Source organism: Phocoena sinus, chromosome 2, assembly GCF_008692025.1.
Source record: "Phocoena sinus isolate mPhoSin1 chromosome 2, mPhoSin1.pri, whole genome shotgun sequence".
Classification (NCBI taxonomy): domain Eukaryota; kingdom Metazoa; phylum Chordata; class Mammalia; order Artiodactyla; family Phocoenidae; genus Phocoena; species Phocoena sinus.
This window is the reverse complement of record NC_045764.1, coordinates 172,066,758-172,210,936: the sequence shown is the minus strand read 5'-3', so window position 1 is coordinate 172,210,936 and position 144,179 is coordinate 172,066,758.

Here is a 144,179-nt window from a genome sequence, read left to right as displayed (position 1 = left end):
AAGGGTGTAGGCGGTGGGTGATACCTCTTTTGTTGGCTCCTGGATTCTCCATGTCTACACTGGCCACAGCAAGCCCAAGGGCTTCACGGCAATGGAAGCTGCCACCCTGTCTGGCTGTGCTCTGGGAATTGTTTAGGGGAGAATCGAAAGCTGACAAATAGGCAGGATTCTCACACAGGTGGGGCCCAAAAACTAGCCAGCACCCTACCCATGCCCTGGAATTTTCCAGAGTGGTAGTTGACAAATCTACACAAGATATAGCATACCTTCCCAGTAGAAGCTGACCTAGGTATTGTCCATAAAAATTCTGTTCAGAAAGGCGTCTCTTACGTGAGGACCCAAAAAATAAATTCGGAGCTGGAAAATTATCTCCCAGCAAAGGTCCCTCTTCTCTCTCTGTGACAATTCCATAATATAACCCTGACTTTGGCTGTCAGTGACCCAACACTCAGCCCCAGACAACTATGGCAACCATTTCATCCAAGAGTCTCCACGTATTTACGTCCCCCCCACCCAGCCTTTTAAATGATCCCTGAGTATTATTTTTTATGCATTATTTTAACAAATTAATTCCATGTATATCTAAACATCATCACCTGTTGAACATAGATTTAGAAATAGGCTTCCTTCTCAGGAAGCCAGGCTCCTAGAAGCCTCTTGAGAAAGACTTTACACCCTATCTTGGTGCTTTTACTAACTCTTGACCCAAGATCATCCACAAAGAGACTCCCTAGCACTGACTGATTCCTGGCAATTGGGCTTCTACCTTGGGCCTATCTTGGTAATTGTGTTCATGACCATGGCCTGACCCTTGTCTGACCACAGATTCTGGTTCTCCAGCCTAGCCTCCACTGGATTGTACTTTTGTCAGCTCTGTTCCTGGGATCTGCCTGGAAATGCCTTCCCTGGTCCCATCTGCATCTGTCTGCTCTGCTGGGCTTGGCCACACCCTGAGCAGAAACTTCACAACCCAGGCACTTGATCTCTAAAATGGGGTTAATCACATCTCACCTGCCACCCCATTGTTTTTTGGGAGGAATCACACAGATTAGTGAATAGCGGTATGAGCTATTACTCAAGCATGCTCAACTCTTCACTTGAGGCTTCTTTCTCTGGAATTCTTTCTCTGGATCTGTCCCCAGCACTCCCCTTCACATCACTGTTACCTGCTCAGTTGTCACCTCCTCAGAGAAGTGCTTGCTGACTCTGGGTCCCTGATATCCCAAATGACAGCTCCCACCCCACCTACTTATCATGCTTCATTGTTTCCTAGAACTATGACCACTACCTGAAGTCACGCTATTTACCGATTTGTGGTCTTGCTTCTTGTCCGTCCCCCTCACCACTGGCTGCTCATCACTGTATCTTGGGCATCTGCATATCACTGCCTGGAGCAGAGCAAGTGCTCAATAAAAGCGGTTAAGTGCATAGTTAAATGGATGAATGGGCGTTGTGACCATAAGGGTCCAAAGTCAGGACGGACGGTGCAGATTGTTCAAGGCCCAAGGCTCCTGAGATCCATTGGAGGCTGCCATGTTGGAGGCAGATGGACCATCTCTCAATCAACCCCCACCCACCTGCAGTTTTCCCTTCGTGGTGGAACACGCTACTCTTTCTTCAGTAGCACATCAGAGGCAGGACTAGACCCAAGTTTCAGATCCATGTTGAAATGCCCATCTTGAAAGGCTAGAATCACACCCTCCGCGGTGAGACATTCACACGTGTTGGAACTGGGATCTACTTAGTGTAAGAATATAGAAGTCACATTCCTGGTCATGCTCACATTGGGGCAAAAATTCTCTTTGAGTGGAATAAGAGACAGAATTCTCCACAGTATTTAAATGATTCACTTTCCCCTCCACCCTGCTCCCCACACCCCCAATCCCAGATGCTTATAACGACTGTCCATAATGCTACTCCATCGTACAAGCTCTTCAGAAGTCACCTCCATCCAGTCCCTTAGTTTTGGTTGATGGTAAAATCTGGTGACGATGCTCTTGGAAGATGGCCCTAGTTCCTCCAATAACACACCTCTATGTCTCTGAAACCCCTCCTCTGCTAGACAGGGGGGCATCCTTCATTAGCACCGAAACCTCAAGCTTGAGTTTCGCTACACATCCGAAGTGAGTCATCCATCGTCACTGACTTATTCAGAGCTATTTTTCTGTATTTTTTTTCTCCTTCAAATTGTGACCTTTGCTGAAAAGACCCCCAGGCACAGACACAATAACATCATTCATTAAAATATTTAAATCAGCTGCAGCAACAGTAATGACCAAGATGAAACCTTGAAGCAAAAATTGCCTGTAAGAGAGGCACCTATTTTGCCAAAGGGGTTTGGAACAATCTGGATTTGGGGTGCTGGCAACAGCTTAACTCTTGGCAATAGAAAGTGTCTTATATTGACATGAGGTCCCATATTTGCAGTCTGGGGTCACCATCCTTAAATGCTTCCCAAAGATCACTGATGCTGGGATTTTGTAAGACCTCTGATTCTGGTGCCAGAAATGTAATTCTCATAATAAGATAAAAACTATTACTTAAGATAAAAACTTAATTACTCAATTATCTGACAAAGTTTCACAAATAATAATTGTTTTTAATTTTTTACAAGAAGAATAAAATTTTGCCATGCTTCCTGAAAGCAAGGAGTTGCCAGTGGATAGTATCTAGGATTAGCACCAAGACACTGGAAAGTTTGGTTGAGAAAGAAATCTGATTTGAAAAATAGGAACTACATGAAAGCACTTTGAAAATTGGATAATGAGCAAGTATTTAGTGAAGGCTCAATATGAGAGACATTTATTAAGTATGGTTAAGGGCAAAGTCTCTGGGGAAAGAGAGAGCCATTCAGGTCTTACAAGCTACATGATCTTGGGGAAATGGCTAAGGGCTCTGAGTTTCAGTTTTCATCTGACTGTGGGGAGAGCAGCCCAAGCTGCCTCCCTGTGCCCTTGTTAGGAATTGATCCACCTTAGTTCCGAGTTTCCCTGACCCAACTGCACTCCAGCTTCTGGATTGTGATAACACCACCTCCTTTCTGGGTGGTGATGGTGGTGGCTTCCAGCTGTGATGAATCCCTGGATTCTCTCGATTTTCTCATATTTAATCCCCAGCTGTTCCAAGGGCCATATAACCAATCCCCAGGATTGGACTCCCTCTAGTTGAAGCACCCGGTGTAGTTTCTATTTTCCCAACTGGATCCTTCTCCTTCCCTCCTTCCCCTCTCATTCCCAACCTGCCTTCTTTTTCTCTCCTTATTTAAATTCATTTTGAACGCAAATAAATATGGTGACCTTTTCATTGTGTTTCAAGATCCAGGTCAAATCTTATTTCCTGATTGAAACTTTCTATGGCATCTCCCACAGAAATCACCCGTCATTACTCTATCATGTCCTCTATTCAATGTGTCTCTCTTTTTATTACAAATCACATGACACTTAGTTTCTTTTTTTTTCCTTCTGTTTTCTTCACCAGACTCTGTTTTGTTCATCTTTGTGTCTTTAACTCCTGATGCAGAGTAGAAATCAGAATATTTTTGTTAATTCACCAGATATTACACAGGTGAGCCCTGCAAGTGTGCATTAAGTAGCAAGGACGCTCAGATGTCTCTGGTCTCATAACAACCACCAAACACCTGCGTGTTCAGATTCTCAGACAGAGATCTCTGGGAGATGCCATCTTGGACGTACCTCCACACCCCACTGACTATGCCTCTGCCTTGATTCTCTTGTTTTCTATGTGGTGCAGGGTCAGGAGTCAGAAAGACTTGAGGCTCATCTGACAGGGTCACAGACTTATTACCTGACCGGACCCTTCCTGGCTCTGTTGGATTTCCACATCTATAAAACTGGGCTATAGGAGCTCTCTCTAACTGGATCCTAGGACCTTCAGGGTGCTCTCGGAGGGCTTCAGGTAGCCTGTGCATATTGGAGATGATGAAAAACGTGTTGGGCATGTATCACACACTCATTCTACTGGGAACGGCCTGTAGGTTTCTTCCATCTTCAAATAGACCACTTTATTTCTCTACTTTGTGGATCCAGAGCCCTTTACCACCACTGTGCAGGCAGAGGGTGACCAAGAGTGGTTGGCGAGGCAGGGCAGGGGTGGGGACCCTTGCCTCTTTGACTGGAACTCCTCATTCTAGTTCTGAAGGAATCAAGGAAAGCTCTTCAGGAGGCTAGCCTTCTTTTCCCCACCCCCCCATTTTACAAAGCACTGTATAATTCATAGACTATCTGCCTAAATAAATGTTTATACAAATGTTGGGCAAAGAGCCTGCAGTGTCTCCATGGAAAACGAATCATTTTCTAACCTTTGATGAATTATTATTTATGGGACTCAAACAAGCCAATGAATGTACTCTCCTCTTCCCATCCCCCTCCTACCCTCTTCCCCTGGAAGAAAAATAAAAACAAATCTCACACTGTCCACCCAAGCCAGATCCTAAGAAACAAGCGTACAGGCTGTGGCAGCTTCGGTGTCAATCAACAAACCCTGTGGAGGGATGGACTCGGACCAAACCTGTGAGGAAAATCAGCAAGGTCCGGCCCTCCTGTCCTCACACTCCGTGTTGTCAGGTTCCCTCGTGGGTGTGGGGCTCCCGGGCTGTCCTCCAAGCAAGATGTCCATACCTACCATACAGTTAATCCTAGAACTAGCCAAGTATAGATGCTTTTCTTGTTTTTTTTACTTCCACCTTCTCTCATTTGGAAGAAATAATCAACATCGTAAAATGTTTCTGATCACAGAGTGTCAATCACTCAGGTATATGAGAACAGAGGACTATTTCGTTTGAGTTTCCCAGGGTACAGACACGGACTGTCCAGGTCTCACACTGACGTGGAGACCCTTAGGCAGTCATGTTCTCCACACAGGTTTAAGCAGACCTGGAACAAGTGGTCCGGTTGTTATATCTCGGGTCAGACCTGCTTGGATTGCAGGTACAGTCATCAGAACGACACCTGGCTTAGGCTGTGGTCTGGAGGGCACAGAGCAATGATGCATTTTCAGGGGTGAGTGTAGGTGAATGTAACCCCTGGGAGCCCACAATCTGTGCATGCAGGGAGGGTCACTTTCCTCAATAAGTCTCAGGAAGCAGCAGAGAACCTCATCAGGTCACTGCTTAGATGAGAGGTGAAGAGATAAATCCAGCAGGTCGGGAGGCAGATTGCAAAGCAGGAGGTGGTGACAGATGTGGAAGGTCACTGTGCTGAAGGCTGTCCCACTTTGGGGGCCCTGGATGGAGGAGAGCTATCAGGTCCAGGTTGTAGGTCGTGAGGAACACAATCAGACTCGTGAATCTCTATGTAATTCTGACCTCTCTGGATGCCACGTGCCTCCAATTTATAAAGTCGTGTGGACGAACCACATTTTTCTCCTCTTCAGGAAAAAGAGTACATTCATGAGCAATGAGAGAGGATAACCATTGAAGCCTCAAGGAGATTATCTGGATCCAAAGCAGTACTCTTTCTGACCTTTACAACCAGAGGGGCAGGGAGGAAGGCAGCAGGGTGAATGCAACTCCGCGCAAATGCTATGCTCAGCTGCCCCTGGTCTTTGGCGCTCCCCACAGGAGAGGTAGCACATCCATTGCAACTGCTGACTACATGACTTTTAGAGAAAATCCCATTCCTCCGATTCTAGAGGCTTCTTCTCCTTCTCCTCTTGAATCAAGTTTTAATGGAACCACCCTTCCCATATGCAAAAACATGTTTGTTAGGTTTTTATTGGCCAGGATATACCACAATTTCACTGGTAACTAACTTAGCTATTTTTAAAAAATCAGATCATCATTTTTGTGGGGTGAAGTTATGGAGTGTAAAAGTTCAAGTGCTTAAGCATTTTCCTCTTTAATATACACTTGCTTTGGTGCACTTTATCTTACGTTCAAGAAGTGTTCAAGTATTCACCTTAGCACCAGCTCTGTAGAGACCTAATTCCCTTTGTCATGGCAAGGAAAGGCAATTATATTCTGTAAACATTCCATTTGCTATCAGTGCCTAGAATTTATCTTGGTTAACCCTGCATCCTTAAAAGCACCTTAAAAATTTGAAGAAATTCCATGGACGAGAGGATTATATTGGGGTCCACCCTTTCGGGGTTCCTGCTGACAGCTGGCAGAGTCTGACTGCCACTTCCCTGCCCAGATGCAGACCCCCCTGAGCCAAGGCTAGTCTGGGACCAAGCTGAGGACATTGTTACCTCCACAATGGGTGTTGTGTCGGCATTTGCATGCCTGCTCTCTGCTTTTCAACACATTGCTGCAAAATATGAGGGGTGGGTGGGGGGTCAGAGAAGGATTCTTGGAGTCAGTAGTCACTTATTTTAGTCCTCGTGGGATGGACAGGGCTTGGACGGGCAATAGGTAAGGAGAACAGCATTTAAGTGGAAGTCCCTAGTATAAACACAACTAATAATCAAATCCATAGTCAACTCTACCGGGAAACTAGTGATTTAACCAGATCTGACATCATATTGTCCCTTCCTCTCTGCCCCCTGAACTAACCTCTTAGGGTAATCCAGTCTGATTCTAGCCAGAATTTGTAGGTTATTGTCAGGACAACACCAGGATGGTGACAGGAGTGTCAATTAGTCATCCATGGCCGTAGTTTCTTGGCCCAGGACCCTGGGAGGATTCGAGAAGAGGACGGTGACCTGGGAGAAGACACTTGGATTAGGAGGTAGGCTATCTGGGTTCTGATATTGGCTCTGCTACCAGCCTGTTGTGTGGGGGCCTTGGCTGAGCACCTGGACTCAATTCCCCTCCTGTGTCTCCTTGGTGGAACAAGGAGATTGAAATCTCTCCCAACTCTGGACCCCACACGTAATAGGGTGTCAGTAGGGTCTGGCTGCAACAATTTTGTCCCCTGACCGCTAGCTCAGTCTCCCTGGCTGCCCTGTCTCCCTGGCTTCAACAGCCTTACAGCAAGATGCTCAAACATGTTGATCAAATCCAAATGAGTCTAATGGGACTGAGAGCCACCTTGCCTGACATGACTGAGTGGAGGCATCCTGGCTTGACCCTCCCTGAGTCTAGAAACCACTGGGATGCTGGCATGTACCACCAGGTGGGTGGGAGTTGTGTGGGATGGGGGAGTGGCTCTACTTTCTCAGAGCTGACATCCCAACCCCTGCTTCTATGCCCTGACACCATTGCCAGCCCCACCCTCGCTCTCCTGAATCAAAAGCACCCCATGGAATACAAAGACTCAGGCTGTCATGAAAATGACATAAAATCGTCATCCTGACCTGTTTTTTCCCTCTAGAACACTGTGCAAATGTAAATTCGCCAGCACTCTTCCCCATATGTGATGCAAACTATGTTTGGTTTCTTTTTTCCCATCTGGAAACTATTGCTCTCTGATTGAGAGGTTCGAGTCCCTTCTGCATGTAATAATATTATTATTTATAATTTATGTTCTTAATTTTTATAAATAGTGCTTAGTCACCATGGCAACTGAATCTTCACAAATCGTTAAATTAAATAATGAGTAGTCATGATGCTTTGCACTTATGTTCATTTCCTTATTAAAAAAAAACAGATCTCCAAGTTCTTTTAAAAATACTAATTAATTGGGCCCCTCGCTCCACTCGTATTTTCTAAAGGTGGGTGAGGAAGTAAAGGCTTTTTATCTTTCTGCTGCCTCTCTCCTGGAGTCAGGAGATGATGGGGGTGTACCTCAAAGATCATCCGGTGTGATGTTCCTCAGAGGGTGGGCTCCAAATTCCTACTTATGTTTACCAGGGGTGTTTGTTCACATGAAGCCCAGTCCCAACCTCACCCTAGACACACTAGAATAACATCTCTAAGAGCTGGGACCCAAGAGTAAATACTTTTAATCAGCTTATCTGATGACTTTTGTGCATGATAAACTCTACCGCCTCATGCCATGATCCTGCTATGTCATCTGACCTGGGTTTAAACACCTCTAGGGCAGGGTTTTTCAACTTCTGTAGTATGGAAATTGGGGGCCAAATGATTCTTTGTGGTGGGATGTTTTTCAGCATCCCTGCTCCTCCCTGTTAGATGCCAGGAGCAAAACCTCCCCCCAGTGTGACAAGCCCAAATGTTCCCAGACATTGCCAAACGTTCCAAGGGGGCCAAAATTACCCCTGGTTGAGAGCCACTGTCCTACAATTGGAGAACTCATTCTGGACTGGGGCTGGAGTGGCACAGCCTTCATGTTTTATTTGATTACTTATGCAATTTTATTTTATTTTATTAGTTTAGTTTATTTTTGTCAGTTCCCATGAGGGAATTCTCCCTCAACTTGAAATAAAACCTGATTCCCTGTAGGTTCTGTGTGTGAGCCCTGTGGTCACCCCGAGAACACAAGGTCACATCCTCTCTATTTGTTCCAACACAGCCCTTCTGATTGGAAACCAGTGATCTTGGGTCCTTTGAATCACCTCTTCCTTAGGGTGAGCTCTGCTGGCTCCTTCAACTGTCCTTCCACTGACTTAAGTTTGAATTCTCTCTTTTATGACTATGATAATGCTGATTCAGATTTAGATCAGAAGGAGACCACGGATTTAAATCAGACCCATTTATTTTTTTCAATATCCCTCTTGAGGACCAGTGCCCTGAAACGGAGGGAACAATTCTCCAGTAACATTTATTCAGCACCTTCTATTCCCAAGGCCTCCCCTGCCTGGTGCTGGAAGTACAGAGATGAACCTCCTAGCAGGGACTTAAAACTCTAATTCAAAGTTGTCAAGTTTCTGCAAACAGGGCATCATCTAAGGTGGAAGCCAGAAGATGAGTCAAAATGATGTCAAGGTGATACATGGAGAGAGTGAACAAAGTAACATTTTAGCAAAAAGAAAGCTGAAGGAAGCATCGATTCTGCCTGTGGAGCAGCGGGCGGCAACTCCAGGGAGAAAAGGGGGCATTTAGGTGGCACTGGTAGGCAGATGAGCCGTCAGTGGGCAGAGGAACAACCCGAGCAGTGGCCCAGGGTCTTGCCAACGAGGAGCACATTGGAGGAAGAGTGAATGTGAGGTGTGCTGAGAGCTCAGAGGGCCCGGGTACCAGATGAGCACCTGCTGGCCAGGTGGCCTGGATTCCAGGGGCCAGCTCGTCCCTGCATGTCTGAATTCTAATAAAAACAGGAGTCAGTGAGGTGGTCCTGGCCTCTTTGCTGTTCAGAGGATGCTTTCCCCAAACAGCCTCAGGCTTGTGCAGGGGCAACCTGCAAGGGGGGTGGCAAACAGCAGCCACAGGAAAATCTGCTGGTCTCTTCACCTCCAGACTGAGGCCTGCCTTGCATCTCTTGTTTCTAGAAAGGTCACTTGCTGAAAAGAAGATGGATCCTTAGAGCTGTTTGGGAGACGTGCTTTGGAACGGTTGTGTCGAAAACTAGCTCTGAGACCTGTACATACTGCTTCTCTGAGGTTCACGTCTTTAACCGAGAAATGGAAAAATTAAGACCCACTGTCATGGTTGAATTGTGTCCCCCCTCAAAGTTCATGTTGAATTTTGAAATCCTAACCTCCAGTACCTCAGAAGTTCATCTTATTTGAGAATAGGGTTATTGCAGATGTAATGAGTTAAGGTGAAGTCATACGGAAGCAGGGTGGCCCCTAATCCAAAATGACTGGCGTCCTTGTAAAAAGGAGAGATTTGGACACAGACGGGCACACAGGGAATGCGTCACATAAATGAGATGGAAACAGAGGTCAGGGTGTTTCTCCTATAACCCAAGGAACGTCCAAGATTGCCAGCCAACCACTAGAAGCTGGGAAGGAGGCATGGAGGGGATTCTCCCTCAGAGCCTTTAGAAGGAACCAACCTTGAAGACACGTTGATATTGAACTTCCCGCCTCCAGACCTGTGAGACAATACATTGCTATTGCTGAAGTCACCCAGTTTGGGGTCTTTTGCTGCGGCAGCCCTAGCAAACTCAAACACACACTTTATGGAATTGTAGGGAAATAAGATGGAATCGTATGAAGGCCAGGAGGGTAAACCACTCAGCACGGGGCCTGCCTCATGAGACTCAGTTACCAGCTGAGGGAGGAAGAGAGTTCTGGAGGTGAGAACCTGAGAGTCACTTTAGCCCGTGGGAAGGGAGGAGGGGGGCCACGGAGAGCAAGGTGTATTGAGTCAGAGCAAGAATTGGATGGAAAGGCTGCAAGGGGGCACTGCTAAAGGACAGTTCCTCCAGAAGTGGAGCTTAAGCCTGTGACTCAATAAAGTGACAGATGGGCCTGGAGTCAAACTAAGAATAGCTCCCGTCCTAAAGCACCTGTGAGGTGCCACAATCTGGGCTTCGTGCTTTACATTTGCCATCTCTCAATGTGATCACAGTCTTTCAGGGTCAACAGCAACCTGCCTGTCTGATAGAGGGATGTCAGTCATGTAAGCTAGTCCAGGGTAGTGAGGGGGCCTGTGTTATTCACATTTGTATCTCTAGCACCTTGCACTGTGCCCAGCTAGAGAGACGTTGGCTAAGCTTGGTCGAATGTTGGATAAAATTTAAAAAGTGGAGGAACTTGGATTCACACCTAGGATCTTCCCCTCCCGACCCCACCCCCTTTAATTTCCTCTTTATCACCCTACGGAACAGAGGGCTTCTAGAGCAGGGCAGAGAGTGTGGGAGCCAGCCACGGCCTGTCAGACCCTCGGTTGCCCCATTTGTAAATTAGGAGCAATAAAATGCATTCCAAAGGTGATTTCCTTAGGGCTAAATGAGCTATTTTAAGTGAACGGGACTTGCAAACTGTAAATTGCCACATAAACATGAGGAAGTGAAATGACAACGGAAACCATCCACCAAGGCTCTGCCCGCACCCAGGTGCTCTTGTTTTGAACACAACCTTCCGCTGCTAATGCATCAATTTACTCCCAGAAAGTCTGCACTGTGTCCCTGAGCAACTTCACCCAGAGCCAGCCACTCAGTTAATAAGTCCCCATTACCCTGCAAAAAACTCCAAACAAACAAAAAGCCATTTCCTAGTACCTAAACAACAGGATGTTCGACTTAAAACACAATGCCAGCCCAATTAACTGATTAGATGACAAAATAAATAATTATCCAGGGTATCAGGGAGAGAAAAGGAGATGCGTTAAAAGGTTACTCAGAGTCATTGTTTCCTCTGGAAAGGGATCAGGCCGGCTTCACCAGGAACTGGAGAGTTTTATTTGCGGGTTTCAGTCAGAGACCTCTCCCAAGCTGCTGGATAATTACACACATCTCCTGGTAATGGCAGAGCCCATATGTGCAAACTTTCTGGGTGATGAACAGTTCCGTCTCTCTCCCTGGGCTCCCACCCCTTTGCATTTATGCTAGTCTCTTTCCCAATTCTCCTGCTGCACAAACTTATCAGATCTATAGCATCTACAGAATGGAAGAGGATGGTGCTACTTACCCGAAAAGCCACATGCACGCGGGCATGTTTTGGCACCCCCCTTTGTAATCCTCAAGCAAATGGCTTTTACATCATTGAGATTTTGAGTTCCCAGGAATGCGATCTGGGATAAAGGTTGAGAAGCCTTTGATCCCATATTTCTGTGAGACCAGAATCTGTGCAAGCGATCTAGATTCACTTATTCATTTTAAAAAGTGGCGGCAATGAGAAACATGCATCTATGGTGGAGGTGGGTACTGCATAGCTGCCTGGTGGTCCTTTCTGACACCCCTGATGAATATGCTCTGGGCAGAGTAGATGTGTTGTGCCCAAAGGATGTCATCCCCATCTTCAGAGGAGGTGGATTTGAGGATGCTAGCAAGTGAAATTTTTAAAAATCCTCAAGTGAAGGAAATAGTCTACTCTTCCAAAGATTAAGATTCTAAATCTGAAAAGGCCACTAGAGCTTGGCTGGAGGGAAGATGATCCTGGACATGGGGCAGAAGGATATGATGAGACTGTTATCCTTTCAAGGAAAAGGACAAGATGGATCGTGGGTGAGTCAGTGAATTACCAGCCAAAGCAATTCATTTGGCCACGAAAGGTCTTTACTTCTCACTTGTGTCCCGAAGAAGGAACATCTCCTTCCTCACTCTTTTCCTTTCCTCTCTTTATCTCTATGAAGATCTATGAAGTGGTTACCACTCAGCAGACACCATGTAGGCACCATGAATCCAAGAGTAATGACTCTATCCTTTTCCCCATGATACTGACATTCTTTTCAGGGAGGCAGACATTACCCTAGTTATGAATTTAGTTATTTAATTTAAAAGGAGATAGATACTGGGAACTTTAGTAAGATACAAAGAAAGAGGGCCTGACTTGTGACAGGTGGAGAAAGAGGACTTCGACCTGAAATCTACAAGGATCAGGAGAGGCAGGCAGGGATCAGCTCATGCAGAGAGTAGGAGGCTGTGTTTTTTATCCGAAGACCCATAGAGAGTGGTCAAGATCCCATGAGCAGAATCCAGGTGGAAAGCTCTGGTGTTTCAGGTGAGAGCGGTATAAGCTCAGGCTGCCGAGGCAGGAGTGTTCATGGAGAGAAGCTGACAGATATCTGCGATGTTGAGGCATCCACCCACAGAGTTTGCAGATTGATTAGATTGGGGTGGGGGTAAAGGTTGTCCAAATCTGACTCCTAGGGTGTAGCTTCTGCTGCTGGATGGATGGTGCATTGATCAGGATAGTTGTTTTGAAACTTTGTACAACCACTGAGAGAGTCAGCTTCAGTCTGCTTAAGTCTGGAAGGCAATCTGAAGTGTGTGCCCTCTGATTCCCAAGTGGGGATATATCACGTAGGAGTAGGGGACCCTCATGCCCATGGAGAGCAGGGCTGATGCAAGTCACCAATGCTGGGGCAGAAAACTCAAGGCTAAGAAGGACAGGCCTTGAGATTGGAGATCAGAATGCACAGAAGCCCAGGTGGGCTGCAGAAGAAATATGGAGCCCAAGTAGGCGTGGTGGGAGCTGGTTACAAGCAGCACAGGTGGGTGTGGAGACAGGGAACTCGGCTTGAATCCTGGATCTGGCACTTACCAGGCGAGTGGCCTTGGACATGCATTTCACCTGCTCAGCCTCTCTCTGTGGAGTGAGAGTGAGGATGGCGTCTACCTCAAAGTGAAGACTGGATGGGACGATGGGATGGAGAACAGACAACTCCCACGTGACAGGTCATTAACCTCTACTGTCATTATTCCCACCAGTAGAGGAAATAGCAAGTTCAGTACCCAAGTGGGGCAAAAAGCAGGGGCGTCATTCACAGAAGGGTCCAAGGGCAAATGGTATCAGGAGAAAAGACCAGTAAAGGCCTTGGCCAGGGGCAGAGACTCAGCAACCCTCCCTAACTTTGCTTTTCGAAACACTCAGTTTGCTGAGCCCAACAACAAACGCCCAATCTGCATAATTACAGAAAGTCAAGGGCCAATATCTTACTACAAGGAACAGCAATTGTTCAACTGTCCCATGACTCTGAGTTCGCAGTAATAGTCCTAACATCGGCCACAGCCGGTGGCCCTTGTCACGTCTGGCTTGCAGATGTGTTCCATTTGGCCCACACACTGTTTCAAAAACAAAATTAGCAATTCACATTTAAAGCTTGGATCCTCCATGATAAAATCAGACTTTTCAGATTCTACTGAGAGAACAGAAGCTCTGACAAACTTTGGGTTCACATCACAATGTACCCACAGCCTCCTGGACACCAGAAGTGGATGTCTCCTTTAAGAGAGACACCTGCTCTCCAAGATCCTCGGGTGATGCTTAAGGTCTCTGTGTTTTCTTACACCAGTCACTCCTCCTTGACACCTCTGAGCCTTGCAGACTTAGAATTTTGCACTCCTGATTGAAAACAATCGTTGACTGTGTTCCAACTAGGACACTATTTCTTTTTAAACTGGATAAGGTGGTCAATAATATTGATCATTTAAGGTATTTTCCAAATTCATTGAAAGAGCACACACACGCTTACACTAAGCAAAGCTGATTATTGGGAGTTTTCTTTACTTTTTCTCCAGAATTCTTCTCTCAAGTCTTCAGCTTGTTTATACTAGAATCTGGCATCAATGTCAGATTTAGCTCACATTTCTATCTTTGGTTTTTTCTATGGAAGGATCTACATTTCACAGTTTTTCTCCAGGTGTTTTGCCACCTGAATGCTTCTGAGACACACTTGGCCAAAAGTTCTTGTTCAAAAGAAACAAAACTCTCCCAGGCCCTGAGGGAAATCTCTTTTGATAATTCCCCTCAGTTTTCCCTTGATGAACTGGTGAGGTGATAAAGTGACACATATGAAGAATCTGCCTCTTTGATTAAAACAAATTTTACAAAAAGGCAATAAAATAGTAGACAGGGAAGGTATTTGCCCCAGTAGCAAAATCAGCTACCTGCAGAATTTCATTGACCTGAGGACAGCATGTTTTCTCAAATATTTCATAGCGATTATCTGGCAAAATCTCAAAACATTTTTTAACACAAGTTGTCTTTGGTCAATAAATACCAGAACTGAAATGTCCTGGGGGTGGAGATTTATGATGTAAGCACAACAAACACACCCATAAATCAGGCCAAGAGAGCTGTCAGGTACACAACGCTGCATTTTCTAGCTCTCAGCAGAGGTCACGTATATGGGGTCCTGGTTGGGCTGTATTCTGACCAACACTCAGGGAAGGACAGAGCTCAGAGGCCCCATTTATTCGCCCCAAAGTAATGAACACTTCTGACTTTACATAGTTGAATTTTTCTCTCTCCAATCTGCCTTCACTGGGAATTTGCCATTTTACTTTGCTCACAGAACTTTGCAGAGGGGGGTATGTGGTGAACTGGGTTTGAATCTCAATGGCTGGAGAGTTTGGACAAGTCTCTTAAAGGCTCTAGCATTTTTGCATCCTTATGTAAAAACTGAGGATAGTAATACCTACCTTATAGGTCTGCTATTAGGATTAAATGAGATAATATATGTGAAATACTTAGTGCAATGCCTTGTTTATGGAAATCATCTAATATAGTTTTATTTTCATGGTTAATATGTATAAGAAGTGTGACACAATGTACGTCTTCTATAAGTTACTCTTAGTCTTTTCAGAGGTGTTAATTCAAGGGACAATGTAGATGGTGCTCCAAAATAAATAATCCCCCCACCCTCCTCTCCTCCTTCCCCTCCCTTCTCTCCCCTCTTCTCTTTGGTTTTCCTCCCTTCCTGCCTTCCTATCATTCTAGACTCCCTAATCATCTTAAATGCTTCCTGCTTTCAGTTACTATCTACATACACTGATGTTCCAAATGATGCTTCCCTCCAGCCCTCCCTTCTGGATATCCAGTATCCATATCTAGATAGACCATCCACCTAACATTTCCACTAAGGGGTCTCAGACTCAACATTTCCCAGACACGCCCCCGCTATCTTCCCTCACTGGTTCAACACTTCATTGCAGCCTCTATCATGCACTGGGCCATGTGGAGGATGCTGAGGAGGCAGCAGCAGGAGTCTGACAAAGTCCTGAGCTTGTGGAGCTCACATCTGGTGGGTCTCAGGCACCCTTGATCCTGGTAAGTGTCACCAACAACGTACCGGTGGCCCTGGTCCAATATCTGGGAATTCACCTGGACGCCTTCCTCCCCTGCATGTAAGCCTCCAGCATGTCCTATGGATTTCGCTTTCTGAAAATTTCACTACTTTTCATGTCTGCTTCTTCCTTTCTTTCTATGACCTCCATCCTATTTAAAAGCGCTCTCATCTGTCGCCCGGATGGTGCGGCAGACAGCCCTTCACTGGAGCCCTGCATTTCCCCCAGCCATCTCCCACAGAGCAGTGAGAGTAGCTTTAAATACACAAGTCTAGTCATGTGATTCTCCAGCTTAAAACTCTTTGATGGCTCCCCATGGATCTTAGCTAAAACCCAACATCTTTACACGGCTTACAAGGCTCTGCCCACCAACTCCGACCTATATCCCCAACATGTTTTCAGCTTCTCTCTTCCTCCTGTTCCCTACTAGACTTATCAAAATTCTTTGAGTTTCTCTGCCATGCTGTGATCTCCCTGTACCCTCAATCTTTCTTCCAGCCGTTTCCTCTGACCTACCAATATTTCCAATTCACTTGTTCTCAGGTCTCCACTGAAACAGGACCTTCTTGGGGGATGTGTCCTTAAATGCCTACCCTTGGTTTACACTCCTGAGCCGTCCAGGGTCTTCTTTATAAGCTCTTGGTGGCTTGTAGTTGTTCAGTTAATTCCAGGATACAATGGATCCCAGGGTGAATGTTTCTTTGTGCACGGTCTGGAATAAACATGTAAAAGTGCACATTCCTGGGTGTCCTCAGACTTAATCGGAATTCTTAGGAACTAGAATCTGGAAATGAATATTTTGAACAAGATCCACCGATGATTCTTAAGCACAGCAAAGTTGGAGTCCTGTTGCCATGAGTGCTTGGCCCACAGAACAGGAGAGGACTCCCTGCTCCTGGCCTAGCTGGGCAGAGAGGTAGGGCTTCTGGATGGGGAGTTCATGACGGGGGCACAAACTCTCAGAATATCCTCAGAAGCCTCTTCCTCCTCAGGTTCTCAGCTCTTACTGCATGGCTCAGATTTCCAGCTGTCTCATGACCACTTGACAAGCACATATTTCACAAAAAGGGGAGAATTTTCTAGAACTGTCAGCTCGAGCAGACTTTCTATTTCCTATCCCGGGGGGTCTGCCACATAGATTACTTTCCTCCAGCACTCTCCTGACACATGCATAAGCCTCGCTGACAATAAAAACCCCGTTATCCAAAGTTATAGGGAGGGAAGAGGTGAATGGAGAAGGCCAGTATTTATCTATGAGATCTGACTTCCTTCAAGGATATTTTCATCTGTGACTTCTCTTCCACTGTTCTTTTGAAGAGCTACTTAAATCTTGGTGTCACACAAAGAGCAGGGATTGTCAAATCAGACCTCATTTGGTGATTACGTGACCCTGCATACATTTCTTTACCTTCTCTAGAATTCACATTTCTCCTCTAAAAAAATAAATAAATAGGCAGAATGCTCACCTGGAGGGGGAGTGAAATTCGTGAAAGGACTGGACACAGGGAGGCCCCCCAAGGATGGGAACTGCTCTTCCCTTGCCCTCTCTGCCCAGTGTACGTCAAACTTCGGCGTCCAAAAGGACCAGCACTGCTCTGATGGCAAGGTCACCCCGGCTCGCAGATTTTAAATTGTATTATTGTCATCATTGAACCAAGCAGTAACAATCCTTGCTTTGATAAAGGACTCTAACTTTTATCTTATTTCATCCTTTTTCTAAGATTGGCAGGGCTCACAGCCTCATTTTCCATAGGAGGAAATTCAGAGACTTAGAATGGTCAGGGTCTTTTCCTATGATCAATTAGTGATCTTTCTGGATTCAGATTTTGACCTTGCTACTTACCTGCTGTGTGATGTGGGAACAACCCCCATGACGACACCGAAAAACACAATGCACCTGCTGGGCCTTAGTCTAAGGGTTCGGTGGTCCCTTCACTCCCCTTCACATTATGATCACGATCTTTATTTCACAGGTGAAGAAACTGAGACAGAATGAAGTAAACCTGTTGTCCTGGATCCCACTGCTGGAAACATCCTTGGGACAGTGGAGTCTGGCACCAGACTGTCACTCATGACCACCATGGTTGAGCTTTCTAAGCCATTGCCACCTTAGTCGCCAGGTGTAGGAGCGATTAGAGTTAGTAGTACCTTGTGGGGATGGAATGGCCAATTGAGCAAGGTGGTGCAGGTAAAATGCTTAGCCAGCAGCTGGCCATGTAAGTGTCAGGCTGTGTTATTTGTTACGTCTCATATTGAGGCGGTACTTGTAGCATCACTGATGTCTCCTGTCACCACGGTGGTGGAATGCAAATGTTGGCTTTGCCCCTGCTTGCATGGCCTGGCTGAGTCCTCTATGTGCCCCAAACTGGCCACAGGCTCTTTTTGATGCCCCCGTCCTACTAGAAGTGATTCTACTCCAGCTCCCACTGATGGCCTTGAGCCTTCAGCTCTTGCTTCCATGCTCTGGTTAGCAAAGCTGTGGAGGGAGAGTGCTCCATGAGAGACTGGCCTTGGTAAGTCTGCCTGCTGCGGGCACAGAGGAGGGAGCCAGGTCCTGGAGCTGCCCCCTCTCCTGCTGTCCATCCTTCCCCGAGCCCTGCATCACGCTGGCTCTTTGTAGGGCTGGGTCTCTGTGTTCTCCATCCCGACCCACTCCTCACCATCCCTCACCTGGGGTAATTTTGGCAGCCTTCCAAATTGTCCCCTTTATCGAGACTCTAGACCAGGAGTTAGCAAACCACAGTCAGTGACCAAATCCAGCCCTGGGTCTATTTGAATGACTCTGAAGCTAAGAATATTTTTACAGTTTTTAAAGGGTTGTAAAAGCCAACCAAACAAACAAACAATAAAAACAAAGAAGGAGATGCAACGAAGACCACAAAGCCTAAACTATTTACAGTCTGGCCTTTTATGGATACTTCTTGCTGACGCTTGCTCTGGACCATTCTTCACTTTGTAACATTTCCATCTTCCTCTAGCTCCAAGGGCCCCTCCCCCACCTAACTCAACGCATTGGGTCACTACCCTGCTCAAAATTCTTTAAAACACACTGCCTGTAAGGAAGGCACCCTGGAGGCGGTATTAGAAAATCTGGATTCAAATCCTAATCCCTCCCGAGCCTCAGTTTCCTCATCTGTGCAATGGAGTTAGTCATAGTGCCAATCCACGGGGGCCCAATGACTGTGCGGTGTGTAAATGCCCTCTGAGCTGCAAAGCACAATTGCAAGTGTGAGATTATTTTAAAACTCTTCTGTCCATGGGCAGTGTCCATACCCCAGAGCCTGCTTTGAAGGCTGTCCCCCTTTTCCTTTTCCGCCTCATTCCTTGTGATTCTCCACATGACGTACACCCCACGGAGCTTTGCTCTCACCCTGCCTTGGCTGACGTGCTCTTCCCTGTGTCCTCTTGCCTTTGAGTCCTACCTGATCGTCAAGGTTCACACGTTGTGGGCTGTGCCTGCGTTGTATGGTTACTGGAATCTGTGTGGGGACATTTGGAGGAAAGGAAACTGTGACATAGTGTTCCCAGCTCAGAGGGATTGTGCTCCAGGCCCGCGAAGCCATTAACCATTTCAATCTGTGCGCCAGTTTTAAATCTTCTCCTCCCTTTCTTTCTTTTTTCTTCTTTTTCTTTCCAACACTCCAGCATGACACAGTGCCTGCTGTGCAGTAAAAATATTTTGGCTGTCTCCCTCTTAAAAACTTTCTAAAAATACACAGAGGCATCTCACAGGCACACATGGCTGGCTTTGACGGTTGCCTTCCAGGTGACAGAAACACAACCCAAGCGCACATAGCTCCTGGGGACCAGCACGGACAACTCCTGGCTCAGCCTTCCAGACAAGATGCTAGGAAAGTAGCAGCTGTGTTTGATATGGAGCAAAAATTCACCCTCTCTGCCGGCCATTGGAAATATGCAGAACTCTCATTTATTTGTAGAAATCAGGAGGAATGTGCCTTAAATGAAAGTAGAATGTGATTCACCCCTTTTGTGTTGCCTTTTGTGTTGTAAGATCTGCTCAAGAAAAATAAGAAGTTTGGAAACTTTCCCCTCTTTAAAGCCCTAGGTTTTTTGCCTGGACTTGGTTAAACTTTTGTCTCACTGATAGAGAGGCATTGTAGAGTCCTAGAAGATCACTGGGCAGACAGCCAGGGAAACAAGGTACTAATTGCCACCTGTCACTAACCTTGGACACGTCATGGGTTATCTCTGAACCTCAGACTCTTTTTCTAAGCATTGAGAGGATCTGAATAAATGAACTATCAGACCCATTCCAGCTCTAAAATCCCACAGTCTATTAGTTGTCTAATATTTAATATGTAAGGTCTAAAATTCCATAATCTGTCAGCTGTCTAACATTTGAGACATAATATGGGTCTAGAAAATAAGAGAATTTCTTTCACCACCAGTAGTCACAACTTTGCAAGCTGATGCATATGGTTTTCATTCAATGTCCTCTTCACTGTGGGGGTGTGTGCTGTGGCTACAGCAGAAGAGAATGTGTATTTATCCAGTGGTCCCTGTGTGTTGGATGTTTATAACATGCTGCTGTGGTTGATATCACTCCCATTTCACAGAAGATAACACTGAGGCTAAGGGAGGTTGAAATTAATATTCAAACTCATATCTATAATATGAGCCCATTCTACTTAAAGGGCCCCAGTCTCATTAAGCATCCTCATAGTGGGCCTTCAGTTTACTGGTCTTCCAGGACATTCTGAGGTATGAAGCAAATTCTTGTATTTGATACATTACTAATTAAGGTAAACCTATTTCGGATTGCAGTTTTTTCAATATATTACTTCCTATGATGTCTTGGTACTGTCTAAAATTTCTTGCTAATTCTGTGCCTAATATTAGTAAAGCCTCATTTAGGACTCTTGGATAATTTGGTCTTTTCACAAAATCAGGATTCCTTACTGTGTGCCCTGATTCAATCATTCATGTATATCTTCGTCACTATATTAAAAAGGTTTTCGTGATCAATGCACTTTGGAAATATGAGATTAAACGAATCTACATTAGTGTCCTTTCAGTAGGGTTTTTCAAAGCCTGTAATACACAGATATATATTTGGAACCTCCGAGTGGGTGCTATAACTTGCTGCTTTTTCCAAAGTTATTTCGCCCTAGAACCGTTCTATCATTGCACTGATACCCACAGAAATCAGTGCTACCCCCAGTTAATCTGACTTTCTCTCATTGACACTGAATCTGTGGGGTTTTGCTAAGATGTAAAAAAAAGAATAAGGACTGTTATATTTTAGGCACTTCATGGTTTCCAAAGCTTTTATCTTTCTTCGCTTCAAAAATAATCCTGAGAGATGGTTATGATTACTCCATTATACTCACATAGCAATGAGAATTTTAGCTCAAGACGGTACACAGAATAAATGCTGTCATTTTACCCCACTTCTGTGCACACATGGGGAAGATGTGGAAAATATTGGCAAGGTGTACTAAACACATAACAGTGACCTAAAATAAGAAAGGGGAGTCTCTAGATACCAGACGTGGAAATATTTCCTGAAAAGAGGGCTCTTGCTGTGATTAGGAGGGTCTGAATCCCTGAGGCCCAAGGGAGTGCTGGGAAGAGTCCAGTTCCAAGTATGAGGTTGGTCATGGCTTTGAGTCCTAGGAAGGGCTGGGGCTACATCTGGGATCTGGGTGTGGCTGAAGACTGCACTTAAATCTGTGAATCTGAAGTGAGGGCTGGAAATCTGCTACCTGACCCCCATTTCTAGAGTCTGCACTGCTGTCTGTCTACCCAGGGGTCTGGTTTAAAGCCCTCTCTAGTCTGGAGACTTGAGCAGTATCTTCTGCCCGTGGCAGGGCCCAAAGCCACCAAAGGGTAAAGTCTGTCTTGAGATAAGTACAACATACAGCATGGGGTCCAAACTCAGACACATGCCATGATTGGAAGCCATGACAATGCACCCTGAGAATCCCAGGATGCAAAAAATAGAAATCCCCCAGGGCAATGATGACCACATAACCAAGAATCACAAAACACTGAAGGAAGCTGAAGCCCATGGGAGACACACAAAACTGCAAGGAGTGGAAGAATATTCATGTGATGAAAAGAAAAGATCACAAAGAAATCTGAAAAGAAAGTATTTTTCACATCCTGAAAAAAATAAAGGCTGCAAAGCAGCCACAAGAGAAGGAAAGACGGCTATGGAGGAAAAGAGACTTTTAAATAATAACAGGGAGTTAGGATAGAAAAAGTAATGCTAACTTCCATGTACAAAAATACTTTTTTTTGAAAATAAAATGTCCCTTACAACATGTGCTTAATAAAGGAAACCTCCAACACCATAACAGTTCAAAGACAGAACAAGCTAGAAAAGTTGAGACCTCTAAATAAAGACTGTTAACTAATAATAATAGTATTATAATCATCACTGAAAAAAATTTAAATGTGTAAAACAAGCTGGAACTAAATTTCAGATGACAAAGTAATCAGATAGGGAGTTTTGGGGAAAAATCAAATGATCTATGCAGATTGTCTTGCTTAGGACATGGTGGTACAGATGATATTTGTGTCTTTCAGAAAAAAAATTAATACATATATTGAAAAATTTTGAGAGACATTAAAAAATAAAGAGAATGTACAATTCCTACATTAGTTGGAGTAAAAAAAAAAAAAAAGTATTAAAGAAACCTCAATCATCAAGTGGAAAGAGAGAAAGGGGAAAAACAAGAAAACAAAAAACATAGTAGAAAGTATAGAGAAGGTAGAAATAAGCACCAAATTTGAGTAACTCCAACATAAAAGAAGTTAAACTCACCTAAAACAGACCCACCAAAATATGACAAAATGCTGTTTGCAAGAGATCTTGCTAAACAAATAGTTCCAAAGATTGAAAATGAATGGCTAAAAAAAAAAAAAAAAAAGATACAAGTGAACTTACTTACAAAACAGAAACAGACCCACAGACATAGAAAACAAACTTACAGTCACCAAAGGAGAAAGAGAAGGTGGGGGGAAGGGATAAATTAAGAGTTTGGAATTAACATGTACACACTACTATATGTAAAATAGATAAGTAACAAGGTCCTACTGTAAAGCACAGGAAACTATAGTCAGTGTTTTATAATTCCCTGTAAGGGAAAAGAATCTGGAAAAGAATCTATATATAACTGAATCACTGTACTGTATATTGTAAATCAACTATACTTCAATTAAAAAAAAAAAAAATAGATGGAAAGAGACATCCAGGCAAAACCCTCACTTAAAGAAAGTTGGTATGTCAATATTAATACCTGGCAAAAAAAGGACAAAGAAGATGCTATTTGATGATAAAATGACTAATTTATAGGTTATGAACTAGGGGTACTCTTAAAAATGTAAAAACCATTTGGGATTTGCAGGCCTTACAGAGACAGTCCGGTGGTCTGGATTTGGCCACCTGCTCAAAGTTGCCACTGGGCTGCAAGGCCATAGAATCTTCATTCTCTAGAAAGAAAGAAAGAAAATTGGGAGAGAGCAAGGGTACCAGAAGAAAGGCAGGCGTGAGACATGCTCTGACCTCTGAGCACAGGCTGCACTTGGGTGTTTAGCTGGGAGGCTGTGATCTGAGCTCAGCTCACAGAGAACATGGGTCCTGAACCGCGATCCACAGAGACAAGCAAAGATCCTTGAAATTCTACTTTCTAATCCTCATGATAAAGATTCACCCAGCTGGAATTTTTAGACGTAAGTCTTCCTTGGCCATTTGTGAACACAAGAACTAACCCAAAGTATAAACCCAGAGGTGGTCACGCAATGGAGCTTCGGTGGAGAGGGATGCTGTGTGTGGTGGGTGAAGCCTGCCTTTGGAGTCCCAGCTCCACCTCATCCTGGTCCAGGGCCTGCAGACACCGTTATTTCGTCACTCCAAAGTGCATTGTCCTTCTTCTTGGTTATCTTTTTTGCTGTTGATTTCTAATTGTACTGTGGCCATGATTTGCATGATACATATTTTGGGAGGAGAGAGGAGGATTAAACTTAGAGCATGATCAATTTTTATAATTTTCCATATGTACCAAATGTAAAAGATATACGTTTTCTGTCTGTTGGGTATACACATTTTCTACCTCTATCAGTAGATCTATAAGTTATACTACACCTATGTACTTACATGTGTGTGGTACATCAACATTTCAATAGTGAATTTCAACTCCACTATATCTTTTATTTGTGTTACATCTGTTTTTATCATTTTTTGCTTTAGGTGTGTCAGAGAAGCTCATTTGGGTTGGGGGTTTACCTGTGTTTTTCTGGCAGTTCAATCAAATTTTTAGTCTTTGTAATTTGGTAGTTACATTATTAGGTACCAGGACGGAAAAAAAACAAAAAACAAAAAACAACTTTCTTTCCTCCCAAGGTCCATTCCCCATGCCTTCCTTATTAGCAGAATCCCTACATTATTGGAAGGAGCAGTACCCCTAATCTAGAAATGATACCCTCCCCCCAAAAAGAAAGCAAAAGGAGTTGCTGAGAATGTGGGGAAATTGGAATCCTTGAGCATTGCTGGTGGGAATGTAAATGACACAGCCACTGTAGAAGACAGAACGGCAGTTACTCAGCAAGTTAAATGTAGAATTACCATAAAATGCAGCAATTTCACATCTGGGTATGCACTCGAAAGAATTGAAGGAAAGTGCTTGAACAGATACTTGTACAACAGTGTTCATAGCAGCATTATTCACAATAGACAAACGTGGAGACAACCCAAATGTCCATCGACAGAGGAATGGGTAAACAAAATGAAGTCACATTCTATATATAGAATGAAATATTATTCAGCCTTAAAAATGGATGAAATTCTGATATATGATAAAGCATGAATGATCTTTAAGGACATTGTACTGAGTAAAATAAGCCAGGTGTAAAACGACAAATATATATGATTCCACTTACACGAGCCATCAAGAATAGGCAAATTCATAGAGACAGAGAATAGAATAGTGGTTTCCAGGGGCTGGTAGTGGGAGGACACGAGGAGGTTATTCTTGAATGGAGAGGATGTGTTTCGTTTGGGATGATGATAGATTTCTGGAGATGGATGGCGGTGATGGCTGTACAACAACGTGAAAGTACTTAATGCCGCCGAATTGTATATTTAAAAATTATTAAGATGGTAAGTTTTATGTTATGTCTATTTTACCACAATAAAAATGATATAAAAACTCCTATTTCCCAGCATCTTTGTGGAGAGGATGTAGGGAAAAGCAGCTGGATGAGGCTTCGAGGAAGAAACCACTCCCAGGCCCTGATTGCCCTTTCCTGCCTATCTCTCATTCTTTCTCTAGCTCTGGTCGCACTCGCCTGGAATGAGGAGCCATCACTCAGGACCTCCATGTGTTTCCCCTTTGCAGAGCATGTGGCAGAACATCCAAGGTCCTCACTTGGCTCAGGCATCCTGGACCAGACCCTTCCATGAAGGCCATATGGAGGGTTGACTCAGAACTGCCTTCCCTTTGTCAGAAATCCTTCATCGTACCCTGATCTCATGATGTGATTTCACTGGAATGCAGCAGGAAGAGCAGCACGTTATAGAATTAATTGCATTCAGCTTTAAGGCCTGGGACTAATTGATACGCAGCCCTAAGTGCGTGGAAAGCGGGTATCGCAGGGCTGCTGTGCCGGGCGTGGGCAAGAGTGATGCCGCCTGTGACCACTTCCACTTCTTCTTGACTTTCTCCCGGGTACTCCCTGACGTCAGCTCACCCCTGCCACTCCTGCTGTCCCTCCTTTTCACAGGTGAGGGACCTTCAACCCCAGGAAGTGGTGAATGGCCCCAGATGACACACCTCATAATGGACCAAGATGAGAGCCAAACGTGAATCTGTCAGCTCTGAGCTTCTTTTCTTTTCGAATCTGTTCCTCTCATTCAAAGAAAGTGTCTCCTACACTCTTCCTTACAATTCTGCTCTATTGTCCCCAAAGGACTGCTCAGGAGTTTATTCATTATTAGGGGAAGAAAGATGAAAGGGCTGTGTTTTTTTCAGGGGGAACTTATACCTGCTCAAAGCTTCCCAACTGATGTAAGTTTTGGGCTGCAGGCTCTCTGCTTGCTCCTGAAATCAACCCTTTTCCTAATATCCAGCTCCATCCTCCATGGGAGGTTCCAGACCCTACGGAAGAGCAGGGAGCTTTTGTCTGCAATTTTTGGTGCCCCTCAAATTACAGAGCTCTGGGTCCCTTTCTTCTCTCCTTTTTCATTGCCTGGATGAATCTTAATTGTCACCTGAAATTCTCTAACAATCTTCATCAATTATGAAATATTCATTTATCAAAGAAAAACAGTTCTGTTCAAAGCACTGTGCTAGTCACAGGGAACCGTGAATAACAAAGTCTTGGTTCACCACCAACTCACAGTCTAGTAGAACGTGTGATATATAAACAGATAGTGACGATTAATGTTTATTAGAGGCTTACTTTTACATACATTGTCATTTAATCTTTTACACACTGTAACCTCATTTAGTCCTGAAAACAAACAACTGTACAAGGAAGGCATTATTATCAGCCTATTTTAGGGATGTGAGGGTTTCAGATGAGAAAGGAAGAGGTAGAGACGGGGTTCCTCCTTTATCCAGGATGGCAAAGGCCACACCCTTACGGTGGGTGATGGGACCACTTGCATTAGGATGTGATGCTCATTTGCTTAAAGGATAAAGGAGGGTGGTATCAACTGTGCTGCTGATGTTATAGGGCACAGTGCTTCGAGCAGGGTAGACACTAAGCCGAAGTTTGAAGGACTAATCAGAGCTCACCAGGGAGAGGACAGAGGAAACAAAGACCCACCGTCCCAGTGCAGCTCAGCATGTTAGCACGAGTGCAAAGAGTTTAGCATTGATAATGCCTTTAGCAAATCTGGGGGGAAAGTGGGGTACAGAGAGCAAGGACCTGGAGTTGAGGGTGGGAAGCGAGTGGGGCCAGGTCATGGGGCTCCTGCAAGTCTTGCTAAGGGGCTTGGACATCTTCCTGTGGGAGACGGAAGATGCAGACATGTTTACAGCGGGAGCTGGTGTGATGGAGAACACATATGAAGCTGTTTCAGTGGGGTGGGCACGTAGTAGGTATTCAATTCCTGCCTGTGAAACAAACCAATTTGCTCTGGAGGCATCTCTCAGTTTCCAGTTTAGATTGTTCATTAACACAAAGAACTAAACTGCAGTAAAAGCCAATAATATGTCTATTACATGCCCATGTCTGTTTTAGACCATTCACAGAATAATTATCAGGATGACTAACAATGGATGATTTATTATAAATATCAGCTTTGCTGCCTGTTAATTCAGAACCAAAATATTTGCCCATTTCCATCCCAAAGGGGAAAATCTAGTTAGTTTGTTCCCCATGTTATAACTATGAAATTAAATTAAATGAAATGAATGAAATGCATGGGGGTAAATAAACTATTTAATTTAATTCACACAATGAAGAATAATACTGACTACATCTATAGTTGGCTAAATAAACCAATTAACTATTTTCTCTTTAGACAGCACAAGCCAATAGTGCAGCCATGACAAAAGAAAAAGAATAAAAGAAAAAGAACGTGTCTTAATTAGATGTGATCCAAACGGATCTTGGGTCACCACTCTGGCTTCCGGCTCACTCAACACTTTGACTGATCCTGAAATTGGCTGCAGGTGTTTCTCCTTCTTGTCATCCAGTTTTGTTGTTTTGTTTTGTTTTGTTTTTTATCACAAATTGAGAGACTTAAGCCTAAGGGGTCAAGTGAACCAGGGCTTAAATGCATAAGCAGGTTACACAACCTCAGTCTCCCCATCTCTAAAATGGGAACCATAGCAGTGACTGTTTCCTGTGGTGGGGCTGAGGATGAAATGAGGCAATGATGTAAAAGCATAGCCCAGGGCCAGGTGCATAAGCACCACATCCTTGTTGGTGCTTCCTGCTGGCTTGGGTCCTAACCTGCCTGAGACGATGGCGATGCCCTACTCTGAGAGTCAGGAGGACTCAATTCTTTCAACCACTCTTTCCTGAACACCTACTGTTTGCCTGGCTTTTGACTCGAGGTATTGGGGGCTGATAGGTATATGAATGAGACCCCCAGGGCTGCCCTACAGGATCCTATGACAGCAGGTGAATCAAGGATAGGTCTACACACATCACAGAATTGGAATTTCACAAGAACATGCTGAATGGGACGTCAGAGTTTGGGCAGACTCTGAGTACTGTCTTGGCCTCTAGAAGTCACTGACAGCGGGGGTTCTCAGGAAGCTGGGATATAGTCTCTGACAACAGTTTCAACCCTATTTCTCCCTCTATCTGACTCCAATTCTTAGTGTAACTGGAGCTGATTCAGAGTAAGGTGGGGGGTCTTGAGTGCTGCTTCTGGTTGGCCCAGGAGTCAGCATCAGCAGAGAGGAGAGTGAGAGAGACGGCTTGCTGCCAGCAGAGGAATCCAGGACCAGTGTCGGGCACCCAGGCCAGTTCAGGAGTGGCAAAGAGCTTTTCCCTCCCAGGACCTCAGTTTCCACATCTGTGAAGTGGGGGTGGGAAGAGTTTCCCTCCAGTTCTGAGACTCTTTAGGGAGAAATTCTTTTTTTTTTTTTAACATCTTCATTGGAGTATAATTGCTTTACAATCTTGTGCTAGTTTCTGCTGTATAACAAAGTGAATCAGCTCTATGTATACATATATCCCCATATTCCCTCCCTTTTGCATCTTCCTCCCACCCTCCCTATCCCACCCCTCTATGTGGTCACAAAGCACCAAGCTGATCTTAGGGAGAAATTCTTGAGCAACGAGTGCAACTCTGTTCTCCAGGGAAAGGAAATTCATTAAGCATTCTTTGGACACATACTTTGTGAGCACAGGCAGTTGCGTGAACTGAAGTGGGTTCTGGGGTAGAGAGAGGTTTACCCAAGGAGCCCACGGTCCAGTGGGTGACACAGACACACAACATCACTCGTGACAGTGTTGAGTAGTGACAAACTGTAGCGTACTGGGTCAGGGTGTAACCACGAATACATGGTTACTCATGATGGAAATTGTACCCAACCCAGCCTGGGGGGAATCAGCAAAGACTTCCTGGAGGAGCTGAAACCTCATATGAGTCAGGAAAGTCATGAACAGATCAAGGAAGTGGAAAGTGTGAAGTCACCTGGTGCACAGTCTAAGCTGGGAGACGCAAGCTCTTTGGTGTTGTTGGAATTGAAAGACATGAGGACTTAGAGAGAGGTCCAGTCAAATCGAGAAGGACATTCTAAGTCTTGCTAAAGAACTAGGACTGCGTCCTCTAGGTGCAGGGTGACTTTGAGGGTGAATAGAAATTGTAGTGATGTAGGAAATGAATCAAGAAAACCTGAGGAGATAAAATCTTCAGGATGCTAGGAATTCAGGAGAGGGAGTGGGGCCCCACTTTCTGTCTTGAGCAACTGTGGTGGAGGGTACCCAAACCACAGGGGACTGGAGGTGAGAGTGCTGGAGGTGAGAGCTTCCTGTTTGGAGCTTCAGGTGTGAGGATCAGGGCAGTTTCCGGAAGAGAAGAGGATAAGCTGTCGACCCAGAGTTCAGAGAGAGAGGTTTCAAGATGGGAGATTCAGATTTGTATGCTACGATGGCCCAAAAATAGCCAGGAAGGAGAGGCACAGAGCCAAAGGCATTTGGTGCTTCATCAGAAGATGAGCAAATCCTCCCTCCATCTCTGCTGTCATCTGGCCGCCCCCATGTGGCTCCGGTCCTCCCAGCCTTGAGAGGAAAGGGCAGTTCAGAGTCTGTTCCCCTCCCTCAGTTTAAATCTCCATCTTCAAACAGAGAAGAAAATCAATAACAGGTGAGGACACAGCGTTTGACTGAAACCTGATAATCCCTCCCCATAATACCCTATGTATATGTTGTTCTTTCCCCAAGCTCCCTTAATTCCCTGTGGATGTTAATGACAGCTCATCAAGTAATCTTCTCCAGAAGAGCCCATCCTCCGAATGCAAAGACAACATTTTTTGGTGGGTTCTGCTAAGGGCCCTGGGGTCCCCGGGGGCTTCCTCTGCCCTCTCCAAGGGAAGGTGAGGAATTGTAAAAGTCTGGGGCCATCCCAGGAAGGCAACAAATGGCATTTTGAACGTCCGTACCTGACACCTCTCCCCCCGAATAAATTTGCTAAGTTATTGTGTGCTTTTTGTTTCTTCGCGTTTGTTTTAAATCAGGGGACTTCTGATTCTTCCGCAGAAGCATTAACTAGCTCTGAATGATGCCCTGTTGTAGAGCTTAAATCCAGCTGTCGGGACCTCATCTCTCCCACTTCTCTTCACCTCCAATTCTGATCTGTCTTTTTAGCCTTATGTCTTGATCTGCCTTGTGAGAGGAGACTGCTGGCTTGGCCCAGTGAACTGGGAGGTTGGGGAGGACTGGACAAGTTGACTCTTCACCCCTCCATATGTCCTCCCTGAGCTTCACACAAATTCTCACACATGACAGGCGCTCCAGCAAGGTTTTCTGGGACAACGCTTGTTTCCCCAGAACAAATCTCCTTGCCTTTGTCCCTTCAGTGACCCTGGCCTCCAGGCCCATCCCCCATCTCCGCATTTCAAACATCTAGCTCCAGAGTACCATTCTCTGGAAGCTTTTCCCAGTGTCTCCCAGCAGTGGACCATCTGTGTGTCCCTCTGCAATAGACACCCACTCTGCCCCCCGCTAAGTGTTTCTGAGTGTATTCCTCCTGTTTCTAAACCAAGCCCTCCCATGCCCAGGACCCAGATGAGGACTCTCGGGTCCTTGTGTGGCTCTTGGGGGCTTCTAGAAACACCTCTTCAGCCATTAGCTCCTCCCATGCTCTGGGCCTTGCAAATGCACAGTCTTCTAGCACAGAGTTGTTGCAGGGACCTCAAAGGGTCATGCAGGCTTATGACGGGGGTATAGCCTATCTCAGGGCCTTGTCAACATGACCCCCTTCTCCAATCCCACACAGGGTCACATCTTCACGTCATGGTACCTCTGGCATTTTGCAGCCAGCATTTACCTTGATACAGCATCTTGGTGGAAACTGACAACTTACTGTTTCCATGCTAAGGTATTGGTCCCCTACTTGTCTGTAAGGGAATCTTCTCTCCAGTCTGACCTACTGCCTGGTAGCTTATAGGAAGTACATGATCAGTGCCCATTGGATGGCTTTGGCTACCACATCAGCCTGTCTGTAGTATGATGTGGTATTGGTGGCAAGGTGAAATGGAATAACAGAGTTTGAATATTATCTTTGCTTAATAGCTTAGTGACCTTGGACATGGTGTGGGCCCCGCACACCATGCTAGGACTGGCCTAGGCAAGGGGAAATGGCTTAGAAGCTAGACACCCTGCTAATGATTCAGACAATCACCATCTCATACATTGTGTTGCCTACACTCAAGACTCAGCTATGTGCCAGGTCCCTGCTATAGGCTCTGGGATATAACCATGGGTTAACTATTTTCTTTACCACAAATGAGCTAAGTCTGTTGGGAGAAACATACATGTAGGCATGTCAAATCTAACCCAGTGAAGATTGCCCAAGTGGATTAGACCACCTAGTGTGGAAGAAGATGGACCAGTGATTTTTCTAATCTGTCAGTTGAAGTTGCCTCTTTTATTTGACTTCTATAAACACACCAAGAAGACGAGAGAGTGAGGCAGTGAAAGGCCTGTGACTTTGGCCTTCACTACCTACATGACCATGAATATGTTATCCCACCTCTTTGAGCCTATGGTTCCTTCTGTGAAATGGGGAACAACCTGCCAGTGTGTTCAGAAGCTTGCTGGACGCTCTGTATGTATGAAGCACTGGCCCATGAAAGCCTGTCCTCCCTGAATGCTAGTCGTGACCCCAGTTAGTCCCATCCACACCTAAGGGGTCAACTTGCAGAGTGACAAGAAGCAGTCATCCTGCACCAGAGACATTAGCTGCCACCTGTGCATTCTTACTGCTGTGGGACCAGAGATATTGGAGACGTCTTTGTCCCACGGCTTTTCTAACTTTCGCTCTTTCCTCTAGCATGACCTCCATAGAAGCTGACCTCATTACCTCTGAGAAGCTCCACTTAGAGTCTCACTAAATCGCCACTGGTTCCTGTAACTCTTCCCACTCAAGAGAACAAAACAGGAGAGAGTGGCAGTGTGGATGGAAATCTTCTGCCAGTCCCAGATGGTGCACTGACTGCTCTTTCAGGGAATGGGTGCCTCTAGGCAGAGCTGCAGATGCAGGAGCCTGTCTGCTCCGAAAGCTGGATGCCAGCCAGCTGCTCCAGGACTCAGTGCCTGGAGCCAGGCAGGGCACAACTCTGCAGATCTGCCCCTGTGTCCTTGGGTCCTGCAGGAGGCAGGGACCCACCCATGATGGCCCACCCAGTATAACACGCAACCTGAGCTTGGTAATCTCTCTCCTGGGTCTGACCGAGGAGTGTTCAGCCTTACCTTGGATATTCCAGAGAGAAGGAAGTCATCCAGCCAGAACAAGCATCCCCAGACACAGAAATGTTAAAATGATCTTTTTTATGTTATAAAAACAATTTTATTCTTGTAACTTCCTCTCATGTCGAAGACATATTTGAAATTTGGACTCTGGAATTTGACAACCCAATCATTTCTCCATTTGATGAGCAACTTAAAGACAGTGACCTGCCTTGTCTGTATTTACAGCACCAGCTGGCAGAAGAGAGTGGCCAATGGATGCACAGTCAAAGCTCTTAACAAAGTCTGTTACAAATATGATGGAATGAGTGAATGAATGGATGGATGGATGGATAAATTGTGGGTTGACACCATCTTCCCAACTTCTTGCTCTGTGATCTTGTGCAAATCACATAACCTCTCTGAGCTTCAGTTTCCTTATCTGAAAAGCAGGAATACTGCCGTTCTCATAATTACACTCTTTCATCTGTGCCTCCATTCATTCAATTATCATTACTCATTTCTCTGTGGCAGGCTGTGTGCTGGATGCAGGGAATTCAAAGGGAAGGAGGGAATAGAATGCAAATCAGGACACCATGAAGCACGCCATGTCGTGGAGACACTACCAGTGCACCCCCATGGGGCTAGGAGAACAAAAGGGGGCTCAGGGATGTGGGCACAGCCCTCAGCACACCATCATTACTCATGAGTGCCCAGGCTTCCAGTTCCTTTCCCTCACTCACCCCCACAGGCCACCTAATTGGATTTCTGGAGTCAGTGATCAGAGGGACCCATTCCAGACTCCTACATATCTGTGTCCGGGATAAGAACTATTTTCAATGAGCATTTGGTATGTGTCAGCAGAAGCTGCCTGGGGCTTTGCATGGGTCATGGCCCACAGCTTTTCCAGGACAAGCACAGGCAAAGACCTCTCTGATGACGCCCTCCCCTCTGATCTCTCTCCATCACATCACCCTGCTTTCTTGTCTTGATTTCCTTCTATTTGACATTATTAAAGAAAAATGCTTTGTCTTCCTCCCTCCTGTGCCATCCATCCATCCACTTACTTTCCTAACTACGCTTAAAGTTCCTGCTTCCTCCCTCAGAAATAGTGCAGAGCAGACTCTGTGTCTGTCTTGCTCTCCCTGCATCGGTGCTTCCCTCAAGACACGCCCCTTAGAAGGTCTTCAATAAATATTTATTGAATGTACAAAGAACCCTCAGTACTTACAAAAGTTAATCTTGGGCTGTGCTGCTTACTCCCTTCACCCAGTTCTCCTAAATTGACATATCCTCTCCAGGAAGAATCCTCACCTCCACTTGCTGCAGAATTCAGCAGACTTTGCATCACACCATCCTTGCATTCTGTGTACATCTTTACTGCAGTGCTTAATGTGCCATGTTGTGACAGCTTGCACGCATGTCTCTATCCTCCATCCCATCACCAGAGCACGGTCAGGGCTTGGTCATATTCACTTATCCATCCTCCATGCTTAACAGATCTTAGTTTATGGTATGTAATTAATAAGGGTGTGTTGAACAAATGAATGAGTGAGCAGCCTGGTTGGCATTCAACTTTGGACAAAATCGGAAAAAATTTGAAAAGGCTCAAAGGCAGGTTGAAGTCCAGGCTTATTTGGGTTGAGGGGGAGATTTCCAGACCTAAGTCCACCTGGCATCTTACAAGGATAACAAAGAGACATTCCCTATTACTTGGTTTTCTAAAGATCCAAGGCATAGCTACTGAACATGGTTCTCAAAATGTCCTTGATAAACATCAGTCCAGTCATTTTGGCTTTTGAACCATCAGTACTTTAGGCCAATACCCACCATTTCTTTTCATCCTTCGTCAAAAATTGATATTTATTGGGCGAGTCTCATATGCCTGCAACAGGTACGTTATAAAATTAAAATGTATTATTCTGTCCACCACTCTGCATGGTAGATATTTTGTCACCATTTTCCAGGGTTAAAAAAAAAGCCCAAAGAACATAAATAATTTGACCAAAATCATAGGTTCATACCTAGTGAATCTGTCCTGTTGTTGATCTGACTCTAAAGCTCTGTTCTTTTCATTTTACTAAAAAGGCACAGAATCATAGGGAAGTAGGAAACCTTAGGTGTCACCTGGTTCCCACTTTCCACCCAATGCAAGGATCTCTTAACATTTTTCCCAGAAGCAGCTTTTATTTATGCTGCTATCACCTTCGTGTCTTCCTTATCACTGCTTTTTCATCACTGTCATCATCCTTTCGACCATCATTGGCATGCTCATCATTTTGTGTATCTACAAAGTCTCACAGCTTGTAAGTCAGAGCTAAGCCATGAACCCAGAACTGCTTTGACCGCTGTGATGCTTTCCCTTGTAATTCTTAGATGGGGAAACTCTTTCCTCATGAGATAATACATCTTCCTTATTTTATTTTATTTTTTGTTGTTGGTCAACTGTAATGGACAGAAAGGTCTTTGATTAGTATACAAAGGGACCAAACACTTGCATGGCCCTAGTTTCATGTTGTGGATAAAATTTTAATTCCTCGTATATATCACAAACTTTTCTTTAGATATTTGGCAACAATGCTCAGTGTACCTATTTTTTATTTTGTGATTATTTTAACCCCCTTTCCTGAGCAATACCCAGATTCATCTCATCCCTCTGAAAATGTGCTGATACAAAGTACAACCTCTCCTCCAAGATGGGGTCTGATTTGGCAGCCCTTCTAGACATGGACATAGTGAAAATTGGTTTGTGATGGTACATCTAAGAAGTGTTTGCAATGGTGAGGTGGGGAAATTCTTGATGGGTGAAGTTTGGAGGGTGAAAGTGTGAACGGTCACACCAGACAATATGGACCCATGGCCAAAGATGGGTAGACAGACAGTACCTGGGCACAGCACTCTTCATAAAATGTGAATATTTCTGAGTTAGGGTGAAGTAGTGTGGTGGAGTGAATGGTCATCCTACTCTCAGATTGCTTGGATCTAGTCTCAGCTCTGCCATGAACTTGCTATGTGACTTTGGTTAATTCATTTTCCTTCTCTGATCTTCAGATAGACCATCTTAAAAACAAGAGTTTGATGTAAAGATCTTCATGTTTGAAACTTCTATGAATTAAAGGATTTAGAGGGAAGGAATAAAGCTACTGCATTTAAGACCCACCAAACATTGATTCTGCTTTGAGAAAGATGAGGGTCAGCCATTCAAATGAACCATTCTCCCCATACACGTGGAAAATAAAAAGAAGACCGCGCAGCGACTCTGCCTAAGTGTTTCAAATTTATTTAGAAATACGAGTTTAATATAAAGAAAGGGGCATAACCTCTTGGAGGGTTAGACCTGAAATGCAACTAGAGAATATAATTGAACTTACTTATTACATGGTAGAGTGTCATTTTGATACCAGTGAGTTTCAAAGGAAATTTCATTGAGTTAGTAAGAATGGTAGGCAATGAACTTGCTGTTCAGAACGGTGACCCTCCACCCAGGTATCATGTTCTCAGCCTCTTCCACATTGAGGAGCAAGGCTGAGGTCAGCATGAGCTCACGCCCACCACACCAGAGCTAAGCTTTCACCAGACCCTGGCTCATATTTTAAGACAGATTATTAACATGTGGGGTTCATAGTAAAGTAATGCTTGCTATATGAACTTAACACCAAAACGAAAATGATCACAGATAACTTATCAGCTATTCTTTAAAGAAATTACAGATCACATTTTATTATTTACATAATGACCTAATTATGTCTAGTTTCAAACTGAATGAAACATGAAGCCCTCTGGAATGGAGATGATATATTAGGCATCCAGATCTACATCTTCCTTACACCACCTTTGATACTTTGCAGAATAAATTGAGGTGTACATAAAACCATATATTGCATTTAACATTTTTTTCTCTTTGTCACAATATCAAACCAAAATGGCTGGACAGATTTCTGCACTTGGGTTTGGTTGGTTGAATGTTAAACGTGTGCCTAGGGTGTAGGTAACATTCACTTCGGGGGCCTTGATGGCTTTTCCACGAGAAAGCCAGGCAGCCCTCTATGACCTTGAGATTTGATGAGAGGTACATGTGATGGCTTATCAGGAAAGATAGACTATAGTATGAATATCCTGTGGACAAAGAGGATGAGCAGTGGTTCCAAGGATGAGTTCCACATTGTAAGTCACAAGGGCAAAACTTTACGTCATTCAAGTCTTGCTTTGCAATAAGATCTAACCTGTTTATTATGGGGCAACAATATGTTCAAGAAGAGTAGCATCGGAGATCAACATACTCAACGACTGTCAGTAATTCTAAGCAATACAAAGAGGTGAGTGGTGTGTGAATTGATACATATGTAATATATTTACATACGTGAAGCACGTATATAGTGATACTTATGTGTATTAGATACACCTACACGTTTGTTTATACCTGCTATGTGATAATAACTATAATACCAACTTCTTTCAAGGTGACTTAGCAGCTCCATTTCTTTTTTAAGAACAAACACAAAGTTAACACAAATGTCAAGTATATTTTACTCTTTATTGATACAGTAGCACAAAACATAAGAAGCTAATTATAACAAAAACTATTAAAAAACCTGATTTGCTAACTAAAATGAGCCATGAAGGAAAACCAACCAGCTAAAGCCCTCCACACTCCCACTAGCTGGGAAGCAGCCTGGAGTCAGACCACTCTGGTTTAAGGTCGGGCTGTGTGACCTTGGACAAGTCCTTGCCCCTCTCTGGTTCTGGATCCCTTTACTCTGAAATGAGCTGCAAACTTAAACTCTGGCAGCACCATGCTGAGGATCATGGGTGACTGGGAGTGTGGGGCAGTGTGACACAGTGGCTGGGAGCTCAGACTGACCGAGTCTCTGCCACATCTTGGTCGAGTGACTCTGAGTTCTTGGGGCCTCAGTTTCCTCATCTGTAAAGCAGGGATGTTGGGAGCCATCCTCATGGTCCCGGGAAGCTTCCTGGTTTCGTTTAGGTGAGGGGCTTTGCACAGCACCAGACACAGAGGATGATGATTCATGAGTCATGCAGAACTGGGAGCCCTGCACCCTCATCAGCTTCCTGGGGATCATAGGAACCTTCAGATCCTTTCTCGGGCTTGGAGAAAGAGGGCAGCATAAGGACAGAGAGAGGGCAATTGCTCGTTCCCTCCCAGCCCCTTAACGAAGCTCTCAGAGCCGCACAGGCTCTGTGAAGGTCCCCGCTATCTTTCTCTGCAGTGTCTCCTGCCTTCTCGCCTTGACAGGTGGACATCATTATCTCTATCCGGACAGTTAAATTACCGAAGGAAAAAAAAATTCACCCTGAAGCCATCAGTGTTACTTTTAATCCCTCTCCTCAGGTTGAAGCTTTCTTCAGAAGTCACTTTTAAAAAATAAAGAAAAAAAAATTTTAAACCTTTTAAATGGAGGTTTTATGCAAAGGATCATGTTCCCTATTTAAATGATTTCTTTTGCGCCTGGGTAGCATTTGTGTTCTCACCATCCAATAAAACATTAATCACAGAAATACTGAGCTTTCAAGAATGCCTTCAAATCTTCAATGTGTCTGTGTCAAGCACTTAGGGGAATGGATATATTATACCTCTGGAGAGGAAGGCAGCTGCAAGTTCACTGTGTTCCAGATCCACGCTGTGAAGACAGAAGGTGTGGAGCCCACCCTTACTCTGAGCTGTGAGCTCCTTGGAGCGGGGAGAAGACACACAAAGGGAGACAGGAGCTGGCACCCTGATCTTCATCATGACACGGTCCTCACGGGTACCACACTCCCCTCTGTGAGTTGGTGTCTCCTAGCCTTGGATCAAGTACTGTTCTGCTGTCTGATGTTTGGAGGACATTGGGCACTTTGTTTCACCCCTGTGAGACTCACTGTCATCACAGGTCAGTGTGAGGATTGAATGACCTAAGGATATTATGGTCTTCACATAAGTTCACCCTATCTGAGAACTCACTGTGTTCTAGACACTACATTGACTACTTGATACACATAATCCCTTTCAATCCAAGTTTCATTCTGCGTCGTGGGCATTATAACCCTTCCCATCTTGCTGCAAACATTAGATTTGTTCAAGATCATATAGCTTATAAATGTTGACTCCAGTTACCCACACTCCTTATCATAATTAGGCGTTGCCTCTCTCTACATGAGGTCCGGAGATAGTTGCCCTGTGCCTCGCATGTAGGAGATGCTCAGAAAATGCCATCTCCTTGCCTTCCTTTGGCCATTTGTGGTTAATGTCTGCCTGAGGGTTTCTCTTCCTGGTAGGAAGCCCATAGGTGTGGAAAGTCAAAGATGCTTGGTAGTTAATGCCCTTGGAAACAACCCTCAACCAGCAATGGATGGCAAGAGGGTGGATCAACACCCCAGCTCCCTAGCCCCTGGTTTGTGTGTGGGTGGATTCCAGGCATGTTGTACATTGTCTCCTGGAGTCTTGGGTGGGAGAAAGCCCCATTGCTCTCTGAGGTGGCCTTGCCTGGGTAGTATACCCCTTTGTGGCTGTCTTCCCTTCACTGTCTCATGTCCACCTCCCCTACCTGTGCTTCCCGCAGTCCCAAATAAACTCCCTGTTTGCCAATCATTGTGTCAAGTTCTGCTTCTGCAGGAACCCGAACCAAGCCTGAGATTCCACGCAAGTGCTCCTTGTGACGGGTGGCATGATGTAAGTTGGGAGTGCCCCAGGTCTTGGCTTACACACGTTCTAGTTGAGATTCTGGGCAAGTTCTGTATCTACCTGGAGCCTCCGTTTACCTCTGGGAATGAGAATCCTTGCAGGAATATCTCTGGATTTGGACCAGATTCACAGACAGCACCTGACACGGGGTGGGCAGTCAGTGCACAGTAGCTGCGGTGATGCTCTTTGGAAGGCTCTGGAGCCCAGGCTCCTGGCTCATCTGCTACTTTGACAAATCATAGGCCTGTGATGCACGAGGTTCACAACAGTAGGGTGAACTGCTGATAACACCCCTCAACAGGGCAGCCTGAGCTTTTGTGTGGCCTGAGCCAGGTGCCTCGGTTGAATTTGGCTGGTCTTACGCCCTACTATGTATAAAATAGACAACCAAAAAGGACCTACTGTATAGCACAAAGGTAATTTCTGAAACAGGGTCTGATGCAGTGAGAAGGGTGAGTTTTCTCAGCATCAGAAGCCGAGCCGGCTGAATCCTGTTCCAGGATTTCAGTGTTTTGTCCAAAACTTTTATTCTGTGAAGCAGCAGCGAAAGGAGACACTTTGCATTATCTTAGTATTATGAAAATTGCACTGGGAGAGACTCAGTGGGTATTCAGGTAATTATAGTATTAGTATTATTAGTATTATTTTGAGTAAAGGCATGGTCCATGCCAGCTGCATCCAGGAAAATTAAACTCTCAGGATGTCTCTGTGTTTCTGGACTGAGAGGTGTGGATGGGAACAGGAATTTAAATGGTCCCTATCATGGCTGTGTGTGGAACCCAAAGGGAGTAGGTACCGAATGTTAAATATCGGGGTTTAAAGAGCTACACAGGATAGGCCTGTCACCTCATAAGGAAGGGCTGTTTTCCCGCAACACTATTAGCTGCATATATTCTGGAGACATACTGTTAGCTGCATAAGTGCTGGGAGCTGTGGGTTTGGGAAAACACACTGGGAAGGAAACCAGCATTTGTAGGTAGGTTCTCTACGCTCCTGGCGGTTGAGCTGAGTGATACATTGGGTATTCAATCCTCACAATAGCCTTCAGTTAAATAATGATGTAGCTGGGCTTTCTGGTTTGGTTCTGCCTGGTTTCCAAGCCTTTTCATCCCCAAGTGAGCAAACTTTAAAAATCTAAGTTACATCTGGTCATGACTTGCCTCTAACTCTCCCACCTTGGAGAAGACAAAGTCATCACCTCGGTGGTTTCCCAGGTCTTGATGTTCCAGTCCCCCTGCTTCCTCTCTGATAAAAATCCATACCTTTTACACCATGCCCTGTCCCTAGTGCCGTCTGCTGTGGTCCCCATCCCCTTGCTCTTCAGGTACGCCCAGCACAGTCCTGCCTCTGGGCCTTTGCTCTTGCAGCTGCCCTGCCTAGAGTGCCCAGCTGCACTGCCTGGGGCTCACAATGTCACTTATCTCCGTGGTCCCCCATGTGAGCACCTCAGAGAGGCCTGCCAAGCTGGGCTTATCTAAATCAGAAGCTCCCGAACCTCTCTATGCCCTAAAACTGCTTTAGTGGTCGTATAACTGCCTGTCTTTGTTATACGACGATTGATCTGGGTTTGCTGATTCCGTGGGCCGCTCACACACTCTAGCTCTCTGTGAAAGCACTGACTCTTTTCATCTCGCCCACCAAAGAGCCCCACACCTAGAACAGTGCCTGCTCCCAGAGGGCCCTCAGAAATGCCAGGTGAACCAACGAATGACTCACCAGCTGCCCCCCACTCTTTGTCACTTACATCTTTGAGGCTCACTTCTTTATATTACTCTTGAGTCTTTGGGTTTGTGCCTCCCCCACGTGGGCAACAGTCAAGAACTCGCACTGCTTGGCCCAGTGCAAGCCAGCATCTGGGAAGAGCAGATCATGGCAGGTGGGATTTGCCATTAAGATTTGCACACGGAGAAAAGTCCAACCCCAAACATGATTATTTCTCTCGGCCTCCAAAGTATTTTTGTGATGTCCAGAAGGCTCCTTTTGGCTTGAAATATATTTGGAGCATTAGGACATTTATTGAACTCTATATTAGGAATATCTATATGGAAACAGATAGGAAGTTGATAAACTTAACCTTATTTGAGTTTTAGGAGGTACAGTGATTTTCACACCAGGAAGGTGGGTTGAATTCAAATACTTACTGCTTGGTCTTTAGAAAGGCAATAGGTTGGTTGAGACTGATGTTTTATTATCTTGCATGTGAACCTTCAAGGAAGAAAACCCACACCTTTAATGCCGCTAAGAGCCCAGGCAGGTAGGAGCTAATAGCTCGTTTCAGGAGGTGTGTCTGGGAAAAAACGGCCCCTTGTCCCTCACTGGTCTCCCCAAGTCCAGCCTGGAAAAAGGCAGAGGATATGAGTCCAGGGAGACTTGAGACATGGCGTCAAACCCTTTCCCTGCATGATGCACCTCTTGTCCCCTGCAGAGGAGATGCTGTAAATGTGTTTCCTAGCTGAAGAAACCGAGGCCCGGGTGGTCTGAGTCACTCACCCCATAGCATTATTGTAAAACACCTACCCTTAGAAAGCACCCCATACATGAGTCTGAACTTCTCTGTGTCTGGACCTAAGCACACGCCATGATCTTCTCATCCGAGGGAGGAAAACATTCCAGTCCAGCTAGGCCTGGAGCCTCTCAACCACGTTGAGTATCCTTTTGTGTTTCATCAGAAACAGACACAGCAGCTAACCTTTGTTGCTGTGGAAGAAGAGGTGTGGTTTTTGAGCCCTCGTGGGAGGAATAAATTTTAACCTCCTTCTCAGGCCCGGGTCATGGACAGGGACCCCTCGCTGGGCCTCCTGAGTGCTCAGAGATACACGTCCATCGGACAGGGTGTGCTGTCACTCAGGCTGGGCTCGCTGACCCCTGAGCCATCTGGGCCATTCTGAAATCTGCCTTAAGCATGTCAGGAGAGTCCCCTGTATACCTCTTCACAACTCGCTTGATTTCAAGAGTCAAGCCCCATGAGATCATTTATTTACAACCGAATTAGCATCCCTGCCCTTAGAGAGTTAAAACATCTTATTAAAAAAGAAAAGACTCACTCACTCATTGTTCATTCCCCCGTTCTTTTATTCACCAGGAATGACCTGGGCACCGATTCTTTTCTGCTAGGCTCTGCCTTGGGTTCTGGGGTGACAGAAATAGACAGGAGCCCGATGGGGCCTTTGAGAAGCTCAGGGTCTAGTGTGTAGCTCAGACACAGACAATGAGAACTTCAGTGCAGCCAGAAAGTGCTACGTGAGAGGTAATGAATCCAGGCTGGCTGCGTGGAGGAAGGCACCTAACTCGGCACCAAGAAGGAGGGAATCAAGGAAGGCTTCTCCAAGCCAGGGAGCCTGGGCTGAACCTGGATCATTGACTTGGGATTCTCCCAGAGGAGAAAAGAAGGAAGAGGGTTTGGATGGAAGGGACAGTATGAGCAGAACGGTGACCTGTCCAAAAGGATGATACAATAGTGTCAGCTCCGGCTGGAGCATGGGTCAGGGAATACAACTTGAGAGACAGGCCCCTCCAGGATGACATGGGTCTCTGTCCTGTGTCTGTCACTAAGGAGCTGGGCAGACCCAGCAAAGGATGAACAATGAAGGGCTGTTAGCTGGTCTCTGGGGGCCCCACCAGGACAGGATTCAGGGGCTCTGATGCTGTGAACAGCTGGGTGCCAGGTGGCCCAGGACTGCGGCCCCTGCGTTCCTGGGTAAATTCAGAACAGCTGAGCATCCCTGGCCCTTTCCTCATGGCATGTTGTCCACAGAGGCCTCCTTTTGGCAGAAAATCAACTTTAATTCTTGGGAGCTCTGGGGATTTGGGGTCTTCCACAAAGCCTGCCCCTTCCTCCCCAACCGTTCATTCATTATTATCTCTTGAAACTTCTACTTATCAGACACTGAGCACAGGTTTTGGGGAGAGATAGACACATGGAGAATGTTAGTGATTTGACACAATCGGGCTCTTAGAAGAGCTACCGGACCACGGCTGTTAGTTAATTAGGAATTCTGGGACTGCCATTCAAAGATGGTTGATAAACAGATCCCAAGCTTCATTATCTCCTCAGCCAACTGAGCAGTCGGCCACCTCCCTGCCAAGCCTTCCTGCCCCCTGGGAGGGAGAGCAGTTTCCCTGCATGGTGAACAGCGCCTGATGTTCTAAGACAAGTGAGCCCCGGGCCAGCCTGGATAGATCTGGGTCTGCTTGGACCGAAAATCCTTTTTTCAGTCTCCTCTCACCTACACACAGCCTCACTTTTCTCATCTGTCAAATGGGACCAACAACAGATCCCCCACCTGTGCTACTGAATGAGGTCATGGGCTGAAAGAGAATGGCCAGCCATGGAACCAATAGGCAAACTGGGGAGATTTCATCAACAAAGGGCCATTCTCTCATTCTTTCCTCCTTGGATTCATTGTGACCTTCAATTGCCTGGGGGTCCCAGGAAGATGATGGAGAAATCTCAGTCTTGTCATCTGATGGAGATTCATCCTACAGGAGCTCCATGAGCAGGGTGTACCTGCTTGGGAAATTTGGATCTTACAAACCCAAAGCCAATATGTGTTGGATTAAAAATATTCCATTTCCCTTCCATATCTGGGGGTGAATCTGGCTGCATACTTTCCAGTCTCTATTTCCATATAGGTGTAAAGCAAAGGAAATGGAGGAGATAAACCGAGATCCAGGGAGAAATTGAGGGCAGGTGAGAGGCATTTTGGGACCCAGGGAAACTTGTGACTTCAGAATTAAGGGGGAAAGAAGAACCAAGGCCTAAAACTCTGGTTGAGCAAAACATGCTTTTTCAATATTTCTAGAAATATCCCAAAGATTGAGTGCTAGCAGCCCCAAGGAAAACTGACAAAAATGATGATGGAAGTTTCGTGGTTTTCATTTTTTTTTAGTTTATTATTGTTTTTTTAAAATTTGTTTTGCTTTATTTTCTACAGAATTGGATGAACAGTCACAGTTTCTTCTACCTAACAGGGACAGCATCCTTTACCTAGAGTCACAGCTTGGTCTTTTTGTCCTGTCAGCAGAGGCAGGTTTGACGGAAGGCAGCTGTCTGGCCCCAGCAGGGGTCGTCCCTCCTGCTCAGAGCAAGGTCAGAAGCCACTGTTCTAGAGCCATCTCCTCTGAAGGGTGGAGCTCAGGCTTCCTCCACAGTAGGAGCTCTGCTGCCAAGAGCTCCGAAGGCCTTGCCACCCTCCCCCTGCCCCACAGGCCATTTTGCAGCTGAGGAAACTCAGGCTCAGAGGCATCCACTTTCACAGTGACCTTTAGCTAGTGAGTGATGGAGCCATATTCAAAGCCAGATCTGCTGGTCTCCACAGTGGTCACTCCTCCTGTGCTGGGGACCTATGCCCATGATGCTCTTTGGAGGCTGAGTGAGAGCACACTGTCCTTCCTCCGTGGATTCCTGCCATCTCTTTCCCGTGGCATCCCAGGCCCCAATCTGCCCACTGCTTACCTGACAGACCTGCTTCACGTTGCTCAGGCAGGCTCAACTTCCTCCAGACCTCGTGCTTCTGCCCAGGCTTCTCTCTTTCTTCTGCTTTGCGGATCCCACCCTCTGCTTCCAGAATCTTCTGCCACTCAGAAATCCAGACCTACTCCCTGCCCCCGCACCCAAGCAAGGAACAATCTCTCTGCCCTCAGACTCACTATACCATTGCTCATGTGGCCCAGGGAAAATAACTATAGCTTTTTGTTGTTGTCGTTGTTTGTTTTGCAGTACGCGGGCCTCTCACCATTGTGGCCTCTCCCGCTGTGGAGCACAGGCTCCGGACGCGCAGGCCCAGCGGCCATGGCTCACGGGCCCAGCCGCTCCGCTGCATGTGGGATCTTCCCACACCAGGGCATGAACCCGTGTCCCCTGCATCGGCAGGCAGACTCAACCACTGCGCCACCGGGGAAGCCCAATAGCTATAACTTTTTATTTTAACTTTTAGAAATGGGGTTTCTCAAGTATGTTGCTTTACTGTCCTCCTCTAAACTTGTTGAAGGGAAGAATACATTTCTCCAGCCTGCTCTGACTCTCTGGACAGCCACAGAACTCTTCCCTCTTTGGGTTTGCTGCATTTCCTCAGGCCTCCACTCCTTTGCTCCAGGTCTTCCCAGCCTGGAACCACCTTGCCACCCCTCGCCTCCACCAGAGAACTTGTTCTCCTCCTCAGGATCCCATGCAAGCCAAGATGCCTGCCTTGGTGGTGCTTCCCTTAAACAGCCCCACCGACTAGCCAGAAGTTGCGAGAGGTATCCTGCATCCCAAAGGGCACCCTCTCCCTTTCAGCATGTTCCTATCCTAACACGTGTGGTTGTTTCTTGTCCCCGTTAAGACTGTCGACTCGTTCATCTTGATGTTTCTGGCACCTGGTTTGCTTCCTGGCACACAGTAGGCCTTCAGTATATCTTTGCTGGCTGCACAGATGCACAACTGAGGATGCTCAGAGCGTGTTTGCTGAAGTACGGAACACTAAGCACATGTTTCAAACACCCCCTGAGGAGCTGGGGACAGAATAACAGTGACTGCTGGGGATGGCCTGATCCTCGGGTCCACTGCTTGTGCAAAGGTGATGAAGGTGACAGCAAATCGGCACCGGTCCAGCCCCACTTTGCTTCTCTTCTCCTTGCGGTGGCCACAGTGGGAATGTGAATTTCATGCTAACATGTGGCCAAGACAATGGCTGTTTTTTCTGGATCTGCCCTGTCCTGGTCCAGTTTTCCCCTCTCCCAGGCCCTCCATGGGAAAGAACATCCAGACTGGAGCAGTGAGAGAAAAGGATTCCATTCTCAGATGCCCCTTTCCAGGGAACGCCTGACACTTGGGCCAGATGGGAGAGCTTCCCTACAGCCAGGCTCGACTCACAAGGCCACACGTGGTGTTTGGGGCAGATGTTGGCCCCCAGCCACACAGGGCCACCCTGCCAGGACCTCACTCATCTGGCCCAGCTGTGCAGGAGCTTTAGAACTAATCCACAAGAATGTCCCTTTCAGCTCTGATTGGCTGCCAGTGATATCATAGGAATTTGGGAGAAGTGATTTTATTGCATATCCTGTTATATATGTCTTTGATTAATAAACATTGGGCAATCAAATTAATTATGTCATCATCAATGCAGATTTGTTGGCAAAATATTTTGAAAATGTGAAGTTCAGTCAAGTAAGGCTTGATTAGAGTGGTAACCTTCTCATTGTGTAAATGACACCAAAACCTAGCAAGAAGGGTTTTTGCCTAAATGAGTGTTCAAACTCAAGTTTTCTGACCTAGCCCAGGGTCTTACCCATTTTTAGTCCACTACCTGCATGATCTTCCAAGGAGATGGTGAGCTTTTCTTACCTAATGACACATATAAGGCAGCCCTTCTCCATGGTATGTCTGTAAGATAGTATATAGGTATGTATGTATGTATTTACAGAAGACAGACATGGATATTCAGCAAGAAGCTTTCCACTTGCAATATAAAGATGCTGTATTTGTTTCTTAGGGCTGCAGTAACAAAGTACCATAATCTGAGTGTCTTAAGCAGCAAGAATTTATTGTCTCAGAGTACTGGAAGCTAGAAGTCCAAGATCAAGGTTTAAGCAGAGTTGGTTCGGTTCCTTCTGAGGGTTGCAAGGGAGAATATATCCCATGCCTATCTCCTAGCTTGGGGTCTGTTGACACTCTTTGGTGTTCCTTGGCTTATAGAAATAGCACCCTGATTTCTGCCTCTATCTTCACATGGTATCTCCTTGTGTACATATCTGTGAATTTCTTCAACTTTAAAATGGATTTAGTGATAATTATATGAAAGAGATATATATGTTTTTGTTGATCCAGCAGCATGGCAGATTGAGTGAGGACTAGAGAGGGCAATGCCTTATCTGGAGGGCTTGAGCTCCCTGCTGCCTGATTAGCTCTTTCTACTCTGTCAAGTGGTCGCTCCATTATATATATATATATATATATATATATATATATATATATATATATATATATATACACACACACACACACACATATATATATATATATATATTCTCCACATTGAAGTATTTCTTCCTTCTACATACAAACATACATAGCATAAAGGAAAAGCCCCGTGAATTAAATGTGGGAAGTCTGAGCTGTAGAGTCAAATTTGCCTCTACTTATATGTGTGGGTGTAGCTATTGGTAAGTCTTTCATTAAATATGCATGATTTAGTGCCTGTTGTATGCCAAGAACTTTATTTAGCTTATGAACTGGGAAATGGTAAACATGAATGGTGGTGTCTCCCAAAACAATATCTAGCTATGTGCTGTTTGTAAGAGACACATCTAAAAAGAAAATGATGTAGGATGTTTGAAAGTGAAAGAATGCCAAAAGATATATCAGGCAAATGTTAAATAAAAATAAAGATATTCTAAATGAATATCAGAAAGATAAATTTCAAGTCAAAATTGACACTAGAGATGTGGAAGTTGTAACTTATAATAAAAGGAATACTTTATCAGTCTATATAATAATCATGAAACTTAATGCAACTAACAGCAGAACCATAATCTGTATAAAACTGAAATTAACAGAGTTGTAGGGAGTAATTGGCAAATCCATCATTAGAGGTTTTTTGTTTTTTTTTTTTTGGCGGTTCGCGAGCCTCTCGCTGTTGTGGCCTCTTCCATTGCAGAGCACAGGCTCCAGATGCGCAGGTTCAGTGGCCGTGGCTCACGGGCCCAGCCGCTCCACAGCATGTGGGATCTTCCCGGACTGGGGCATGAACCTGCATCCCCTGCATTGGCAGGCGGACTCTCAACCACTGCGCCACCACGGAAGCCCAGAAGCCCCCATTAGAGGTATTTTAATAGCCCTCTTTTGAAACGTTATAAAGGGAAGATTAAAAATTTAATAAAGATGTAAGAAATATGAACAACATACTGAAAAGCTTAAGCTATATATAAAATCTTAAAAAATACAGAGAATACAGTTTTGAAGAATATACATGTGTTGTTCTCAAACATTGACCAAGTAATGTCTGTAATGGAAATTTCAACCAATACCAAAAATTATATAAAATAGACCATTATCTCTAGATACATTTCAGAAAAAGCAGAGATTAATGAAATAATCTCTCTCAAGCCCACCATATGTTTAGACACTAAGAAAGAAAAAAGGGCAACTCAATAGTTGTTGGAACAAATAAGCAGGCATAATGTAAGTAAAAAAATATTTAAAACTAAATAATAACAAAATCATTATCCATAAAGATCTGTCAGGTAAAATTGAAGAATTAGATGGGAATTTGTAACTTTAAAGGTATATATGAAGAAATATTAAATTTAAATAATTGATGAAGTGACTGCTTAACTCAATAAATTAGATAAAGAGCAATAGAGTAAACCCAAAGAAATTAGAAACAAAGAGATAATAAAATATAAGAGCAGATATTAGAAAAAAATAGAAAGAATCAACAAAATCAAAGCTAGCTCTTTAAAAGATTATTGAAACAAAAATCTCTGGTAAGATTAATTGCAGGAAAAAAGATAAAAGTAACAAATAAAAATATTAGAAACAAAGATTAATAACAGATATAGTGGAGATTTTATGAATAGCTTTGTTAGTAAATGTGAAGATTTATATGAAATGGATAATTATTGAAATAACATGGATTATGAGAATTGAAGTAAAAGAAATAAAATATCTGAATAAACCAATTACTATTACAAAATAAACTTTCTGACATATAGATTATATTAATTTGTCTTTTCTAGAAAGATAGTGGATGTAGATTATTTTATGAATAAATTTTATCAAACTATCAGGGAAAAAATGAACTATGTCTTTTATAAATAACTTCTGAAAAAAGAAAAACAAAGCTAGCTACCCTACTTATTATATAATGTGAGTACTAGCTTGGTTACAAAACTGGAGGATAGGGCAAGAAGAGAAAAGTTATAGATGACTCTTACTGAGATGTAGGCAAAAAATCATAAGTAAAATATTAGCAAGCCAAGTCAGTTGTGTTTTAAAATGCTACATACTGGATTTACCTCAGAAATGCAAAATTTGCTTAAAATCATAAAGTCTATTAATATGGATCACGATATCAACAAATTAAAGGAGAAAAAATGTACATATAATCATCTCAAGTGATGCAGAAATTTTGATAAAATTCAGTACACCTTTATCATAAACTTTTGATAAGCAAGTTAGAAAAACTAAGAAGAGTGCCTATTATCAATACTGACCATAAGAAGGTCTCAATAAATTTAAAAGGATTTAAATAATACAATAAAATAATATGGTTATCTAACCATACCAAAATTAAACCAGAAATTAATAATATAATTTACCTAGAAAATTCTAAAATACTGGAAAATTAAACTATTTCTAAATAACTCTTCAAATAAAAAATTGCAATAAAACTAGAAAATACCGTAAATGAAATGAAAATAAAAGCACAATATATAAAAATGTGTGGGATACTGCTAAAGTAGTTCTTAGAGAGAAATGTTTAGGAGTAAATGCTTGTAGTAACAATGAATATCTCAAATAAATGATCTAATCTTCTACAAAAGAAACTTAAAACAGAAAAAAGAGCAAAGTAAATCCAGAACAATAAAAAATAAAAGAAATCAGTGACATAGAACACAGAAAAACAATAGAAAGAAATCAATGAAGCCAAAATCTAGTTCTCTGGAAAGATTAATTAAATTGGTTAATCTCCAGACAAGCTGATCAAGATAAAACAGAGAGAAGACACAAATTACCCTTAATAGGAATGAAAGAGGTGACATCCCAAACAATGCTAAAAATATTAAAAGGGCAATAATGAAATACTATGAACTACTTTATGGCAAAAGAAAATCAGCAATTTAGGTAAAATGGGCAAAGTCATTGAAAGACACAAAGCACCAAACTAACTTAAGATGATAACTTGAAAATTTCAGTATCTATTATATAAATCAAATTTGTAGTTAAAAAATTTTCCACACACAGACAAACCCTAAACAAAATAAACATAAAACAACAACAACTCCTGGTCAATATATATTTCACTGATGAATTCTATCAGATATTTAAAGAAGACCTCTAACTAATTCTATAGGAACTCTTTCAGACTATGTGAGAGGAGGAACTACTTCTCAACTTGTTTTATGAGTCATGCACTATTATTCTCAAACTAGACATCTTTATCACACTGAAAGAAAGCTATAGAGCAATATCTCTCAAGAACATAGAGGTTAAAAATTCATAAGTTTTTTTTTGTCAAATCCAACAACACACACAAAGTCATAATTCATCATAACAAAAGGACTTTATTCTAGTAGTGTAATTTCAGCTCACCACTCTAAAATCCATCAATGTAATTCACTATATTAATAGACTAAAAAAAGAAAGATCCCTGCAATAGATGTAGAAATATATTTCCTAAATGTAGCATCTATTCATGGCAAAACAACAAAACGAAACAAACTCTGCAAACTAGGAATGCAGGGAGCTTCCTCAAGTTGATAAAGGAAATCTGGGAAAAACCTAGAGCCAACATCATACTTAAAGGCAAGAGACTGAATGCTTTCCTCTAAAGATCAGAAACAAGGTGCAGATGTCCATGCTTACCACTTGTATGTTATATTACACTGGAGGTCCCAGCTTGTGCAATCAGACATGAAAAAAGACATAAGAGGCATCCAAATTTGAAAGGAAGAATTAAAACTATCTTTATTCACAGAAATGTGATTGCCTAAGTAGAAAATTCAAAGAAAAATATAAAGGAAATTTTATACCTCATAAGTTAATTTATCAAAGTCACAAGATACAATATCAGAATACAAAAATCAAATTTAGGGCTTCCCTGGTGGCGCAGTGGTTGAGAGTCCACCTGCCGATGCAGGGGACACGGGTTCGTGCCCTGGTCCGGGAAGATCCCACATGCCGCGGAGCGGCTAGGCCCGTGAGCCATGGCCGCTGAGCCTGCGTGTCTGGAGCCTGTGCTCCACAACAGGAGAGGCCACAACAGTGAGAGGCCCGAGTACCGCAGAAAAAAAAATCAAATTTATTTCTCATACTGGCAACGGACAATTAAAAAATGAAATTTAAATAAACCATGCCATTTACCAGCACATCAAAAATATGACACACACAGGTTAAAATTTAACAGAATATTTGCAAGATCTGTACACTAAACCTACAAAATACTGCTCAACTGAGTTAAAGAAATCCAAATAAATGAAAAGATAAACATGTTATGGATTGGAAGATTCAGTATCACTCAATTTAATATTTTAAAATTCAAGCGTCAGAAAAGTCCCAAATAAAATCACAGCAGGATTTTATTTTTTACATTGGCAAGTAGATTCTAAAATCTATATGGAAATGTTAAGTACTTAAAACAGTTTTGGGGGGAATTACAGTGCTTGAATTGAAGCTTACTATAAAGCTACTGCAATCAAGCCATTGTGTTATTGGTGCAAAGTCAGATGTAATAGATAAATGGAAAAGAATGGAAAGTGAACAAATACATCTTCAATATACGGTCAGTTGAATTTCAACAAAGCTGGAAAGTAATTCAAAAGGGAAAGAATAGTCTTTTCAACAAAATGTACTTGAATAATTGGGCATCCAGATGGAAAACAGTGAAGCTCAACCCTTACCTCACACTATGCAAACAATTAATTAGGAAGGAATCATACACCTAAATATAACAGCCACTAAAACTGTTCTAGATAAAAAGGTAGAAAAAATAGTTGTGACCTTGAGCTAGGCAAAAATTTCTTAGGACACAAGAAACATAGATCTTAAAAATTAAAATAAAGTGCAGCTTTACACAAATTAAAACCTTTTCTTTGATAAGACAGGAAAATGAAAAGGCAAGCCATGAACTGGGAGGAAATATTTGCAAAACATTTATCTGGCAAAGGGCTCATATTCAGAATATATAAAGAACTCTTACAGCTCAATAATAAATGGTACTTGAATAATAAAAGAAAAACAACCTGATATTTTAAATTGTGGATATGAGTTGAGCAAATATTTTACTAAAGAAAATATAGGAATAGCAAATAAATACATTGAAAATCACTCAAATTCATTTGTCTTTAAGGAAAACTAAATTAAAACTACAATTAAAACAGGGGATTGACTTCAAATAGGTATGAGGGAACTTTTTGGGGTGATGGAAATATTCTATTCCATGATTGTAACTATATATATTTGTCAAAACTTTTCAAATTGTGCACTAACACTGCTGAGTTTTATTTTATGTAAATTGTAACTCAATAAAGCTGGTTAAAAACATAGCATAAACACTGTTGAAAGACAATTCAAAGTTTGGGAGAATATAATTGCAACACCCTCACCTATCCAGGATTAGTACACTGAAATCAGAATATGGATTTTCCACTAAAATATAATAAAAAGAGAGAACAAAGCAGGGGAAAAGCAGGCAGAGAAATAAATAGCAGGTCATAGAGGAGGAAACTCCAGTGGGTAGTGAACAAGTTTCTCACTAACAACACTGGATATCATTTCACTCCTGATGGAGTGGCTAAAATTTAAAAGATGGCAATTTCCAGACCCCATGCCCTCTTTTAGTAGAAACAAAGTTTGTTACTCCTGGCTGCAAACAAGAAGTAGAAATTCCTTCTTCTGTCTTCTTGACAGGTATAGCATTGATCAGATCTGAGTTTGAACAATCACACGTTCCCCCAAAGCTCTGCTGAGGACTTTGAGTCCTGAGTAAGTGTCACCAGTCATGTAGATATAAATGCAGATGCAGATATAAATATAATTTGCTTATTATCTGTCTTCTGCTCAAGAGTATAAGCCCTGTGAGGACAAATACTCAGTGGTATTAGTGCTCTGTTCTCAGGGTATAAAACAGTGCCTGAGAAATAATAGAATAAAGAGAATACTACATTGAAGAAGGAGTTAGCAGCAGCATGCATCAGCAACGGTGACAGTGACCATACTGGGAGCCACTGTCTAGTGACGAGTGCCAGCAAGGTGGCATGCACAGTGCAGCAGTGTTAGCAGCAATGCATGGGCAGGGGAGATTTGCACGATTCAGCAGTACCAACAACCGCGCTATGACTGAGTGACATGCATAATTTAATGGCACTGGTAGTGATGGACATGCTGGTGTCATGCACAGTCCAGAGGCGCCAGCAGGGTAACTGACCCCATTTCCTTTGATAAGATGGCGACTGTGATTTCAGCTGCCTGACCTGCCCCCCAAGCTGCCCTTTTCTTGAAGTTTCTTGAGACTCTCTATTTCTTCTATCAATCCCCCAAAATCCTTCTCATTAAATCCGTTTCTGCTTAATTTAATGAGAGTCGCTTTCTGTTGTTTGCAAACAAGATCCTTGACAATTACAGATGCACAGCTGTTAAAACGATTGAACCAGATCCGTGCGTATCAACATGGACAAATCTTAAAACAATTTTGAGTGATAACAGAATATTACAGAAGGATATATGCAGTATGACACCATTCATGTAAATTTTAAATATACATCAAACAATACCGTTTGTTATTCATAAATAAAAAGATATGTAGTATAAGTGTTAAAAGTATGGCTAGGAAGGATACACAACAACTTCACAATGCCAATGACCTCTAGGGTAAAAGAGAGAGGAATGAGAAATTTACAAAGGCGATCTCAACTTTATGTCTGATGTGTTAGTCAAATCTGAAGCAGCTGTGGTGGTGTATCCGTTCATTTGCTACACGGGGGTGTTAGGCACATGGGCATTTGTGAACTTAATACCTTTACTTCTATGTATACTCAAATACTTTTTAACTATTAAAAAGAGCACAAACACTTTTTTGTCCCCGCCTGCCTAGCCCCCCCTCACTCTTTATGGTGACCCCAAGTCACCACCTTGGGACTGAAGGATTTCCCAGAGCTGAGTTTTGAATCTACTGCCCCAGGTTAAGGACTATCTCCTTCTTTGGAAAATGTGATCATTGTAGTTAGAGCCAGTTCTGTCAAAATAATCAAGTGTTTCATTAAAATGTTAAATGATACTTAGTGATAGGAAATTTAACCCCTCAAATGGGATTAAGGACATAATAAAATAGAATTGAATCTTTAATGTATAGTTTAAAAGTTGTTTCATTGAAGCAATATAGAGTTCCTTATAAATGTTGTTAAATAATAGAATACAATGAATCTTTAATTTACTGTTTAAGTAGTTGTTACATTCTTGAAATAAAAAAGGACAGCCTTTGTGTCTTATCATTTTTTAATGATTCTTCAGCAAAGGCTACCTGACTGTTAAGGTTTTATATATATTGAGAGAGAGAGAGATTCACTGTGCCATGCATATGAAAATTTACTTATGTCCTAGCAAGAGCATTCATGCTACGAAATACATCCTGATTCTTCTTTGAAAGTCTGAGGGTTGTGGTAGGATTAGTAAAATCAAAGCCCGGTGTAGCATTCATCCTTGTATTTTCAAAACGCTCAACATTTCTACGTTTCAAAGAGCTTCCAACTAGCTATGGAGGCCAGGAATTACACCCGAGTTGTAATGAAAAGACTGATGCTCAGAGAGAAATGTCTATCAATGGTCTCAAATTGTTTTAGGGATGAAGAAGAACTAAGATTCAGGTTCCTTGACTGTTTTTTTGGAAAAATTTTTACTTAATGATGTTGACTTATCCCAGGTCCCAGCCCAATGACCTCTATATTATTAAGATGACTTTGGAGCTTAATTGAACAAACATTTAAGAAATATTTTGTATATGAAGGACTCTATGTTAGGCATTGGAAAACCAAAGACAAATAAAATACTGTCCCCATGCTCATAGCATAATGGGTAAGACAAACACATAGAGCAGGTCAATTGAAATTTGAAAGGCTTGTGTAAGACTTGAGCACAAGGAATTGTGGGAAGCTCACCCAGGCTCAGACAATCTCTCATGGAAAAGGTGATGCATGAGTTAAATGTTAACAAATGAGTAGGTGTTCACCAAGATGAGAGGAGAACACAGGGCATTAAAAGCAGAGAAAAACAACATAAACTAAGGTGTGAAATTGCGTGCTGTGTGCTGACCATGACAAACATCATTATTAGAGGCAGAAAGGCAGAGTGGGAGATGGAAAGACTTGTGGGTTTGCTTATGAGCATAATTCTGAGGAAACAACTGCTGAATCTCTTCCCCAAGAACACTTTGGAGGAGGTACAGAAGGAAAAAGAGAGAAAACTGTAAGAAAACCTAGGCAAATTTTAATGATGGTAAAGAACATCTATATAAAGAGAGAGATATACTATCTTCATAGATAGGAAAACGATATTATAAAGATATCAATTTTACCTAAATAGATCTTTCCAGTTAATGGTTACAGTTAATGAAACTTTAAAAGTGATTTCTAAAATATACTAGAGAGTAAAGGTTAAACCTGCAAGTTTAGCCAGGACTCTTCTGAAGGAGAAAAGTAGGAAGAGGTGACACCAGAAATTAGCATCTATTATGAAACTATAGACATCACAGAAGTGTGGAAATAGAAAGACATATTGACCAAAGGGGTATAAGGGGGAAATCCATCTTACATGTGCAGGGATCTGTGTAAACATCAGAGTAGCATGTGAGATGACAGAGGGGAGAATGGACTTAAAAAATCAATTGGAAAAATGGTTATCAATATGCAAAAATAGAAAATTGGACCACTACCTCACATCATGTATAAAAATTCGTTCTAGATGGGTTAAGGTCTTAAATATAAGACAAAACACTAAAAGCTCTGTAGAAAATAGATGGGAATATGCTTTAGATTTAGAGAATTGAGACAAAGTATTGACTATGAAATAAAGGATACAAAATTTCACCTTATTAAAATTAATGAAAACACCCTTTAAAGAAAGTAAAAAGACAAGTTATAAACTAGGAGGAGATATTTTCAATACATACACTTAACAAAGAATTTATATAAAAATTAAAAAATCGTTTTGAAAAATGGACAAAATACCTGTGAACAATAAAGCCAATAAACACATAAAACAATATGCAACATGCTTGGGGATATGGAAATTTAAACGAAGACCACAAAACCATATATTATATAGTTTCAATTGGAAAAAGTTTTAAATTCTAAAAATTCCAAGTGATGGACATTAAAGAATCCATAGGATCTTCTACACACCACTGTTGAGAAGGAAAATGGATGCAAATGCTTTAAAGATCAATTTGGCATTACTTCTTAACTTTGAGTCTTCACAAAACCACTAGCCCTAATAATTCTGTTTCTAAGCATAGTCTTGAAAGATATTCTTACACATACACAGTGGAAGACATATGTAAGCAGGTCATAACCTCATTGCTCACAGAGAAGTTTAAGAACAACAACATTGCCTATCAGTGGGAGAGTCAAAGGACAAAGTATGGTATATTCAAAAAAGGGAATACTAGACAGCAGTCAGAAATAATTAACTACAATGATCCACAACTAAAGGCTGAGTATTAGCAATATGACATTACATGGAAGAAGTCCAAAATACATTGAGTAGCATGACACTCTTTTTATAAAGTTTAAAACCAATAAATTAGAAGTACTTTTTAGGAATCCTCGTAGATGCTATAAATCTATGAAACAAAGAAAGCAAGTCAATGATAAGCTGAGGGCTGAGGACATTGATCACCATGGGTGAGAGCAGGCAGGGATTGGAATGGGGGTGAGGACATAGGGTTAGACGTAGTCAAGGACCTAGCTTTTACTTTGAAAGTTGGGTTTATGTTGCATGTTATTAAAAATATCTGTACACTGAACTAAATAAATGAAAGTGTGTCCTGAACCGAAATTATAATTAATTTAGTTATGTTATGTGTACTCGAGGCCAATAAAAAGGAAGGAAAGAAAGAAGAAGGAAGGAAGGAAGGAGGAAGGAAGGAAGGAAGGGAAGGAGGGAGGGAAGGGAGGGAGGGAAAGAAAGAGGGAGGGAAGAGAGGGAGAGAAGAAGGAAGGAAGGAAACATGCAATACAAATTGGGGGAAAAAAAGGGGGGAAGGAGAGAGGGAGGGAGATGGGTATCCCCAGAAGAGCCTTCTGAGACAGGTAGCTGGCAAGCCATGAAAGCTGTGTTTTTCATTCAATTAAAAATTTTCTTGCTGATTATTATTATATTACCATAACCTAATGAGTAAGGAACACATAACATGTTCAGGCAGTGTGCCAAATGCTTTGCATCCTTTATCTCTGTGACTTCTCCCTATGAAACCACTCCCTATATGAACCTCCCTATGATGGAGCTTTATCCCCATTTCTCATTTGAGACAACTGAGGCTCAGAAAGGTTGTGACTTGCCCAAGAGCACTCTCATATATACAGAGTATCTTCTGTAATATACATTATTTCACCCATTATTTCAGTTTCTTGGCTTCTGGGACACCGTACTCTGCGGTTTCCAAGCCTCCTTTGTGGCTGTTCCTTCTCAGTCCCATATATTGACTGCTTCTTTGTATCCTGATCTCCATGGGTTCACATGTCCCTCAGCCCTCATCTTCTCTGCACAGACATCCTAGGTCATCTCCTCTAATCACATGACTTTAAATGCCCTCCACACCTGGATGGGTGTGTTTGTCTAACTGCCTGCTCAACACACCGTCCAGCTGCCTAAGGGATCTCTCAAACTTAATAAGGTCAAATCTGGACTCAATTTCCCTCTCAGACCTACTCCAACTCATCTTCTCTGCTCAGCAATGATGTCACCATTGATCCTATTGCTCAGCCCCAAACCTGGTTGTTATCTTTCTTGCCTATTTTTCCTCATAGCCGAGTGCCCCACCCATCATCAAATCCTGTCAATGCTTTTCTCTGCAACTGCATCTAAGTCAATGACTTCCTAGACCCTGTCTGCACATCTGTAGGGAAACTGTCACAGTGGCTCACCTGCATTATTGTAATAGATCTGCACCTGGACAATGGCTTCCTTCATTTTTCATAAACTCACTAAACTCCTTCTTTCTCTTCTGATTCTTTTCTCTGGCTCTCAGTCCCACCTGGAAATGCTTTCATAAACCCCCTTATCTAAAATATGCATGCAACCCTGCAATTCTCTATTCCCTTATCCTGCTTTATTTTTCTTTATGACTTTTCACAGAACTTCAAACTAGACTGTTTATTGCTTGCTGGTTAACTGTGTTTCTCTCCAAATGAAATGTTAAGTTCCATGAGGGCAGGAAATTCACCTGTCACATTCTCTGTGCTACCTCTAGTGACTGGCAAATTGTCTAGGACCCTTTTATTCTGGATTAGGAATAAATGAATGAATGGCCTCACAAAAACTTGGACAGAAAGCTTTTCTTATTACCTTCATTTTACAAGTGAAAAACAGAGACATAGGGAGTTGTAGCAACTTTGTGAAAGATGAATAGCCAGTAAGACATGGAACCAAGACTCAGATCCAAGCAACTTGACCCCTGAGTTCATGGACTTAATTACTCTGTTATATTTCTTCTTGAACTGGCTAGGAAAGTGCCATCCCTGGAGGCCTACATGGGGGACCCGTTTTAATGGATAGAGGAGAACCATATGCATTTAAAATATTACTTTTGGCTTCAGAGTTGCCTGCCAGGACCTGACCAAAATATTTGAAATATGTCTCCCTACGAATTCTTACTGTTAATTTCCTTAGCAAACCCTTATAGAGAGAAACAATGTGAATAATGATCTGAATTCTTTCAGATTTTGAAGACGTGGCTTTAAATCAATCAGGTTTTAGCTGATTTGTCATTTATCAGTGACTGTGAGATTTGCCACAATATTATTTAGTGAAATAGTGAGACCATATGCATGAATGGACAGGTGTGGCAGATAGAGACACACCAAGAGGCAGCTGAGGTGGCTTCCAATCATTGTATTCTTTGATAAAAAATAAATACAAATGTATCTTTTCTGTCTTTAAAAGTAATACATGTTAATTTTTGAAAAATTGGAAAAAAAATGTGTATAGATGATAATTGTATTTTAGAAGGAAGCACTGTTACCTGAGTGTATATATGAATAAACCTCACCACATTGACCTCAGTGATATATATAGCTTTGTGTCTTGCTTTTCTCACTTTATGTCAATCATAACCACTTTCTTATATGAGTAAATACTCCTTGATAGTATGATTTTTTGTTTGTTTGTTTATTTTGGCTGTGTTTGGTCTTTGTTGCTGCGTGCGGGCTTTCTCTAGTTGCGGCGAGCGGGGACTACTGTTGGTTGCAGTGCATGGGCTTCTCATTGCAGTGGCTTCTCTTGTTGCAGAGCACGGTCTCTAGGCACGTGGGCTTCAGTAGTTGTGGCACGTGGGCTCAGTAGTTGTGGCACACGGGCTTCATTTCTCCACAGCGTGTGGGATCTTCCTAGACTAGGGCTTGAACCCATGTCCCCTTCATTGGCAGGCGGATTCTTAACCACTGTGCCATCAGGGAAGCCCCGATAGTATGATTTTTAATGGATGCATACTTTCTTGCAATAAAATGTCCCATTACTTTATGTATCCATTTACCCAGTTTTGGCAATTGAGGAAGCTGGCTCTTTGTGTGTGTGAAGAACATTGCAAAGAACAGCTTTATACATAAATCTTTTCTTGTATCTCTGATTATTTCCTGTTACAAAAAGGTGATTACAAGAGACTAAAAGGAGGCTCACAGGAATGAAATCAGAGTTACTTAAAAGCTTGGATCATTGGTGTGAACGCTATTTCTTCTTTTCACCTCAGAGGGAAAAGGTGTTGAGTGTTCTATAAATGTTTGTCTTTTGCTATATATTTTCTAACTTGTCAACAAATTGCCTTCTAGCAGGGGAAAACCTAGTGGCCGTTTCAGAGTAAAACTCTGAATCTATGGATTGACACACATTTATCCTTTAACTGGGCATTTGTCTAATGGTCCATAAACGCAGTCCAGTCACCAAGACCCTTTGTCTGTGACCAATTTTCATTGGTCCTTGATAAAAGGAGAAAAACGAAGCCAAAGTAATATATATTCCAAAGAGCCAAATATATTCCCTACTTGGAAATTATGGTGATAGGAGGTGCCTTGTTGTGTGTTGTTAATGCCTAACTTGGCAAAATACAAAAATTGTCATCCCTCAAAAACTTTTTATGAAATTTTACAGGCCTATGAAATGCCCAGATCTAGAAGCAGCTGACCCACATAGAATGAGTAGGAAGTGATTCAATTGTGTCCTGTGCTACTGCTGCTGTTTGGGGACTTTTGATGATGTTACACAGGAAGTATCATCACAGTGTCTAATGGCTAATGTGGCTCAAGCAGAAAGTGACTCTTACTGTGAAAGGGACTTCCAACGCTCCCTTTATCACCACAGCAACCAGAGTCTGTTGATGACAACAGAGGCTATAGGCAGAGCAGCACATGCAGGTTACAGGGAAATCTGCCAGATCAGGCATCAGATTAAAGTCACTTGTAAGTTAAAGAGTTAAACAGGCAGCCGGTATTTTGCCAAGCATATTGGAAGGAAGTAGAGCAAGCTAAATTTAAATTTAGTTTTGACCATTTGCAGATGTAAGGATAAGAACTCAGAAGTGTGGGTCATGAAATGAGAAAACCCTGCCAGAATCCTAACACTGTGGGTTGAGAATGAATGGGGGGAGGGCCACAGAGAGCACACTTGAACTTGACCTTGAACCTGAGCCCAAAGAAAACACAAGCAGTGATGTCAGATGAGGGTTCCCTGCAGCTCTTTAGGGAGAACAGAGAAGTTGGTTACAAAACTCAGTTCAGCAGATAATAATTGTTTATTTTTAGGCCTAAGCTAATTGTGTAGGAAAATGAAGAGGGGCCAGTTTTGAGCATCAAGTCTCCCATTCCTTATAATTGTTTATAATGTATGAGGCCTACGACAAACTACTGGAGATCTACAAACTCTTTTTTTTTTTTTTTACATCTTTATTGGAGTATAATTGCTTTACAATGGTGTGTTAGTTTCTGCTTTATAACAAAGTGAATCAGTTATACATATACACATATTCCCATATCTCTTCCCTCTTGCATCTCCCTCCCTCCCACCCTCCCTATCCCACACATCCAGGTGGTCACAAAGCACCGAGCTGATCTCCCTGTGCTATGAGGCTGCTTCCCACTAGCTATCTATTTTATGTTTGGTAGTGTATATATGTCCATGCCACTCTCTCACTTTGTCACAGCTTACCTTTCCCCCTCCCCATATCCTCAAGTCCATTCTCTAGTAGGTCTGTGTCTTTATTCCCATCTTACCCCTAGATTCTTCATGACATTTTTTTTCTTATATTCCATATATATGTGTTAGCATACGGTATTTGTCTTTCTCTTTCTGACTTACTTCACTCTGTATGACAGACTCTATGTCCATCCACCTCACTACAAATAACTCAATTTCATTTCTTTTTATGGCTGAGTAATATTCCATTGTATATATGTGCCACATCTTCTTTATCCATTCATCCAATGATGGACACTTAGGTTGTTTCCATCTCCTGGCTATTGTAAATAGAGCTGCAATGAACATTTTAGTACATGACTCTTTTTGAATTATGGTTTTCTCAGGGTATATGCCCAGTAGTGGGATTGCTGGGTCATATGGTAGTTCTATTTGTAGTTTTTTAAGGAACCTCCATACTGTTCTCCATAGTGGCTGTACCAATTCACATTCCCACCAGCAGTGCAAGAGTGTTCCCTTTTCTCCACACCCTCTCCAACATTTATTGTTTCTAGATTTTTTGATTATGGCCATTCTGACCGGTGTGAGATGATATCTCATTGTAGTTTTGATTTGCATTTCTCTAATGATTAATGATGTTGAGCATTCTTTCATGTGTTTGTTGACAATCTGTATATCTTCTTTGGAGAAATGTCTATTTAGGTCTTCTGCCCATTTTTGGATTGGGTGGTTTGTTTTTTTGTTATTAAGCTGTATGAGCTGCTTATAAATTTTGGAGATTAATCCTTTGTCAGTTGCTTCATTTGCAAATATTTTCTCCCATTCTGAGGGCTGTCTTTTGGTCTTGTTTATGGTTTCCTTTGCTGTGCAAAGCTTTGTAGTTTCATTAGGTCCCATTTGTTTATTTTTGTTTTTATTTCCATTTCCCTAGGAGGTGTATCTAAAAGGATCTTGCTGTGATTTATGTCATAGTAGGGGACTTTAACACCCCACTTTCACCAATGGACAGATCATCCAAAATGAAAATAAATAAAGAAACACAAGCTTCAAATGATACATTAAACAAGATGGACTTAATTGATATTTATAGGACATTCCACCCCAAAACAACAGAATACACATTTTTCTCAAGTGCTCATGGAACATTCCCCAGGATAGATCATGTCTTGGGTCACAAATCAAGCCTTGGTAAATTTAAGAAAATTGAAATTGTATCAAGTATCTTTTCCAACCAAACTCTTAACAGCAGTACCAAAATCCAGAAAGTTCTGAAAACCACATTCCTTACTAAGTCTGTGGCCGACTTATTTGATAACAGATCCTGACCTGAAGGGAAGTGAGGCTATTTATAATCCTGATCACAGCCCTCTTTGTGTGAATATTCATCTTTCGCAGCAGAAATATTCATGTGTTTAATTATAGGTTACTGCCTCAGATCCTGCTGTGGCTAAGTCATATACAGATTATTCTTCTAAAATCTAAGAAGTTTTGAATTATGAAGTCATCTGCCCCAAAGGTTTCAGCCAAGAGATTATGGATTTGTATATTAGTATACAGATCCTATGGGTATGCCCTATAGTCTATCAAATTCTAACAGACTTCAAGCAATTAAATATTAGAGAAATAGATTAAATATAGATATATTTACCACTCTACTAGCCTAATGTTCTCCATCTTTCCTCCTCAAAAATCCCCATTTTGAATATTGGTATCTATTATCTCCATACAAGTTTTTTTGCTAACATATGTTAATTTAAATACCACAGATATTTTATTATTATATACATATATGCACTTATTTGCATATATAAGTATATTTGTTTACATTTATATATTGATATGACTCCATAAATATAATTTTACTTGTGGCATTCTTTACATGTTTTTATTAAATATTATAAATAAATCATTCTGCAATTATTTTCACTTTTTACAATAACTTTTTTTTACAATAAAAATCTTTTTATGTGCTTACTGTTTATTCATACATCTCCTTTGGTGAAGTATCTCTTCAAATGTTTTTTCATTAATTTGTTTGTTTTCTTGTTGTTGAGGGATAAGACTTCTTTATGTAATCTGCATTAAGTTCCTTGTCAGATATATTTTTTGCAAATATTTTCTCCTGGTGTGTGGCATAGCTTTTTATTTTTTTTTTACAGTGTCTTCCAAAGAGCAAAGGTTATTGATTTTGATTAAGACATTCTTAATTTTTTCTTGCATGGCTTGTGCTCTTCTATTTAAGGAATCATTGTCTAAATCATTGTTACAAAGATTTTCTCCTAGGCTTTCTTCAAGATACTTAACAGTTGCAGCTCTCACATTTCAGTCTATAATCTAGTTAATTTTTTGTATGGTGTAAGATGTGTCAATGTTAATTTTTTTGTACAGATAATCTAGTTATTCATATTGTTGAAAAACAATCAATTCCTCATTGAATAATCTTAGCATCTTTGGCAAAATATAATCATCTAAGTGTGGGTCTATTTTTGGACTCAATCCCATTTAAGTCATTTATATACAGATTCTGATAGCAATATCACATCATCTTTATTATTGAACTTTCATGGAATGTGTTGAAATCAGGAAGTTTAATACTTTACACATGTTCTTTTTTTAAATTAATTTTATTTTATTTGACCCAATAAAGTATTTTGCTTAACTCGATATATCCAAAATATTATCATTTTGACATGTAATCAATGTAAAAATTATTGAGACATCTTTTTTTTTGTACTCTCTTCAAAATATGGAGTGTAATTTATACTCACACCACCTGGAAATGTGGACTAGCCAAATTTCAGGTGTCAACAGCCACATATCTGATAATGCAGGTCTGGAATTACAACTTTTTAGAAGGCAACATTTCCAAGTTCTGTTCTTCTGTAAAATATCTAATTTAAACTCAACAAAACAAGATGCCTTTTCTTGATGTCCAAAGTATTTTCTATTCCCTGTAGAAAACTTGGAAAATACAGAAAATTACAGAGAAGAAAAAGAACTCCCCAGTATTCCATGTTTTTCTCCTCAGTGTAACTAAAAATATATAGATTTGAAAAATTAGAAGCATTGTGTTAGTACTATTTTGTAATTTTCTGGCTCAGAAACTTAGCCCTCCCCTGAAGTTTTCAGGTTGTCCCATGTATGTTAGTTTGCTCTCTAAGTAGATTTTAAATCTTAGAAGACGAAGGCCATGTTTCACACCATTTCTATGTACCCCGGAGAATATGAAAGAGAACATGAAACTCAATCAATAATCAGTTGAAATGACTGAAAAAAATGTTAATTAATCAACAAATATTGAGTGGCAGTGGCTTCTCTGACCTTTTAGTTAGCAATAAACTGGATTTGAGAGTTGGACAAACCCAACAGAAACACCTCACTTTAGTCTGGAATTGCCCTCTGAACTTGAAGACAAGATCTTGCTACTTGCTAGTGGCTAAATATGAGGTGATCCGTTAAAGCTCCCTCAGCCTTGTTTTTTCCAGAGGTATAGATGAGAAATATGTGCTTGCTGACCTTATTAATTCTCTCAACTCTCCCAGGGTCATGTGAAACCCAAATGACATCATGTTCTAATGACACCATACATACAACAGCACTCTGCAAAATAAGGAAGTGTGTTGTCATTCCTCTTTCTAACCTTGCTACGCTGTATGAACTGTGCTCCGAATATGCTTAAAATTTGTCTCCAGTCATTGATTGCATCCACTTCTTGGTAACACTCTCTAAGGTTATAGACATTGAATGATTAGTATTTGTATTCGTTTTAAATCATTACTTTTTTTTAAAAGACCTTTATTGGAGTATAATTTCTTCATGATACTGTGTAAGTTTTGTTGTACAACAAAGTGAATCATTCATATGAATACATATGTCCCCATATCCCCTCCCTATTGAGCCGCCTTCCCACTCAGCCATAAAAAGAAATGAAATTGAGTTATTTGTAATGAGGCGGCTGGAACTGGCGTCTGTCATACAGAGTGAAGTAAGCCAGAAAGATCAAAACAAATACCGTATGCTAACACATAGATATGGAAACTAAAAAATAAAATAAAAATAAAAAAATAAATCATTACTTTTTAATAATATGTAGCTTCTCCTAGAATTTTAACCATATTTATACCAATTTTTAAATTTTTAATAATTGCAGCTCACTTCTGTTCCTTAGCTCCCTTTAATTATGACTTTCTTATTCAATTTTTTTAACATCTTTATTGGAGCATAATTACTTTACAATGTTGTTAGTTTCTGCTGTATAACAAAGTGAATCCACTATATGTATACATATATGCGCATATCCCCTACCTCTTGCATCTCCCTCCCACCCTCCCTATCCCACCCCTCTAGGTGGTCACAAAGCACTGAGCTGATCTCCCTGTGCAATATGCCTGCTTCCCACTGGCTATCTATTTTACATTTGGTAGTATATATATGTCAATGCTACTCTCTCACTTCGTCCCAGCTTCCCTTAAAGCCCGCCCCGTGTCCTCAAGTCCATTCTCTTCATCTGCGCCTTTATTCATGTCTTGCCCCTAGGTGCATCACAACCATCTTTTTAAAAATTTCATATATAGCTGTTAACATATTATATTTGTTTTTCTCTTTCTGACTTAACTTCACTCTGTATGACAGACTCTAGTTCCATCCACCTCACTACAGAAAACTCAGTTTCATTTCTTTTTATAGCTGAGTAATATTCCATTGTATATATATATATATATATATATATATATATATATATATATATATATCACATTCTTTATCCATTCATCTGTCAATAGAAACTTAGTTTGCTTCAATGTCCTGGCTACTGTAAATAGTGCTGCAGTGAACATTACGGTACATGACTCTTTGAATTAGGTTCTTTCAGGGTATATGCCCAGTAGTGGGATTTTTGGGTCATATGGTAGCTCTATTTTTAGTTTTTTAAGGAACCTCCATACTGTTCTCCATAATGGCTGTATCAATTTACATTCCCACCAACAGTGCAAGAGGGTTTCCTGTTCTCCACATCCTCTCCAGAATTTATTGTTTGTAGATTTTTTGATGGTGGCCATTCTGAATGATGTGAGGTGATACCTGATTGTAGTTTTGATTTGCATTTCTCTAATGATTAGTAATGTTGAACATCCTTTAATGTGTTTGATGGCAATCTGTAAACCTTTGGAGAAATGTCTATTTAGGTCTTCTGCCCATTTTGGATTGGGTTGTTTGTTTTTGTGATATTGAGCTGCATAAGATGCTTGTATATTTTGTAGAGTAAACCTTGGTCAGTTGCTTCGTTTGCAAATATTTTCTCTGATTCTGAGGGTTGTCTTTTCATCTTGTTTATGGTCTCCTTTGCCATTTCTCTAGAAGGTGGGTCACAAAGGCTCTTGCTGTGATTTATGTCATAGAGTGTTCTGCCTATGTTTTCCTCTACGAATTTTATTGTGTTTGGCCTTACATTTAGGTCTTTAAACCATTTTGAGTTTATTTTTGTGTATTGTGTTAGGGTGTGTTCTAATTTCAGTCTTTTACATGTAGCTGTCCATTTTCCCCAGCACCACTTATTGAAGAGTCTGTCTTTTCTCCATTGTATATTCTTGCCTCCTTTATCAAAGATAAGGTGACCATATGTGCATGTATTTATCTCTGAGCTATCTACCCTTTTCCACTGATCTATGTTTCTGTTTTTGTGCCAGTACCATACTGTCTTGATTACTGAAGCTTTGTAGTACAGTCTGAAGTCCAGGAGCCTGATTCTTCCAGCTCCGTTTTTCTTTCTCAAGATTGCTTTGGCTATTTGGGGTCTTTTGTGTTTCCATATAAATTGTCCAATTTTTTTGTCTAGTTTTGTGAGAAATGCCATTGGCAGTTTGATAGGGATTGCACTGAATCTGTAGTTTGCTTTGGGTAGTATAGTCATTTTCACAATGTTGATTATTCCAATCCAAGAACATGGTATATCTCTCTATCTTTTTGTATCATCTTTAATTTCTTTCATCAGTGTCTTATAGTTTTCTGCATACGGGTCTTTTGTCTCCTTAGGTAGGTTTATTCCTAGGTATTTTATTCTTTTTGTTGCAATGGTAAATGGGAGTGTTTCCTTAATTTCTCTTTCAGATTTTTCATCATTAGTGTATAGGAATGCATGAGATTTCTGTGCATTAATTTTGTATCCTGCTACTTTATCAAATTCATTGATTAGCTCTAGTAGTTTTCTGGTAACATCTTTAGGATTCTCTGTGTATAGTATCATGTAATGTGCAAACAGTTACAGCTTTACTTCTTTTCTGATTTCAATTCCTTTTATTTATTTTTCTTCTCTGATTGCTGTGACTAAAACTTCCACAACTATGTTGAATAATAGAGGTGAGAATGGACACCCTTGTCTTGTTCCTGATCTTAGTGGAAATCATTTTAGTTTTTCACCATTGAGAACGATGTTGGCTGTGAGTTTGTCATATATGGCCTTTATTATGTTGAGGTAGGTTCCCTCTATACCCACTTTCTGGAGAGTTTTATCATAAATGGGTGTTGAATTTTTCTGCATCTATTGAGACTATCATATGGTTTTTATCCTTCAATTTGTTAATATGGTGTATCACGTTGTTTTGCATATATTGAAGGATCCCTGCATTCCTGGGATAAAGCTCACTTGAGCATGGTGTATGTTCCTTTTAATGTGTTGTTGGATTCTCTTTGCTAGTATTTTCTTGAGGATTTTTGCATCTATGTTCATCAGTGATATTGGCCTGTAGTTTTTTTGTGACATCTTTGTCTGGTTTTGGTATCAGGGTGATGATAGCCTTGTAGAATGAGTTTGGTAGTGTTCCTTCCTCTACTATACTTTGGAAGAGTTTGACGAGGATAGGTGTTAGGTCTTCCCTAAATGTTTGATAGAATTCACCTATGAAGCTATCTGGTCCTGGGCTTTTGTTTGTTGGAAGATTTTTAATCACAGTTTCAATTTCAGTCCTTGTGATTGGTCTGTTCATATTTTCTATTTCTTCCTGGTTCAGTCTTGGAATGTTGTACTTTTTTAAGTATTTGTCCGTTTCTTCCAGGTTATCCATTTTATTGGCATATTGTTGCTTGTAGTAATCTCTCATGATCTTTGTATTTCTGCAGTGGCAGTTGTTACTTCTTTTTCATTGGAGAATGGACTTGAGGATATGGGGAGGGGGAAGGGTGAGCTGTGACCGGGCGAGAGAGAGTCATGGACATATACACACTAACAAACGTAAGGTCGATAGATAGTGGGAAGCAGCCGCATGGCACAGGGATATCGGCTCGGTGCTTTGTGACTGCCTGGAGGGGTGGGATAGGGATGGTGGGAGTGAGGGAGACGCAAGAGGGAAGAAATATGGGAACATATGTATATGTATAACTGATTCACTTTGTTATAAAGCAGAAACTAACACACCATTGTAAAGCAATTATACCCCAATAAAGATGGTAAAAAAAATAATTCTGTTGGTTTGAGTCTTCTTCCTTTTTTCTTGATGAGTCTGGCTAATGGTTTGTCTATCTTCTCAGAGAACCAGCTTTTAGACTTATTGATCTTTGCTATTGTTTCCTTCATTTCTTGCTTTTCTTTTCTTTTCTTTCTTTTCTTTTGGCTGCATTTTTTCTTCATTGCTGCACATGGGCTTTCTCTAGTTGTAGTGAGAGGGAGCTACTCTTCATTGTGGTGCACGGGCTTCTCATTTCAGTGGCTTCTCTTGTTGCGGAGCATGGGCTCTAGGCGTGGGCTTCAGTAGTTGTGGGACATGGGCTTAGCTGCTCCATGGCATGTGGGATCATCCTGGAGCAGTGATTGAACCCATGTCTCCCACACTGGCAGGAGGATTCTTAGTCACTGTGCCACCAGGGAAGTCCCTTGTCATTTATTTCTGATCTGATCTTTATGATTTCTTTTCTTCTTCTAACTCTTTTTGTTCTTCTTCTTCTTCTTTCTCTAATTGGTTTAGGTGTAAGTTTAGGTTGTTTACTTGAGATTTTTCTTGTTTCTTGAGGTAAGATTTTATGCTATAAAATTCCCTCTTAGAACTGTTTTTGCTGCATCCCATAGGTTTTGGGCCATTGTGTTTTCATTGTCATTTGTTTCTAGGTATTTTATGATTTCCTCTTTGATTTCTTCAGTGATGTCTTGGTTATTTATTAGCATATTCTTTAGCCTCCATGTGTTTGTATTTTTTACAGTTTTTTTTCTGTAATTGATATCTAGTCTCATAGTGTTATGGTTGGAAAAGATACTTGATACAATTTCAATTTTCTTAAATTTACTGAGGCTTGATTTGTGACCCAAGATATGATCTATCCTGGAGAATGTTCCATGAGCACTTGAGAAGAAAGTGTATTCTGTTGGCTTTGGATGGAATGTCCTATAAATATCAATTAAGTCTATCTGGTCTAATGTGTCATTTAAAGCTTGAGTTTCCTTATTTATTTTCATTTTGGTTGATCTGTCCATTGGTGAAAGAGGTGTGTTAAAGTCCCCTACTATCATTGTGTTACTGTCAATTTCCCCTTTCATGGCTGTTAACATTTGCCGTATGTATTAAGGTGCTCCTATGTTGGGTGCATAAATACTTACAATTGTTATATCTTCTACTTCTTGTATTGATCCCTTGATCATTATGTACTGTCCTTCTTAGTCTCTAGTAATAGTCTTTATTTTAAAGTCTATTTTGTCTCCTATGTACTGCTACTCCAGCTTTCTTTTGATTTCTATTTGTATGGAATATTTTTCCCATCCCCTCACTTTCAGTCTGTGTATGTCTCTAGTTCTGAAGTGGGTCTCTTGTAGACAGTATATATATGGGTCCTGTTTATGTATCCATTCAACTGGTCTGTGAATTTTGGTTGGAGCATTTAATCCATTTACATTTAAGGTAATTATCAATATGCATGTTCCTATTACCATTTTCTTAATTGTTTTGGATTTGTTTTTGTAGGTATTTTCCTTCTCTTGTGTTTCTTGCCTAGAGAAGTTCCTTTAGCACTTTTTGTAAAGCAGGTTTGGTGGTGCTGAATTCCCTTAGCTTTTGCTGCTCTGTAAATTTTAATTTCTCCATCGAATCTGAATGAGATCCTTGCTGGGTAGAGTAATCTTGGTTGTAGGTTTTTCCCTTTCATCACTTTAAATATGTCCTGCTACTCCTTTCTGGCTTAAAGAGCTTCTGCTGAAAGATCAGCTGTTAACCTTATGGGGATTCCCTTTTATGTTATTTGTCGTTTTTCCCTTGCTGCTTTTAATATTTTTTCTTTGTATTTAATTTTTGATAGTTTGATAATATGTGTCTTGGCATGTTTCTCCCTGGATTTATCCTGTATGGGACTCTCTGCACTTGAATTTATCCTGTATGAGACTCTCCAAGTCTCTGCGTTTCTTGGACTTGACTCTTTCTTTTCCCATGTTATGGAAGTTTTCGACTATAATCTCTTCAAATATTTGCTCAGACGCTTTCTTTTTCTCTTTTTCTTCTGGGACCCCTATAATTTGTATGTTGGTGCATTTAATGTTGTCCCAGAGGTCTCTGAGACTGTCCTCAATTCTTTTCATTCTTTTTTCTTGATTCTGCTCTGTGGTAGTTATTTCCACTATTTTATCTTCCAGGTCACTTATCCATTCCTCTGCCTCAGTGATTCTTCTATTGATTCCTTCTAGAGAAGTTTTAATTTCATTTCTTGTGTTGTTCATCAGTGTTTGTTTGTTCTTGAGTTCTTCTAGGTCCTTGTTAAATGTTTCCTTTATTTTCTCCATTCTATTTCCAAGATTTTGGATCATCTTTACTATCAATACCTTGAATTCTTTTTCAGGTAGCCTGACTATTTCTTCTTCATTTGTTTGGTCTGGTGGGTTTTTACCTTGTTCATTCATCCACTGCATGTTTCTTTGTCTTCTCAGTTTGTTCAACTTACTGTGCTTGGGGTCTCCTTTTCTCAGGCTGCAGGTTCATAATTCCCATTGTTTTTGGTGTCTGCTCCCCATGGGTGAGGTTGGTTCTGTGGCTTTTGTTGGTGTTGGCTTCCTGGTGTAGGGGCCTTGTGCCTGTGTCCTGGTGGGTGGGACTGGATCTTGTCCTTCAGGTGTGCAGGGCCTTATCCAGTGGTGTGTTTCGGGGTGTCTGTGAACTTAGTAAGACTTTAGGCAGCCTCTCTGCTAATGTGTTGGGTTGTGTTCCTGTCTTGCTAGTTGTTTGGCATGGGGCATCCAGCACTGGAACTTCCTCTCCATCAGGTGGATCCAGGTTTTAGTGATGAGACAAAGATCTCTGGGAGAGCTCTCGCTGATTGATATTATGTGGGGCTGGGAGGTCTCTGGTGGTCCAATGTCTTGAACTCGGCTCTCCCTCCTTGGAGTCTCAGGCCTGACACCCGGCCAGAGCACCAAGACCCTACCTGCCACACGGCTCGGAAGAAAAGGAAGAAAAAAATGAACAGATATAAACCCAAACCAAATGGTAAAAGCAAACTAAACAGACAAAATCATACAAAGAAACATACATGTACACACTCACTAAAAGAGAAAAAAGGAAAACAAATAAAAAATAATAAAATAAAGAAAAAGATAAAATGAACCAATAAACAAATCCACCAATGATAACAAGCACTACAAACTGAACTAAGATAAACATAAAGCCAGAAACAAATTAGATGCAGAAAGAAATCCCCAAGTCTATATTTGCTCCCAAAGTCCACCTCCTCCATTTTGGGAACACTCGTTGTCTATTCAGGTATTCCACAGTTGCAGGGTTTATCAAGTTGATTGTGGAGATTTAATCTGCCGCTCCTAAGGCTGCACAGAGAAATTTCCCTTTCTCTTCTTTGTTCGCACAGCTCCTGGGGTTCAGCTTTGGTTTTGGCCCCACCTCTGCATATAGGTCACCCTCAGGCGTCTGTTCCCTGCCCAGACAGGAGGGGGTTAAAGCAGCAGCTGATTAAGGCTCTCTTGTTCACTCAGGCCAGGGATAGGGAGTGGAACAGTTGTCATAATTGGAATGCAGGGCTAGCCTGCAACAGCAGAGGCCAGCGTGACATTGCAATAGCCTTAGGCACTGTGTGTTCTCCCGGGGAAGTTGTTCCTGGATCATGGGACCCTGGCAGTGGTGGGCTGCACAGGCTCCCAGTGGGATGTGGGTAGTGACATGCATTTCCAAACAGGATTCTTGCGGCAGCAGCGGCAGCATTAGTGGTTCATGCCTGTCTCTGGGGTCTGAGCTGAGAGCCATGGTTCAAGCCATCTCTGGAGCTTGCTTAGGTGGTGCTCTGCATTCTGTGGGCACACGGAGCAGGAATGCCCTCTACTTGAGCACCCAAAAACAATGGTCTCTTGCCTCATAGGCAGTTCAAGGCTTTTCCCCAGACTCCCTCCTGACAGGCTGTGGTGCATTAGCCCCCTTCAGGCTGTGTTCACACAGCCAATCCCAGTCCTTTCCCTGGGATCTGACCTGCAAAGCCCAAACCTCAGCTCCCAGCCCCCACCCACCCCAGCGGGTGAGCAGAGAAGCATCTCAGGTTGGTGAGTGCTGGTCGGCCCTGATCCTCTGTGTAGGAATCTCTCCACTTTGCCCTCTTCAACCCCATTGCTGCACTTTCCTCCATGACTCTGAAGCTTCTCCGCCCACCACCACCCATCGCCCCAAGTGAAGGGTCTTCCTAGTGTCTAGAAACTTTTCCTCCTTCACAGTTCTCTCCCAGAGGTGCAGGTCCTTTCCCTATTCTTTTGTTTCTGTGTTTTTTCTTTTTTCTTTTGCCCTGTCCAGGTACGTGGGGATTTTCTTGACTTTTAGGAAGTCTGAGGTCTTCTGCCAGCTTTCAGTAGGTGTTCTGTAGGAGCTGTTCCACATGTAGATGTATTTTTGATGTATTTGTGGGGAGGAAGATGATCTCCACGTCTTACTCCTCCACCATCTTGAAGGTTTCTCCTCTATGTGTTCTTCTTTTTAAAAATTATTTTGCTTATTCTAGGTTCTCTGCTTTTTCATATAAATTAAAAAAATGAGTTGGAAATTTTTTTTTTTTTTTTTTGCAGTACACGGGCCTCTCTCTGCTGTGGCCTCTCCCGTCGTGGAGCACAGGCTCTGGACGCACAGGCCCAGCAGTCATGGCCCACGGGCCCAGCCGCTCTGCGGCATGTGGGATCCCCCCAGACTGGGGCACAAACCCGCGTTCCCCGCATCGGCAGGTGGACCCTCAACCACTGTACCACCAGGGAAGCCTGTAAAATTTTTAAAAAATAAAATAGCCTGAAAAGATTTGTATTGAGCTAGCATTGACAGCCTTGTATTTATTTAGGTCACCTTTAATTTCTCTTTGCAAAGTTTTATAGTTTTCAGTGTTTTGTTCCTGGTATGTATTCACTATTTATTCATAGTGTCTTGGTCTGTTGGAACTGCTATAACAGAATGTCATTGACTGAGTGGCTTATAAACAACAGAAATTTATTTCTCACAGTTCTAGAGGCTGGAAAGTCCAAGATCAAGGCACTGGCAGATTGTGTGTCTGGTGAGGTCCCACTTCCTGATTCACAGAAGACTGTCTTCTTGCTGTTTCTTAAACTTAATGAAGGGGGTGAGTGAGCTCTTTGGGGTCCCTTTTACCAGAATACTAACTCCATTCATGAGGACTACACTTTCAAGACCTAAGTACCTCCCCAAAGCCCCACCTCCTAATACCATCATATTGTGGGGCTAGGATTTCAACACATGAACTGGGGTAGGGAGGACATAAACATTCACTCCATATTACCTTCTATGCTGAAATATATTATATTCACTTCTTTTTCTTTTTGAAAATTCTGAACTGTATTTCTTTATGAAAAAAATCCTTCCATAATCAATTAGAAAACAATTGTTTTTTTAAATTCGAGTATAGTTGCTTTACAATGTTGTGTTAGTTTCTGCTGCACAGCAAAGTGAATCAGTTATATATAAACATATATTCATTCTTTTTTAGATTTCCTTCCCATTCAGGTCACCACAGATCACTGAGTAGAGTTCCCAGTGCTACACAGTATGTTCTCATTAGTTATCTATTTTATACATAGTAGTGTACATATGTCAGTCCCGATCTCCCAATTCATCCCCCACCCCATTCCCTGCTTGGTAGCTGTAAGTTTGTTCTCTGCATCTGTGTCTCTATTTCTGCTTTGCAAATAAGTTCATCTGTGCCATTTTTCTAGATTCCACATATAAACGATATTATACAATATTTTTTTTGCTCTTTCTGACTTTCTTCACTCAGTATGACAATCTCTAGGTCCATCCATGTCTCTGCAAATGACACTATTTCATTCTTTTCTATGGCTGAGTAATATTCCATTTTATATATGTACCACATCTTCTTTATCCATTCCTCTGTCAATGGACATTTAGGTTGCTTCCATGTCCTGGCTATTGTAAATAGTGCTGCAATGGACATCAGGGTGCTCACAGTCATGCAGGAACTGTTAGGAGAAGTTGAGATTTTGAGAACAAATCTGTAGAACAAAATCTTGAGAAGAACCAGGTAAAACACAGGGGGTGGGGTCCTTCAAGAATTTTAAAAACTACTGTATTGAAATGAAAGTTACGATAACAATACATTCCCATGAAGAGTGTAGGAGGTTTCTCTCTCCAGCATTTATTGTTTGTAGGTATTTTGATGATGGCCATTCTGACCAGTGTGAGGTGATACCTCATTGTGGTTTTGATTTGCATTTCTCGAATAACTAGTGATGCTGAGCATATTTTCATGTGCTTTTTGGCTATCTGTATGTCTTCTTTGGTGAAATGTCTATTTAGGTCTTCTGCCCATTTTTTGATTGAGTTGTTTATTTTCTTGATATTGAGCTGCATGAACTCTTTGTATATTTTGGAGATTAATCCCTTGTCAGTTGCTTCGTTTGCAAAAATTGTTTTTTCCCATTCTGAGTGCTGTCTTTTTGTTTTGTTTATGGTTTCCTTTGCTGCGCAAAAGCTTTAAAGCTTCATTAGGTCCTATTTGTTTATTTTTGTTTTTAGTTTCATTACTCTAGGTAGTGGGTCAAAAAAGATCTTGCTGTGATTTATGTCAAAGAGTGTTCTGCCTATATTTCCCTCTAAGAGTTTTATAGTATCTGGTCTCACATTTAGATCTTTAATCCATTTTGGATTTATTTTTGATATGGTGTTAGACAGTGTTCTAATTTCATTCTTTTACATAGAGCTGTCCATTCCTAGCACCACTTACTGAAGAGACTATCTTTTCTCATTGTATATTCTTGCCTCCTTTGTCACAGATTAGGTGGCCAAAGGTGCATGTGTTTATCTCTGGACTTTCTATCCTGTTCCATTGATCTATACTTCTGTTTTTTTGCCAGTACAATACTGTTTTGATTACTGTAGCATTGTAGTATAGTCTGAAGTCAGGGAGCTTGATTCCTCCAGTTCCATTTTTCTTTCTCAAGATTGCTTTCACTATTCAAGGTCTTTTTTGTTTCCATACAAAATGTAAAATGCTTTGTTCTAATTCTGTGAAAAATGCCCTTGGTAATTTGATAGGGATTGCATTGAATCTGTAGATTGCTTTGGGCAGTGTATTTTCACAATATTGATTCTTCCAATCCAAGAACATGGTATGTCTCTCCATCTGTTTGTGTCATCTTTGATTTCTTTTCTCAATGTCATAGTTTTCTGAGTACAGGTCTTTTGCCTCTTTAGGAAGGTTTATTCTTAGGTATTTTATTCTTTTTGATGCAGTGGTAAATAGTCTTTTGCCTCTTTAGGAAGGTTTATTCTTAGGTATTTTATTCTTTTTGATGCAGTGGTAAATGGGACTGTTTCCTTAATCTCTCTTTCTGATCTTTCATTGTTAGTGTATAGGAATGCAATAGATTTCTGTGTACTAATTTTGTATCCTGCAACTTTACCAAATTCATTGATGAGCTCTAGTAGTTTTCTGGTGGCATTTCTAGGACTTTCTATGTATAGTATCATGTCATCTGCAAACAGTGACAGTTTTACTTCTTCTTTTCCAATTTGAATTCTTTTTATTTCTTTTTCTTCTCTGATAGCCATGGCTAGGTCTTCTGAAACTATGTTGAATAAAAGTGGCAAGAGTGGATATCCTTGATTTGTTCCTGATCTTAGAGGAAATGCTTTCAGCTTTTCACCACTAAGTATGATGTTAGCTGTAGGTTTGTCATAGATGGCCTTTATTATGTTGAGGTAGGTTCCCTCTAGGCCCACTTTCTGGAGAGTTTTTTAATCAAAAATGGGTGTTGAATTTTGTCAGAAGCTTTTTCTGCATCTATTGAGATGATCATATGGTTTTTATTCTTTGATTTGTTATTATGGTGTATCACATTGTTTGATTTGCATAGTTTGAAGAATACTTGCATCCCTGGGATAAATCCCACTTGATCAGGGTGTATGATCCTTTTTATGTGTTGTTAGATTTGGTTTGTTAGTATTTTGTTGAGTATTTTTGCATCTATGTCCATCAGTGATATTGGACTGTAATTCTCTTTTTTTGGTATCTTTGTCTGGTTTTGGTATCACGGTGATGTTGGCCTTGTAGAATGAGCTTGGGAGTGTTCCTTCCTCTGCAGTTTTTTGGAAAAGTTTCAGAATGCTATGTGCTAACTCTTCTCTGAATGTTTGATATAATTCACCTGTGAAGCCACCTGGCCCTGGACTTTTGTTTGTTGGAAGATTTTTAACCACAGTTTCAATTTCAGTATTTGTGATTTATCTGTTCATATTTGTTCCTGGTTCAGTCTGGGAAGTTTATATCTTTCTAAGAATTTGTCCATTTCTTCTAGGTTGTCTATTTTATTGGCTTATAGTTACCTTGTAGTAATCTCTTTGAATTCTTTGTATTTCTGTGGTGTCCATTGTAACTTCTCCTTTTTCATTTCTAATTTTATTGATTTGAATCCTCTCACTTTTTCTCTTGATGAGTCTGGCTAAAGGTTTATCAATTTTGTTTATTTCCTCAAAGAACCATCTATTAATTTCCTTGAATTTTTGCTATTGTTTTCTTCATTTCTATTTCATTTATTTCTGCTCTGATTGTTACAATTTATTTTCTTCTACTAACTTTGGGTTTTGCTTGTTCTTCCTTTTCTATTTGCTTTAGGTGTATGGATAGGTTGTTTATTTGAGATTTTTCTTGTTTCTTGAGGTAGGATTGTATTGCTATAAACTTCCCTCTTAGAACTGCTTTTGCTGCATCCCATAGGTTTTGGGTCATTGTGTTTTCATTGTTATTTGTTTGTAGGTACTTTTTTTATTTCCTCTTTGATTTCTTCAGTGATGACTTGGTTATTTATTGGCATATTGTTTAGCCTCCATATGTTTGTATGTTTTACAGTTTTTGTTTTTTTTTTCTTTCTGTAATTGATTTCTAACCTCATAGCATTGTGGTCAGAAAAGATGCTTGATATGATTTCAATTTTCTTAAATTTACTGAGGCTTGATTTGTGACCCAAGATGTGATCTATCCTGGAGAATGTCCTGTGTGCACTTGAGAAGAAAGTGTATTCTGCTGCTTTTGGATGGAGTGTCCTATAAATATCAATTAAGTCTAACTGGTCTAACGTGTCATTTAAGGCTTGTGTTTCCTTATTAATTTTCTGTCTGGATGATCTATCCTTTGGTGTAAGTAGGGTATTAAAATCCTCCACTATTATTGTGTTACTGTCCATTTCCCATAAGAACACTCATTTAAACATATTACAATTTGTTTTAATCATTTTTTTCTTCCTCATTTTTGTTTTCTTGGTTTATTATTCTCTGATAGAGTACCATCAAATATTCTCATATAATTTGGATTTTATAATTTCTCCTTGTAATCCTGTCATTGAAATGTATTTTTATAAATATTTGAAGTGTTTAAATATTTTATAAATTTTTAAATATTTATAAATTTCTAGTTTTTCCTCGTTTAATGAATTTGATGTAGATATTATTTTATCCCCAATGATACTTAACACCAGCTGACTAGACTGTGAATTCCTGGAAGGCAAGCTTAGCTGATTCAATCCTGGGTCCTCAGTGCTTGGATCTAGGGCAGTGGCTGGAGTACAAGAAGTAATCATAATGATTAGTCATCCTGAATCTGAATAGCCTGGTAGCCTGATCTAAACTACCTGGGATGAAATGAGAGTCATAGTATCTGTAAACATGTTTTCTCTATGTGTTCTGCACTCTTCATCTATGACTTTATGAACATTTCTCTATATTAGGAGTTGGCAAACTTTTTTTCTGTAAAGGGTCAGATAGTAAATATTTCAGGCTTTGTGGACTTTGTGATCTGTGTCACAAATACTCAGCTCTAACATTGCAGGGGAAAGCAGTCCTAAATAAATTAGTATGGCTATGTTTAATTAAAACTTTATACACAAAAACAAGTGGCAGGCTGAATTTGTTGACCCCTGTTCTATATTGTTGGATTGTCTTCAAAAACGTCTATAGAACTTTCTGGACTATGAATACACCATAATTTATTTAACGATTTTTCTATTGTTGTTCATTAAGACAGTTTTTCTTTTTCATTATTATAAACAACCTTGAAATATGAGTTCCTATATACAAAAGTGTCAGCTTGTTTGATTTTCTCATAAAATGTTATTTCCCTGGCACTTGGTACATGCTCAATAAATACTTATTGATTAAACAAATTAAAACATTTCTATTGTAGCAAACTCATTTCACTGAGTATTGTGGATGTAAGTTGATGTGAAGAAGGTCAAGTTTGCCTGGAGAACTTCACACTCTGGAGAAACAAAGCAGATTTGTTGCTTTCTATCTGGGGATCTCAGTCAAGTCAATGACTTCTTTGAGTCTCAGTTTCCACAGTTCAAAAAGAGGAAGTAACAACTTCCTCAGAGATGTGTTGTGAAGGTTGGATGACATCAAGTGTGAACATTTGGGAAAGGGTAGTTTTAAGAAGTCAGCATTACCAGGCTGATTCCGTGTAATTCAGTCACACTTTCCTTTTTTATTCAAAATTTTACTTGTCCACAGCATGAAGGCTTTGGCCTGTGGACCATTCGGAAATTTACATTAATTTGCATAAATTTGCATGAATAAATTACTTCCTGTAGCATCATTATTGTTAAGTTACTTAGATATCAGCTTTCATGGCATACATTAAAAAAAAAAAGAAAAAAACAGTTCCAAATTCCCTGCTCACTTCCCTGTCCTGAGCTCAGAAATGTCAGGTCAGGGATTGGTATATTCTGGACAAAAAGAAATGCCAATTTCATCTTAGAATTGTCCTAGAATTTTATATATATATATATATATATATATATATATATATATATATATATATTACCACAACTAAGACTCAAAATATTTTGAAAAAATACTATCTTTTTGTAGATCAGTTGCTAGGATTACTGATCTGTAGAAAAAAACTGAAAAGAATATTTTAAATCAACAGGCAGTCATTCAATGATCTTTCTGCAGACAACATAAAAGTGAACTATAGGCAATATACACAATGAAAATCAGGTTCCCAGTTCTTAATAACAATAACTAAAATCTGCACATACTTTCCCCATTAGTTATAAATCTGCTATCCAAATTTCACAGAAACACTATGACAAAAAAGTCACTTAATTATTTGTTCATTTATGCACTCAAGGATAATTACTGCAAGGGTAATTAAGGCTTGCAGAAGTTAAATGACTTGACCAAATGTGCAGTGTTAATGAGATAGGAGTCTCTCTTCATCATCTTGGGTAGTCACTTCCCATGATACACTGGGCTTGGTCACATGACTGACCTTGCCCAGTAGGAAATGAGATACAAGAGAGGCTTGAAAAATGCTTGCACATTGGAGTTTAATCTCTTCCTTCTGCACTTGGAACCCTGAGACCACCACATGCATGAGTCTAAGCCAGACTGTTGGAGGATGAGAGCCCACACTGAGGGGAACAAAGGTGCTCCAGCTGATAGTTTAGCCAGTTTCCAGACAGTTTGCCAACCATCAGACATGTGAAGAAGGCTATCACCCAGATCATCCAACCACCAGCTTAGCTGCCAATTTTCTAGGAAAGCATGAGAGGGATCAGCAAGCCATCAGCCTGAAAACCATCCAACTACCTGCAGGATTGTGAACTAAATAAAAGGATTGCTGTTTTAAGCCACTACATTTTGGGTTGGTTTGTTACACAGCAAAGCTAACAGACACAGACATGAGTCCTTTCTTCTCATTCCAATCCTATGTAACTGGAATACCATCTAGGACATGATAGGTACTCAATAAATATTTGTATCAAAGACAGCCTGGCTTAGTACTTAAGAAACCTCTTGTCTATGAAGCTGTTTACTACTAAAAAATTTACTACTAAAAAAATATCACCTTACAGGATTGTTCTGAGAGATAAATGAGTTGATTTATGTAATGTATTTAGAAAAAAGGCATTTTTCATTTTTCAATTGTACTGCCTAGTTTCATTGTACAATTGTACAATGCCCAACATATGGTAAATTCCCAATGTATGCCTTTTCTGATTATTATGTGATACTAACAATTTTATTACCAGGCAACTTATTTTTAAGTTAATAACATAAATGAAGATAAATCACAGCCAACATCATAAACATTATTTATTCAACATCTAGTATGTGCCAGGCTCTGTCCTAAACTATTTTTTCTAAACTTTTAGCCTGCATATTTTTATTTACTTATAATACTCTTCTGAGATATTATTTCTCCCCTTTTACAGATAATCAGCTAGTGGTTGAGAGATTATAAGTCACTTGCCTCAGGGTCACACAGATAATAAGTGACAAAGCCTGAATTTGAATGTGGATCTCTTTGCCTCCAGTGTCCTTGCTATTTCAGAAAATACACAGAAATCACACTTACACACACACACACACACACAGCTCTTTATGGAACAGTGGTACTGGATAGCCTGATTATTTCAGTGTCTCTCCCTCAACAATAGCACGAAACTATGGGTCTTTCAGGTCTAAGAAATTTAATGATAGTATCTAGTGCATACATGAGTCAGTCCCTCTCAAAAGTTCAGCTAAATAGCTACCTAGAATATCATTGCCTAGCTTGGATAAAATAAAAATCACAACCTAATTCTCATTTGAAGTTGAACCCTACAGACAATAGTTAACTACACAGTTTTTAGAAGGAATCTGGGAATCTGAGTTGAAATGGGAATATCCCTGGGCTGGAATTAGTGTCTGCAGTTAGGCAGGGAGGCAAAGGGCAGGGCTTAAATGAGAGTTCTGGATTCTGATGGTCACTTACTAGCCTGTGCCTCTGTTTCTTTGTACTGGGGATAATGCCTATAACTTTCTTGTGGTGAGGAGGAAATTATATACATGTAATTGTATGGCTTATAGTCATCCAATTTATGGTTGTAAACTATCATTCCATTATTTATTATATTATTATATTTTTCTATCACCTTTTAAAATTTTTAGTAGCCAAAGTTTTTGTGCCCTTGATTTGGGACATATAGCAGTCAATTATAGAAAATGACAGAGAAGTGTTGTTTTTTTAAATTATTTTTCCTCTTTCTTTTTACTTTTAATGAGTGCCAACTGTTTCTGGCCCAGTGTTAGGTATGTAGGAGACAGAAATATGTAAGGCATATGTCCTACTTTTAAAGGTCTCCTAGGGCAGGAATGACTATAGGCATGTGAATGTTTTAAAATTTAAATAAACGCTATGTGCCAGATCCTGTTGTAAGCACTTTTCAGATATTAAAATATTAACTAATTTAATCTCCATAATAAGCCAGCAAGGCTGGCACCACAGTTTCATTTCCCAGTTGTTAAATGCAAAGAGAAGTTAGGTTAACTTACACATGGCTCTGGCTCCCAGCTAGTGTATGATGAGCCAGAGTTTGAACATGTGCAGTCCAGCTACTGAGTCCTGACCACATGAACCTTGCAACAAATAACTATTACAAAAACAACATTGAAACCTAACAGTATTGCACAAGATTTGGAAACCAAATATTGCATGATCATGCACATATATGGGTGAGGATAAGCTGTGAAGTGGAGAATTCTCAGATCACATGCAACGTTCAAGCTGAGCTGTGCAGATTGAATGGGATTTTTCAGGTATACTTTTGTGCAGATATAATTTTCCAGTTGGAGGTGAAAGTGTTTCCAAATGCGTAGGGATGGGAAATAACATAGCACACTTTTAATGGCTGCATATGTAGGTTTCCCTTGGCTAGGTAAAGGGAAGCAGAGAATCATGAGTTCAGAAAGGTTAGGGATGGCTTAACATTCTTTCTTCAGTGCTGCGACTTTCAAACTCTCTTCTTGCATTTAACACTGGGGGTGAAAACTCTAAACTGATACTGAAAAGCCATGCAATCATGTCATTCCAGAAAGTCTCATGCGCGTTAAGGAACCGGGGTTCCTTAATGGCAAACTGGGGTTTGCCATTCCTGATACAAGATATAAATACCATGTAATGTGTGAGTGGGAGATTGTGAGGAGGTGAAACCCTTGATGTTGATTCTTTTTTCTACTTAATGGTGCCATAAGTAAGACAAATTTGATCAGAAAATGGGTCAACCTATCAGTGATTGGGATACAGATGTTTCCCAGTTGGAAAGATGAACATAAAAGAATAACAGATAATTGATTCAAGTGCACCAGTGTTGGGAGTGATAGCAGGAGCATGGCATCTGAACATAATTTTACATATTTTAAGGACTATTGTATTATTTCTACATTCACAAGCAGCTCCAGGAAAATTGTGCATGAAAAATCAATGAGGACCTAATGCACCAAGTGGGAAAGCTTATGATAATATGGGGTGATCATCTCACACAGGGTAGAATATTCTGAGAGAGCTTTTTGTTTATCTATCTATCTATCTATCTATCTATCATCTATCTATCATCTCTATCTAACAGCTATCTAGCTATCATCTATCTAAGTCTTAACTACTTATCTATATATTATTTTTATTGGGAAATATTTCAAGCATTCAGAAAAATACAGAGGTTATTCTAACAATTGCTAATTTCTTTTAAACAATGAAACAATAATAACAGGTGAGTACTAAGTAGATTCTAACATACAGTATGAATACTTTGGAATTCTGGAGGTAAATTCTCTGACTGGCATCTATATTTCAAGCCTGGATCCACAGCAGTTGCAGAAATAGCTTGTCATTACCCAACAGGCTCCATCAGAACCTACTTGGTCCCTCCATCCACCATGCCTTCCCTACACTGATGGTGATCGTACACTATCATCATCTTCCTATGAAAGTGCCCTGCTGATTCTGTCCCCTTGCAGAAGACCCTACAGTTTTTCCCTGTTGTTTTTCAGACACTTTCACATCCTTAAGGCTTGAAAGCCAATCTTTTCTCATGGCTTAACCTCCAAGTACACTGAACTTCCTGCCAATTCTCTCACACTTCAATAATCCCTGTGTCCACAGAGCTTCCTGATAACAGAAGAGACAAAAAAATGAATTAATGTCTTTTTGAGCATGAAATCTGCAGAACAGGTACAAGTTAGCTAGGGAAATCCTGGGGGAACACATTGCTTAGGCAGAGGTCTTTTGTAACCATCCTTATAAAACAATACTGTCCAGTAGACACATAATGCAATCCATATAGGTAATTTAAATTTTTTTAGTTGTCATGTTAAAAGAAGTAAAAAGAAATAGCTGAAATTTATTTTTTAATATTTTACTTAACCCAATATATCCAAAATGTCATTTCAATATGTTAATTAATGCAAAATTATTAATGGAATTTTTTCATACTGAATCTGTGATATCTAGTGTGTATCTTATACTGAGAGCACATCTCAATTTAGACTGGTCATTTTTCAAGTGCTCAATAGTCAAAGGGAGCTAATGTCTGCTGTATTGGACAGTGTAGCTCTAATCTTACCCTGTTGTTATTTTCTTCATAGCATTTGTGTCTACCTGAAATTATTGGGCTTATTTGTTTACTTATATATTCTTCTCGGTCTCTCTCCACTAAAATATGAGTTTCATAAAGTCAGGAAGCTTTGCTAACTATTCGATTTCAGATGGCGATAAAAGCACTTGGTTTACGGTAAGGTCTTCTTACATGTTTGTCAAATGGATGAGCAGTAGATAAGAAGGCCTGGGAGTGGGAAAGATCCTGACATCTTTGGAGGCCTCCAGCCTGGTGAGCAATGGGGCAAGGGGTATGAAGGAGTGTGAAGGAGGCAGGCAGAGACCAGGAATCAGTAAAGATGTCTCCATGCTGCTCTCTGCATGGTGATCATACACTATCATCATCTTCCTATGAAAGTGCCCTGCACTTTCATAGGAAGTGTCTCGTTCTTTTCTTCACTGACAAACTTCCCCATTCTTTTACATCCAACTGAATGCTGGGTCAGATCAGTAGCTTTCTCATAAATGTTCCTCAGACAAGGCATGTCTCAGTTTTAGTGCTCACCATTTTGGACTAGTATTCTCTCTGCTTACAAGTTGATCTTCCCTAGTAGCCCCTGTGCTCCTTGCAAGCAGAGCCTAAGTCATAGATACTTTTGTGTTTATTTTTCTGTGCTTGCTCAGGAAATGATTTTAAGATCCGCTCACGTTGTTACATATCTTAGCAATTTATTCCTTTTTATTGCTGAGTAGTATTTCGTTGTTTGGACATAAGAAAATATATTCATCTGTTGAGGAACACTTCAGTTGACTCAAATTTGGAGGTCTGATGAATAAATCTATTATGACCATTTCTGTATACAATTTTGTGTGGACATACGTCTTCCTTTCTTTTGAGTAAATAACTAGAAGGAGAACTGCCAGGTTATATGGTAACAGTAGTTTAAAATTTATACCAAACTCAAAATTTTTGCAAAGCATTTACATCATTTTATATTTCCATCAGCAATATATCAGAATTCTAGTTATACCAAATCCTCACCAACACTTGGCATTATTTATCATTTCAATTTTAGCATTCTAGTGGGTATGTAGTAGAGTTTCAATGCAGTTTTACTTTACAACTAATAACTTTAAGAATTGTTTTCTTCTGCTTATTTGTCACTTGTGTACATTCTTTAGTGAAGTGTCTATTTAAAACTTCTGCCTATTTTTAAATATTAGGTTTCTTTCTTGTTATTGAGTTTTCAGAGTTCTTTATATATTCTGGACATAAATACTTTGTCAAATATGCATATATAAAATAGTTTCTTCTTGTGTGTGGTTTGCCTTTTCATTTTCTTAGCAGAGTTTTTTTGTTTGTTTGTTTGTTCTAGCAGTGCTTTGTGAAGAGCTGAAAGTTTCAATTGTAATGAAGTTCAATTTATTATTTTTTTATTATTAATTAATTTTGTGTTCCCTCTAAGAAGTCTTCAGCAACTACAAGTTCACAAAGTGTTCCGCTATGTTTTCTTCTAAAACATTTATAATTTTACCTTTTGTGTTTAGCTGTAAATCCATTTTAAGTTCATTTTTACATACAAAATGTTTACTTTCACATGGATGCCTGTTTATTCCCCTATCCTTTGTTGAATAGTATTTTCCCCATTGAGTTGTTTTGGTACATTTTTAAAACATTCTTCTCATGCCAGTAGCACACTACCTTGATTACTCTACCTTTATAACAAGTCTTAAAATCAGACATCTCAGTCATCTGATAGTTTCTTATTTTTCAAAATTTGTTAGCCATTTTAGTTTTTTTACATTTCCATATAAATATTAGAAGTAGCTTGTAAATTTCTACAAAATCACCAGCTGAATTCTGTTTGGAATTGTGTTGAATCTATAAATCAATTTGAAGAGAACTGACATTGTCATAAACATAGTATAGTTTTCCATTTATTTATGTCTTCATTACTTCCTTATCAGTATTTTATAATTTTTAGTGTATAGGTCTTGCACGTGTTTTGTTAAATTTATCTCTAGTTATTTCATGTTTTGGAATGCTATTAAAATAGTATTTTTATTTAAATTTCTAATTATTTGTTGTTATTGTATAGAAAAATATTAATTTTTGTGTATTACCCTTGCTAAACTCCCTTATTAGGCTTAGAAAAAATTTTTTTTATAGATCCCTTAAGATTTTCTATGTACACTATGACTATCTGTAAAAAAAGATGGTTTAAGTTTTTCTTTCCAATTTTCATACATTTTATTTTGTTTTCTCATAATATTGCACTGGCTACAATGTCTAGTACAATGTTGAATATAAATGGTGTAAGTGGGCATTTTTTCCTTGTTCCCTATCACAGAGGAAAAAATATTCAATCTTTTGTGATTATGTATAATCTTAGCTACATATACCCATTATCAAGTTGAGAATATTTCCTTCTATTTCTAGTTTGCTGAGAGCTTTTAACCTGTATGGGTATTCAATTTTTATAAATGATTTTTCTGCATTTAGTAAGATGATCTTTAATTTTTTTCATCAATTTGTATAATGAATTTCACTCTTTGATTTTAATGTTAAATCAACATTGCAGTCTTTGAATTTACTGTATTTTGTCGTATTTCTATACACAATTTATGTGTATATAATGTAATAATATTAAATAATTATATTAATATGTATATATTGTTATATATCATATGCATTAAATTATATGTATGTTAGTATAGGTGTATGCATATGTATGTGTGTGAACAAATTTGCTAATATTTTTGTGAAAGGTTATTTTAGAGATATTGATCTATAGTTCTATTTTGTAGTAACATCTTTTTTTTTTTTTTTTTGGTCTGGTTGTTGTAACAAAGTTAACCTAGCCCTATTAAATGAATTTGGAGGTATTCTCCCTTACTTTGTTTGTTTTTCTAGAGGAATTTAAGTATATTCATATCATTTCTTCATTATATGTGTCATCGAATTCATCAGTGAAGGCATCTGGGGAAAAACATTTGGTGTGTGGGGTATTTTCTCATTATAAATTTAAATTTTTAAATAGACATAGGACTATTTGTACTTTCTTTTTCATCTTGATCAATTTTGATAATTTGTGTCTCAAGAAATTTCTCAATTTAATCTAAGTAGTTAAATGTATTGGCATAATATTCTTTTATTATCTTTTAATGTCTGTTGGATCTGTAGTAAGTTCTTCATTTTCATTCCTGAAACTTGTCCTCTCTTTTTTTTTCCTTCATCAAAGTAGAGTTCTTTCAATTTTTATTGATTCTTTTTTAGAAATTAATTTTTTGTTTCATTGATTTACTTTATTATCTATTATTTTTTTCAATCGATTATTGCTCTTTTATTATTTCTCACTGTATTTGGTATTGCCTTCTTAATTCTTTTTCTCTATTTCTTTCTCTTTTTTGTAACCTTCCTACTATGGAAACTAAGAATACTGGCTGGTTTGGAATCCTTTCTAAGTATACATTTTCCTTTAAGAATTATTTAAGCTGCATCCCAAAAGTTTTGATATGCTGTGTTTTCCCTGAATTTATTTAGGTATTTAAAAAAATCTTTTCTTCTTATTATTATGACTTCTTTTTTAACCCATGGTTTACTTTGAAGTGTTTTGTTCAATTTTCTGAATTGTTTTATGATATTTTCCTTGTATGTTTCTAATTTAATGTCATTGTGATTAGACAAAAAACTCTAAATTTATGGAGACCTGTTTTATGACCCAGTATATAGTCTATCTTACTGAATTTTCATGTCCACTTGAAAAATACAGTGTATTCTGCTGTTATTGAGTGGAATGTTCTATAATTGGTAAAGAAATCAAATTAGTTAGTAGTGTTAGTCAGGTCTTCTATATGTTTATTAAGTTTTTTTTTTTTTTACTTTATTACTGAGAGATCAGTGTGAAACATTTCATCTATAATTGTGAATTTATCTATTTCTGCTTTTAATTCTTTGGGATTTTGCATTATGTGCCTTAAAGCTCTGTTGCTACATTCATATCCAATATTGAGAAAATGAAAAAGTTATACATTTTGTGTGAAATTAAACTTAATTAAAATTTATACTATCATCATTATCTAAAGTCTTGAAAGTGTCCAGAAACAAATATATGTAGCAAATATGACAACCAATAAGAAATGTCAGTTTTATTTCTAAAGAGTTCATGAAAGTTAATAGAGAAGTAAAACATTGAAATCTCAATATATAAACTTATAAACAACATGAAAGACAATTAACTAAAGAGAAAATTCAACTGGTAAAGAAGCATAAGGATACATCCTAAGCCTTCCTAGTAACCAAAAAAACATAAAATAAAATAACTATGTTTTTCTGTGTGTGTATTAATTGACTAATTTTTTAAAACGTTTTAATACTCAATGCTGGAAAATGGACCATATAATTATGCTTTCACACCATGATAAGGACATTGATAAGTGGTTTTCATAATGTATAAATAAATGCAGCCTGAAAATAATCAAACCATATTAATTAAGGGCAAGAAAAATCTCATTTATTCATTCACTCAACATAATTTTTTAGGATCTATCTCATAATAGCCACTATGCTAAATAGTTGGGGATACAATGTTGATTACAGGAACAATTTCTTTTCTCGTGGAGCTTAGTCATACTTTTGGTATATATCCTAAGGAAATAATACCCCCTTGACTCATATTATATGGGTGAATGCATTTATAATGTCACATACCAAATTAATTAGCAAATCAACTTCTTATTAGCTAAGTGAACTAGGGTATATCAATATTTTGAAATATTATCCATGTTCTAATATTATTGTATTTATTAATTTGCTAACTAAACAAATATTTATTTTTCACTTGATAAGTACCAGGCATTGTGCTAGGCATTTTGGATAAACAGTACACAAGACAGACAAAGTCCTTACCCTCATTGGATTTATATTCTAAATCAAAACTGCAATGTTAAACGATCTAACATTACACAAATAAACAGTATAGTAAATAGATTCTAGCACCATGATTCTAATTTTCAGAAGAAAACATGACTGAATTCAAAATACCCCATTATATTAGTATTTTTATTGCTTTGTAACAAAATACTATAAACTTAGTGGCCTAAAGCATTACACACAATAATTGTCTCACCGGATCTGTGGGTAAGGAGTCCAGGCACAGCTTAGCTTGGTCTTCTGCAAGACTACAATCTAGGTTTCAGTAGGGATGGATTCTCATCTGGAGGCTCAACTGGGGAAGGGTCTGCTTCAAAGCTCACTTATATTGTTGGTGGAATTCATTTTCTTGCTGCTGAAGGGGTCATAACAGGTTGCATTTTTAAAGGTACCAAGGAAAGACAGATTTTAGAGTGAGTGTTCTAGTAACAGAGTCTTATATAGTGTAATGTGACAATGGGGATGACATCCCATCACCTTTGCCATGTAATGTAAATATAACCATAGGAGTGGTGTCTCCTCATCTTTGCCATGTAATGTAACATGGTCATGGGAGTAATACCCTATTACTTTTACCATATTCTACTGGTTAGAAGCAAGTCTAAGCCCTCCCCACACTCAACAATGAGAAATAACTCTACAAGGGTGTGAACCAGAAGGCAGGGGTTATGGGAACCACCTTAAAATCTGTCCACCACACCAAATAACTGCAACTTGCTGGGCGTTGGAGCATTACAGGTGACTTTCCTGTCTCTGCTTTTTATTGATAAAATATTTGTTGTAAAGTTGTTATGCTTATAATTTAACATAATTTAACTTTCAAGTGCCATAGTTGATCATCGACTAACTAATTTACCTTTTATTAAATACATATTTTCTCAGGGATGCAATAATTCATTTTTAAACAATCATTTATCCTTGAATTTCATTATTTTTCCATTACTTCTGTTAGATAATATAGCAGTTCTCTTTTCTGCTTTTGTCATTGAAAAGGCACATGATTTCAGTTGAGGTCATTAGCAGCATTTTCTGAGGTAGTCTTGGAAAATGACCATTACTTATAATATCCTATCTAAGGTTGTTGATTCTCCCTACAATCTATTGCATGTCTAGTATCTAAACACAAAGAGAGACTGGGACAGCAAAGACTAAGTAGCCTCACCTGGTCATGTCTCCCCCAGGTGAGAAGAAGAGGAGCTTTGTGCCAGGAAGTACCAAGATGGGGCTGTGTACCAGAATTAGAAGGATGTGTGTACCAGGGAGTAGGCATGATGAAAGTGGGTAACAATGAAGTCACATAATCCTTCACCTTTCCTCCTTGACAAAGACCCCCAGAGTGAATGAGAAGTGGGCCTACTTGATCCTGATTATTAAATTACACTTGGTAGACATTGAGGGTGTGGTAATTGTTGTCATTTTTACAATATTGTGTTATTAATCTTATGGAATACTGAATCTCCAAATAGCCCATGGCATAAAAAGACCTTTATGGCTCCGATGGAGCTATTATATTTTGTTATCTCACAAATATTCAGATTTAAAGAGTCCTCAATGAGACCTTGACAAAATTAAGCCTAATGAGTCCAGAGGAGTTACAATGGTCTATTGTGCCAATAATTTAGACATGACAGGTCTTTGTTGTAAGTAGGCCTTGGTATCCCAATGTGGCCTATGGGTTGTGTAGGTCAGACTGACAGCTGAGAAAGCGAATTGAAGTTGTTCAAAAGGCACTCTATACATCAACCATGTAGTTTAAAAGTTTCAAATAAAAATTTTTACTACATTGACTCTATCTTTTAATGCTGCCTGGGGCATAAATTCATTTATTCATTCACATATAACATTTGTGCCTGCCTAATCATTTATGTGCTGTGCTAGGAATAGGGATTCAAAGGTGAAATAAGGCACAGCCTCTGCTGAAGAATGCTCAAGGAGTTCAGCAAATAACAGTTTTAAGAAGTTTGCAGTCTAGAAGGGAGGTGAGCAAAAACCATGGCCCATAGGGCAGACACCTGCTTTTGTAAATAAAGTTTTATTGGAACGCAACCATATTCTTTCATTTATGAATTATCTATGGCTGTTTTGTGCTACAGTGGCAGAGCTGAGTTGTTGCAACAGAGATATATGGACCACAAAGCTGAAAGATTCACTGGTCCTTTAACTAAGCTTGCCAACCTCTGGTCTAGAATTTCAAAAGCTTAGGAGCTACCTCAGTAAACCACAAATAAGCATGAATTAGTATATTCAGTTCACATAGCTTTGGTGTAATGCAGATAGGCTGTCTTCTTTTCTTTTTTCTCTTTTTTTAACACTTTTATTGAAGTATAATTGCTTACATTGTTGTGTTAGTTTCTGCTGTATCACAAAGTGAATCAACTATACATATAAATATATCCCCATATCTCCTCCCTCTTGCGTCTCCTTCCCACCTTCCCTATCCCACCCCTCTAGGTGGTTATAAAGCACCAGGCTGATCTCCCTGTGCTATGTGGCTGCTTCCCACTAGCTATCTATTTTACATTTGGTAGTGTATATATGTCAATGCCACTCTCTCACTTCTTCCCAGCTTACCCTTCCCTTGCCCCATGTCCTCAAGTCTATTTCCTATGTCTGTATCTTTATTCCTGTCTTGCCCCTAGGTTCTTCAGAACTTTTTTTTTTAAGATTCAATATATATGTGTTAGCATATGGTATTTGTTTTTTCTCTTTCTGACTTACTTCACTCTGTATGACAGACTCTAGGTCCACCCGCTTCACTACAAATAACTCAATTTTGTTTCTTTTTAAGGCTGAGTAATATTCCATTGTATATATGTGATACATCTTCTTTATCCATTTATCTGTAGGTAGACACTTAGGTTGCTTCCATGCCCTGGTTATTGTAAAGAGTGCTGCAATGACCATTGTGGTACATGACTCTTTTTGAATTATGGTTCTCTCAGGGTATATGTCCAGAAGTGGGATTGCTGGGTCATATGGTAGTTTTATTTGTAGTTTCTTAAGGAACCTCCATACTGTTCTCCATAGTGGCTGTATCAATTTACATTCCCATCAACAGTACAAGAGGGTTCCCTTTTCTCCACACCCTCTCCAGGATTTATTGTTTCTAGATTTTTTGATGATGGTCATTCTGACTGGTGTGAGGTGATATCTCATTGTAGTTTTGATTTGCATTTCTCTAATGATTAGTGATCTTGAGCATCCTTTCATGTGTTTGTTGGCAATCTGTATATCTCCTTTGGAGAAGTGTCTGTTTAGGTCTTCTGCCCATTTTTGGATTGGGTTACTTGTTTATGTGACTGAGCTGCATGAGCTGCTTGCATATTTTGGAGTGTAATCCTTTGTCAGTTGCTTCATTTGCAAATATTTTCTCCCATTCTGAGGGTTGTCTTTTCAACTTTTTTATGGTTTCTTATGCTGTGCAAAAGCTTTTAAGTTTCATTAAGTTCCATTTGTTTATTTTTGTTTTTACTTCCCTTTCTCTAGGAGGTGGGTCAAAAAGAATCTTGCTGTGATTTATGTCATATAGTGTTCTACCTATATTTTCCTCTAAGAGTTTTAAAGTGTCTGGCCTTACATTTAGGTCTTTAATCCATTTTGAGTTTATTTTTGAACATGGTGTTAGGGAGTGTTCTAATTTCATTCTCTTACATGTACCTGACCAGTTTTCTTAACACCACTTATTGAACAGGCTGTCTTTTCTCCATTGTATATTCTTTTTTTTTTTTTTTTTTTTTTTTTGTGGTACGTGGGCCCCTCACTGTTGTGGCCTCTCTCATTGTGGAGTATAGGCTCCAGATGCACAGGCTCAGCAGCCATGGCTCACAGGCCTAACCACTCCACGGCATGTGGGATCTTCCCAGACCAGGGCACAAACCCATGTCCCCTGCATCGGCAGGCAGACTCTTAACGGTTGCACCACCAGGGAAGCCCCCATTGTATATTCTTGACTTCTTTCTCAAAGGTAAGTTGACTATAGGTGCATAGGTTTATCTCTGGCCTTTCTATCCTGTTCCATTGATCTCTATTTCTATTTTTGTGCCAGTACCATATTGTCTTGATTACTGTAGATTTGTAGTATAGTCTGAAATCCAGGAGTCTGATTTCTCCAGCTCCGTTTTTTTTTTTTTTTTTTTCTTTCCTCAAAATTGCTTTGGCTATTTGGGGTCTTTTGTGTTCCTATATAAATTGTGAAATTTTTTGTTCTAGTTCTGTGAAAAATGCCATTGGTAGTTTGATAGTGATTGCATTGAACCTGTAGATTGCTTTGGGTAGTATAGTCATTTTCACAATGTTGATTCTTCCAATCTAAGAACATGGTATATCTCTTCATCTGTTTGTATCATTTTTAATTTCTTTCATCAGTGTCTTATAGTTTTCTGCATACGGGTCTTTTGTCTCCTTAGGTAGGTTTATTCCTAGGTATTTTTTTCTTTTTGTTGCAGTGGTAAATGGGAGTGTTTCCTTAATTTCTCTTTCAGATTTTTCATCATTAGTGTATAGGAATGCAAGAGATTTCTGTGCATTAATTTTGTATCCTGCTACTTTACCAACTTCATTGATTCACTCTAGTAATTTTCTGGCAACATCTTCAGGATTCTTTATGTATAGTATGATGTCATCTGCAAACAGTGACAGCTTTAGTTCTTTTCTGATTTGGATTCCTATTATTTCTTTTTCTTCTCTGATTGTTGTGGCTAAAAATTCTAAAACTATGTTGAATAATAGTGGTGAGAGTGGGCATCCTTTTCTTGTTTCTGATGTTAGAGGAGATGCTTTCAGTTTTTCACCATTGAGAGTGATGTTTGCTGTGGGTTTGTCATATACAGTTTTTATTATGTTGAGGTAGGTTCTCTCTACGCCCACTGTCTGGAAAATTTTTATCATCAGTGGTTGTTGAATTTTGTCAAAAGCTTTTTCTGCATCTATTGAGATGACCGCATGGTTTTTATTCTTCAATTTATTAATATGATAGTATCACATTGATTGTTTTGTGTATATTGAAGAATCGTTGCATCCCTGGGATAAATCCCACTTGATCATGGTGTATGATCATTTTAATGTGTTGTTGGATTCTGTTTGCTAGTATTTTGTTGAGGATTTTTGCATCTATGTTCATCAGTGATATTGGCCTGCAGTTTTCTTCTTTTGTGATATCTTTCTCTGGTTTTGGTATCAGGGTAATGGTGGTCTTGTAGAATGATTTTGGGAGTGTTCCTCCCTCTGCTATATTTTGGAAGAGTTTGAGAAGGATATGTGTTAGCTCTTCTCTAAATGTTTGACAGAATTCACCTGTGAAGCCATCTGGTCCTGGGCTTTTGTTTGTTGGAAGATTTTTAACCACAGTTTCAATTTCAGTGCTTTTGAATGGTCTGTTTATATTTCCTATTTATTCCTGATTCAGTCTCGGAAGGTTGTGCTTTTCTAAGATATTTGTCCATTTCTTCCAGATTGTCCATTTTATTGACATATAGTTGCTTGTAGTAATTTCTCATAACCCTTTGTATTTCTGCAGGGTCAGTTGTTACTTTTCCTTTTTCATTTCTAATTCTGTTCATTTGAATCTTCCCCGTTTTTATCTTGATGAGTCTGGCTAATGGTTTATCAATTTTGTTTATCTTCTCAAAGAACCAGCTTTTAGTTTTATTGATCTTTGTTATTTTTCCTTCATTTATTTTCACTTATTTCTGATCTGATCTTTATGATTTCTTCTCTTCTGCTAACTTTGGGTTTTTTTTTAGCTGTTGTTCTTTTTTCTCTAATTGTTTTAAGTGTAAGGTTAGGTTGTTTATTTGAGATTTTTCTAGTTTCTTGAGGTAGGGTTACATTGTTATAAAATTCCTTCTTAAAACTGCTTTTGCTGCATCTCACAGGTTTTGCATCATGGTGTTTTGATTGCCATTTGTTTCTAGGTATTTTTTTATTTCCTCTTTGATTTCTTCAATGATTGCTTGGTTATTTAGCAGTGTATTGTTTATCCTCCACGTGTTTGTCTTTTTTACAGATTTTTTTCCTGTAATTGATATCCAGTCTCATAATGTTGTGGTTGGAAAAGATACTTGATACAATTTCAATTTTTTAAAATTTACCAAGGTTGATTTGTGACCCAATATATGATCTATCCTGTAGAATGTTCCATGAGCACTTGAGAAAAAAGTGTATGCTGTTGTTTTTTAATGGAATGTCCTATAAATATGAGTTAAGCCCATCTCTATTAATGTGTCATGTTAAGTTTGTGTTTCCTTATTTATTTTCATTTGGGTTGATCTGTCCATTGGTGAAAGTGATGTGTTAAAGTCCCCTACCATTACTGTGTTACTGTTGATTTTCCCTTTTATGGCTGTTAGTATTTGCCTTATGTATTGAGGTACTCCTATGTTGGGTGCATAAATATTTACAATTGTTATATCTTCTTCTTGGATTGATCCCTTGATTATTATGCAGTGTCTTTCTTTGTCTCTTGTAATAGTCTTTATTTCAAAGTCTATTTTGTCTGATGTGAGAATTGCTACTCCAGCTTTCTTTTGATTTGCATTTGCATAGAATATCTTTTTCCATCCCCTCACTTTCAGTCTATATGTTTCCCTAGGTCTGAAGTGGGTTTCTTGTAGACAGCATATATTTGGGCCTTGTTTTTGTATTCACTCAGCCAGTCTATGTCTTTTGGTTGTAGAATTTAATCCATTTTCATTTAAGGTAATTATTGATATGTATATTTCCTGTTACCATTTTCTTAATTGTTTTGGATTTGTTATTGTAGACCTTTTCCTTCTCTTTTGTTTCCTGCCTAGAAAAGTTTCTTTAGCATTTGTGGTAAAGCTGGTTTGGTGGTGCTGAATTCTCTTAGCTTTTGCTTGTCTGTAAAGCTTTTAGTTTCTCCGTCGAATCTGAATGAAATCCTTGCTGTGTAGAGTAATCTTGGCTGTAGGTTCTTCCCTTTCATCACTTTAAATATGTCCTGCCACTCCCTTCTGGCTTGCAATGTTTCTGTTGAATGATCAGCTGTTAACCTTATGGGGATTCCCTTGTATTTATTTGTTGCTTTTCCCTTGCTGCTTTTAATATTTTTTTATTTGTATTTAATTTTTGATAGTTTGATTAATATGTTTCTTGGCATGTTTCTCCTTGGATTTATCGTGTATTGGACTCTGCACTTCCTGGACCTTATTGACTATTTCCTTTCCCATATTAGGGACGTTTTCAACTATAATCACTTCAAATATTCTCTCAGCCCCTTTCTTTTTCTCATCTTCTTCTGGGACCCCTATAATTCTAATGTTAGTGCATTTAATATTGTCCCAGAGGTCTCTGAAACTCAATTCTTTTTATTCTTTTTTCTTTATTCTGTTCTGTGATAGTTATTTTCACTATTTTATCTTCCTGGTCACTTATCTGTTCTTCTGCCTCAGTTATTCTGCTATTGATTCCTTCTAGAGAATTTTTAATTTCATTTATTGTGTTGTTCATCATTGTTTTTTTGCACTATAGTTCTTCTAGGTCCTCATTAAACCTTTCCTGTATTTTCTCTATTCTATTTCCAAGATTTTGGATCATCTTTACTATCATTACTTTGAATTATTTTTCATGTAGACTGCCTATTTCCTCCTCATTTGTTTGGTCTGGTAGGTTTTCACCTTGTTCCTTCATCTGCTGTGTGTTTCTCAGTCTTCTCATTTTGCTTAACTTACTGTGTTTGGGTTCTCCTTTTGGCAGGCTGCAGGTTCATAGTTCCTATTGTTTTTGGTGTCTGCCCCCAGTGGTTAAGGTTGGTTCAATGGGTTGTGTAAGCTTCCTGGTGGAGGGGACTAGTTCCTGTATTCTGGTCGATGAGGCTGTATCTTGTGTTTCTGGTAGGCAGGATCAAGTCCCGTGGTGTGTTTTGGGGTGTCTGTGAACTTATTATGATTTTAGGCAGCCTCTCCATTAACTGGTGGTGTTGCGTTCCTGTCTTGCTAGTTGTTTGTCATAGGGTGTCCAGCAGTGGAGCTTGCTGGTTGTTGAGTGGAGCTGGGTCTTAGCGTTGAGATGGAGATCTCTGGGAAATCTCTTGCCCATTGATATTATGTGGAGCCTGGAGGTCTCTGGTGGTCTAATGTCCTGAACTCAGCTCTTCCACCTCTAAGGCCTAGGCCTGTCACCTGGCCAGTACACCAAGACCCATTTGTGAACTCCTGAGGTCCTAGTGTTACCGTACCAGCCTGGTTTTGCCCTATGGGCAGCAACTAAAATGCTGAGATACCAAGGTTTGCAGCAAACAGAGGGCTTATTTACAAGGTAGCCAAGCAATAGGAGAATCTCAAATTTGCCTCCCTGAAGTAAGGGGCTTAAGGTATTTTGGGAATTAAGAATAAAAAAGCACAGAGGTTCTAGGTGCAGTGAGTGTGAGATGCACAATGATTGAAAAAGGTTGTCTTCTTTTCTTTTAGTTCACATTTATTCTACTTTAATAGAAATGGTAAGTTATAGCTTATTCTTCATATCTTTACTTGGTACTACGTCTACCTAGTCCTGTTATCCTCTCTTGGTATAATTCCTGGAGTATAGAAGATGCATAATTAATGTTTACAAGACATGAATCACCTTTGTCTACACCATTAAGGACAGTATGGTGGTTTTAAAGATATGTTCTCAAATTCTTTGATACACCTCCCCTGTGTATGGGTTGGACTGTGACTCACTTCTGTAAAACAGAATACATCAGACATGATGGGATGTCATAAATTTATAAAAAAAAGACTGCTGCTTGAATCTTGGGTCTCCTCTCTTTCTCTCTATCTGTGTGTGTGTGTATCACCTCCTTTATTCTGTGAGAATCCGTCTGCCATACAGCAGGCAGTCAGGTCCAGGTGACAGGGAAGCCATCCACTCTGTCATAGGGACACTCAGGTAGCTGATGGAGCAGCCCATGTGGTGAGGAACTGAAACTTGTCAATAGTTGATGAAGTTGCTTGAGAATGAATATTATCCTATTGAAACCTTGAGATGACTGCAGCCCCAGCTGACTTCACCTGTAACCTCATGAGAGATCTTGAGTCAAAACTTCCCAACCAAGCCACTCCTGGATTCCTGACTCACAAAAACTGTGAGCTAATAAAAGTTTGTTGTTTTAAGCCACTAAGTTTGTGTGATTTTTTACATAGCAAGAAATAACCAATATAGGAGGTGGTCAACCATGGGTGTGAGAGATAGTAATGGTTGTCTCCTGTTCTGAATTCTTCCCAATGTCCATGCAAGACCCTTGAACCCTCGGTCAAAGTTCTGAGATGGTTCAGAAACTCTCCCCTTGCATACAGAGATGTACACAGATGGCAATGTTCTCCCCTTTGCCATGTTGTCATTCTTGCCATGCTGTCATTCTTGAATGCAGTATGGGCTGATCTAGAAAAATTTTAGACAAATATTGATATCAGCCTCATGCAATTTTGGTCTTAATGATGCTGTATTGGAGACTCCCATTGTTTATTGTTCCCTTCCTTATAAGAAGGAAGGGAGTTCTCTCTACCAGAGTTGAAATTGCTTTACAAGAATGACAAATAGGATTATAGCTCACAATGCATATGTCTTTCATTTGACTTGATTTCAACATTTTTATATCTGTCTTACTTTTCACCCTGATATCAAAAATGTCAATTGTACACCATTATTTGGGATGATGCCATTCAGAGTAGTAGTCAAGTAAGTCCACCTTTGGTAACTAATAACTAGTGATGCATTTTGCTTCTTTTCACCTCAGAGTGATGTCTGTGTCTAAATGGGATGACTCATGGAATTGTTGACAGGTTATCATCCTCCTTTTTTCTGAAAGTCTTGGTTATAAGACCAGCTGGCAATTCCAAAGTGTGTCTTCCAGATGACTGGAACTTAGTGTTGAAAGAGATGCTGCTTTTCACAGGATAACATGAGATGATATCCCCGAATTCCAGAATTCCACACTGAGCAGTTTTGGGACTCTCATTTCTAAACCCTAACAGAAAGTAGTTGTAACCAGTGCTAAATCAGAGGCACGAGCAAAATTCAATGAAAACACAAGGGTACCTAAGTGCAATGTTTTGTCCTGCATTGGCTCCTGGAACAGAAAAATGGCATTGGCAGGAAAGCTAATGAAATCTTCACTAAGCATGGAGTTTAATGAATAGTAATGTGCCAATATTAGTTTCTTATTTATGACACATGTATCACAGTAATGCAAGATGCTAATTGCAGAAAAAACTGGGAGGAGGGTCTAGGGAAACTCTCTCTACTATCTTTACAAGTTTTCTGCAAATCTACACATACACATATAAACACGCATGCACACACATGAGCAGGAGATTTATTCTGCAACCAGGGCTTAAAGAAATTTCAAGAGAAGGACTACTAATATAAGCCAGGAGGATGTTGACGGGCAGAAGAGGTGGGTGTAGAGAACAGTCCAGACCAAAGTGACAGAACATGGAATGTTTAAGAACAGCCTGTATTACCCCTGAACTGACAGGTTCTGTGACTGGCAAGACACCTGATGTGACCAAATCATGTTGTGATATTCATGGGCAGGTATAGGGGGGATATAAAGCAAAGGGAGAAAGCATGATTGGATCTTGAGTGGTACAATAAAGAGTCTGAATTATTATATTAATTATAATATTAATAGGTCTACCGTGAGGGCTGTGACATCATCTGAGCTGTGCTTACAAAGAATAAGTATAATATTTTATAGGGTGCATTTCTGTGCCTCCCAACACATACATACACCCTTACCCACATAGATGCTACACCTCTTCTTGGGTGACTTCCAATTATCTTTCATGCCTGCTTCAGAGAGGCCTCCCCTGGCCTGTGCAGACTGGGATGGGCACCCTGTCTTTGTCTTTTCTGAGCACTTATTACCACTTGTTAAAATGGTAGCTCCTTTTCCTCTTTGCACAATGTTTCCAGGAGGTGAATGCCTATCTCATTTGTCTGGGCATCCCCAGGACCAAGCACATGTTGGATGCCAGACACTTTTGTTAAAGGAATGAATTAATGGATAAGTCTAGGGGTGCTTCAGAGCAAACCAAGACGTTTTGACCTACTTTTGTATAGATTTAAGAGGTCTGCCTGACTCTCAGTGGATAAAAATTATTAATTAAAATGAACACAATAGGGAACAAGTCGACCTTACGGGGCTTTTGGGAAAGCCTCTGAGGTTATAATGAGATGGGGGAGAGGCAGAAATGGATCTTGGTGTTTTTAGGGAAATGGGAAGAAGAAGCCCTCGGTGAATCTGGCCAGCTTTCCAGGTAGCTCCCCAGTGCGGCAACCTCAGCCCTGCTGTCAGTCACTGAGCAGCGCTCTGCGTGGACTCAGCATCCATAGCCATCACTTAGAAGATCAATGTCTTCAACGTTTCTCCTTCTCTGAGATATCAGACAGCCCATAAGCCAGTAATTCACAAGGATCAGTGTTGGCTCTATCCAACTTTCAACTCTTTGAAAAGTTTGCCTTAAGAATTGAGACATCACTTTTTCTCTTCGCAAAGCACGTGTATCTTTTCAGGATTCAAAGGGGCAAGAAAAAATGTCCGCATTTTCCTTGACAGTTGATGTGCTGTGTTCTCCATGTTGCTGATCGGCAAATCAGAATAGACGGTTCTTCCTTTTTATCCCTCCTCATTACACTGATGTGGTTTTTTAGTCTCTTTCCAAATGAAGCCCTCGGTGAGACATCTTAAGATGAAAGGGACAGTGGTCGAACTCACCGTTCGTGAGCCTATCAAGGATTTAACGTTTTGATTGATAACCCTGCTGTGTCATAGACACACGTATTTAAAAACCTTCTGAAATTTGGAGTGAATATATCTGAAAGATGCATCTGATTTTCCCCCTAGAAGGAAGGAAAGAGCAAGTTGTGTACAGTTTTCTAACATTCCCGAACATAAATCCTAGGTTTATTTTTCTGACATTTCAGTGTGCAAGTGACAGGTTTGGTGATGGAGACAGAGGGTTTTGAAGCTCCACTTAAAAAAATTTTTTTTCTTTTAAATGTAATAACACCCTTTCCCCCATCCTTTCTTTATCCAAAACACAAATGAATGCTTCCCTCTTGGGGAAAGTGGTAGACAAAGGGAGATTATTGACAATTACTGATCTCGGAAGCCCCATTAAGTAGATGATGCTAGAATTGAAGATTTCCAAGGACAAATCCAGGCAGGGACAGTGGCCTCAGATCAACAGAACCTACAAAGGATGGATGAATACTATCTCTTCAGAGCTGCTGCATTGGGAGGTGCTGCCTGGATTCTCAGCAGCTTCTTCCTAAGGAACTTTCCTGTTTGCTAACCATCACCAGATGCCTGGTGAGTAGCATGAGGTCCCAACCAGGGCTGGGTGTAAAAACATATCCTTGGACACCCAGTGTAGGCTGTCAGCCTGGGAGCCTGTGGGAACCTGAGAAAGCATTTTAAGGTATTTAAGGAAGCAGACAATCTGAAGTCAGACAAACTCTCCAAATCCCAGGGACCTGCGTACCAACTCTGTGAAGCTAAAGGAGTCCTTTGAACTAAGTAAACTTCAGTTTCTCCTCATACATAAAATATTTGCAAACCAGTATAGGATGGTTGGGAATGTCAAAGGAGAAAAAAGTGCTATTGCAACTCCTGGCAAATAGTTAGAACCCATCAGACACTACCTCTTATCGTGACCTTATGGTCACTGTCATCGTAATCTGTTCACTGAGGGATGGGGTAACATTTCTCTTGCCTCCTGTGGTGTCTGTGGGAATGGGCCAGAGCTGTGTCCAATTCTTTGGTTTCCCCTTGTTCCTTTTTACATCTTCTTTGACATCCTGAATATACCCTGTAAGTAAACTCAGAGCCCAGTTTTAATTTTTTTCTATTTCTTCTTAAAGGGGAATCCAAACATAGTTTACCTTGCTATCAATAGATTGCTGTTTGGACAATCTCCACCCCACGCCAGTTTGGTTTCTGTTCTGAACGTAACTTTATTTTGCCCCATTGAAAGATGCAGCAAAACCCCTCTTTGTGCAGGGACCATTAACACTGCCCATTCTTAAATTAACACAGCAAAAAAAAAAAAAAAAAAAAAAAAAAAAGAAGTGCATTTTATAGTCAAGCCAGCAGTAATTGGACACTGTGACTATGAGTGGCCCTTGCGGTGTTTGGACGTGGGCCAAATGTACCTTCTGTCTGTCTCTGACACAGGCAGACAATAGCAGTATTATTTACTGCCCTGGCTCTGTGCAACTCCAAAGGCCAGCTGCAAGAACAAAAGAATCTCTCACACTTTACCCAGCCCTAGACTCCACTGGAGGCTCTATCTATGTTTCGTAAATAATTCACCCCTCTACCCCAAATGTGGGATCATCTATTCTGTGCTTCTTTCCTTTTGCACTGACCATGGCTACAAGGAAAAGATGTATCACTTCTCGGAATCCTTGGAAGGGAACGGAGTGGAGAGAGGAATGTATAACCATTCTCTGCGTCCATGTCTTGGGGGTGCAGAGTCGCCATGACAGACCAGCTATGGCAGCAGAGCCTGTGTGAGGGAAAATGCTGGCAAGGGCTAGCCCCTCCTGGGAAGTCATGCTTCCCAGGCATGTCATTCTGAGTTCTGTCCAAGGAGCTTTATAAAGGAACCTGATGTTTGCCCAGGCAACATTCACAAATTGCCACGATCTTAGGGGCATAACCTTTGTGTTACAGGCAACCTGGGCTTTAGGTGGGCTCAGCAAAGGGTTTCACAGTTGACTTGGCTTCAGTTCTCACTTAGAATCTGGGAAAAAGGACCCCCACTTGATGGCATCGTCCAATTGCAATCCTTACTAACATGGTGTTTAGCAGGACACAGCCTTATCAGTCACTTGACATGCAGCCTGTACCTGGGAATGGAGAGTTCACTGCTCCTGACCCAGATCTGCATCTAGGAAACCAGCAGTCCAGCCTGACCCACACATTCCTCTCCCAAGCAGGGCAGCCTCCAGACTTCCAAAACTGTCCTCGGCAATCCATGGCTCCTTATCACCTCCTCTCACCTTGAACTGTGTTTTCTGACCTGTTCCTGGGATCATCAGCTCCTGGTCTTGTGCCTAGACTTCGGAGCCAGGCCTCCCAGGGGTCTTGGGATCCACTGCTGCTATTGCTTTCCTGGATGGAGGGAGCCCCCCGGTGCAGGCTTAGCCTCCCTGTCTCCCTGGGCAGCATCTGTCTCCAGCTGCTTGGGCAACACCTGGCCTGATGAAACGCAGACTCGGGATGCTGTGCAGCCACAGTCAAGCAGACACCCTGATCCAACAGGTTCTAGAAATTCCACCAAGATCAGTCCCAGGTCAGTTATGACCACAGACTCAATAGTCATGCAGGGAGTCTTCATGGCTCATAAACTAATGGTTTATAAACTATTTTGCCTCCCTTTTCTCATTTGCTTCTCGCACTCTATGATGGAGGCTAGGAAGGCATTATCATTCATATTTTAGAGGTAGGGTTAAGTGGGTCTCAAAGATATTCTGTTAAAAGGGGGCAAAACCAAGTGCAAGGTTTCAGCTCTCCAAGTCCATGTGTCTTTTGACTCACTAGAGTCAGGTGGAGGGAGGGAGGCAGGGAGGGGATTAGAAGCATGCTCGCCATGAAGTTCAAAGGATCTGACTCTGTCTTCAATGTATGCCATGCTGAGCCTTTGGATTTTCCTTTTGTGTGTAATGCTCTCTAAAAAGGAAGACTCTTCCTCATTATGCTGTACTTGCTATGATGACGGAGCTGTGCGTATTCTCACTCACCATTTATCTCCTGGGGCCAAGGACAGCTTTCACTATAGACCAGGTGTTGAATGAATAAATGGATGGATGGATGAATGGGTGGATGGATGGATGAAGGGGTGGGTGGACTCATGAGTGAGTGGAGGGGGAATGGCTGTTCTGCATGTCCTGCAGGCTGGCACGCTCATCCTCTGATTGTGTAAGACACTGGAATAATCCTATCTGCCCCTTTATCGGTGTCCTTTTCCTGTGTCTCTGGTCATCCACACTCTGCCTTAGATGCTCCTGACCTCTTAGGCCCTGGGAGAACTACTATTCTTATTGCAGAGGGAAACGTCCTTTCCTTTTCCTCACTACTACATTTATGACATCTTGGAATGAGACTGCTGGGCACTGGGATGTATTCTTGAAGGCAACTCTGCCCCTTCTCCTTTAGGGTGTCTCCCCTGAGGTGGGGGAGCTTAGGCCAGAGTCCAGGAATCAGGAAGCTCTCCTTCATGACCCCTGACTTGATCTATCATCTTCCACCAAGAGCCCCACTTCAATTCTCTCTGTGGACAAGGACTCAGACCCCCCAGGCTCTCCTCAGATAGTCTCAGAACCACGCAGGACTTCAGGAAACATGTTTTGTTCCCTATTTTTCTTTCCAGAGAGAACCAGAGCTGAGAGAAGTAAGTGGTCTTGCTTGGGGTCCCAATGACCCTTCAGTGACAGGCAGAGACTTGAAATTGCAGCATCTGCCCACATTTTCTGAGCCCCTACAGCCATTCTCTTTGCCTGTCACACCATGTACCATTTTTTTCTTCAGGGTTTGGCCTAGAAGAATTTTGACATTTCGAGCTTGGGGATGAGGACCTTGGAATGTCACCGCACCTACTCTGAGAAAGCTAATTTCCCCTTAGTTCAGTACTTGCAAATAGCAAAGTTAATTAATCCCCTGTAAATAAACATTTGCAAACTGCCGTTCAATACAGCACTGACCAGGAATGCTTCCAAATGTGTTCTGAGATTAGAAGATAAGAGGACCAGAGCTGGTCATGTGACTGAGTCTCCAAGTTGGGCTGGAAAATGTATTGATGTGATGGAAAAATCATTGGTTTGGGGGATTCATGAAGACACAGGTCTGGATTCCAGCTCTGCCATTGATTCACTGAGACATTTGGCAAGTCATAAATGCTCTAAGCCTATGTGCCCATGTGTAGAAAGCAGTGAGGTTGCTTCTGCAGGCATTAGATCCTGAAAGTAGAGATGCCTGGTATGAGGTCGGCTTCCTGAAAAGCATTCCATAAACGGTTCCCTCTGCCCTTCCTCTTCCCACCGTCTTCCTTGCTTTCCAGCATAGCCAGTGCCTTTAAATGTCGCTGATCTCCAGAAACTCTTAGGCTTTGAGAAACCTCTTTGGTTAATGAAGGTGTTGGGCAGGAAGATTGAGCCAGACCATTTCCAGCTCCTTCTCATTTTTGACGGACTTACACAGGCCACTGATTTGCATCATCCACCTCCCCGTTTAATGAGCTCCTGTGCTCACAGTTAATGAACTAATTACGTCTGGGCAAAATCAGCATTAAGTTGCAAAACTGCTTTCTGCAGCGTCCACCAGACCAGCGTTCTTTTGTCAAGTCAAAGAGAGTGTGGCAGTGTGGAGCCTCCGTTAGTTTCTGATGATAGATCTTCACCGACCAGAGATGTCCAAATCAGCCAGCACAATTTGAATTAAAATACCTCACCCAATGAGAACGACATCAAACATGACAAGTATTTTCTCAAGATCCAGGACAAGGCTGAACTGCAGGCTCTGACCTCCAGGTCTCATTGCTTTCCTGGTCAGAAATAGAGCTCTTCTCGAAGGCTATAGACTTTTCCCCCCCAAAATGACTAGATTAATGGCAATAAAATGGAGATATGCCAAATGGCCTGCTTTAAATTCGGATGATGGTGAACAGACCATCTCTGAGCATACGGAAAAGAGATTTATACACAAGGCACATCTTAATTGGAAGGAAAACTTTCTACTCTTTGAAACAGTTAAGCCGTTTGCCTGGGGAACAACTTTAAGTGATGTAGCACAAGGTTACTTGCTGTAAGGACTCATTTTCATTCCTTCAGGACTCGTTTACTGAGAGGCCGGAACACAGACTTCAGAGTTGACTGCCCTGGATTTGAACACTGACCTTGCCCCTATTAGACAAGTATGTGCTGTGTGACAGTGGAAAAGTCACTAATCTCTCTGTGCCTTAGTTTCCTCACTGATGACAGGTGGAACTCGATAGGTCCCAACTGCATTGGGGTCATCGTAAGATCTATATGGAAAAGGGATGTGCTTAATTATTCAACAAATATTGACTTAAACCATGGCAAAGACCATTGATGTTCAAGTCTCCATGTGCCTCCTTATATTTCTCATCTGCCCTTGGAGTTGAGTTGGAGCCATGCACCTGGATTCTGACAAATGGGAATGTGTGTCCACAATGGGGCAGAGCCTTGGTTGGCCTGGGTCCCTGAGTCACTATGTGGAGCCAAGTCATATTTGCTTCTTAGGGCGGCTGCCATAACAAAGTACCACCAACTGGGTGGCTTAAAACAAGAGAAATGTATTGTCTCACAGTTCTGGAGGCTAGAAATCTGAAATCAAGGTGTCAGCAAGGCCATGCTCATCTGGGACTCTTGGGAGAATCCTGCCTTGTCTCTTCCTAGTTTCTTGTGATGACCATCAGTCCTTGGCTCTCCTTGGCTTGCAGCTGCATCACTCCAGTCTCTACCTCTTTCATCATATAGTCCTCTCTTCTTTTTATATGGATATGCAAGCATACTGGATTCAGGCCCACCCTAATGACCTCAACTTAACTTGATTACACCTCCAAAGCCCTTATTTCCAAATAAGGATACATTCACAGGTACTGGGGCCAGGACTTCACCGCACCATTTTGGGAGTCACAATTGGACCCATAACACCTACCAATTTGTGTTGAGCATACACTATGAGTGAGATAGTAATCTCTGTCATGTTAAGCCAGTGAGATGTTGGGGTTCATTTGTAACCAAAGTGTAGTCTTGCCTATCCTGACTAACACAAGTAGTGGATTGATGCCAGCACTATGCCAAGGTCTGGGGGTAAAATATTTAACAAGGTAGAAGCAGATTCTGCCCTCTTGGAGTTTACTGTCTAGTGCCTGGCAAAGAGAAAGTGCTCAATAAATGGTAACTATTAAAACTGTAACTTCAGAATGTTAAAATTCTGGTTATTCAATCAAAATCACAATTTAATATCACCTCACACCGATTTGGATGGCTATCATCAAAAAGATAAGAGATAACAAGTGTTGGTGAGGATATGGAGAAAAGGAAACACTTGTACACTGTTGGCGAGAACGTAAATTGGTGCAGTCACTATGTTTCCATAGTGGAGGATCCTCAAAAAATTAAAAATAGAAGTATCATATGATCCAACAATTCCACTTGTGGGTATTTATCTCAAGAAGATGAAAACACTAACTCAAAAAGATTTATGCACTCCCATGTTCATTTCATCAATATACAACAGCCAAGATATGGAAACAACCTAAGCATCCACTGATGGATGAATGGATAAAGAAAAAATATATATGAATATTATATATATATGAATAATATATATGTATAATTCATGAATATTAGCCATAAGAAAGAAAGAAATCCTGCCATTTCTGACAAAATACATGAACATTGAAAGCATTATGCTAAGTGAAATAAGTCAGAGGCAAATACTGTATGATATCACTTATATGTGGAATCTAAAAAAACACTTAGAGATACAGAGAACAGACTGGTGGTTGCCAGAGGTTAGGAGTGGGAAAAAATGGGTGTAAAAGCACAAACTTCCACTTATAATATAAGTAAGTTCTTGAGATACAGTGTACAATACGATGACTATAGTTAACAGTCCTATATTGTATATTTGAAAGTTGCTAAGAGAGTAGGTCTTACAAGATCCCAACACAGGAAAAAAATTGTAACTACGTGAGGCAATGGATGTTAACTAAACCTATTATGGTAATCATTTCACAATATGTGCATATATCAAATCATTGTGTTGTTCATCTAAAACCAATACAATGTTATATGTCAATTATAAAACCAAGGATTCTGGTTATCAAAATGAATAAAACATCTTCGAGATCTTGCATAATTATGTAGACAGTAGAGGAAGCAGGTTGATAATATGGCAAGATACCTGATTGACTTGGTGTGTAAAAAGGTTTTTTCTGGCACAGAGAAGTGAGTCTTCAACTCTCTCAGACATGACATGTAGGGTGTGAGGGTATGGAAGGGTGGGATGTGGAAAAAGGCCACGCCACAAAAGCCCCTGTGTGCCAAGGTACACTGTTGATTATAGGAACTGTTGAATGAACAGTAATGTGAACAGCTCTGTCCTTGATAGGAATGAGAATCCTTGACCTTCCTGTGTAGACTCTTGCAATAAACCACTTACCTGGTCACCTGACTTGGACATTACCTCTCTCTGGTCTCCATACCACAGTGGCTACTCCATGACCCAAACTTTAACATGGCCATATCCCTTTCAAAAAGTTTCAAAGCTTCCCATAGGCTATGGGATAAATAAAGGGGCAGCTCCTTGAATGCCTCAAAATTCTCCAGGGCTCAGCTCCAATACTGATCCCCCATGGGGTCTTTGCTGGTCCCTTACTTTGGATTTAGCATTGCTATCTTCTGTGTACACTCTGTCTTACATAACCATGAGTTCCATGTCTATGTACATGTTTAAATAAAAATAATCCAATAAATACTGAGAGTTGCCATATGCCAAATCCTGAGCATAACAAATCAGATTTTAAAAATATTTTTCACTCTCCCAGGCTTCCTTCCATACTGATCCCTCTGCATGAAGTGCCCTTTCCCCAACTCTTCCCCTGGCTCATTCCTTCGACCCTTCACTTTTCTCGTTATCTCCTCCAGGAAGCCCTCCTTAATCCTTCCAGTATGTGTCAGGATCTTACCACATATTTTCCCCCTGTATTAGTTCCCTGTTGCTGCTGTAACAAATTACCACCAACATGGTGACATAAAACAACACACATTTATTACCTTTACAGTCCTGGAGATCAGAAATACAAAAGGATCTGATGATGCTAAAATTAAGGTATTGAGAGGGAAGGTTGTATTCCTTCTGGAAGCTCTAGAAGAGAATCTGTTCTTTGCTTTTTCCAGCTTTTAGAAGCTGCCTGCATTCTTTGGCTCATGATTTATCACTCCAGCCTCTGCTTCTGTTGTCACAGCTTTTTGTTCTGACTCTGATTCCCCTGTCTCCCTCTTACTACAACTCTTGTGATTACATTGGGCCCACCCCAAAGATCTAAGATCATGTCCCCATCTCATTGACTTTAACTTAATTTTATCTGCAAAGTTCTTTTCGTCATGTAAGTTACTACATTCACAGGTTCCAGAGATTAGAATGAACATCTTTATTTATTTATTTTATATTTTATACTTTCTATTTTTTAAAATTGAAGTATAGTTGACTTATGATATTTCAGGTGTACAGCAAAGTGATTAGGTTATACATTTATACATATATTCTTTTTCAGATTCTTTTCCCTTATAGGTTATTACAAGATATTGAATATAGTTCCCTGTGCTATACAGTGGGTCCTTGCTTTTTATCTATTTTATATATAGTAGTGTGTACCTGTTAATCACAAATTCCCAATTTATCCCTCCCACCTTTTCCCTTTGGTAACCATAAGTTTATTTTCTATGTCTGTGAGCCTACTTTTGTTTTGTAAATAAGTTCATTTGTATCATATTTTTAGATTCCACATATAAGTGATATTATATGATATTTCTCTTTGACTTGCTTCACTTAGTATGATAATCTCTAGGTTCATCAATGAATATTAGCATCTTTTATGTTTTATCATACTGTTTTGTAATTTTCTTTGGCTTTCTTCCTGTGGACTCATAAGCTCCTGAAGGTAGAGACAATGTTGAGTCATTGTCATGTCTCCAGAGCCTATAATCATTCCTTTCATATACAAGGTCCCCATAAATGTTTGAGGAATGAATGAATGAAGTCTCAATTATATCCTATAGCCTCTTCTACTGGAAAACCATCTTGGACTGCCAGTTGGAGAGAGATGACAAGGAGGCTGAGCTAGCAAACATGTTGCAATGTCAGAGTTGAAGCTGAAGGTTTCCTCCAGAGTTGGCATGCCACAAGGATCAGAGGCATGGACCTCAGAAATCCAGGAGAACAGGAGTGTTCCACCATGATATCTGTAAGGCTGATGTAACTGTTCACAAGCTCTGTGTTGACTGGACTGATTCTTCATGTTTTATACACTCCTGGTTTCCAACTGGGACCCCAAACATGGACATAACACGTTTCAGAAATGAAAGAGATGTAGAAACTTTCTTCTAACATGCATCTGGTTTAAGTGATGGCGCATATTGTGAATTAAGTCCTGTTTTCAGAAACTCATGCATGCCAAGGTATAGTTGCATTGCAGGAGGTAGGAAATCAATTTCTAACTTTTATTGTAATGTGTTTGTTGTTGTTATTGTCATTATTATTTTAACCATCCTCCAAATGATGGAGGACATGTACTTGTGATAAAACTGTGCCATGTTTGCAGCCAGAAGAGAGCCAGGCACATTCATATTGGAAGGCAGCTGAAAGGAGGAGGGAAAAAAAGCATCTAACATGCATTGATCATCTGATAAGTGACTAGTTCTGTTTAGAGTTATTCTTACTGTATCAGTTAGCCCTTGTCACAATAATGCTACATAACAAGTGCTCCTGCTCTCCAGGGGTATAAAGCAAGTACCCATCTGTCTGCAAGTACACTGATGTAGCTCTTCTTCAGGCTGCAGCTCTGTAGGTTTAGGTCTACAACACATGAGTTTCCTCCTCATTAGACCAGCAGCCTAGTTGAGACTTGTTCCTGTTGTGGTGATTGCAGGGGCACAAAAGAGCCAGCAGAAACCACATGAGATGCCTTGTTGACTTGACTTGGCCAAAGCAAATCATGTGACCAAGGTCATAATCACGGGTTGGGGATGCAGAAAAAATGAAAAGTTAGAGTTAAGTATTCAACCTACTATACTCATTACATGGATGAAGAAATTGAGGTTAGAAGAGATGAGGTGACTTTCTCGACATCAAAAGGCTGATAAAATATAGAGCCTGGGTTAAGGTCTAGGTCTATCTAACTCTGGTAGTCAGCCAGGTCAATTGTCAGCCTCAGGCAACATTAACATTTGGCACACTCTGGAGACATATCTGGTTGTCGCTACTCAGGGTGGGACATGATACTGGCATCTGGTAGGTCAGGGATGCTTCTAAACCCCTACAGTGCACAGGTTGGTCCCCCACAACAAAGAATCTTTCAGCCTCAAATGTCAACAGTGCCAAGATTGGGAAACCCTGATCTAAAACTTGTCCTATTTCTGTTCTATCTAACCACCTTCCCCAAGTAGAGAGATCTGATGCCCCAAGCTCAGGGAATCATCCTGTAGCATCTAACAGACTGATGTTCTCGGTTAGGTGTTTGACATGTTTATTTTACCACTATTTATGTTCAATCACTTACTCATTCGATAAGCATTGTTGAACAACTACTATATACAAGGCTTTGCCTTGTCTTACTTTCCCATTGAGACTGTGATGTCTCCTGGTACCTGGCTCTCTTTTTCTATGTCTCTTGTGTGTACCACAGTGAATCCCATCCTTGATGGTTTAATTAGCACAGTGCTGGGCACGTGGAAAGCTCTCGTTCTTAACTGTAATCTCACTGTCGAAAGCACAGTAGCTTAGTTGCTTTTTCCCCAGCCTCACCATACACTCACCGCTCCCCAACATAATGTCATATAACCCACTTCTTTTCTACAATATTTAATTATCTTTCATATATAAAACACTCCTTACTGAATAAAATATTCAGACAACTCATTTGACGGGGGAAGCAAACAGTAATATGTAGCATTTCATTTGTTTTTTCATTAAGTCGGGCATGACCATTGTTGGTGCCTGGGAGTTTACGACCGTGGGTCTGACACTCTGACATTACTCATCTATTCATAGTCGGTTTGAGCACCATGGAAGTGCCTCATTTTCTCTCTATTTACATTAGTCAAATAAATTAATCTTTTATTTCATTGAGCTGAATGCCTCCATCTGTGGGATTGCTTATGAGCCCCATGATTTTATTTTTTATTTATTTTATTACTGATTTTTTTCTCTGCTGCTGCCTTCTCATTAAAATGTCTTTTAGCTTTTAGACATGAAGGCAGAAAGGGATTAATTAAAGTCTCCCTGATTCTCTGATATTGCAGAATGGAGAAATATAGGCACACACTTTCAACCTGTTACAGAGAAAAATGAGTGACCGGTGGAGCGACATAGGACCTGAATTGCACAAATCTGTACAGAAACAAAGTTTAAAAATTAATGAATTAAGCCACGCCCACAGGCTGCTCACCTGGTCCCCACCTGGGATGCTAAGATGATTGGGAGTAAGTGTAGGAGGCCCAGGCTGGTAGACGAATCAAAATGCTAGAAATGGTTGTGTTTGGGCTTTGTCATGCTCTTTAGGTGGTGGAATAAACCTTGATGAAAATTATCGTTTTCATAGATAGCTTATAATACTTTGTTTCTATTTATTTAATCAGCCTTCTACTAGTGTATAAAAGGCCTAGTTCATTAAGTATGTGCTATAAACCAGACACCCTGACCAAACCTAGTTTATAGGCAGAATCCTTTTTTTTTATTCTCTCAAACACACTGAGAGGTAGGGCATTAAAGAGGTTTTTTACTTTGTTTTGTTTTGTTTTAACTTGGGATAGAATTACATACAGTAAAATACATAAATTTTAAGTATAAAATTTTGTGAGATTTGACAAATTGACACACCTGTGTAACCCATACCACTATAAGTTATTAAATATATCTATCACCTCAGAAATCTCCCTTATGTACATTCCCAAGTAAATCTGCCAAGACCCTCCAGCCCAGAAGCCATCATTTAAATTTTTTCAGCTTTTTCCAGGTATAATTGGCAAATAGAAGTTGTATATATTTAAGGTGCATAATGTGATGTTTTGATATATATATGCTTATATTGATATATGTATACATTGTGAAATAATTACCATAAGCAAGATAATTAACATAGCCATCACCTCATATAGTTACCTGTGTGTGTGTGTGTGTGTGTGTGTGTGTGTGTGTGTCACATTTTCATTATCCATTCATCTGCTTAAGTTTAAGTTGATTCTGTACCTTGTCTATTGTAAATAGTGCTGCTATGACCATCTTCAAGATACTGAGTTCATTTCCTTTGGAACAAATATCCTGATTTTTAAAATGGGCAAAGGACCTGAATAAACATTTCTCAAAACAAGATATACAAAAGACCAACAGGTTTATGAAAAGGTGAAACATCACTAATTACCAGGGAAATGAGAATCAAAACTATCATGAGATATCACCTCACACCTGTCAGAGGGCTATCATCAAAAAGACAAAAGAGAGCAAGTGTTAGTGAGAACACGGTGGAAAGGGAACTCTTATACACTGTTAGTGGGAATGTAATTTGGTGTAGCCATTATGGTAGACAGTATGGAATTTCCTTAAAAAATTAAAAATAGAACTACCGTATGATCTAGTAACTCTTTTTTTTTTTTTTTTTTTTGAGAAAATAAATCTTTATTCGGGCAGTCATGGGTTTGGGAAAGCTTATGTGAAATTTTCCTAAATGTAGATATGTTATCTTTTTACAACTTTAAAAGCAATATTATTTTCCAGATACTTATAGAAATATAAAATTACCAATGAAACAGTTCATCTAAAAATTTAAATCTAATCTTATTTTGGCATGAATGACATAACTACTGTTTTGATTTCTTTCACCATTGCTTATTTTTACCTGGTGGAGAATTTCACATAAACAGGATCAAACAGCATGTGGTCTTGTGTGTTTGGATTCTCTCACTCAGTACAATGAGTTGGAAATTTATCATCTTGTTGCATGTCGGGGTTTCATTTTCTTTCTTATTGCTTAGTCATAATCCATTGTAGGGGCAGAGCATAATTTGTTTACCTTTCTATTGACTTTCATTTCCAAAATAGTTGTTTCTAGTTTTTGGCTGTTTGAATAAAGACAAGTGCATGTCATTCTGTGAATTTCTGTCGGGTAAAACCCTGGGGATGGTTTTGCTTAGCAACTCGGTAGTGCTACAGATTGAATGTTTGTGTCCCCCACCCCTAAATTCATATGTTAAAGCCCTAATCCCCAATGTTATGGTATTTGGAGATTGTACCTTTGGGAGGCAATTAGGTCATGAAGATGAAGCCCTCATGATGGGATTAATGGCCTTAAAAGAAGAGACACAGAGAGATGATCTCTCTCTCTGCCACGTGAGGAGACAGCAAGAAAGCAACCTTCTGCAAACAGGAGAGGGTCCTCACCAGACATCACATCAGCTGACACCTTGATCTTGGACTTCCCAGCCTCCAGACCTGTGCAAAATAAATGCCTGTTACTTAAGCCACCCAGTCTATGATAATTTGTTACACAGCAGCCAAAGATGACTAAGAGAGGTAGTATGTGATTAATTTATGAGAAGTTGGCAAGTGGTTTTCCAAAGTTGTCTGCTATTTTACACTTTTATCCCCAACGGATGAGTGCTCTGTTTCTCTCACATCCTCACCAAGATTTAGTGCTATCAGCCTTTTCAACTTTGCCTTTCTAATAGGCATATAGTAATACCTCGCGTGGTTTTTATTTGTATTTCTGTGATGTCATGTGCCTACTGGCCATTTGTTATCTTCTTTTGCAAAAAATACACTCAAGTCATTTGCCCATTTTTATTATTGAGTTGTGGGATTTCCCTATATTTCTGGATACAGATGTGTCATCAGATACACATACTGCATATACATGTTCTTTCAGGTATGCTATCCCAGTCCATGGCTTGGCTATTCTTTTGCTTAATGGGGTCTTTTTTAAAATTAAATTTTATTGGAGTAGAGTTGATTTACAATCTTGTGTTAGTTTCTGTTGTACGGCAAAGTGACTCAGTTATACATATACATATATCCACTCTATTTTAGATTCTATTCCCATATAGGTCATTACAGAGTACTGAGTAGAGTTCCCTGTGCTATACAGTAGGTCCTTATTAGTTATCTATTTTCTATATAGTAGTGGGTATATGTCAATCCCAATCTCCCAATTTATCCCCCCCACTTTCCCCCTTGGTAGCCATAAGTTTGTTTTCCGCACCTGTGACTCTATTTCTGTTTTGAAAATAAGTTTGTTTGTGCCATTTTTTAGATTCCACATATAAGAAATATCATATGATATTTGTCTTTCTCTGACTTACTTCACTCAGTATGACAATCTCTATGTCTATCCATGTTGCTACAAATGGCATTAGTTCATTCCTTTTTTATGGCTGAGTAGTATTCCATTGTATATATGTACCACGACTTTATCCATTCTATGGACATTTAGGTTGATTCTATGTCTTGGCTACTGTAAATAGTGCTGCTATGAATATTGGGGTGAATGTATCTATTTGAATTATGGTTTTCTCCAGGTATATGCTCAGGAGTGGGATTGCTGGATCATATGGTAGCTTTATTTTTAGTTTTTTTAAGGAACCTACATACTGTTCTCCAGAGTGGTTGGTGTCTTTTGATGGAGGGAAGTTTTTGATTATGTTGAAGTTCAAGTTTTCCATTTTTTTTTCTTGGTTAGTACTTTTTGTATGTTAAGAAATCCTTACCTAAGCTAAACTCAGAGATCCTCACCTATGCTTTCTTCTGTAATTTTTAGCTTTCATGTATGTTTCCATTTATGACTGGTCTTGATTAATTTTTGTGTATGAGAAAATGGTTGTGTGACAGAGGTTGAGGCTACTTTTTTTTTTTATAGATATCTGGTTATTTGAGAATATTGCTAAAAAGACTTTCCTTTTGAGGTATAGGGAATACTTATTGTCAACCTGTTGTTTTTTAACTGTTGAAAATACTGAGGTAGAAACATGTTAAGTGATTTTTCTGAGATCATACAGGTAATAAGTAACAGAGCCTTATTAGAGAGAAGGTTTGACTCAGAGCAGAGACAATTATTGCTACTACAGAAAAGAATGGCGCTGTTTCTCATTGGATCTGTGAAGATATTTGGAGGTGGAAGCACTATTTACTGGAGCCTGGTGATTCATTAATTTAGACAGAATATACTGAAGCTTGTTTTCAGTTTCATTTATCTGGTTTGAATTTCCAGTTTGAGCTGATGGAATCGGTTTATGCATTTGAAGGAGTGTGTAGATTCATACATTAGGTCTTGTTGTAAAAACAACTGTTCACACACACAGTCTGGTTCACTCTGACCCACAGTTGTTGTTGTTCTCCTTCTGCTCCCCTTATTAATTGTATTTAAAATAGAAGTTCTAACACAAACTTATTAAGTACCGACTACGTGCAAAGAACTGAGTAAACATGAAGTTAACTAAGATATTCCCTCTATAGGACTTCTGTGGTCAGGAAGTAGGACACATTTGTCTGCCACCCAGGGACATTTAAGGAATAATTTAGCGGGAAAATATGTGAAACAGTGAGTGGGTGCATAATAGAATTGCAGAGAAAGATCTGATGGAGATAGAAGGAACTTGATTAAAGCATAGATTCCACTTAATTCATTTGTGAACATTTGTTGAAGGAGTTTGATTCAGTCTCAATGACATTTTTCATTTTTTTGCTAAGAAGTTCTCAACTAAAAATGTTTTCACTCAAGGTAAGACGTCATGAGTAATAGCCACCCAAACCAATTAGACAATTGATTGTGTCTGTTGACATTCTTGTCCTCAACCCAGGTATTTATTTAACTTTCCACATTTGGGAAGCAAAGGGTCATGTTGGCTTTAGCAAATTGTGAATGACAGTTGTGTACCTTCTTGTTTAGAACATCAGAGTTGAGTCACTGTAATGACTCATGGATTGGTGGTAGGTTTTGTCATTTTAGAATGTCTGCTGTTTCTTTCTGTAGTCTGTAAAGGCTTCAGTCAGACTAGGGTGACCCACCCTGACCAGTGAGTAAATATCTGAACAAATCTATCACTTTACCATAATCAACTGACTATATCTAGAAGACTGTGATGTGTTAAGAGCCCTGATGAGGTGAGCAGCCAGAAGTTACATAACAGTGGGGCTGAGAAGAGAAATTGCAGGAAGGCATGGCCTCCAGTTACCTAAATACATTCACTAGCTGATGGACATTCACCATGACAGCTTCTTGTAACAATTGCTCTGAAGTCTCACAAGTACTATGATTCTTTCTAATCTATAGCATTCTCCTGGGGAGAGTTATTTTGCCTCTGAACCTGCTACTCATGACTGTGAAGAAAGCAGTGGTTGGAGAGAACATTTTTCCATGCCCTGGGTGTACAGTTCCAGGCCTGGAAGGTATTTCAGAAGTCATGTCTCTTGAAGCTGTATTTTGATACATCCAACCTCCGGGCAGCTCTGGGCTAAATGGTTTCCCTTTTCTGGTTCAGCCTCTGCAAGAGCTCACGTTACCTTCAGGGACACACACTTCCTTTTTTGGCAGGTCCAAACTGAACCTGGTCGTTCCTGTGTCACGCTGACATCTGTTCCCTGGACTTTTCACCCAGTGGCCCTGAGTCTGCCATCTGGGATTACAAAGAGTCCCTCCAAATGCAGCTCCATATGCATTTTAAGGTGGCTTTTATATCCCTTGGCGTCTCCTCTTTCCCTGCCTAACACAGGGCTCTCTCACCTGTTTCTGTTCCTCTGCAGTGTAATGTGACACCTTCCTTCAGGCCTTTGGAATGCTCCAGCCTCTCCAGCCCACCAGGTGCCCCCCCCCAATTTTTTATTTTGATGTATTCTTTTAAAAGTGTTCATTTCACAGCTATATTGCCATTCTAAAAATTCAAATAGCTTAGATGAATGAATCCTTCTGCTGACCCAGAAGCCAGCTTACTCAGAGTTGGGGGAGGATACCCTCTAGCACAGACTACCTGAGTCTCACCTCAGCTCCTTCATGTACCTGCTGTGGGATGTGCTTGACCCTAAGCCTCAGTTTCCTTAGCTGAAAAATGGGGATGATGGGAAGAGTAGAGACATTATAAAGCCTTTAGAAGCATACCTGGCACATTATAAGTCTTCAGTAAATGTACATTCTTAAAACTAATCTTTTGAATATTTTTCTATTTTTTCACACATATAAGCATGAATAAAAATAGAGGTTAAATTTTCATGTACACTGGGTCATTCTCTAATTATTGTATCTCTTTTCTGTTTTTCACTTATCTTACAAATCTTTCTGTGTAAGCATCTACCTTACCATTTTTACCTATATGAAGGTACCATAATTCATTTATACCTTTCTCTTGATGGATAGCTCTTTTTAAAATGTTTTTGTTTGATATTACTCAACAGAAAGAAGTAAATTATACCAATGGAAAAATGTACTTGTGGTATAAACATAAGCAGGCAGTTAGCGATAGAGGACCCACAAGTGTCCATAGATATATTAAAAATATAGTTAACTTACTACTAATTAGGGAAATTAAAACAATTATAATGAGCTGTGAGTTTTGTTTTGCGCATATGACTAGTGATGTTAAAAAGGCTGTTGGTATCCACTGTTGGAGAGCATGCGGTCAAGTAGATACTGTTCTGTACTACTGATGGGAATGTTAATTATTACAGCCTCTCTGGATGGAAATGAATACTTTTCTTATTGATTTGTAGGGACTCTTTATATATTATGGATACTGAGAATTTGCTATTTGTCTTAACAAATATTTCTCTTACTCTTAAATTTCTCTTTTAATTTTGTAAATGCAGAGCTTTATTTTAAATTTTCATTTTGACATATGTGTCAATTTTCACATTATGACTTCTAGTTCTCAGGCATTATTTAAGTTCTCCCTATCCCAATCTTGAAAAATATGATTTATGTCCTACTAATGCACCTTATAATTTATTACCACACATTTGGCTTTCTAATCCATTAATTACTTGTTGTATGTATAAAGTAGACAGTGATCTAACATTGTTTATTCAATGATGATCATTCCCAAACCATTTATTGACTATTCCATTGTTTTACTATTGGTTTGAAATATCATTTTTATCACATATGTAACTATTCTACAGGCATTTATGCCTTAAATATTCACATATAGATTCATAAGTGATAGCAGTCTATGATTTTTATGATTCTGTTTTATGATTCTGTTTGTAGTTATTTTCCATATCTGATTTCAATGAAGAATTCCATGTTTGCCTTGTAGAATGAGTTGGGACACTTCCGTCTTTTTCTCTGGTCTGGCATAGTTAATAAACCACAATAATTACCTCTTCTTTGAAGATAGGAACTATTCACCCATGGACTATTGGGCAAGGAGATTCTTTTTAATCACCTTTACTGAGGTGCAATTGTTATACAATGTTTTTAGTTCACTGAACCTTGAAAATATAAATACTCATATAAACACCAATATAATCAAGATGAATACTAAAATAAAACTTTTCATTACTCCAAAAATCTTTCTCACACCTCTTTATAGTTAATCTTCCAGTACCTGGCCATTCTCATCCACTCATTATAGCTTAGTTTACATTTTAAAGAGTTTCATATAAATGAAATAATAAAAGATATACTCTTTTGTGTCTGGTTTCTTTCACTCAGCATAATATTTTTGAAATTCATTGATGCTGTGGCTTATATTAGTAGTTTGTTTCTTTTCATTGCTGAATATTATTCCACGGCATGGATATATCACTGTTTGTTTATACATTTCCCTGTTGATGGATATTAGGGTTGTTGCCAGTTTCAGGTTATTACGAATACAGCTGCTATAAATATTGGTATGCAAGATTTTGTACACATGTGTTCTCATTTCTTCTGGGTAAATACCCAAGAATAGGATTACTAGCTCATTTGGTAACTTAGTGCTTAAATTTCTATGAAAATGTCAAACTCTTTCCGAAGTTTTCCACAGTTTGCATTTCCATCAGCAAGTTCTAGATGCTTCACATTCTTCCCACTATCCGATATTGTCAATCTTTCTAACTTTAGCCATTTTGTCAGGTATGTAGGAATATACAATTGTGATTTTAACTTGCATTTCCTTAATGACTAACAGTATTAAATATTTTGTATATCTTATTATAGGCCATTGGCACATCTTTTTTGGTATTTCTTTAAATCTTTGCCTTTTGTTTTCCTGTGTTGTTTATTTTCTTAATAGTTAGTGGTAAGAGTTATTTGCATATTCTGTATACAAGTCACTTACCAGATATGTGTACTGAGAAATTTTCTCCCAGTCTGTCAGTTACCTTCTCATTTCCTTAACTATCATCCAAAGAGTAAAAGGTTTTAATTTTGCTGAAAGACAAGCATTGTTTGAGGGGTGAATTTTTAAAATATTTTTTAACACTTCTGATAATTTCTTTCACTTCTTAAATTAATTTTGCAATTTATATTTTCCTTGGTAACTATTCATTGCATTAAGTTTTCCAAATTTTAAAAAATAAGTTGGTGTATAAGCTTATTTAAAAATTGTCCTCTGATTTTATAATTTTATACAATCTCTTATTCCTGAGGTTGTTTATTTTCATTTTATTTTTTCATCATTTTAGAGTTCTCAAAAACTATTTAGCCATTTTATTAGTATTTTCAAATAGTCTGCTTCCGGTTTTATTGATTGTACTCTCAATTTTGTTTGTTTCCTATGTAAAACATTTCTGCTTTTTTTTTTTAATTTCTGCTTTTAAATTGACTTATTCTTTTCTTCCAATTTATTTAGATTAATTTTATAGTACCTTTAGCATTTTAAGTAAAATCTCAATTCATCTTTTCCCAGTCTTTATTTTATAATGAATGTAGTTATGGCTAGAAGTTTTCTATTTTGAATGTATCTCTTTGGTCATGTATTTTGGGATTTATTATTTATGTAGTTTTTATCACTTTTGTTCATTTCTAAAATGTATTTTTTCTCTGTTTTAATGTCACTGTTAACTCAAGAGATATGTAAAGGGGTGTTTTTCTTCAAAATGTGAGAACATTTTAGTTTGATTTTTCCTATTGTTCTTATTTTTAAAAATACTATGATAGATATTTTTCTTTTACTTCCTGCTTTTGTGAAGATATTAATATCTTGACACATCCTCCATGGTCAATTTTATTGCCTGTGTCAGAAAAGTTTGAAAATACTTGTATTTTTCTGTTTGGCATTGCATGTTAATAGTTTGTTTAATTTATTAATATAGTCACATATTCTGTTTACTTAATGTGACATTTGATTTGAGAGGGATGTGTTAAAAATTTTATTATAATTGTGGAATTTTCAGTTTTTCTCTTCATCTACAACAGGTTTTGTTTTATGTAGTTGGAGTTTTGTTACTAACTGTGTGAATATTCTTCTTGATGGAGTGTAATGTTTAATAATATTGAAACCTTATTTTGTCCTATTTAATATTTTTGACTTAGATTTGTGTGTTGTTTGATACATATTTTTCTTCACCTCTTTTATTTAAGCATTTGCTAGTTTCTCTTTCTCCATCTGTCTGCTTTTAGAAATTTTCCTGTTGTTTTGTTTTAGGAGCATGTCTTATAAACATGACATAGCTGGATTTTTCTTAAATTTTCCTTTTTTAAAAGCTCAATCAGAAAATCTCTATCTTGTCATATGAGGATTTGATCCATTTACATTTTTTGTAATCATTGGTGTTTTACTTATTAATGCTCTTGATTTCTATATTTCCTGCTTTCTTTTTTCTTTCCAAAATTTGTTTGCTTTACTAGTTTTGTATTTTTCATTGCATTGCTTTCCTTCAGGGTATTTAAAGATATGTGTATCTTACTTTAAGCAATTATTGATAAAGAAATTAAAAACATGTTAGACTACATCAGATTATGACAGGTGAGGCACAGAATTTTAAGGACAAAGAAACATTGTAGCAATCGGAATCTCAATAAGACCCTCATTAGTGAGAAAACCTAGGTTAATTTTCATTAATTCATTCACATGAAAGTACTTATTGAATATCTGTTGCATACCATGCACATATCTAGGCTCTGGGAGAAAGACATTAAATAAGACACGTGATAATTTTCAAGGAAGCTGTTATCATGCATGAGGCAGAAGCAAAAGTGGTCTGTTTTCTTTAGTGAATCCCAGAATTAGATATAAGCTATAGGAAGTCATCACCCAGTCAGGGTGGAGAATGGAATGAATGGGAGGTGAACAGGGTAGGGTATAGTGAGATAGAAGCTGGTGGGCAGTACCTGCTCTGAGTGCTGAGTAGGGTATGCATAAAAGTAAATGAGCAGAGTCATGGGGCTGGATCATGTTTGAAATGAAAAATTCCAGGCATCAAGGCTGGAAAACAGGCAGATCACTGAAATTTTTTCAGCAACAAGGAAATGTTGTGGCTAAACTATAGGGTCAAGTGTCAGATGGGATAAACCAAGAAGAATCTTTTCAGGGTTGGATTGCATTGGAATCAGTATTTGGAGTTCTCTTTGAGAGGGAGAAATAAGAATCTGGAACTTCTGTGTGCCATTTGAGCTAGTCATCACTAACAGGGAAAGTGACACAAAGGAACTCACTTTTCCAGAACCTTCTATATTTCAGTCATTCTCCATGCGATGTACTACAACAGGCCTGCCTCCTTGGTGACTCTATCATCACTTTACAGATTAGGAAGTTGAGATTCAGAGAGGTGAATAAAGCCATCAAACTCAATGGCATGAGGATAGGAAGTGACTGTCACAGTTCAAACTCAGATGTCCTTGGCTGATGGGATGTGTGGTTTTTGAAAGGGAAGCTGTCTGTTTCTTTAAAAACCTGCAATGTTTACTGCCCACCCTAAGTAACTTAGATGGTCATTGTCCTGCAGGTTTTCAAACAGACCGTCAGTGTTGCCGGAGCATGCCTATCGGAGGAAGGCTGGATCAGGGTAAGTGCTGCCCACATGACCACAAAGCCACAATGATAAGGCTTATGCTAGGCCTCGCGTGCAGTCCCATTTATAACCACCTGCAAATAACAAAACGAGGGTGGTCTACTGGCCACAGAATAACAGGCCTTAAGTGCAGGATCCCCCTTTCTGGGAGCTCCCAGCGCTGGCACTGAGTAGCCAGAACCAGAGGTTTCCATTTCCCTGTTTCTAGGGGGTTTGTTTAAATGCCCCCACAAACCAGACAGCTCTTTGGCACTTGAGGAGGGTTCTCTGCCTCCCTTCCTCCCTTTGTGCTCTCCTTGAGGTCAGAGTTGGCTCTCCATCACCCTAAAGATTACCTGGACCTTAGGGAGTGCCAGAGATACCTGATCAATTTAATGAGTGAAAACTGGAGATATTCTAAGACTTTAGAATCTAGTTTTCACTGCCCGGTAGCCTGTGGCTTCATGGGGAGAGTGATTCCTAGTTCCCTTCCTTCTGCACCCACTGTCTCTCCACCTTCTCACTGTATTAAGTCCTTATAGCAGTTAATGAACCCCTGTGGGGTCTGACCCCTCCCACTCCAGCAGGGGGTACATGCTAACAGAAGAGCAGCTTAAACCTAGATATGTGAGGTCTGAGGGTGGATGCAATTCCTTGGTAGTTTGTACTTCAAACCACCCTATGGCCTGGATGGGACAGGAGAGGAGACACAGCAGATTGTTGTTGATTAAAGAATGTTTCTCTTTATAATGGAACTTTGTCTCTCAAGATGAAGACTTTCAACGCGTGTTCTGGGAGAGAGCTGCTGCCGCTAACAGCCATAAGTCTTAATGCTTTATGACTAGGACTGAGAATGTTAAGTAACACCAGAAGAACCATTATGGAATTTAATGTGCTTTAATATTTTCAGCTATGTAAATCTGCTTGAGTTCCAATTACTAAAAGGATGTCTTTGCCAGACGATCTCAAAGCACCTTATAATTACTGGAATATTATTTTGTTCTCTATTATGGGAACCATCAAGAACATCTTTTAGAGGAAAATTGTAGCTAGAGAAAGATTATGAATTAATAATAATAATATTAATAATAACAATAATAACTAAAAAGGTTTGGTGATAAGTCCACATGACTGATCATCACTTTCCTATCCACTTTCCCACTCGGGGCACGTGACAACCCTGTCGGTTAAGAATATTGTTCCTATTTTACAAATGAAATTAAGATGTTTAGAGAAATTATAGGTAAAGGAAGCCTGAGTCTTAGAAAATGCTTCCCTCTGATACAGCCTGCCTAGGCAGACAGAAGGACTGTCTTATCCTCAAAAACAGTCTCAATATGTTAGAGATACACACCCAACACCAACTCCCTCAAAAATACCCATTATCAAGCACTAGCACATATGTGGTGCTGTGTGCTGAAGACTTCAATTTACCTGTGAGCACAACTTAGAGATCTTTGAATTTATGTATTAAATTTCCATGGCTATGATCTCTTTGATAGCAGGAAGGAAGCTGATGGATTTTCTCTGTCAGTGGTTCCAACTTCCTTGGAGATTTTAAGCAGTCTTTGTCTCTGTTCACCAGCTGCTGTGGCCTCACAGGGCAATAGGTCCCTCAAAACCATGTGGCCTGATGCTGGCTCCTACAGGCCTGCCCATCCAAAGATTTTTTAGGATTCAGAACAGCCACCTCTAAGCTACTTGGGGTAGAACCTGTGTTCTCTAGGCCTGTTGCTGGGGAATCTGGGTGTTGGTGTCTGCACCCCTGAAGTCCTGCAAAGATATGGCTCTTTCCATGGTGCACCATGCTCCTGGCATTGGTGATTTAAGCAACTTGTCCTTGAGTAGTCTATTTCTACTGACTCTGGCTGAACCCTCCTCAAAGCCATCCAGGCCATGATAGTTCATGCACTCTTTTTTTCCTTCCCTTCACATAGCATTCCAGGCTGTCCCACCCTAAAAACTGACTGATGGGGACAATACTGCAGATGGCAGTGGCTCTGATTTTTGAAGCCTTTATTCATACCTGGCCCAGTTCTACATCCCTTGCATACATCATTTCTGACAGGTCCAGCTGAGATCAGAATGCAGGAAAGGGCAGTAGAGTCCCAATAAAGCTACTTGGAAGAGATGAATCAGTTGGCTATTACTGTGTAACAAACACTCCCAGACTCACTGTGGCTTAAAACAACCATCATTTATTATTACTCATGATGCAGGTCAGCTGGTGGATCTGCTGATCCTAGCTAGGCTTGCTCATGCTTTGGTGGTCAGCTGACAGTCTGGCTGGAGTTTGGCTGGTCCAGAATGGCCTCTCTCACATGCCTGCTGGTAGTCTGACTGTGGGCTTGAGCTATGGAAGTGTGTGGGCCTTCTGCCTCTCGTCATCCAGCTGGCTAGCTTGAGCTGACTCCAAGAGAACAAGTGGAAACATGCAATGCCTCTTGAAGACCAGGCTTACAACTGGCACAATGTCATTTTTGCCATATCTTATTGACCATCACAAATCACAGCCCAGCCAAGAATCAAGGGATGGAGGAGTAGGCTTCTCCTTTGATGGAAGGAGATGCAAGGTCACATTGCACAGGGGCATGGATGCAGGAAAGGGAGCAATTGGGACCCTTTTTGCTCTCGGTCTATCCCAGGTGTGTTGGAGCCCTGAGTGGGGCTCAAGGATAATTAACTAAGTCTGGTGAAGAGAGTGAGTGAGTGTGCATGGCACACCCTTGAAAACACAACCAGTCTCAGCCCATCTTCCTGGCACTGTGGATGTACCTTGGGGGAGAAATGTCTATGTGTTTGTGTGAACTAGAAAAGCTAAAAAGTAGGCAACTGGGATGATATCCAGCTGACTGAGACTGCAGTCTGATCTCAGCTGGACCTAGTCTGTGCCGGAGCTGGGGCTCCAAATCCTGTCCCCATCTCATTCCCTGACCTCAACCAAGGTTACTTCCTTAGTGTTCAAGCTGTCCCCCTTTCCCTGCCTTCTGACTCCCCACCACCTCCTCTGCCTATCCTTTCACCTAGGAGGACTCTTACTCTGTATAGCTATCTCTGCGATGATTTTGATCTATGGTTTGTTTACCTTCTCTATAAGATTGAGCCCTTGTTATGGGCAGGACCTGAGTTTCATCCCTCTCTCCCCAACAGCAGTGGAGCACAGAGTGGGCCAAGAGTAGGGACCTGTGAGTGATGAGGCTGGCATTCACTGACGGCTTAGCATGAGTTTTACATACATTATCTCATTTAATGCTGTGGGTCAAGTACTAGGACCATGCTCACTTTCTAGATGAGGAACCCAAGCACAGTTCAATTGCTGCCTAAGTTGCATGCACAATGACCAGTTTAGGGTTTGAAGACAGGCAGCTGGGCTCTGGAGCGCATGTTTGTAACCATGAGTTCATGGATAAGTGAGTGAGGCACGGAGGGAAGACGGAGAGCTGGAGGAGAGTGTGAACACATACACATAGGAGGAAATGAATGGATGGCATGTGAACTGCAGTCACCTAATGGAGGAAGCCCAGATCACAGGGACGCATGAGCAAGCCAAGGAGTGTGTGGATGCACAGCTGGGTTCGTGCAGATACCTGTGTGACCATGACGGTGACAAAGTGAGTCCCTGCAGGGAGAATTCCTGTTGGGTGGTGCACTCTCAGGCAACCTGCAGGACCTCAGGCCAACTACACGCTGCTGTTGTCGCTGTTCATGTGGCAGGTTGATTATCAGCTCGTGGAGCTGCAAATCCAGTTTCCCAAGATAGACCCAGACGCTACATTGCGCGGAGGCACGGGGGCGGCGGAGCCCTCTCCAGATGTGGTGAGGGGCACTTCAGAGGCTCATTATAATCAGCAGATGGATCTTGTGGTCTCCTCTTACTGTTCCTGACTTTCAACAAGACCCTTGGCTTCCTTCCTTCCTGGGTCTCCACCCGGCAGGAAGTTTAGCTCACGAAGATTGCATGCAACTCTCCTTAGCTCCCTGGTTTTGCTGCCCTGCAAGCCCCACCTACGGCCTATTGACTCCCAGGTCTAACATGAGGTCCAAGCCCCTTAGCTGGCCTCTCAATGGCCTTTGTCCCTGACTCATTTCTACTCCCTCAGCATCCTCCCCTCCCCATCCAGGGTGGAGCCACCAGACTTCCACAATCCCTGTGTTCTCAGATCCCTTCACCTGGAATCCCCCCTCCCTTATTTTCAGACTCATTCGCAACCCTACCCACCCTTCCAGCTCTATTTCCCTGTGTCTCCTCTGGTCATCTTTATTCAAACTCATGTCTCCCGGCCAACCACAGTATGTTTGGAACACGTTCTTTGTACTTTCTGCCTAGTAGCTATTTATAACCCTGCCTCGCCTTCCATACTAGGCTGGGAGATTCTTAAAGGCTTATTTATATTTGTATTCTAGTTCATTGATTGCTCTTGAATATGTATGTTACAAGCTACAATTACTGAGCATTTTATTACAATGATTTGCTTTTTTTTCATTGGCACAACCAATTCTGAGCTGATGGCATGGTCTCTGAGGTTTAGCATCAGCTAAGCCCTGTTTCACATCTTGGTTCTGCTCTTAGCTGTGTGTACACAGAGTAGTGACTTCGCCAGAGTAGAATGCCCAGTTCAGCCGCTACACGCTGTGCGATCTTGTGTACTGCAGAACGCCCTGAATCTTGGTTTTCTCCTTAGGAAAGTGAAAATAGTAATATTTACCATTTGGTACTGTTGCAAACATTTAGTATAAAATGAGTGAACCCCCTGATAAATGCTTGTCCTAATGTTCAAATTACTGTGATAGTCATGAAAACATCAAACCAGTTTAAATGTTTAAAGGGGTTGACTGATTATTAACGACCAAGCCCTGTGCTGTCTTCATGAACTTATTTAACACCTATAAAACCTGTACACAGCAGGCACTGCTATTCCCACTCTCCTAATTTTTTGGATGTGGAAACTGAGTCTCAGGGGTTTAAGTAAGCTGCCCAAAGTCTCACAGCCTCAGCGGGCATTAGACCGTCACTTCATACATGAGGCTGAACTCTAAATAAGAGGTTTTTGCCAAATGATATTCCCACATTATAGACAAGTTTCCTGCAGATGCAAAGATATTTGTTAGACACCTGGAGTTGCTCTCTTGTGCCTGCGGGGGTTGATTTCCATTCCCAGAGTGTTAGCTCACTCCCTGGTTGATTTATGACTTTGAGATCCGTAATAAAAGCGTTCATTTCAGGCCAGCACTAATTTCAACATGTCCCCTAGTGCTGGGAGCGCTTACATGTATCTTGATGGCTATTTTATTTTTCTTTCAAAGTAGTTCACAGTTTGTTGAAAGGTGGCATTCTCTTGTGATGCTTTCCTTTGGAGGCCCTTAGAACCGCACGCTTTTCACAGGAAGGAACCAGAGAAGTGACATTCACACATTCACTGGTTCATTTATTCATGTCACAAAAACTCATGGGGACCCTAGATCCTGGGAGGATAGGAAGGGACCAAGGAAAAGTTCCCTCCAGGGAACTCAAATGCTTGTGAAAGGGAGCAAAATAAAACAGGAGACTTAAGTGCATCTGTACTTTCTCAAACATTGCAGAATAAGCTTTTGCTCTTGGATTAGGTAATACTGCTCTCATTCTAAAATATCTTGTGGGGAATAAAAATGTATTTGTTCATTTATTCATTCACTCATTCATTAGCTCATTTGCTTGCTTAGCACCTGCTCTGAGCCAAGCCTTGTGCTGGGTTCTTGAACAGGAGGATACCCGTGAACAACCCTTGAGGAGCTGTGGCCTCCAAGAGCTGGGCAGGGGACCAGTAAGTTGATGTGCCAGTGCTGTGTGCCAAGGGCTCTGCCAAGGGCCAGCACAGGGAGGGTGGGCACCCAAAGGATGCCTGAGGTTCAGAGTCCAGAAGTCTTCCTCCAGGGAGGGACCCTCACTGAGAGTGTGTGTGGAAAGATTAGCAGGACTGATAAGCTGGAGAATTGAAGAGGATGAGGGGGACAAAGGACTGTGACGGCTTCTCTGTCCTAAGTACCTGGGAATGGCTGGGAGATAAATGGGAGATGCTGGGATTCATGCCCATCTCTGTTTTCCATAATGGTGCTACTAGATGACTGATCTTAAGTGAGGCAGACCCTTCTTGCAAACCAAGCATAAGAGCACTTGCACAAAAATAATATTTTACGTAAATAATATTTTTAGTCAATAAACTCTAATAACCAGGATGTTCTTGGTTAACACTTTCCAGAATGCACACAGTGCCCTCTCGCCCTTGGCCAATGAGAGTCCATCACTGGTAGTGGGAAGGCCTGCCACCATGGGTGCGGTAGTTTCAGATGGAATGTTCCGGAAACAAGAACTTCTTCAGCTCGTTAGGCTGGAAGATGGGATTTGGGCTGTGGGCTCATCCCAGCATCTATTTTGGCTAGTTTTTTCTCCATGCATCTCCTGGGTAGCTCCAGCTCAGGTCACCTGCCACTCTACAGTAGGATGGCTGGAAGCTCATGCCATCCTGTTCCATCTTCCAGGAACAGTCTCTCATAAATACTTTTTTCCCCTGTGCTTCCACCTAAGCTTCATATTACATTTTAGATTTATTGTTTCTTTTTCCTGATTACAAAATGAATATATGCTTGTTGTAAAAAATTTAGAAGACACAAAAAGTTCAAGCAAAAAAATCTCTGAGACATTCACAACCTCGACAAAACCACCATTGACACATCCTAGCAATTATTTTTAAGCACTGCAGAATATTTTATCATGTTAAAACCACCATTGACTTGGCACCCCAAAAGCACAAAGGTTATTTCTGATTATTGATTTACCATAAACCCACAGTGAACAGCTTCATGCCTGTAACTTTTTCCACACTTATAGTAAAGAAAGATCCATTCAGGTTATAGTCCGTGGTACAGAAAAAAAATGGCAGAACAGCCCAGGAGCTCTCAGCAGGGTTCATGATTCCGCTTACATATAATGCATTCCTTTTATAATGAGAGGGAGAGAAGGAGGAAGAAAGGAAGGAAGAGGAGAAGGAGGGAGAGAGAGGAGAGGAGAGGGGAGGGGAAGAGAGGAGAGGAGAGGAGAGGAGAGAAAAGTAGGACAGATTAAGGGCTAGACTGTGATTAAGACCCCCAGCTCTGGGCCAGACTGGAATAGAATCCCTGATCTGCCACTAAATCGCTGAGGAACCTGGTCCCTGACTTAACCCCTCTAAGGTTCCAGATGCCCTCTGTGTAAAGTGGGAGAATAATAATATCTTAAAAGTGTTAGCAAGGGATGTAATGGGATGATACAGATGAAACGCTTACACGATGCCTGGGCTTTGTCTCCATAAACTCTCCATGAAGATTAGTGGTTACTAAGGATAACTGACTGACTGCAGGAAAGTCAGGGGCGGATTTGCCCCCTCCACCCCACAGCCTTCCACCTGGTCATTCTTCATGCTGTAAAGAGGTGGTGCCCAGAGCTGGCAGGCAGGGGCAAGAGTAAGTCCAAGGCCACTCAGAGCACACACAGCAGCCCCCCACCTTAACACAACCTGCCAGAGCTAGGCTGTTGATATGTGATGTTGGGATGTCTCCTGAGCTTTCTAGGCCTTGGTTTTCTTCATAAAATGGGCATGCGGTAAGGATGTGATCAAGGTGATTTGTTCATTTGCTGGGCAAAGTCCTCTGGAGGCTACAGAGCTCTGAGCAAACAGAAGTGGGTTATGGTAGAGAGGGTGGCCATGTAGGGGTCTGACATCATTGGGAAGGTCACTGGCTATGTGACTCTGAATGGGCCAGGACCATCTCCAAGACTTTCTTCCCTCCTCTGAAAACGGGGGCTTTGTTATCTGTCTTGGGGAGACTCTGAGAGAAGTAAATGGGATTCCATGTATTCGGCGCAATAAAGGACACCAGGCCCCCAGCAGGGCTCAGTGACCTGCTCCCATTTCCTGCCTGGGCCCCCAGGAAAGACCATTCTCTCCCGCGGTGCATGGGGGCTTGCCAGGGATTTTTTACAATTCTGGATTTGCTGTTGAGAAGAGCTAGAGTCTTTCTAGCATCGTTCTTCTTTACCCTAGAGAAATGGGTATAGGAGTCTAGGAAAAGGAATGCACTCCCTCCAGCCTTTTTACTCACCTTCGATTCCTTTCCACGCTGTCCTGGTACAGAGAACACAGGTGTCAGGGCTCCTCTGATGGAGAGACAACAAACGGATGCGGCCTCATTCCTAGGGCTGATATATTAGGGGCAGAGTGGGGCGGTTGGCTTGTCTCTGGTTATCTCCGGGGAAAGTTTGTGGTCAGCTCTAAGCAAGGCATCAGTCCTGGAGGAGGAGGTAGAAGGGTGGCTGCTTCCCCACATCTGGCCTCCCTCCCCACTGCTCTCTGGGGACGAAGTCACCTTTCTTTGAAGGTGCATTGACTTATGAACATGAGACTTGACAGGGCCACAGGGTGGCCTGTCACCAGGCCCAAGCGAGAAGCAGGCGGAGGGGGCATCTCTGGCAGCTGCAGAAATAGCACCTTTCATCTCTGGGTGGGAAAGGCAGGCCTGCTGGGGGAGGTTGGGTGGCCCATTGAGCATGGGGGTGGGGGCTGGTGGGAGCCAGGTGGATCTGCCTGGGAATCCTTTCTCCTTCTTCCTGGGAGCCGGTGGGCTCAAGGCCGGGGTGTGCTCTTCTCAGAGGAAAATAGGACACCAACGGATGGCAGGTGGTGGGGCTCCCAGGGACAGCTCAGCCTTGCCCAGCTGCAGACAGGGATGCTGGGACCCACTGGCTTAGCCCAGCCAAGCAGCAAACCCTGGGGAGGGGGTTAGAGGGCTGGGAGTTTGGGGAGAGGTGGGGAGCTGCCGTTTATTCATCATTCGTCATGGACCTTTTGTCACGGTGTCTGTGTCAATGTGTTTTTAAAGCTTTGTCCTTAGAAAACATCGTAAAGTAGATCTAAACCCCATTTTATCAGTGGAGAAACCAAGGCTCTGAAAGGTTTAGTAACTGGCCCAAGGTTGCCCAGCTAGTAAAGCGCAGAGTCAGAATTCAGATCCAGGGTTCCAGAGGTAGCAATCTAGTGTCAGATGCCAGACTTCTCCAGAAGACTGGGAGGACCTGCACCCTACGAAGCCGCCTAATTATCCTGGCCAGCTGTCCCCAGGTCACACATGTGGCCTTCTGGGAGTCCCTCTGGAGCCATCTTCCCTCACTCTGCCCCTTGCCAGGTGTCTGACCACAGGCAGGTCACCGCCTGCCCCCAGAGCCTGCTTCCTACTTTGTAACAGGGTCCGAAGCTGCTGCCCAGTCATAAGGTTGTCGGGAAAAGTGCCCAGGGCAGGGTACTGGAAGTGTTTAGCAGGGTGCCCATTGCTCAGGGAACCCTCATTAACATGCATGTCTTTCCTCACCTCGATTTCAAGTTGGGCTCTCCAGGAACCCAGCTCTGAAGTGTTGGTTAGTAGGGAGGGGAAGAAGCAGAGAGAGTAGAGAGCAAAGTCCAGTTGCCATGCAAACCCCAGGACAGCCTTGGCTCTGGAGCCAGGAATGCCCACAGAGCTGCCCATCCTTATCCTCCTGTGGACCAGTCACGGGGTGTGAGCCAGTCCAATAAGGCTGGAACCTCGGGTGACAGCTCTTTGCAGCCCAGGCAATTCCTGAAGGGCCCCCAGCACTCCCAGGAGCTGGTACAATGGGAATTTCACGATAAAAGCATCTGGGTGGGGCATCCAGTGTCCGTCACACACTGTTGCCACACCCGTGTCCCCAGTCCTCTCCTGCCCGGCCCTTGGCTCCCACACTCTTAGCTGGCTCTATCCCCCCATTCCTGCTGATACACAGCTCAGCTCTCCCATCCTCCCCCAGGCTCACTGTGGACTCTGACTCCAGGTTCCCACGTAGAAGTAGATGCTTCCTATAACTTCTGAGCCACTTTCCGGGCTGTTCCTCCCTCCACCCGGCACAGGTATGCCCAAGGTGCTTGAGCCACCGGTTTTGCACCAGCATTCCCTCCCGGGCCTCATGTGTTCCCACCCCCTTGCCTTCCCATCAGCCCATGCACCTGCTGCCCACCTGTCCTCCCAGTGTCCCTGTTTAAACAGAGAATGCATTGGAAGGTGTGAGTAGAACTGCCCAGTTGTTTCACACTTGGCTTTGGGTCTAACAAAGACACATACACCAGCAGCGATTTCTTCTCCCTCTCCTCAGGGTGCTTTTTCTTCCAACCAAAGTCACCTCCTCCCATGCAGATGACCTTGGAGAAAATGCATATAATTGGGAAGAATGAGGCAGGAGCTAAGCAGAGACTCAGAAACTAACGTTATTTGAAATGAAGAGCGTTTAGGGCATCACTTCCACAATGAAGCTGATGCCCAGGAGCACGATGCCTTGATGGCATCTGGAATAGTCCCAGCACGGGGAGAGGAGGGTTCTCTTGGGTAGAAAAACAAAGCCTGGGCCTCTTTCTTCCAGCAGCAGGCCTGCATTCGAGAGTTGCCTTGGAGAGGTCATTCTAGCTGCACAAGTTCTGTGTTGATCACTCTGCATGGGTTATACATTTTGCTTGCCATTACTTTCTTGGTCTGGTCTGAGCAGGCTCAGCCTTTCTTTTGCCTCTGACTATGGCCTGTTGTGTCCTTGGCCCTCAGATCCCAGGACGACAGCCCCCAGACCATCCTGACAGTGCCCAGCCTTGGGTCCCTGTGGTGTGCGGTTGTTCTGCACAAGGTCCCTGTGGTGTGCGGTTGTTCTGCAGGGAATGGGACATGGGCAGCCAGGTGTCCCCTGTTCTAAGTGGCACCCGAGACTGGGTTTCATGAGCTGTCTTCAGCCTCCTTTCCTGATGCTCATCAAGACTTTGAGCCCTCACAAGCAGCTTCTTCCTCTCCAGGTCTATCACAGAGAGAGCAGAGTGGACTTGTAAATTCTGAGTGAATAGGACTTGGGAGAGAAGCAGAAGGAAATGGTTGAAATCCTCAAGTTTACCACGTGGACCTTCTGGCTTTATCTTTGTGATGACTCCAATTCTCTTTCCATCCTAACATTTTGCAACTGTGTTCTTATGCCTAATTATGAAATACCAACCCATTAACATTGAGCATCCATCCTCAATTCCACTCCAGGATGGAACTGTAGGGTAGGGTACCACTTAGATCTGCTAGTGTCCACAGAAATGAGTTTGATGTGCTAACAGCTCCTAACACAAATGAAGGACATCGATTATGCTAAGAAGCTATGAGGTGGAGTGAGATTAATCACGTCAGCTTAATTTCAACTTATTTCCTACGATTGTAGGACAATAACCACAGCCATGCACTTATATTTGTCTGTATGCATGCCTCCTATGCAAAAATCTATAAAACTAACCCAACTGGCAAAGAAAGTTTTGTGCTAATAAGGTTGCTAGCGGAGCTTAGGACTAGGGTTTAAATAACTAACACTGAATGCAGAAAAGAAACATTTTAATTATTTAATAGGGCATGAAAAGGAATTCCAAAGTACTTCCGCAGAAGCAATCCCAATGGGTATAATTTTGGTCCCCAAATTTTATTCTTATTCTTTGAAGATGATGGACTGAACTTCTTATTTCATTGGATTAAAGGAATTGATAATCTCAGGGGGAGTGGAAAGAAGATGTGCTAATTTAGAGACCAGCAGGGGAGGCTGTATCCCAGCAAAGGGAGGCATTTAGGGGGAGATGAGGTGTCCCAAAGAAGAGATGGAAGAACTGAGATGCAGAAAATATGTCTTGGGACAACCTTTGGGTCCTTATAAATAATCATGACAATTTGCATCTCAGGAGCATTTCATAATTTATGGTGTACTTTCCCACATTTCTTCCTCTTAGTTCCCCATCAGAACCGTCTCCAGAAGTTGTTATTATTCCTGTCTTATAGACAAGGAAACCGAGACTCAAAATTTATGGGTTACCTAGTAGTAAGCTCAGATGCTACCCCACTGTGCTCCAAGGTGCATTCTGGCCCTGGGAGCCATCCTTTCCAGAAAGGCAGCCAGAAAACAGGGAGGCATCCTCCAGGGCTGCTCTTGGTACTTGTATTTTCAGTCTTAGCACATGGGTATGTTGCTATGTTGTGGCAGACGTCTGCTCATTAATGCTGAGGGTGCTGAGTAGGACCGTGATATAAATCCAGAAGTAAGGAATCGCATGCAAGCAGGGCATATGTGCCTTAATTCCTGGACACTTCAGCATTTGGGTTTGGGCTGTCTTGGGGTTTGGCCCTGGTGAAGTTCTTGCCTGTGCTTCTGCAACCCAGACCCTTCGTTCAGCTGGTTTCCCCTATGTGACCAAGTATTAGCATCCTCGTAAGCCACTGCAGAAAGATACTTTCTGCACCTCAGTGAATGAAGACCCACGCCTTCCCCCATTGAAAAGTTTGGTGCATTGATACAAGGCTCATCTGAACTCTTTTGTGGTTTAGAATTTCAGAAGTAAAGTTTTCCCTTTTTGAGTGCCTTCTATCTGCTGCTGGTCAAACAGAGCTTCAGGAGAGTTATTTTGTAAGTGACAAAGTCCATAAGGCATCAAGTAATTCTGCAAAATCGTCTTGATGAGTTCATATAAAACCTGGAGTTGGAATGTATACTTCAGTTAATGAAGTTAAAGTGCCTGATAAAATGCACTTTTGCTTCTATCGAGTATGGAATGTTGGAATAACTTCTGTGAGGTCTGTCCTTATTGGAAAACTAATGCCATGATTTCTTCTCTGTACAGTGAAAAAGAGTAATCAGCGGGGTTAATCCAAAACATGTGTCCATCTCCATGCCACCATCACATCTTACTCTAGCTTGAGTAAACGTTGAGCCAATCAGGCTGGATTCTCCATTGAAGGTGGGGTTGAGTTTAGGAGAAAGAGAAACAAATGTATTTACGCATATAAAAGAGATAGTTATTAGAGATGACTTAGTGGTTGGTTTCGTAATTTAGGTTTTAAAATCCCTTCACAGAAGCAATTTAACAATTCGCTAAAAAGAAGAAGTTTGGAATTGGAAAATCAAATACACAAGAGGTCATAGGCTGGAAGATGTGAAGATTATGTTATTCTACTTGAAACGTTCTTCTAAAAATGTATCTCAAAGTGAAAATTATTTTGTGCTCTCTCTATATTTATATATGGGATCAAGATGATCTCAGGGAATTTAGAAACATCTTTCACCTGGAGTCACAATCCATACTATTTCTAAAGTATGGAATCTCAAAAGGTAGATTCCCATGTTGAAATGTGTTGTGAAAGTTTTCACTGAGAAATACAGTCCAGTCTGGCCTTTAGTAGATGTTCTCCTGTGTGTTTCTAACTGTTTGTGCCACTGATTGCTTATTATCATTCTGCTGACTGTTTAAGATAAGGTTCTGCCACTGTTGAGTGACATTCAGGTTGGTGAACCATTAAATCCCTTCCAGGTTATTTAAAAAGAGGTTACAGTCCATATCCTGTAGATGACCAGCCAGGGCCTATCTCCACCTGGCCACTTTCTAGACTCATTTTTAATGACATCCCATGCTCTCTACCTCACCCTGGAACCACACAGAGCTTCCTGGTGGCCCCTGTACATTTCATGTTTTTTCATATGTCTCTCCCTCTCTGTTCCCACTGCTCTACCCTTCCTTTGACCCCAAATTCTTTTCCTTCTCCTTGTGCTGAAGACCTAGTTTCCCAGTTGGAGTGAGTTCTCTCTGCCCCGTTGCCCATACTTCCCTTTGTCCTACTTGTTTTCTTGTCCCTGGCCTCCCTGGACTATGAGCTTTATGGAGAGTGACTGACAAAGGTATTTCTTCCTTTGTTTTGATTTCTTTGGTCAGGAGGAAACATGCAGGTACATTCTGCAAGTCCAGGGACATAGCGTGAGATCACAGCAGGACTGTGGGCTGTGGGTGGGATGGCATGGAGGGTGGATTTCAGAGTCCATGCTGTGTTTCAGTGCATCTCATTCAATCCAAGATCTGAAGAGGCTCAAGACTGAAACCTTCAAATTCCTGAAAGATCCCAAATATCTTGAGTAAGCTTGGTGCCCAAGACTTGGCTAAAGTGGAAATCTAAGAATTCAACCTGGGAAAGAGTAATGGGGACAGGTGCAGAGGGAGGAGACTAATTTGGTCCATTTGGCCCAGTGATGGCTCTTAATTTGTGGCTTCCTCTACTCCAGAGTGCGCAAGTTTGGGCTCCCTGGTGTTATAAAGGTGTTTCATGTTTCCAGTAACTTGCTTCTGACCTTCTGTTTTCTTAATATATAAGTTGGTTTTTCATCTGCTCATTCATTCATTCATATATTCAACAAATATATGACTAGGATGTCCAGGCTGCATGGGAGAAGACACACAGGGACTGCATCCTCACGGAGCTCACAGTCTGTGGTTGAGACTAACATGGCAACAGGTGGCCTGACAGGGGGCTGTCGTGGCACAGAGGAGGGCCTCCAACCCACCTTGGGAGGCTGTCACCTGGGAAGGCTTCCAGAAGAGATAAAGTTTAAGCTGAGTCTTAAAGAACAGGCAGGCGATGCTGTGGGAAATGGATGCTGCATGCAGGTAGATGTATGGGAGTGAGGGGCCTAGAGATCAAGGAGTCTGCATGCAGCTCAGCCGACCTGGACTTTGGGCTACCTTTGCAGCAGTGGGTGGGAGGTAAGGATGGAGGAGAGAGCAGGGACAGCAGGATGGGAGGCCAGGCTGAGAGGCCTGGGTTTTGACCTACAGGTGGGGGAACCAGGAGAGGCATTGAAACAGGGACACGTATTCGATGTCTGTTTGGGAAGGATGCTTCAGGCAGCCACATTGTGCAGGGAGAGCCACTTTCTGCAGAATGAAAAAGAGCTCCACTCACGCTGAGATGCTTCACGATTGTCACTGGTGAGGTTGACTGCCTGGTGTGTTAACATGCCCGACGAGCAGGCTCTGCAAACAGAGGGATCTGCATTTGCCCGAGGGCAAGACAGAAAGGAGGTTAGGAATTTCCAAGCAGAGTCCCAGACACAGAAACCACCAGCTTCCTCTGGGTATTTCCCAAGCAGAGGCTGGCTTTGGGGCTTGTCCGAGACAACTGCATGTTTGCTGAGTTTCAACATACGGGGAAGCTGTTCCCAGAAGGGCTTTGACTCCACGTGCTGCCATTGATGCCAGCCAGCGGGGGCTGTGCAAATGCAGCATCACAGGCAGAGGACCCAGGACTTCTGCTGAAAAGGAGGAACTTTCCTGTAGGTGGAGTGGTCAGGACAGAAAAGGCGGCCTTGTGAGGATGTGACTTCCACCCTCAGAGGTCTTCGAGGGGCCTCCGACGACAGAGGACTAACATACCTGTGTGATGAATGGACATATGAGGGAAAAAGCATGTGGGCATTGGCTCACAGAGGGGAACTGATCTAACTTTTGGGAACTGTTTTAAAGTTAAAAAGCAATGCTGATTGTAAAAATAAAAGGATAGAGAAATATAGAGTGAAAGTTTTATTTTTTCTACTCTTCTCCACTATAAACCATCCTATACCCTGTTTCTACAGATATCAACCTGAGCAACAGGCGCATGGAAGGGTGCTCAACATCACTAATTAGTAGAGAAATGCAAATCAAAATACAGCGAGGTATCACCTCACACCAGTTAGAATGGCCATCATCAAAAAGTCTACAAATAATAACTGCTGGAGAGGGTGTGGAGAAAAGGGAAACTTCTACACTGTTGGTGGGAATACAAACTGGTGCAGCCACTATGCAGAACAGAATGGACGTTTCTTAAAGATAACTAAAAACAGAGCTACCATATGATCCAGCAATCCCACTCCTGGGCGTATATCTAGAGAAAACTCTAATTCAAAACGATACATGCACCCAATGTTCATAGCAGCACTATTTACAACAGCCAAGACAAGGAAGCAACCTAAATGTCCATCAACAGAGGCATTGATAAAGAAAATGTGGTATATATACATAATGGAATATTAGTCATAAAAACGAATGAAATAATGCCATTTGCAGCGACATGGATGGACTATCACACTAAATGAAGTAAGTCAGACAAAGAAAGGTGAATACCATGATACAACTTATACATGGAATCTAGAAAAAGGATAGAAATTAGCTTATTCACCAAACAGAAATAGACTCACAGACCCAGAAAACAAACTTATGGATACCAAAGGGGGAAGGGAGGAGGAATAAATAAGGATTTAACAGATACACCCTACTAAATATAAAATAAACAGCAAGGACCTACTGTATGGTACAGGGAATTATACTCGATATCTTGTAATAGCCAATGATGGAAAAGAATCTGAAAAATAATATATATGTAACCTGAGTCACTTTGCTGAACACTTGAAACATTGTAAATCAACTATACTTCAGTTAAAAAATCTACATATAAAAAATAACAATAATTGCATTATTATAGAGAAATATAGAGTGAAAGTCTTACATTATTTTTTCTACTCTTTCCCAGTACACACAATTCTATACCTTGTTTCTACAGATATCAACCTGGGAAACAGTTTGATAACCAAATTGGCATATATTTAGTATGAACATATAAGTACATATTTATAGGTCTTATAATTTTATGGCTATATATCCACATTTTAATGTAATATATAATGCATAATTTGTGTTTTATCAATATCTATTTATCCATTCATCCATCTATCTGTCATATCTATCTATCTATATCTCAAAGTTAACTTGGGCTTCTCACTTGTATACATTTTTCACTTACATTGCTTTTTTCTCTTAATAATGTACCATGGACTTCTATGTAAGTGGCCACGAAACACACTTTTTAATGGCAGCAAAAAAATTACATAGCTTAGATTGAATTAACCATTCCCCAACTTTCTAATTTTTGTTATTCTGCAAACATTGTTAAAACTATCACCCAAATATATATTTTACGTTATGTAATTGTATGACAAGTTGCATATTCTTTTTATATGTACTTGTTCAAATGTATGAGCATTTTTAGAGTCCAAAAAATACACTTGCTGGGTCAAAAGTATGCATCTTTTTCATTGTTGTAAAAAAGCCAAATGGTTCTCCCAAAATGGTATCAGTTTTCACTCTAATCAACTTTGGTCAAAATGCCTGCTTTTCAACAGTGTTTCCGATTACATTTTTAAAAATGGTTTGCAATCAGAGCAATTGTGTCTCAATTTAAAAATTTTCATTCCCCTGATTAATCATAAGTCTGTACACTACATCCTCTTATGGACTTATTGGCCATTGGTGTTTATTTTTCTTGGGGGGAACGTTAGAACTTTTGAACATTTTTTCTCTTCACTTGTCTGTCTCTTATTAACTCTATATGTGTATATAAAGGGTTCCTATAATTTACTAAGATATTAATGTGGCAAAATAGTCTATTGAGAAAATACCTCTTTTATTTTTCTCACCTATAGGTTCACCATAAAGAAATGACAGGTATTTCCCCAAATCTCATCCCCACCCCCAAGCCCCTCCTCCCAACAGGTAGAGCGCCAGCTTTTGCTTTGTGTCCAGGCTCTCCCTAATCCCAGGAGGATTGGGAGGGTTTTGTGTATTCCAGGTCCAGGGAGGAAACATGCCAGGTGGCGGGTGCCCTCCCTAAACAGGTCTTTGATTTCTACGCCTGGGCCCACTGAGGCAATTAAGCTGGATTTGTCTGATGGGGCAGGGGATCAAAGTTTTGATGTTTTGAGAACTGAAGAAGAGAAAAGCTCAACCTGAGAAGGGGACAGAAAATTCCCCCAGGACAGGGGTTATAGGCATCTCCATGGTGGGAACCTGAGCTGGGGAGAAAGCAACCCCTCTGACATGGGAAGACTAGGGAAGGGAGACTGGGTTGGTGCAGGTGAGGCCTGAGCCCTTGCTTGCACAACAGGAGGTAGGCAGCTGGAAGTCACCTGTCATTGGACTGGATGGTGCAGACTTGAGCCAGGACTGGGCTGTAGCAGCCATCCTGTCCCACTTCCCAGGACCAGGTTCATGTCTGAACAAGTAGCATGGAGGGGAGGCCCATGCTAGACTTCCCAACAGTGTTGGTGGATGAGCACCCCAGCTGTAGTTGCTTTGAATTAGACACATGAGAAGGTGGCACTGGCAACACAACAGAGCATGGTAAAGATGAGAACAGACGGTGGAACCAGGCAGCCTGGACAGAGTTCTGGTTCCTCTGCTGACTTTTGTACAGCCTTGGGCACGTTACTTCTCTGGTCCTTCTCCCAGTTTCCCCATCTACACAGTGGGAGCGATAACAGTGTTTACCTCTGGGAGTTTTACTCAGCTAACTTTTGTAAAGCACATATCAAGCACTCTAAATATTAACATCATTATAAATCATGGTAAATGTGTTTTCCATTTTTAAACTTTGTTTATGGTGAATTCTGTCATCTAGAAGTGTAGTAGTAGCACCACTACTAGTAGTAGAAGGATCCGTGGTAGTTCAGAAGCAGTACTAGTAGAGCAGCATCAGTAGTATAGCAGTCGTTATGTAGTAGCAGTGTGCAGGGGGTACTAGTTGTGGTATTATTGGTAGAGTAGCAGCAGTAGTATACTAGCAGTCATAGTATAGCAATTGCAGTAGTAGTAGTATGCTGGTATTAGCATAGTAGTGCTAGTAGAGTAGTGGTAGTATTAGTAATAATTGTAGCGGTAGTATAACAACAGTAGTAGGTGTAGGAGTACTAATAGGAGGAGGAGGAGGAGGAGGATAGTTGTAGCAGTAGCAAAGTAACATAAGAGTATAGTAGTAGTAGCAGTAGAAGCAGTAGTAGTGGGAGCAGTAACAGCAATAGTAGCAGCAGTAGTATAGCAGTAGAAGTAGTTGTACATTAATTGCAGTGGTAGTGTAATAGTACTAGTATAACAGTAGTACTACTACTAGTAGTGGTGGTGTAGTAGTTGTAGTGGTCGTAATGATAGTGCTGGTTGTGTAACAACGGTAGTGGTATAGGAGTAGCAACAGTAGTAGCAGTAGTAGTAGTATACTGGCCACAGTAGCATAGTGGTAGTAGTGGTAGTGGTAGTGGTAGTGGTAGTAGTGGTAGTAGTGGTAGTGGTAGTGGTAGTAGTGGTAGTGGTAGTGGTAGTAGTGGTAGTGGTAGTGGTAGTGGTAGTAGTGGTAGTGGTAGTGGTATAGTAGCAGCAGTAGTATAGCAGTACAGTAGTAGTAGTAGTACTAGTTGTTTTACTGGAGAAAACATCTTTTCTGGCTTTTAGATTTTGTATCCTTCTTCGGAAGTCTCTCCCCACCTCTCAGTGAAACAGAATCAACCATATTTTCCTCTACACTTCTACTCGTTTCTTTGACATTTAGATTTCTAATCCCGCTTACCCCTCCAATCCCATCTTTTAACACCTTCAGGCATCGTATTGAGGCCAGGTGGCTCCTTCAGTTTCTGGAAAGCACCAAGTCTTTCCTGCCTTTGGCCTTTCACATGTCCCTTCCACCCTGCATTTCAGCTAAAAGACCCCTTCTGAGCAACCTGTTTAATTAAGCCCCCTTCTCCTCTGTCACAGAAACATGTTGGTTTCCTTCCCAGCACTTCTCATAGTTGAAATGACATCTTATTACCTTCCCTGTTGTCCAGCTCCCAAATGGAAGAGCCATTGGTTCAGTGTCTGTGTCTGCTTAAGGGCCCATCACCACTACGCACCTGAGTGCCTAGCAAAGCCTTGGCACCCAGATGTTGAATAAATATTTCTAAAGTGAATGAATAAATCCATCTACAATTTATTTGGGGACAGATTATGAGGAAGGCATTTGATTACCTTTTTCTCCAAGTAGATAACCAAATATAACTTCATTCTTTTTAGAAGGCATATTTCCTCCATGGATTTGACATGTCCTCCTTTTTGTATATTTTATTCTTAGACACACTTGGGGCCAATTCTTAACTCTTTCTCCTCTGATATTTCTCCATTCATCTCTTCCTGGGGTAATATCATAGTTTTAATTATTGTAGCTTTATAGCCCTGTTTATGCCATCTGTAGGGCAAGTTATCCATCCCATTATTCTTAATTTTTTCTTTGACTATTCCTGTACATTTTCTTTTCTGATGAATTTTAGTGCTGTCTTGCCAAGTTCCATAAAAGACTCCTTTGGAATTTTGATTGAGATTATATTACTTTTGTAGATTCAGTTGGAGATTCTTGACATCTTTACACCATTCCGTCTTTTCACCCAGGACATTGTGAGTCTCTTATACATGTTTTTTTTTTTTTTTTTTTTTTTTTTTTTTTAACAATCGAGACTACTCTCTAGGTTCCTACATAGAATTCTTGGATGTTTCACATTTGTTTTATTCCTAGATTTTTTAAATGTAGTTTTAAATAATTTAAAAGGAACTTTTTTTATGTTACAATATTTTCCAGTGTTTAGTAACATCAATTTAATAATTTCTAGCCATATACTTTCTGTGATACTATGACTCCATAACTGGCTTAATGGTGATACTAATGATAAATAATAATAGCAACCCATCACTAAATGTCTAGTATGTGCCATGGACCATGCTAGATATTTTCCATATATCTGTATCTTGTTTAATTATCACAAAAAATCCTACAAAGCTGACATACTATCCTTCCCCGTCTAATAGATGCAGGAAGCTGAGACATCTGCCTGGGCTCACAGAGCCAGTGGTGGCTGGTGTACAACACACGTAGATCTTCCTGAGGCTGGACATAGCCTTGCCCCACTTGTCTGTGCTGTCCAGGTGAGAAATATCATCAAAAGCAGATGTTTTATTAGAACTTATACAATGATTATCAGCAATTTTACTCTCTGATTTCCAGAAATGACCAGAATTGGAATGGATCTTACAGTGTGTTAAGTCCAACCTCACTGCCTAGGGCTTTCATCCCCTCAGGAGCATCTGTCATAGAAGACACAGCTACTGCACACACACCTCGAATAATAGGAAGATCAATGCTTCCCATGGCAGCCTGAAGAATCTGTGGATCTCTCTGACCGTCAGAGCATCCCTCCTTGGGTTGAGTGGAACCTCTTTTTGATATTCCTTCCTTGTCATGGGTCCTACTCCTCCCTGTGCTTACTCCTTAGAGCTGGCCTCCCCTTAGATCCCATTTTCCAGTGGAGTCTTTCTCCAGAATCTTTAAGCTGAATGAAGACAGACGGTTTGTGTTGTGTCTTCTACTGAGTCCCCAGTTCCGTGCTTCATACTTCACATGGAGAAAGTTCTCAGTAGATATTTGGTGAGGGAGCTGATGAGTTGCCTTCATTGACTTATCCAGAACAAGCCTATTCCCACTTCCTCATGGTGCTTTCCTATTATCTTAGGATAATTCCTTTTTTGGCTCCTGTGTGCAGGCTGGAGCCCCAGTTCAATCAATGATTCTTCTAAGGCAGAGACTAGAGAATACCCTGCCCCGGCCATGTTCCTCTGGGCAGGGTCCAGTTTGCCCATATTCCTAGTAGGGTATGGTGTCCTGGATCACCCCATTTCTCCAGCTGCCATCAGAGAGGACCAAGGAGTGCAGTACCTAAAACTTCCATCACGTTCTGTCCCATGGTTCTCCAACTATCACATTTTTCACCTTTCTCCACTACAACCTCTGACCTCAATGTAGTATTTATTTTACTTCATTCCAGTGGATGTTGCAGATATCAGTAACCTTGTCCAATTGGGGCTAAGGCTGGTGACTTCCTTTCTCAAGCACAAAGAGTCTGACTTATTAGTGAATGGTAATTAGACAATCTGTCCATTTCATGCATGTTCCAAAGATACATATTCTTTGAGATAGTTGTCTGGTCATTTTTCCACCCAGAGATATCGCAGCAGAGCCTTAATATTCTATAAAATAATAACACTAAGGATGAAGGAGAGATCTACACCTCCTGGTTCTTGCTCTCCCTGGATTGTGAGCACTGATTAGAGCTGCAGAGGCCGCTGTGTGTGTGTGTGTGTGTGTGTGTGTGTGTGTGTGTTTGTGGGGGTGGTGGTGAGAGGGCTGGTCTCAGAGACACAACAGAACAATGTGAGGTCAGCAGAAGAGGGCAGGGCTGGGCGGAGAGGAACCCTCGTGCCCCTGTCTTCATTTGACTCAGAACCCCCAGGACAAAGGCAACATTGTGCCTGGGTCAGGCTACTGTGGATGAAAGGCCCTGCCTTGTGCAGCAG